We start from the raw sequence: 141,061 nt of genomic DNA, 5'->3' as shown, positions 1-141,061 counted from the left end.
AGAGAGAACATTCCATTTGTATCCCTGAAAGTTCTGCTAGCATCTGCTGTTGAGAAGCATTGCTGGAATAACTCGGCATGTGCATATTCCCAGAGAGCTAGGACAACTACTCTTGCAGCCATGCGTGAGCTCAATTCCAGTTCTCACTGGGGCTGGGGATCCCGAGGTCTGCCTGTGACCCAGATGGGTGCCAGTCTGGGCATCTAGGCCGGAAGCACTGCTGCTGGTGATACTAATGGTGCTCAGGGAGTCGTTGCCCCAAGTCAGGCACAAGACTGTGAAGTTCCACAGCCTACAGACACACCAACCTACAGCCTCTGTCTACAGCATTGCTGGTGGCAGAGAGGGACATGTGTGTCCTCAGGCCAGAACATTTTCATTAATGCAGTACAAGGCACTGATGTAAAGGTGAACTTCATGTCCAACTGAAATAAGGATTCATATACCAGCAGTAACATCCTGAAATTTAAAGGGTAATTGTACACTGTACATAATTGGTGCAACATTTGTCATTAAGTTACAGGAATCCAGACATAATAAGGACACTCTGCTCACTTGCTTTGGAAATCAACTTGTTAGTGCAAATGTTCCCCACTTTACCTTATATCAGTTAAAGACACAAGCACTGACTGACGTAAAATAAATGTGTGTTCAAATCCCATCACTGTGAGAATATGATTTATCTAAGCCACATTTCTTCATCTGTAAAGTGAAGGTCATAATTGCTCCTACCCCAGAGTTTGTCAAGGAAACGTCTGTAGTAATGTGTTTTACTTCGGTTTTAATGTTTGCTGAGAGATTTTAAGCCCTACTACTACCCCTTCCCCTTCTCCCCTACGTGTGGGCAAGCTGATAAGAGAGCCTGAGTATCCCCTCCTTTTTTTATATGTCTCTGTTTTTTCTTAGTTTTTATTTAGCATTTTGTGTACATGGATTATGCATTCATTGTGGAATACATTTCCCAATTTCTCCCTCTTATTACAACTTTTTCTTTACATGTATCTATTCTTTTCCAAATTCTTTTCCCACTTAGGTTGTTACATAATATTGAGCCGAGTTTCCTGTGCTATACAGCAGGTCCTTGTTGGTTATCTATTTTAAATATAGCAGTGTGTACATCCCAAACTCCCAGCCTATCCCTCCCCCCACGCTTTCCCCCTGGTAACCATAAGTTCAGTTCTCTAAGTCTATGAGTCTGTTTCTGTTTTGTAAGTAAGTTCATTTGTACCATTTTTTTTAGATTCCACATATAAGTGATATCATACGATATTTGTCTTTCTCTGTCTGACTTACTTCACTCAGTATGACAATCTCTAGGTCCACCCACGTTGCTGCAAATGGCATTATTTCATTCTTTTTAATGGCTGAGTAATATTCCATTGTATATATGGACCACATCATTTTAAAGAAGATGTGGTACATATATTCCCTCCTTTGATGCAAGCCAGAAGTTCAAACCATGCCAGCCCCACCCAGTGGAAGCAAAATCCCTCACCCCAGCTCCATCTCCTAAGCACAATAAAGCCCCAAAGTCAATTTCCTTTCCCTGTTCACTCAAGCCATTTTCTGACCTACTTGGGGAGGCTGCCCTGGTCTCCCAAGAAAGCCTCAATATGTGAGTAGTAATCCTGTTACTAGTGCTTTAATGCATGTGAGGCATAACCTGTCTTGATATTGAAACCAAATTTGGGGTTAAGCAGAACAGAGAGGACCCTGGAAGTATCCAGCAACTATTCAAAAAGCAAAACATTGGATGGTGAGGGGGACAAAAAACTAAAATAGAGGTTCATAGTTTTACCCAATTGGAAATCCAAAATTTACTAAAAGAATTTATGCAACAAAAGATTAAATTATGCTAATTGGCTTTTGTACTTCTACGAGAGAGGTTCTGAATTAACTTTAGCATCTGTTGATATGCACCAATTGGCAAAGCTTCATAGCCTTAATCAGCATCAGACTTAGGAAACAAATACAGTTATACCTGGAGATCTTCACTAAATCTTAAAAAGGTACCAATTATACTTTTAGGAGAGAGTTATCAAACACAAAATAAAGGACAAAAATATGCCTCACCCTAACCATCAGAACTGTTGCCTTGCATAAATTCCCCCATAGTCAAATGCCCATTACCCAAAAATATGCTCTGATTCAATGAAAGATAAAGTCTTTGGCACAATTGGTTTTACAAAACGGAAGCCCTTGGACCTTCAATCCCACATAAAATAGTTAATACAGCCCAATATACATTAAAACAGGGGTTGAATTATGGGCTGAATTCCCCCCCCCCCAAATATGTGGAAGTACTAACCCACTGTGCCCGTGTTTTTCTGCCAGCTGAGTATAGTCAGGTGCAAATTATAAGTCAACTGTACAAGGACGTAAGTGTACCTTGCCCTGGAATCATCCTCACACACAATTACCAGCCATGAGACATTATGCAGACCCAGAGGTTCTGGAACACCCGGGCAGCCTGAGGAAAGGACCTGCTGTAGCTCTTGTGAGGCCTCCCACTGGTCTCGCCCCAAATTCACCTGAACGCATTGACTCCGGCAACCGTGCAATGAAAAGGAGGACAGAAGCAAAAGTTTCAGAGACTGACTGGATACTAGGTATGAATCAACAGTGATGGCTGGAATTAATCTTTCTTTCTTTTTTTTTTTGCAGCGCGGCATGTGGGATCGTAGTTCCCCGACGGCGGATAGAACCCGCGTCCCCTGCAGTGGAAGTGCGGAGTCTTAACCACTGGACCTCCTAGGAAGTCCCGGGAGTTAATCATTTTGATCACATTAATTCCTTTTTAGGTAAAAGACTAAATCCATATTTAACACAAAGGGGAAAAAATTAACATTCCTCAAACGTATGGACACCAAGCGGGGAAAGCGGCGGGGGGGTGGGGCGGTGGTGGGATGAATTGGGAGATTGGGATTGACATGTATACGCTAATATGTATAAAATGGATGACTAATGAGAACCTGCTGTATAAAAAAATAAAATTCTAAAATTCAAAAAAAAATTATTAAAAAAATTAATATTCCTTTGGTAAGTATAATCAAGTATAATATTTTAAAAATATTACTTATACCCTAAAATTTTAGAACAGGCTTATCTTATTTAGTATTGGAGATATGCTCTTGCAAATGAAAGCACTAACCAAATCACTATTATTCAGTCATTACAGAATAAATCGTTTGGAGATGCTTTCCAGGCATAGTAAATATTACATATGATCAACATGTAATTAATATGCAATTAGAAGTTTATTACCTAATGTCTTTTTCTTCTCTGCCTTTTTTACAATTTGTCTAATAGTGGATTTTGCCAGACTTGGAATATGGCCCACCCAGATCTACCTGATGTTTACCTACGTAAAATCTGCATTTTTAAACAGCCTTTAATCATCAAGGTAATTCCTTCTTTGACTATGCAAACTATTTGCTGTGAAGCAGAATATGATAATGAGAAAATAAAATATTAGTGGCCAAAAGACCTTCACAGAGTAAACAAAACAAACTTATTATGGACTCAATGTTTGCGTTCCCCCTCTTCCCAATTCAGATGTTGAAATCCTAACCCCCAGTGTGATGGTATTTAGAGGTGAGGCCTTTGGGATGTGATTGGGTCATGAGGATAGAGCCCTCATGAATGGGATTAGTGCCCATATAAGGAGCTGAAGAGACCAGAGTTCTCTTCTGCCATGTGAGGACACTGCAAGAAGACCTCTGTGTAAGAATCAGGAAGTGAGCATTCACCAGACACCTAATCTGTCAGCATCTTGATCTTGGACTTCCCAACCTCCAGAACTATGAGAAATAAATTTCTGTTGTTTATAAGACACCCAGTTTATGATATTCTGTTAGAGCAGCCTGAACAGACTAAAACAAAACCTATTGGCAAGTGCCTGTCAAACTGGGCAAAGTGACTCCGTTTCTGCTGGTTTGCATTCACAGAGACTTGTTTCTATCTGTGCCTACGTGTTTTTGCACTCCTGCTGTCCATTGTGTTTAAAATATATCTGTAAGAATAATTTGAGACCTAGAATGCTAGCAGCTTACTCCAGAGAGGATTTTCATTTGCTTCTGCCACATGCCTGGGGTCATTCTAGATGGGGTCCAAGAAAACCAAGTGCAAAATTTGAGGCCCCTACACAAACCAGGTTATTTGAAACTAGTCTATAATTCCACCCAATATTAAGTCCACTTCCTGTTCTTACCAGCCGTTAGATCATAGCAACTTGGGGGCCCAGATCATTTCTGGCAGAGTTAGAATTCTCATGTTGTGTGCCTCTGGTTTCTTTCACCTTGTCAGTTAAGGATGTCAAACCTCACCAGGCTGACAATTCCCTTAGGGAAATAGTCACTTCCATGCTCCTCCACATGATTAGATTCCTATTTTCCTTTTGATTTTTAAATTCAAAATGATATGTAAAAGTTTAAATATACAGACAAATTGAAAGAATAGCACCATGAACACCCAAATGTTCACCATCGAAACTCAACTATCATTAACATTCTTGCCATGAACACTGTGCACATAGGAGAGCAAAATTTGCCCCTCCAAAATGTCTCTTAGGCCCAAAAGACTCAAGAAGAAACTTTGACTTTCCCCCTAACCACCTAAAGAATTTAGATACAGGGCTTGTTCTCAGAATAGAACTATCACCAGAGACATCTGTAAGAATATGGGCTGGGTCTGGGTGGGGGCAACTCTCAGACATCAGACTCCACCCCGTGTCCCATTGTCTCTGCAGGGCCCAGCAAACATCTGTTTACCAAACATTTGCTTTTCCATCTTCATGTGAAATGCCTTCCTCCCCTTTTACGTTCCAAACCCCTACGCCCAACATCCTTTTCTATCTTTAGCTGAAGTTGGTATTTAAGATGAAGGTTTTGTCCATTTGGGGGAGTTACTCAGTTCTCCTGGGGTCTCTCCCATGTATACATATTATTAAACTTTTGTGTGATTTTCTCCTGTTAATCAGTCTCATGTCAATTTAAGTCTTATTACTTCTGAAACTAACACAACATTGTAAATCAACTATACTCCAATAAAATTAAAATTTTAAAAAGTTTAATTCTTAGACCAGCCAGAAAAAGCTAGAAGGGTAGAGGAAAATCTCTTCCTCCCCAACATGCTGAACCTTTTCAAAGACATTTTCTAACCTCATGACACCTCATTCCTAAATTTTTTTTAGCATATATCTCCTAAAAACCAGAACATTCTCCGACATAAAAATAAAACCAGGTTTCCTGCCCAGCAAGTAAGGAGCTTGGAAGTCATGACTCTCATCCTCATAACAAGAAAAAAGATGAACAAATTGAAAATCAACAACTCTTTTCAGATACATCAGATGTTAAAGGAAAACCACTGCCCCTAAAGTTGGAGCGAGAAGCAAATACACCGACTCACAGCTTACAAGGACCAGAAAGCCAGGGAAAGATGCTAGCACACACCCCAGACCTCCTCCTGATCTGTCAACCAGCCCCTCTCCCCGGGGTCTTTACCACTCTCTTGGGGAGTGTTTCTGGAATGAAGGGGGAAGGAGTAGAAGGATGGGTGTGTCCAGGCTCTGGCCGCTGAGCGTGACCCTGTGCTCACGGGCACCAATGATGGAGCCCGACTGCTCAGGCCCACATCCCATTTCCCCCTGGCTGGCACCCTCAGGCAAGTTGTTCCACTTCCTTTAGCCTCAGGACCCTCATCTGTAAAGTGGGGATAATAATAATAACACCTACCATGAAAAACTTTGCGGATGAAATCAGTTGCTGCACGTCAAGTGCTCAGCACAGTACCAGCACAGAGCACACACTCTAAAGGCTCAACCATGACTAGTACGTTCAGGAAAAACCTTGCCTTCATTCTTCCCCATCTCTCTCATTTTTTTTTCATGCTGACACTTGCTGAAAGGACAGACCACACTCTCTATTCTCCCCTTGTGACTTGTTGCTGCCCAAATCCATCCCACAACCACTGGTGATCACCTAAGCCCAGCAGACATTTTTAGCCCCCTGCACTCAACACCCATGTCCCCCACTCCCTACAGACCTCCCCTTGTTGTCCCAGCACTGCTCTCACCTGGTTCTCGGGCCTCTCCCTTTCCTTCTCCTCCATCAGATGATCCTCTTTGCGGCTCTTCTGCCGTTTCCCTCCGCAGGGCATGAAGGGCACACAGTTCCAGCCACAGTGCCCAGGCATGAAGCAGTACCTTTCTACCTGGCCTTCCTGCTTCACTCTTCAGCCCATTATAACCTGTTCACAGTCAAGCAGCCACACGCATCCTTCCAAAACATAAGACAGAATCCTCTCTAAGGATCCAAACCCTCCAGGGACTTCAGATCTCATGTGCAGTAGAAGCCGGAATCCTTATTCTCTTTCCGATCACATTTCCTACTATTCTATCTCTCACTTACTCTGCTCCAAGCACTTGGCTTTTCCTTGAACACATCAGGCACACTCTGGCCTCAGAAGCTTGGCACAGGCTGCTCCCGCATCTGGATAGCTCCAGAGAGTGGCCACAGGAGCCCGCCAGCTGCACCCTCATTGGCTGGACGGCCACAGGGGTGGGCCTTGCATGTGATGAACCCACAGACTGGAGCATGGGGCCCGTGTCACCTCCTAGGGTGGCAGCAGGGTCCCTTGGGGGCACCGAGGCTGAGGACAGACAGCAGGAGGCTCAGGCCCTGAGAGGTCACTGTGACCAGAGGCCCTGAGAGGTTGCTGTGACCAGAGGGCATCCGCGAGGCAGCGGCGTCAGCCTCGTGCATCATCTCGTGTGGCACGTGCCCAGGCTGCGGTGACCACGCTCAGGCCTCTGACCAGGGCGGTGCCCGTCTTCTGGAGGAGGGGGACCCCGCGGAGGGGGACTGCCCCGGGCAGCCAGGGCTCCCACCAGGTACCCTCTCAGTCCCCTTGTCCCCCCACAGCACCCTCGCAGAGAAGGCCCACAGGGGCGCTTCCCGGCCCTGCATTTCCCCAGCTGCTCCTGCAGCAGATGCCTTTCCAGATTTCCCCTACGGTGCATCGGCCCGATCTGAGGGTGACTCTGATTTAACTTCACAAACGCGCGCGTATTTGAAGCCACGTGGAGGAATCATACATCTGTCCCCGGTCGGAGGGCAGGGGCCGTGTTTAACTTGCTCACCTTTGTGCCCTAGAAACCTGCCCCAGAGTCTGGCACTGAAGGCATGACTCGGGGGACACTGAGGAGGCGTCATTTTCTTGGTGGGCATCCGTTAAATTGAGATTTGCTGGGGAGGGTGGCGTCCGTGCTCTGGTTGCATTGATTCCGTGGGTGCTGAGCGACGTCTGTGCCAACCACTGGGCTCAGGGCCCGAGAGGCATCCGCGTCCTTTAACCCTCAAGCAACTCCCGGAGACAAGTCGCAGTGTTTCCGAGTCCATCTGACGGCGGGGTCGGGGAGACGCAGGCAGGGAAGGAAAGGCACAGGCCAGTCTCACGCGGCCCCGAGGCCCCGCGGCCACTTCCTGACCTCTGCGCTCCGCCCCGGGCGCCTGCTGCGCGGGAGTCCGTGCGCTGTGCGTTCGCTCGGGATGGCAGTTTGCCAGAGACGGCTTTTGCGCAGCATTATTCCCTCAGCAGCGCCCCGGCTTCCAGGTGCCAGGATCTCCCTGCAGCTTCTCTGCCAGCAGAGCTCGAGGAGTCTGAGCCCCGCAGAGGTGGCTGGGTCTTAGTGAAGTTTGCGACGCGAGGCTGCTGCAGAGCTGTGAGCTGACATCTCTCACTGCAGCGTCCACGAATTGCCACCCTCCCTGCTACCAACGGAGCGACACAGGAGAGTCTTTGACAATTTGGAGGTAGGTCTGTGCTCTGTTTACTTCCATATAGGCTCAAAGTCACTTATTTGACTTTGAGACGCAGTTGCATCCTAGTTTGAAAACTTCACAAATTTCTCAGTGGGCACTGTCTGCTTTTCACAATCACTTTCTGAATCCTCTGCATCCCAGTGCAACAAATATCTCAGTTAATGAGATTTTAACAAGTTAAGGCTATATGAGCTACAGAGGAAAACTTCAAAGGTCCCCTCTGACATTTAGCTGGCTATATTTTTTGGTTTACCCTGAATATATGTATATTCATGGGCTATGTTTAGCATGGCATAAAACTTTCAGTAGCTCTGAAAAATATCAAACGTGTAGCGAACACAGAGTGAAAAGTACAAGCTGAACCCCAGCCCCTCCAATTCTACTCTCTAGAGGGGCCCTTTTTATATCTTGGGTATCTATCCAGATATTTCAACATAAAAATATTTTTCCAGTATAACAAAAATGGTATTATTTTATGTACATTGTCTTCCAAACTTGCTTTCTCATTCATTAATATATATGGCCATCTTTGCACATTAGTGCACAGAAATCCATTACATTGTTTTCAGTGTCTTCAGTGTAGTCTGTGGAATGCATTCACTCTAGTTTATTCAGGCAGGCCTTGTCAATATTCATTTAAGTGTTTCCGATTTGTAACACATTGGCCAGTGCGGTGGGCAGCTGCATGCTCTAGCAGGATGAGTGATCTGAGAGAAATAGCGCCAGTGAGACTGCCATTAGGCCATTGAAAAAGTGCAGGTGAACACAATCTTTTTTTTTTTAACAGAAGAAAGTAAAGAGAGAAAATATCTTGCTGCGTAGGAGTTTCACAAATGGAATGTTGGAACTATAAGTAGAGACGGACCATCTAGGTGGGTATTTCTAAACTACTTTTTGGATGGGTAAAGGCTGCAGTTCACTTGGGTCAAAGAAATCTCTCTTGAAGGTATAGTATATGAAGACACTTAAAAAGCAGAGGCCCCGGGGCTTCCCTGGTGGCGCAGTGGTTGGGAGTCTGCCTGCCGGTGCAGGGGACGCGGGTTCGGGCCCTGGTCTGGGAGGATCCCACGTGCCGCGGAGCAGCTGGGCCCGTGAGCCACAATTACTGAGCCTGCGCGTCTGGAGCCTGTGCTCCGCAACAAGAGAGGCCGTGACAATGAGAGGCCCACGTGCCGCGATGAGGAGTGGCCCCCGCTTGCCGCAACTGGAGGGGGCCCTCGCACAGAAACGAGGAACCAACACAGCCATAAATAAAAATAAATAAATAAATAAATAATTTTTTTTAAAAAAAGCAGAGGCCCCTAACGATTCCCCCACAAAACAGTTATAACAAATAACTGAGTTCACCAAGTTGCAGGATACAAAACCAAAAGTCTATTGTGTTTCTATACACTAACAATGGACAGTCCAGAAAGGAAATCAGGAAAACAGTTCCATTTACAACATCATCAGAAAGAATAAAATACTTAGGAATAAACTGAACCAAGAAGGCAAAAGACTTGTACACAGAAAGCTATAAAACATTGCTGAAATTAAAGAAATAAATGGAAGGACATTCCATGTAAATGGGCTGGATGACTTAATATTGTTCAGATGTCAATACTCCCCAAAGTGATCTATATGTTCAAGGCATTCCCTATCAAAACCCTAAATACATTTTTTTTGGCAGAAATAGAAAAAGTCATCCTAAGATTCCTATAGAATCTCAAGGGACCCTGAATAGCCAAAACAATCTTGAAAAGAAGAAAAGTTGGAGGGCTCACACTTTCTGATTTCAGAGCTTACTATGAAGCTACAGTAATCAAAACAGTGTGGTTCTACCTCCAAGGTAAATATAAACACACAGATTAAGAACAGGCATTAAGTTAATGTAGCCACAGACTCTTTAATTGAGGCACAAAATATCTCCACTGTACACCTAGTGAAAAATAAAATGGACACTCCATGGTCTTACATGACCTCACCTTGGGATTCATAACACATCACTTCTGCTGTGCTCTGAGGGTCTGTTCATTTTTCTTCACCCTTTCTTCTTTCCATTCCTCAAACCGGATAGTCTCCATTAGGCTGTCTTCACACTTGCTGATTCTCTCTTCAGCCTGCAAAAATCTGCTTTTGAGATTCTGTAGGGACTTTTCATTTCCAATATTGTATTGTACAACTTCAGAATTTTCACTCAGTTCTTTTTTTTTTTATAATTTCCCCGTCTTTATTAATATTCTCTGTTTGGTGAGACATTGTTCTCCTACTTTCCTTTCATTTTTAAGCATGTTTTCCTTTATACCTTTGGACACGTTCAATACAGCTCTTGAAAGGCTTTATCTAGTAAGGCAACATCTGGGCCTTGTCAGGGACAGTTCCCACGAACTGCTTTGTTCCCCTCTGTATTGGTTATACATTTCTGCTTCTTTGCACGCCTCGATCATTTTGTTTAAATTATACATTTCAAATACTATAATGTGCCAACTCTGGAAGTCACATTTTCCCCTTCTTCCAGGTTTGTTGTTGTTGGGAGTTTGTTTGTTTGTTTTTTAGTTTTTGTTTTTGCTGTTTGTTTAGTGACTTTCCTGAATGAATTTTTACTGTTTGTATTCTTTGTCACTTGCGGTCACTGAAGTTTCTGCTCAGTTACCTTTGTGGTGAACCAACGACTGGAAATAGATTTTATTAAACATCTTGAATCAATAAGTCTCCCAACTTTTGTTAAGGGGTTTTGTGTTCATGTTAGGTCATACCTTCAATGCACATGTAGACAGTTTACAAGTCTACTTTAGTCTCAATTCTTGCTTACACAGAAACCCAAGATCAGCCAGAGCAAAAGCATCAGCCTTCTCAAGTGTACCATAGCCTCAGGCAGCCATAAAATTAGCCAGTTGCCAGTAACTTTCTTTTTGACAAATGGCCTCAGGAAAGGCTTTTCACCCTGGGTTAACTCCAAGTCAGGACAAATAAAATCAGGTTTGCAAATGGAACCTTCCAGGGAACATCCCAGTCTCGTCAAATAATAATGCTATGAATACTAGACCCTTGCCTCTATTAATAGATATATGATTTGCAAATATATTCTCTCATTCTGTGGGTTGCTCTTTCACTTTCTTGATAATGCCCTTTATTCATTCACGTTTACCTCAAATATTTATTGAAAGTCTCCTATGTACCCCTCACACTGCCAGTTGTACGTTCCATGAGTTTAACAGTGAACATGATAGGCAAGATCCCTGCTCCAGTGAGCTTAACACACAGGCTAGGGGGAGGGGGGCCACACACCATACATAAAGAAACAGTAATTTCCAATTACAGCAAGAGCTATGAATGAAATAAGCCATTCAACCCAAATGCAAGCATTATTAGCCTTCTAATTTATAAATGGGTAGAGATTTGGACTAGAGTATTGGTTTTCAAAATATGCCCCTTGAACCCCTAGAGAACAGATCCTTAAACTTTAGCGTATCAGTGTTCCTTGTTAAAATCAAATGAAAATTATGGGCCATGGGGATTATGGATTTCCTTAGTGAAAAAGCACATGAACCAATAACTTCCTATCTCTCTCTTAGGTTTCATAGATTACCTGAAGTCTATCTGCAGGAAGCTGGTAGGGGTGGCTCTAAGCTTATTCCATCCTTCTGCCAGAGCAGCTCCTATTGTCAACTATTTTTGCATATTGGACCTTCAAGAAAGATTTTATTTGATCCAAGTGAGTTGTGGGCCCCACTCTCCCAGAAAATAGTTTAGAAACACCAAGTTAGAGGATCTCTCTGTGTTATCTCTTTCAACAAAACATTAGTAAGAATTCTACCCTTCGAGACGCTTTTTCCTTGTTTACTTTCTTCAATGAAAAAACTAGACTGTGTTCACTTTCTCTTTTTTCATTCCTGCCATCCTCCTGGAACCTGCCTGTCCCTCTTGCCAGCGAGTTATAAATTGCGATTAATACAATGTCTCTCGATAGGGGCCTGTCTGAATGAGTCACGGTGAGTTCATTCCATGGACTACACTGCAGCCATTGAAAACAAGGTGGTTGATTTCTGTGCACTAATATGCACAGTCTGATTTCTTAGACTGAAAGCATGGAGTTCTGATTAAGATAAGGTCCACTACATTAATCTAGACAGAAAATAGAGTGAAAGCCTGAATTAAAATAGTGCTACAGCAGATGAAGAGGGAAAAGAGATAAGGAAAAAATAAGGAAGCAGAATCCATAGGCTCTGGTGATTGATAACATAATACTTCGCTTCTCCCCACATAATGACACCACAGTAACAGGCTCTAGAATAATAACAGGGGATTATTATACTGTTACACTGCAGTGGAAAAGGCTGCAAGGTCCAGACTCTAAGAAGGAGTTTTTAGGGACAACCAAACCAACAAGGGAGATAAAAATAAGGATGCTAGAGGAAATTGATGCGTCTGACACTTACAGCTAGAGCAAGCACTAAACAAAGCCCAACTCCTAGGCAGATTAACATAAAACCTCACTCTAAAGGCCTATTTACCTTAGTTCCTGTTATCTAATATATCATTACAGCTTTCAAGAAAGAATTACAATCCATGTTAGAAGAAAATAATATTCAGAGTCTGAAGAGACAAAGCAAACATCAGAACAACATTCAGATATGGCACAGAGTTTAGAATGGTCAAACAGGGAATTAAAAATGGCTATGATTAATACGTTAAGGGCTATAATGGAAAAAAAAATAGATAACAGTCAAGAATAGATGGGTAGAATACAGAGGAGTGACATCAACAAAAGTAGTAGAGTAGGGAATTTGGAGGGCCTGTCCTTCCACAGAAACACCAAAATGAGCAAAAACTGTCAGAACTAACTTGGTCAGACTCTAGGAAATAAAGGTTTGAAGCAACCAAATGAATGCTGAATCAACAAAAAGAAGCCTTCGACAGGAGGGCTTTGTGGTGTTTTAACTGAGCCTTGCCCCCTTCCCCTCCCCTCCACGGTGATAGTCTTGAAGACAGTAGCCCTCATTCCTGATGTAGGTATCTTGTTCTGGAGGAACAGAGTAGACCTTGTTCCCAAGGAATTGTATTTGTCTATTTTGACCTGTCTAGGGTTTCCCTGAGGACAGATACAAGGTGCAAGCTTTTTTTCACCCAACTCAGAACTCTGTCATGGTGACACAGTGGCTGTAAAAAGACAAAGATAAAGAGAGAATCTTGAAAGCAGCAAGAAAGAAGTGACTCAAGTAAAAGGAATCTTCAATAAGATTAGCAGTCAATTTCTCAGAAGAAACCATGGAGACCAGAAGGTAATGGGATAACATATTTAAAGTGCTGACAGAAAAAAAAATCTGTCAATCTCTCAACCAAGAATTCTATATCTGGCAAAACTATGCTTCAAAATGGAAAGAGAAATTAAGACATCCCCATATTTTAAAAAAGCTGAGAAAAGTCATTGCTAGTAGACCTGCCCTAGAAGAAATGCTAAAGTTAATTCTTCCAGCTGAAATGAAAGGATACTAGGCAGTAAATGTAAGTCATATGAAGAAATAAAGAACCGTGGTAAAGATAACAAAACAGGTAAATATAAAAGCCACTTTTATCATATTTACAGTTTGTAATACCTCTGTTTCTTCTACATTATTTAAGATGCAAACACGTAAAACAATACTTACAAATCTATGTTAATGGAAACAATAAATAGAAACTTAACTTGTAATAATAACTACAAGAGTGGGGACTGAGCTGTATAGGAGCAAAGCTCTTGTATACTGTTGAGACTAGGTTGTTATTAATTCAAACTAGATTGTTAAAAGTTTAATATGTCAAGTGTAGTCCCCAGGGTAAACACTTAGAAAATAACTTTAAAAAATACAGGGCTTCCCTGGTGGCTTAGTGGTTAAGAATCTGCCTGCCAATGCAGGGGACACAGGTTCGAGCCCTGGTCCGGGAAGATCCCACATGCCACAGAGCAACTAAGCCCGTGCATCACAACTACTGGGCCCATGCACGACAACTACTGAAGGCCGCGTGCCTAGAGCCCATGCTCCTCAACAAGAGAAGCCACCGCAATGAGAAGCCTGCGCGCTGCAACAAAGAGTAGCCCTCGCTCGCTGCAATTAAAGAAAGCCCGTGCGCAGCAACGAAGACCCAACGCAGCCAAAAATAAATAAATAAAAATAAATAGATTTATAAAAAAAATAAATAAAGCGCAGATTAAGATCACATTTAACCCTAGAGTGGTCAGGCCCATGTGTTCAGGGAGTTTCGATTGCTATGCAGCCCTGGGCCAGCCTCTGATAGAGTTACTAAGCTTCTAAGACAACCCCTGCCCTCAGGAGAAAGTACATGAGACAGGTGCTAAGGCAGAGGTTCTCAAAGTGGGGTTGCTGGCACATCAGCATTACGGGGGAACTTGCTGGAAATGCCAGTTTTCTGGCCCTACCCCCGGCTAACTGGAGTATAAACTCTGGGGGTGAGGCCCAGCAATCAGTGTTTTAGCAAAATCTGGGTTTTAAATACTGTTCTAGTAGAAAGGACAGTCAGGATGGAGTGAGTTTGGGGTGGAGGTAGAAGGAGGAAGAGGAGGATGCGATGTCGAAAGAAGGATTTGGACAGGCCCGGAGGCAACACTGGGGGCTAAACGCAAAGAATAATTGAAGACAGACTAACAGCCTGGTTCAGCAGCAACAGTCTGTGAGCTGGGAGAGGAGAGAGGAGCCACGTGATCTACTGAGCCAAAGCAGGGAGCGGGGACTTAAACGATATGGGAGCTGTTGAAAATTGAGTGGAAGAGTGACTTGGTGACCACGGTGCTGGAGGACAATTAATGAATATGTAGCACAGAAACGAGAAGATGGGGGACTTCCCTGGCGGTCCAGTGGTTAATACTCCACACTTCCATTGCAGGGGGCACGGGTTCGATCCCTGGTCGGGGAGCTAAGATCCCACATGCCGCGTGGCACAGCCAAAAAAAAAAAAACAAGAAATGAGGAGGGGGTATTTGGAGGAGAGTCTGCCTCTCCAGGGACATGCCCCTCTTGTCCAGCTTTTCCTGTGACTCTCCCACAAGTCCCAGACCCCTTTGGGCGTAAGAATGGGGATGATTATCTGGTCACAGTCTGTGTACAGGGACAAGGAGTACTTTTGAAGGACACAGTATCCCGTTCACAGGGAAGCCCTTTCTTACAGAGCTCAGGAGTGGAATCCCTGCCTGAGTGGTTATCCTGAAAGAAGAATAGAGTTTGGAGCCCTCCTAGAACAGAACAGACCATCGCTAAAAAGGAATTCCTAGCCCCTGGGAGACAGCCAAGAGATCACAATTTGAGAGTGATAACATTTCCTGAGATGCCACTGCCAGGAGGTGAAGGTATTGTGATGTGTAGAAAGAGGGACCTTAGTCTCCAGGCCTGGGGCTTGGGAGACTCTATTCCAATCCCCCCTCTGCCTCAAGGTCCCGGAAAGGAAACCCCCTAAGCTCCAGTTGCCTCTTCTGTAAAACCAGGGGCATGGTTTCCACGGCTTCTCCAAGGGCTCTTTCAGCCCTAATGCACTACAAGACTTGAGGGAGTCGGGGATACAGCTTTAAGTAATTGCAGCTGTAATTGTGCCTAAATGCTTGGGGGTCACGAAGACTTTTGATAACCCCAAAAAGGTACGGGCTAGCTTCTTTTTTTTTTTTTTAATTTATTTATTTATTTTTGGCTGTGTTGGGTCTTCGTTTCTGTGCGAGGGCTTTCTCCAGTTGTGGCAAGCGGGGGCCACTCTTCATCACGGTGTGCGGGCCTCTCACCATCGCGGCCTCTCTTGTTGCGGAGCACAGGCTCCAGACGCGCAGGCTCAGTAATTGTGGCTCACGGGCCCAGCCGCTCTGCGGCATGTGGGATCTTCCCAGACCAGGGCTCGAACCCGTGTCCCCTGCATTGGCAGGCAGATTCTCAACCACTGCACCACCAGGGAAGCCCTAGCTTCTTGGACAATTGCCCACATACTCAAAACTTTGAAGGCCCTTTGAAGTCATCCATGGACCCCCAGATGAGGAAGCCTTGCTTCCCAGGTTTGTCAAAGACCATTGAAGGAAAGATATTGATATATTGGGTTGGCCAAAAAGTTCGTTCGGGTTTTCCATCGGACGTGAGGAAAAACCCGAACGAACTTTTTGGCCAATCCAATGTTTTTTTGTGTGCTGATCTATCCCGTGGGTATGCCCAGCTCCCAGAGGGGCCCTTGCCAGCAAAACGGGTGGAAAGGCTTTGGATCCCTTTGGCAGGGGAGGGGGCGAGTCTTTGCACAAGGACCATTAGGAGCCTGGTCCTGGGTAGGCCTATGTCCACTGAGCCTGAAGACTTGAGAATTTTCTCCATTCTTGAGAATTTTCAGGAAGGTTTCACCCACTGTGTCAGGATCTGTGGGAGTGGGGACTGGACAAAGCAGAGTATAATCCATAGAGACTGCCCTATGCTGCTGTATTTTTCTCAGCTCACATTCCCGCTTACCTGTTGTAGCAAGGATTTTAAAAGCAAACGATGTATAGAGTTGAGATGATTATTTTTCAATCTTGGCAGGGGGTTACATTTATCCCTTTAGGTTTATTTCTCTCACACACAAAAATCTGCAGACAGCTTATGCCCATACTACCTCTACTCTATGTGAGATCCTGCACCAGCTCCAACAGGGGGAATGCCCAAAAAATAAGGTGCTGACACTCCAGTGAATGGGGCACGAGGTGAAGAAGAAAACCCAGAATAACACCCTTTAGGGAAGCTGAGAGCCTCCCCAAGGGAGGCCTGGGGATGGCAGATATATGGGTACCACCTGAAGAGAGAACGCTCTCAGCCATGAGATTTTCTGCTACCAAACTTGAGTTCCTCTGAGGTGTCTGCAGCCCTTGGGTCGGAGTCAGTTCCTTCTTGTCACCCCAAGTCGCACACAGCCATACCAGAGCCTAAGGAGGGACGAGGGAAATGTTTCTTGGTGTTTCCTGGCTCTTCCTCTCTACTTCCCCCCTAAATCCCAACCCTGGACCAGAGCTCCCTCCGGAAGCTGGCCTGGCCACCTCCCTCCCTCCTTCCCCTGGGTTGTCCAGATCTGAGGGTGACGGGGTGCTCACCACCACTCCTCTCACCTCGCCTCCCGCCCTCTCCCCCTCATATGCTCATGATCTTTGATCCTCGGGAGGGCTTCCCTGACTCCCTGTCACTTTGTCCACAGCTGCGTCCCTTGCCTGGCGCCACGACGGTAGTAAGGAGCAGGGGGCACAGAGGGAGGGAAGAAAGGCAAAGACGGTCACGGGAGTGGAAGGGCTTAGAAGCGACTGTGTCTGGCTGCCGAGCCTGGGACAGACTTTGGCAGGGAGTCCCCTCCTTTATGTGACCGACAACCTAATATTTAATGATTTTCAAAGAACAGAGAGAGAAGGTAGCAAGGAGAGCATTTATATCTCCTGACAAAGATGAGACCATGATTCCTTTTTTCTTCTTCTCTCCCCGGCCCTGCCTGCCCGTTCTCAGTCACCGTGGCCGTTCCTCTGGGAACAGTGGGACAGTTTACACTCACTATTGGCAGTGGCCATGGCCAAGAGAGCCAGGCAGTGAAGGAGGACAAAGCCTGGGGTGGGGGAAGGGCTGGAAGGGACCCCCCCCCCACAGGCTCTTGAGTAGCAGTCACCTCGCTGTTTTCTGGGAGGGAGAAGCTGAAGAGCCAGGCCCTGCACGTGGCTGGACAGATCCGGCCTGGACACGCGGACACGCCCTGGCGTCTCGGCCACAGCGGGCAGCGGCCCCCTGCTCCCCGACCCCTTGACTGCCAACCTCAGGCATCACAAATGCAGACCGATCAGAGTGCAAGAGGACCGCTGGCCTCTGCTCTCCCGGCTCCTTTCTCATCCTCTTTGCTCAGCCCATCTTTTCCCTGATGTCCCTCACTTGCTGAGGGCTGGAGCACAGGGGTGGGGATAGGCGCCCACACCCCTCGCACCTGGCTCAGGTCAGCTTTCGCCTCCTCAGTGCCGTCTCCGCCTGTGGGATCTGAAGTTGGAGTGTTCTGCCTCTCCATTCTGTCCCCTGAGTGAATATCCAGCCTGTGTCTCCAGCCCCCGGGCTTTTGTGTGATGTCTTCCTGTTGTGTCCTCAGAAGAGCATCAGAGTTCTCGTCTTTCAGCCACCCGCTGGGGAGGTGGCGGGTGAGTGTGAAGCAGAATGACATCTCCCCTCCATTCCCTCCTGCCATTTCTTTCCTTAGTGCCCACGCCTCTCCTTTGTCTGAGACGATGAGGGCTGATGTGAGTGGTCAGGATGCATGAGCAAGGAGCCCCTGCGAGGCTGTGGCAGAGGGTTGAAAGGGAAGAAGAGGTACTAATGAGTCAGCTAGGACCCCCAACTTCTACATCCTGTTCCACAACAGCTGGGACAAGAATGTCCATTCTTCCTGGAGCCCCTGTGTTCAAAGGGCGGTGGAGTATCTGAACTTGGAACCAGGAATCCTCGATTCTTTTCCTGTTTCTGCCCATTCACATCTAAAGGTCTTCCTGCCACTTGCCTTAAAAAAAATTTCTCTCTAAAACAGGACCCATGTTCCCTGCTTCTGACCTCTCCTGGGAAGGTCAGCATAGACGAGGACCTGGAAGATGAGCTCTGAAGCTAAAAGGTGTTGTAACTGGGGATGGCAGCTTTGGGAAAACAGAGTGCCCTTTTGCTGACCCGTTTTCAGGAACTTTGCTGAATCTCATGAAGGGGCAGTAACTGCGGGCTCCATCCACGCAGTACTTCCTTCAACTTTTGAGTCCATCTCTTCTTTCTAAATGCTAAACAGTGAATTCCCTGGCGGTCCAGTTGTTAGGACTCCGTGCTTCCACTGCAGGGGGGCGCAGGTTAGATCCCTGGTCAGGGAATTAAGATCCCGCAAGCCACGTGTCGCGGCTAAAAAAAAAAAAAAGCTACACAAATAAATGTCCTTTGCATGGCAGCATGATAGCAGCTATCTAGGGTGCTACCAAACATGGATTCACACGGAGAGTGTCCTCTGCAGGAAGCTGAATTTCCCCTTAGTTCCAAGGGCACAATCCCAGAGAGATCTGGAAGGGATGGCAGGGCAGTCCTTCTCCAAGCCTTTTGCAGTATAATGGGCTCCTTTCCTTCCAGGTCACTTCCTCTTGTGAGATTAGCTCTTTCATTCTTTTTAGTGGCCGCTCTACAGTCACCTCTCATGAGTTTGAGGATACACTTAATAGTGTAAATACTGTCCACAAAAATTCCACCCCTAGCCATCACTTGCCCTCCTTTTTCAAGCATCTCAAGTTGAAGGAATCTAAAATATTGTGGTTGTTACTCATTAGCAGTGTATCTAGCTGAATGGGGACATTAGCTTATTGTTTACCACTGACTAGAGAGGAGCATCTCTAGAAAGGAATGTCACACCAGAAGGCTACCCTTCTGACCACCATGAGCCAGCTTTAAAAACAGCTGGAAATGATGGAAAACTCAGTAAGGATGCTTAAAAGCTGAATAAGTAGACAGAGTTGATTTTTTAAAACAACTAGATGAAAGATGAAGGAAGAATGTTCCAAATGTTTATGGACCATCTCCTGTAACCAGTCAGTGTTAGGCATGCTCACCAGTCTCTTTTAATTCTCACAGCAGCCCTGATAGGAAGGAAACACTATCTCCATTTTATAAACATGTAAACAAGCTTAGAAAGGAGACTTCATGGAAAAATTATCTGGGGAATTCCCTGGTGGTCCAGTGGTTAAGACTCCGCGCTCTCACTGCCGGGGCCCGGGTTCCACCCCTGGTTGGGGAGCTAAGATCCCGCGTGCCGTGCGGTGTGGCCAAAAAAAAAAGAAGAAAAAAAAAGAAAAATTACCTGAAGACACCTATTCTAAAAAAGTGAACGTTGGTCATCTCTGGGTAACATGGAAACAATGGAATTTTGTCTGATGTTTAAATCTCATATGAAACAACATGCCGTTTTCATTTAAAAAGTAAAATTTTATGAAATAATAAGCATATAAATGGCTTGACCAACATCCTAAACTAGGATCTGACACGGGTATAAACCCATGTCTTCCAACTTCCCTGCCCTTCCCTTGACATCACATTGTCTTCTCAGGAGATTCAGTTGTCTCTCCCGCAGGGGATTGGTTCTAGGACCCCCTGCAGCTACCAAATCTGAGGATGCTTAAGTCCCTTACGTAAAATGGCGCAGTATTTACATATAACCTACACACATCTTCCCATATACTTTAAATCACCTCGAGATTACTTATAATACCTAGTACAATGTAAATGCTATGTAAATAGTTGCCAGCATGCAGCAAGTTCATGTTTTACCTTTCCTAAGTTTCTGGAATTTTTCTGATCCGTGGTTGGTTGAATCTGTGCATGTGGAACTTGTGGACAGAGGGCCAACTGCGCTCCCTGAGGCCAGTGGAGAAGGAAGAGGAACCACCAACATGACCAAACCAGTTTCTGTCTGACCTGGCTCTCACTGAGCCATCACTCTACGTCACAGGCCTCACCCTGCTCTGACTGGACACTCCCTCCTCACATCCAATGTTCACCGAGGCTATGAGGCCACGAGGCCACGTGGCTCTCCTTACCACTCTAGTAAATCAGTTTGCAGTATCTCCAGACCTTCTTGCAAAGCATCCATGTGTACGGGGCTACGGCTGAAATCGGCCTCCTGTTAGGTCCTGGGCAGGGTGGCATCAACTTTAAAGCCTTGCAGTCCACACAGTGAGAGTCAAAAGAAGGCCATTCACTATCGCCCTCTGCCTTCTACAGATACCTGGATGAGGGCCCCGACCACCTCCCTCATCATTTCATTCTAAATACCTCAGTGCTGAGAGGATCAGCAGGAAGAAAGATATCAAGTGCTTCCAGGGTCCCTAGGTCTGTGCTGGCATTCAGGCCTCTGCTTGCTGCTTGGAATTCCTTGACAGAAAACACTGCAGTAGTGGGTGCTCAGGAGAGAGGCAACTAGAATGGGGGTACTTCTCCCAGGGCAAACACTGAACCCTCTCTTCCTGTTCCAGAATGAAGTTCCCTGAACCCTGGCTTGGTTGTTCATGTAGACAGAATGGTAGCCACAGAAACTGCCTCGAACTTAGTAATTCTCTCTGAGCTCCCTTCAGAGGACCTGAATACTCGTATTTTCTGTCTCTCCTGAGAAAGAATGGGAGTAGGACTCATGGCCATCACGTATTTGCTGAGCACCTGACACCTGAAGAATTTAGATCACGGAGGGTGGGGAAGCTGAGTAACCAGACAGATACAGATAGAAATAGACAGACAGGCAACTTTAGATATATGAGAACTATTTCACTCTTTTATTTATAAAGAAGTCATTATGCATCAGTCTTGTGCCAGACACTGAGGATACAATGCTGAATAAAATTACAGACTTTAGATTCCTTTTTGTGAAACATGACATATGCCCCTCCCAAATTTTGCTGATGATAGATTCCTATCACTGGGTGCCTCATCATTTTGTATTCTTTTATCACCTCTAGTGTCAAGCTCTAGCTGCTTTCTTCAGACTGGAGACACTGGACACGACTCCCTTCTCCTGTGGAGTTTCTGGTGTCTAAGAAGGCTTGACCGCCTGCTAAAATTTCTCCTGCATATGCTACAAGTATAAGGCTGCTCACCTGTGTGGGTTCTCTGGTGTTTAATAAGGTGGGAGTTCTGAATGAACCTTTTCCCACATTCATAACATTTAAAGGGTTTTTCTCCTGTGTGAATTCTTAGGTGGGTGTGTAGATTTGTGTTATGACTGAAGCTTTTCCCACACCATGAGCATCTATATGGTTTTATTCCTTGGTGTGCCAGTAAGTGCTTATTAAGATCTGAACTCCACCTAAACCTCTTATCACACTGTTGACATTTATAGGGTTTCTCTTCAGTGTGAATTCTCTGGTGCTTAATTAGGTCAGAGCTAACTCTGAAGCTTTTCCCACATTCCTGACACTTAAAAGGTTTCTCTCCTGCATGGCCTTTCCCATGAAGATCCATACGTTTTGGAAGCTCTTGTCTGCAAGTTGTAAGTTTCTTTCTTTTCTTCCCTGGAAAAGCTCGATGCCGTTTCCGTACCCTGTGTGTACCACCATGATTTTCTTTGCCCGTTGTTTTCTGGGCAACTTTCATTCTGGCCTTTCTTAATACTTTGCGTCCTGATGCTTGTATTTCTAATGTAGAAAGAGATACACGTTGCTCATTTCCAGTGTCATTTTTGAGCTTTAACCCTGTTGGAATAAACAGAAGAATCAGACATCTGATCCCAGAACAAGAAAACTGTAGGAATGAAAAGAAAAATCAATGATGACAGCTTTTAAAAAATACAAGAACAAGTGATTTCTGGTCCAATCTGGACAAAACGGCATAGGCCCATTTCTCCCTGATCCTCCTTGCTAGGCACAACAACAAACCCATTCAAGAATGCAAGACACAATGATCAGAGAATTCTAAAAAGTGGTAAAAAGAAGGCAAAATGGTTTGGGACCCCAGAACTACAAGAGTAACACAGCAGGTGTCTTACATCTCCACACCCAAAAAAGAAGGCAAACCAGATCTAGTGTTTTCCAAACCTCAACCTAGCAACAGAAGGCTACCTGGATAGGCTTATTCCTTCCCAAATCTGAATGGGAAACCTTCTGACAACAGTAGAACCCCAGTGAGGAGACACCAAATTAAGCATGCAGAACTAGCAAGAGGGACCTAGCCACAAGTGGCCAGGCCCAGGAAGCCTCTTCATCCCTATAGGTCAGAGATTCCCACTGAGAGACACTCTGGCCTAGGTAAATATCTTCCTCACCATCAGGCAGCACCAGCGGGGACACAAGGGAACCCTAGCAGTACCATATAAACCAAGGAGACCAAAATAACACTATAAAGGCTCTGAAAATTAAACTGTCACTAGACACATACTCCACAAAAGTAGGAAAGAACCTGTGTGCTAAATTAAAACAGAGTGACTGCCCATTAAAATAAAATATTTAAATAGGACCCAGACTCTCCTAACATAATGGACAAAATGATCAGGATGCAATAAAAAAAATAACACGTCACACCTAGAACCAAAAAAAAAAAAAATCACAGCTTGAGTGAGAAAAAGCAATCTGACAAAAATGGAATCAGACTAGAAATCAAAACCAGAAAGACAACAGAAAAATCTAAAAATATATGGAAATGAAACAGTATACTGTTAAATAATCCATGATTCAAAGAGAAAGTCTCAAGGGAAATTTAAAAATACATAGTTAAATGAAAATGAAATTAAAATATATCAAAATATATGGAATGCAGCTAAGGGAATGCTCAGAGGAAAATGTATAGCCCTAAATGCTTACAATAAAAAAGAGGAAAGGTCTCAAATAAAGAATCTAAGTTCCTAACTCAAGAAACTAGAAAAAAAGCAAAATAAAATTAAAAGAAGTTGAAGAAAGGAATAATAAAGATCACAGAAGAAATCACAATCAAACAAAAAGCTTATTCTTAAAGAAAATAAAATTGATAAACCTATATCAACACTGACAAAAATAATAGGAGAGAAGATACAAACCATCAGTGTCAAGAAGGAAACTGGGTATATCTCTACACATTCTGCAGCAGTTAAAAAGATAATAAGGGAATACTATAAACAACTTATGTTCATGAATTTTAAAAGTTTGGAAAAATGGGCCAATTTCTCAAAATCCACAAACTACCAGAATTCAACCAATATGAAATAGATAATCTGAATAGCACTCTGACCATTAGAGAAATTGAATTCATAATTTAAAAGCTGCTAAAAAAGACATCTCCAGGTTCATATAGTGTTACTGGAGAATTCTACCAAATATTTATAGAATTAACACCACTTTTATATAATCTCTTCCAGAAAAGAGAAGAAGAAGAAATACTACCCAAATCATTTTATAAGGCCAGTAATTACCCTGACAGCAAAATCATACAAAGACAGTACTAAAAAAGAAAACTACAGACTAACATCTCCCATGAACTTAAATACAACAATCCTCAACAAAATACTGGCAAACTGAACGCAACAATAAGTAAGAATTATATACCATGATCAAGTAGGATTTACTGCAGCTATGCAAAGCTGGTTCAACATTTGAAATCAATCAACGTAACCGGGGCTTCCCTGGTGGCGCAGTGGTTGAGAATCTGCCTGCTAATGCAGGGGACACGGGTTTGAGCCCTGGTCTGGGAAGATCCCACATGCCACGGAGCAACTAGGCCCGTGAGCCACAATTACTGCGCCTGCGCGTCTGGAGCCTGTGCTCCGCAACAAGAGAGGCCACAATAGTGAGAGGCCCGCACACCGCGATTAAGAGTGGCTCCCGCTTGCCGCAACTAGAGAAAGCCCTCGCACAGAAACGAAGACCCAACACAGCCAAAAATAAATAAATTAATTAAATTAAAAAAAAATCAACATAACCTACCATATCAACAAGCTTCGAAAGATCATAATCCCATTAACTGACACAGAAAAGTATTTGACAAAGCCCACATCCATTCACGATAAAAAACACTCAGAAAATAAGGAATTATATCGACTTGATAAGAGCATCAACAAAAAAACCTGTACTAACATCATAGGTAATAGTGAAAGGCTTAAACTTTTTATGATAAAGTTGGGAATAAGGCAAGAAGTCGGCTCTCACCACTCTTATTCAACAAAGTACCAGAAGTTGGCGCTACTGCAACAAGGTAAGACAAAGAAATAAAAGGCATTGCAGATCATGTGACTGTCTATGTGTAAAAATCCCAAGAAATCTACCAAAAAAACTTCTTAGAACTAATAAGTGAGTTCAGTAGGGTCACAGGATAAAAGAACAAAACAAAATTAGTGGCACGCCTATACAAAAACAACGAACATGCAGAAACCAAATTTAAAATAATACCATTTACAATTGCTCCAATGAAAATTAGCTTCTACATACACGTAACAAACATGCAGAAGATCCGTACACTGAAAATTACAAAAAGCTGATGAAAGAAGTCAAGGAAGACCCGAATAAATAGACATACTGTGTTCATTGATTAGAAAGATCAACATAGTAAAGATATCAATCCCCCTCAAATTAATATATAGGTTTAATGTAATTTCTAGCAAAATTCCAACAAAGTTTATTTTAGACATAGATGAGCTTATTCTAAAATTTACATGGAAAGGAACAGGCCCTAGAATAGCTAAAATAAAATTTTATCTTGACAAAAGAATAAAGTGGGAAGAATCACTCTACCTGATAGATATTAAGGCTTCCTAAATTGTATAGCTACAGTAATCAAGACAGTGCAATATTGGCAGAGGGATAGACACATAGCTCGATGGAACAAAATAGATGTACACAAATATGCCCAACTGATCTTTGACAAAAGTGCAAAAGCAATTCAGTGGAGGAAGGCCAGTCTTTTCAACAAACGAGGCTGAAGCAACTGGACCTCCATAGGCGAAAAAATGAACTTCAACCTAAACTTCATACCTTATATAATAATCAACTCAATAAGAATCATGGACTTAAATATAAAATTATAAAACTTTTAGGAAAAACATAGGAAATTTTCGGGATCTATAGCTAGTCAGACTGCTAGCCTTGATAACAAGAATACAATCTGTAAAAGGAAAAAATAAAAAATTGGTTATCACAATTCAAAACTTTTACTCTGTGGAAGCCCATGGGAAGAGGATAAAAAGAAAAATACACAGCCTTGGGGAAACTCCTTGCAAACCACATATCCAAGAAAGCACTGGAATCTACAATCTATAAAGAACTCTCAAAACTCAACAGTTAAAAAACAACTTAATTAAAATATGGGCAAAAGCCATTTCACTGAAGATAACATAGAGATAGCAAATAAGCACATGAAAAGCTACAAAACATCATTAGCTATTAGGGAAATGCAAATCCAAAGCACAATGAGATAACACTACATACTTAGCAGAAAGGCAAAAAAAGTATTTTTTAAAAATGGTGATACTACTAAACAACGGCAAGAATGTGGAGAAACTGGATCACATCCATTGCTGGCTGAGAATGTAAAATGGTACAGCCACTTTGAAAAACAGTTTGGCATTAAACATGTAATTACCATATGAACCAGCAATTGCACCCTTAAAGGCATTTATCCCAGAGAAACGAAAACTTATCTCTACACAAAATCCTGTATGTGAATGTTCACGGCAGCTTTATTCGCAATAGCCAAAAACTGAAGACAGCAAAAATACCTTTCGATGGGTGAATGGTTAAACAAATTGTGGTATATCAATATCATGGAATGCTTCTCAGCAGTTCATCTGAACTACCGATACACGCAATAACTAAGATGAATTTCCAGGGACTTATTCTGAATGAGAAAAGTTAATCCCCCAAAGCTACATACTGCATGACTCTATTCATATAACATTTTTGAAATGGCAAAATTTTAAAACTGTAGAACAGATCAGTGGTTGGCACAGGTTGGTGATGGGGTGGGATGTGGGAGGGAAGTGTGTGTGGTTATAAAAGGGCAACAGGAGGGCTCCTTGTGGTTATGTAACTATCCAGTATCTTGATTGTGGTGGTGAATACACAAACCTCCACATGTGATAAAACTTTATAGAACTAAATACACACACATACAAGGAAAAACGGAAACATGAATAAGGTCAGTGGACTATATCAGTATTAATATCCTGGTTGTGATATTATATACTTTTGCAAAAGTTATCATTGAGGGAAAATGGGTAAAGTGTACATGGGTTCTCTTTGTATTACATTTTAAATATGCACATGAATCTACAATTAACTCAATAAAAAGTTTAATTAAAAAAATACAGGAACAAAATCTTAAAAATGTTAAGCTCCTATGAAGGTTCCTATCAAGGAATCTTCTCCTCTTCCTATGTATACACTTACCTCAAGGAGACTCTCCAAGACTGTCCTTGAACTCTTGGGGACCTCGGGTCTATGGTTCTTGCCCTTGTGCTAAACAGATCGCTTTAAGTTTAGGGTGCAACGATAATGTTCTGAGAATAAAACTTTGAGGTCATGGACTGCCATCTTAATTCCAGACTATTTTCAGGAAAAGTGAATGACTCTTTTCTACTTTTATTTACTCCCAACATTTAAATGGGCAGAATCTTAGATTCCACATCTTCTTTATACTCTACTGTGGTTGTAGGTGGATATGCAATGAGGAAGCGAAGAACTAAACCTATGAGGAGGACAGATGGAAACGACGTGGAGGGGGCGGGGAGTCCAGTGGTATTCCAGCAGACCTGCTTAGAGATGAGGTGGCTTAGACCAGATGGTGAGAGCAGAAGAGGTTGAGACGTGGTTGTACTCAGCACCTTTTGTTAAAAACTTTTTTATCTTATACTGGAGTATAGGATACTCCAACGGCATTGCAGGACCTATTCTGAAGACAGAGCTCAGGGCACTTGCTGACGGATCGGCTGGGGGGTATAACAAAAAGACCAGAATAAAGGATAACTGAGAGGTTTTGGGCCTGAGCAACTGGGTAAGTCGTGGTGCCCGCTACTGACATGGAAAAGATATGGAAGATGGGTTTGCAGGGCGGGGCAGGAGTATGAGAGATCAAGAACTCTACCTAGAATAAAGAAGTGAGACATGTATTCGTAAAAAGCTCTCCGGGTTGTCTGGATATGCCTTTCCTTTTCCCCACACCATCAAGCTGAGAACCAACCCGCCACTGGAACACTGGGACTCTCTCACAGGAGTTCATTTTCCATGAACTGAGGACGGGACAGATTACACAAGTTCTACACAAAGGAAACGAAGAATCTTTACCTAGAGAGGTGACAGTCGCATAGTTTTCCTGCATTACATTATTGTAGAGGATCTTCTGAGAAGGGTCCAGTAATTGCCATTCTTCATCGGTAAAAAACAAGGCCACATCTTCAAATGTCAACGGACTCTAAAGAAGAGAATAAGTTGTAGTTCAGTACTTGCCACGACAGAAGCCGTCCTATCACTCATCTCCGAATGACACGGGAGGCCAGTCACTGAAGATGGTAAGAGTATAAGATTTAAGGGAAAAGAAGTGAGATGAAGGAAGAAAAGGCACCAAAGAGATCAGTACACAGCTTGGGAGGTGCCCAATTCCCACAGGGCCAAGCCTAGTTGCCTAGAGAACACCTGGGGCTAACGCACCTCAGAGCACCTGCCGGGTACTGGGTCATGGGTAGCAGAGAAAAGCAGACAAAGCCACGTTCAGGCTGCCTGGAAAAGCTGGAAAGTACAGCTCACCTGGGACTCAGGCAGGATGAGCTCAAATGCCGTCTTCCAGCTTGGGGTGCTTGTCTGCTCAAAAAAGTCTAGAATCTGTTGAGCAGGCACAGCTGTGGGGGGAAAAGAACCAGAAAAAAATTTCTCTCTTTTCTATTTATGAATACCCTGAGCCAATTTCTACAATATAGGACTCCTTTGGTAAAGATGGCTCACCTTCGTGTGCGTGTGCGTGCGTGCGTGCGTGCGTGCGTGTGTGTGTGGTGTACTGTGCCAGAAGTGGCCTTCTCCTTGCAAACAAGAACCAAATATCCACCACTCCACAGAGCTGGTTCCCAGTTGACTCTTTCCACAGATTTCATGAAATAAAAGGAAATCCATTATGTTTTTCCTCTCATAAACTAAATTCTTCGCTGAGCTGGGCAAGAATTAGAGGTGTTTGAAAATGAAAGCCTCAGGTCCTCCAGTGTATGGTAGGAAATGTGGGAGATTTCTTTCATTACTTTTTTCCTGGTGTACAATTCTCTTCCCATTCTGCCAATGACAGCCCATTTCTGATCCCAATTTCTCCTCCAACTTGTAAAGGTGAGATGACCCTGCCTGTCCCTGCTCTATCTTCCTCTCTCCTCTCAAATTTCTAAGGAGCAAGGTCCACATTGTGAATACCAGGGTTCTGTGATTTGGATGTTTCTGTACCACAGAATGACCCTCACCTTCACCCACCACTGGCCTACTATACTCCCGCCAGAGAGACATCCTAACTGCCAGCAGGGCTGGGCAGTTGGAAAATTCCTGTGACATTCTAGCTGAACCAATTACTACCACAGCTCCCAGGAGAAGAGAATTATTATGAAGCTCCTCACCTCTTCCACATAAAAGCTGGGTTTCTTTCTGAGTATTCCAGCCCAGCTGTTCTTGCAGTACCCAGTATGTATTCCAACATTCTTTCTGGAACACATCCATTGGTTGGGGCTCTGCTGGCTTCCACTGAAAGCCTGGGGCCACTGCTGTTCCTCCCAAGAGCAATGTCTCATGGGCTGTGACCTAGAAATAATCCCCATCCTCATTAGCAAAGAACTTTTGGTTTTGGGGTGGTGGTGGAGGAACAAACAAGACTAGAGCCCAGGTTTGGGGAGCGTGTAACGTTAAAGGAAGTCATTTTTAAAAACGATGAGATACTGCACCATGGTTTTCTCACAAGGAACTATACACGTGATCTAGGAAGATTAGGCTAAAATGAGAGAAGTTGCGACCGCTGCCGGCCTCCGGCCCTCCACAGGTGGCCACAGCTCAGGCCACGAGCAGGGTGGGGTAGGCTGCCCTCTCGCTGCCTCCACTCTCTTGCTTTCTAGACTTGGATCCTTGACCTAGTGGATTTGTATCTTCTAGTTTTCTCTAAAAAAATGAGGACGCGAATAAAAAAGGTTTTCCTGTCAGTCAGATTTTCCAATCCTCCCATGCCCAGGGAACGATTTCATGGAGAAAGGGGATGCAGTAGAGGGAAAAACTGGGGGAAGAGTTGGACCCTAACTTTCCTCCATATGCTTCAGCTGTAATAAGATGCCTGTGTTCCTCAAGGTGGACTCTCGAGGAAAGGAAGTGTGCTGCCATCTCCCAAGGACAGACCTTGGTTCCCCACTCACCAGCAAGGCCAAGGCCGAGCACTGAGGGAGGCCACAGGGCTCTTTCCTCCTGGCCCTGAGATGTGTGTCCCCACCACAGAGGGCACCACCCCTCAGCACTTTCTCTCCACTTTTCTGTTGGCACTTTTCTTCTTTCCGTATCCCTGTTTCCCTTTTTTCTTTCTATCTCTTCTCTTCCTCTGCAGTCTCCCCAGAGATGTTTGATTTATACTTCGGCTGCTACCCTCGCTTGCCTTTGATCTCTAAATGCTGTCCACGCTTTCAGGTTTTCTTCTCCTTCCCCAAGTCTTTCTTGCCTTTTATTTCTCTGTTGCTAAGTCCTGTCTCCTCGGCCATGCTAGACCAGGCCCACCACCCTCAATTCACCCTGGCCCTGAAGAGGGCAAAATGCATTTCTTTTCTCAAAGGCCAGGTAAGACTCCCAGGAACTCCGAAACCTGGAGGCTGACTGTCGCTGCAAGTCTGTGATTTCAGATCGCACTTAGCTGTTCTAAAGCAACAACAGAAGAGTGACCTAATCCATCCCATTCTCCAATTAGCAGCCCCCGCCCCGGACCTTTACCCTATTTCAGTGTACACGTAAGGAATCTTTCCGCTCACCTCATTACTTATTCCACCAGGTTCTTTCTGAAAACGGTCTACCAGGGCCACAGCCTCTCTGATGCTCTGTGGATGATACTTCTGCACCCAGTTCTGGATATCCCTGGGCAGAATGGTCAGGAACTGCTCTAGCACCAGCAATTCCAAGATCTGCTCTTTTGAGTGGATCTCTGGCCTCAGCCACTGATGGCATAATTCCTGCAGTTGGCTGACAGCCTCAAGTGGTCCAGGTGCTTCAAGATAATAGAAGCTCCGGAAGTGCTGGCGAGCGCTCTCAGGACCAAGACTGTCCATCTGTGGGCTGGATTTCTTACTCTGACTGGAGCTCTCTTTCACAGACCCCTTAGTCTCCCACAAAGCCTCCACGTGTGGGTACAAGCATGCATTCACGTTCAGATCACTCATCATCATTTGCTCTAGGAATAGTTTTACTCCTATGTGTGATATCCTCCTGGGCCACCTTTGACAACTGAGGCCTTGTCAGGCTTGGTACAAAACCAATGAGTGGATCTTCTCCCCAAGGTCACTGAGGGAGGGTAGAAAAAAAAAGTACACGTCAAGAAGAAAGCCACATGACACATATTTACTTGCTATTTATAGTTATCAGAGAAGAACGAACAGAAAAGTTCCTGTCCTGCCTCGCCTTTAAAATCAACTGCCACTCAGGATGACTCAAGACTACTTCAGGACATGTTTTTCCCCTTTCCTTTGTTACCCAACTTTGAAACAAAGCACGGCTCAGGGAAGACAAATGTCAGGTGATCACTTTTTCTTTTTTCTTTAAGGTTGATGGGTGAAAAAACTGGCACCCATTCACTAAAACGAGCTTTGATATCATCCAATACTTCATCTGTGTGCCCCCTGTCCCACCTTTACAAATGGGGCATATTTGACTTTCTCTAAATTGTAATAGATCACCCCAGTTTTTTGTCTTTAGTCAGGGGGAAAACAACTTCTCTGCCCCTTTGTCCTCTTATGGAGACTGATGTCTTTGCTTCATGGAACATTTGATATTCTCTTTTCCATCATATTAATATTGGAAAGGAAACTGAGGTGGCCAGATCAGAAAAGAAGTAAAGTAATTAGAGAAAAAGTAACCTTATTCCTCTCAGCAAGTATCTCCCCACTAAGCAATCAAATGGCATCAACACTGGTTTTTTTGGAAAGACTTATAAAGGGCACTGAGCGGCTTTGTACCTGTGTCTGAAAATTTTTGCTTACTTTACTGGAAAAACTGACAGTTGGCTTTGTCTACAAGATACCCAAACGTCAAACTGTAAAAAAGGAAAGGAGAAACGGTGACGATTAAGGTTCTTCAGAGACAGGAAGGGTCCTTGTAAACGTAAGCCTTCTCTTGACTTTACACTTCCTCAGGGTCATAGAGATCTTTAAGCAAGGCTGAGGATGGCCTTGAGAGTCTGCTTTTCTCGGAGGTGATGCAGCGGAAACAACAACAAAGTTCTTTCAAGGATGCCACCGGTATTCAAAGAAATAATCTGGCTGGTTCCTTGCTGCCTGTCCAGGCTCAGGAGGTACAGGGACACTTCCTGTTTTTCTTTGTCAGCCAAAACTAATGTCTCAGAAGCTGAAATGACCCTTTCTCCAGTGATATGCTCATACGCCAGCGGAAACCGGCAAGTTTCGCTGGGCTCATTCGTAGGCCTTACGCCCCATCCCCCGTCTACACCTACAAGTGGGTCCAGAAGGCTGGACCGACCGCGAGGACGCCCGCGTGCTCTCAGCACACCGGCAACCTCCGAGCGTGCTTCGGCAGCAGCCCTGGGTTATATCTGCACACAGGGTACAAAGAGGTTGCTTCCGGAGATTAGAAGTGGCTGTAGGAGACTGAGTGCCGGCCTCGCTGAGAACAGGTCCCGCCGGCTCTCAGGCCGACCCGCCGCCCGGCAGCGACGCCACCGCGGAAAGGAAAATGGTGCGCGCCCGCAACCCCGCTCGCCGCCACGCAGCTGGCGCGTGCGGCCGGCATTTCTCGGGGGCCCTCCTGACCAAACCCAGAAGGAAAAGCAGCCTGTCGGTTACCTCCACCCAGCTCCGGCTTCCGTGGACGCCACTTCCCTCTTTCTCGGCTCGGCTGTGACGTCGTCACGCCTCCCGCCCCCACGGGGAGGAAGGAGGGTCCGGTTCCCGCGCTCCCGGGGGCGATGTCGGGAAAGCGCGAGGCCCCGCGAGCGGCGGGAGCACGGGGCGTTGGCAGCTCGGTTCCAGCCCGAGCGCTCTAACGCCCCGAGACCCTTCCCCAACTCGCCATTTTGGGGTCTCGGGCGGTGGACTGGCCCCAACCGGAAAAGGAAGAATGCGTTTCCGGTGGCTCCGTGACAGCCACGCCCAGCATCGCCGTCCCTCCGCCTGGGGAGGCGCAGCACAGCCACGCCGGAACGGTCTCGCGGGTCCTTCCCGTCCCGGGTTTAGCCCCGGATGCAAAAAAAAAGAGTTCTGGTCACCGAGTCTCGGGCCCGCGGGAGGCCTAGCGGCGCCCCGAAGGCGTCTCGTCGCCTGGGAACGATGCAGCCTGCTGACGCCCGACGCCGTGATCTCGGACCCCCGACTTGCGGAGTGGCGTCCAGATTACTCCTGCGTCGCGTTCTGGCAGTCGGTGGCCCTTTCTACCGGGAAGTTCGCCTGGTTAGGGCCACCAACCCCGAAAGTCATCCCTAGGCTCGTCCCGGGACTCCTTAGGTTAAGAGGCCTTTGGTCCTCCTGGTCAGACCCCTCGCTAGGTCAGGAATAACAGTCCCTTATATTTTTAAAACCCTTGTCTGGTTCGCTGGCACGTCCTTCCCAGCTATTATTGTTTTATTCTTGTTAGGTAGGTTTTAACCTTATGGTGTGGGTTCCATTTATATTTCTCCTTGACATATAAAAAAATTGAGATGTAGGACGCGATGTCCGCAGGGTCACTTGGATGACCGGTGGCAGATTGTAGACCAATTTCGGTCTCCTGTTGTCATACCCCGTGTTTCTGCTACTACGTTATGCTTCCCTGAAGGAGAGGAACCTTGTTTCGTCTTATATCTTCTGTAATGCTTAGCATAGTCCTCTGGAGAAGGCCTCTTTCTAAGAACCCGAATATCTCGGGTTGTCAGTGTCTCCAAATTTTCAGTGTTTACCTAGTGTTGAGCCATTTGGACAGAAGTTATCCATCTGAATCAAAGAGGAGAAACTGTATGTAGCTCAGTTGTACAGTGGGGATGAAATTGACCTCTTTTGGAAATCAGTGTGAGAAACCACTCAGGCTAGGGAACCAGAGCTCTGCATGCCTGGGAGGAAAATAAACAAGGATCACCTGTCAGCCTTTTTATATGCAAATGAGGATTACTCTCAGAAGATAAGGTCAATCCATATTTGCAAAGTAAAGCTGCCCAGAAGTGTGCGAGAGGACACAGTGCTCTGTGATTGTAAACCTAGTAAAGATGTTTGCTTCACCAGAGAATCATTTTCAGAATGATTCCTTCAAAGCTCTGTTCCTGAGGTCAGGCATTGTCAACCGAATGTTTTATGACAATGAAGGGGAAGTTAGAGCACTGTTGCTTCTGGACAAGTCCCAGGCTTACCTTTCAGCTGAGTCACTAACCAATGAGGACGGTCGGATAACGGCATTTTCTTTTTCTTTTCTTTTTCCTTTTTATTTGAAATAGTAAGGTTTTTAAACCGTGTGGAGTTTAATATTAATCTGCCAAAGTTATCCCTTGTAATTGCCTTCAATAGAAATTATCTGTAGATTATATAGTTAGCCGTTTAGAACGAATATGGACATAAATATAATGATCTCTTCAATTTTCCTTATAACCTACTATGGCTTATATGCTTCAAAGAAAAGAGAAAATTCTTGAAAAGGACTAGAGACTCCAGGAAGACAAGTTGTAATTCACTTAAAACAAATTTTATTACATATTATTAATATGGTTAGTGGTAAAAGCATACATTGAGTCATGTTTTCTTTTATAAAACTCTACAAAATTAAAGTAAAGGTTTATAATTTAAACCCATAACACCCAGATCCCATCCATAGTTATGTCTTGGCTAATATGTTTGAAACACTAAGTAAAAAAGAGAAACTATGTAAAATCTAAAGGGCATTTTCTTTCCCCTAAACACTTCAACCTCGATTCACCCAAGGAATCAAGATGTGATCCTGGGCAGCAAACAGCATTATAGGTGGAAGCAACTTGAAGAAGATCTTGCAATTTTTGAATAAGGTCATATGAGCAGGACAAAGAAGGAAAAGGAATTTCTAAAATTAAAGCCTACAACACAAAAATGTTGTAATTTCTAACTGGGCCAAGAGTTGGGATAGAGGAATTTGTTTAGCAACTGCATAGGAAATCTTTACAGAAAGGAATCTGAAGATGTTCTGGAAGGCTTAGCAGAGGGCAATTGTAGATAAATTCTTGAGAAATAGAGAGAATTAGAAACCAACTTGGAAGAGAAAGGATGTGGTTAAATGAGAATGAGAAAGAAAAGGATTGCCTCCAAAAACCAAAGTTGTGATTACAAAGGGAGTTGTTTGGAAAAGAGGAAAGACAGGTGGAGAATAACAGCAGGCTGCTGAATTGAAATTATCTGCTGTAAGACAGAGTTTGGACTCCCTCCATGATTCTACTGATACTACAAAGGAATTTTAAAAGTTTTATTTCGTGCTGAAGGAGATGCAACAGGTAGTAATCAAAGAACAGTTCTAATGCAGATTCCGTTGTAAAAGTGGTAGCTTTTGAAACTGAGGCCTCATAATATTAAGGAGTTGTTAAACATGACTTTGACTTCTGGTTCTAGTAATTAGATTTTTCAAACAGCTTTATTGTGATATAACTCACAAATCATACAATTCACCCATTTGTAGAATGCCAAAAGTCAGTAGTTTTTAGTATATATGTAGAGTTGTACTACTATTATGGCAATCCATTATAGAATTCTTACATCACCCCCAAAACAAACACCAAACCCTTTAGCTGTAACTCCTCATTTCCTATAATTCCCCCACCAACCCTAAGCAACCACTGATCTACTTTCTTCTCTATACATTTGCCTATTCAGGACATATCATATAAATGGAATCATACAATATGTGATCTTTTGTGTCTGGTTTCTTTTATTAAGCCTGATGTTTTCAAGCTTCATCTATGTTGTAGCATGTATCAATACTTCATTTCTATTTTACTGCTGAATAATTTTCCATTTTATGGATAGACCACATTTTGTTTTGTATGGATATACATATTGAAGTGTTTAGGGGAAAAAAATATGGCTTTTATTTATTTATTTATTTTTATTTTTGGCTGCATTGGGTCTTCGTTGCTGCGCGCAGGCTTTTCTCTAGTTGCAGCGAGCGGGGGCTACTCTTTGTTGCGGTGTGCGGGCTTGTCATTGCGGTGGCTTCTCTTGTTGCAGAGCATGGACTCTAGGCGCACAGGCTTCAGTAGTTGTGGCACATGGGCTCAGTAGCTATGGCTCGCAGGCTGTAGAGCGCAGGCTCAGTAGTTGTGGCGCACGGGCTTAGTTGGTCCGCGGCATGTGGGATCTTCCCGGACCAGGGCTCGAACCCATGTCTCTTGCATTGGCAGGTGGATTCTTAACCACTGCCCAAAACCAGGGAAGCCCAAAAACCAGGGAAGCCCAAAATATGCCTTTTAGATTTTACATAGTTTCTATTTTTAGTGTTTCAAAATGTATGGATTACATTTTTACCATTGTATGGATAAACATGTATTACCGTCGTATGGATAAACAAGATGGATCAGTTAATGGATATTAGGGTTGTTTGGCTATTATGAATAATGCTGCTATGAATATTCATGTACACATCTTTGTGTGGACATATGTTTTCATTTCTTTTGCATATATACCTAGAGGTGTAATTGCTGGATCATATGGTAACTCTATGTTTAACTGTTTGAGGAACTGCCAGACTATTTTCCAAATAAGCTACACCACTTTATAGTCCCACCAGAAGTGTATAAGGGTTCTAATTTCTCCACATTCTTGTTAACACTTGTTATGATCTGTCTCTTTTGTTAGCTCCATCATAGTACACGTGACATGGTATCTCATTGTGGTTTTCATTTGCCTTTCCTTGATAGTTAATGATATTGAGCATATTTTCATGTGCTTATTGGCCATTTGTATAAGGATATTAATATCAACTGCAAGATTTATCAAACATTTTGAGGGTGTGATATCAACAAGCATTGTCTAATATTTTAAGATTTTCCTGGGTCATTCCTACTGCCTCTTTTCTGTGTACCTATTGCAGGCAAGAGGCACTCTTAAACCTTTCCTCCTGTAGAAGAAACACACATAATCCCTTCTTCGTAAGAAATTATATGACCATAATGAAATGAGTTTTCTTTTCAAGAATGGAAGTCAATTTTTATTCAAAAGTGCTTGTAAGATAGATTGAAGGGTAAAAGAAAATGCTTCAAAACAAACCCATTTTTCCTTTCACTGATCTTCATATTCCTGAGCTCTTGGGGAGAAAGAAAAGTTAGAAATTCTCTTAGTGCTAGTTGGTTTTCTTATGACACATATGAAGACTCAACTGTTTCAGCCACTTGTAAAATATTTAGATAAATTGCAGCTGTTAAGTAGTGGTGGTGATTTTGCACATTCCAAAATTATATAAGAGGATGGAGTGATTCAACAGTAAGCTTCTAAATTCTTCTTAAAAAGGTGCTGAGTATAAAACCTCAAATTTCTGATTATGATGTTTAGACCCATAAGTTCCTTTATGACTTCAGTAAAAAAAACTTTAGATAAAGTGATTTCTAAGGGATTTTCCCAGAAAAAAAAAAAGTGAAAACAATACAGTGATTCTGTTGTTGTTGCTATAAAACTTCTTCCATACTCCCTGTCCCCCCCTGGTACCACAGGCTTTGTTTTCACTGTTAGGCTGGGCATCTCATTTTACCTTTGAACGTGGCTCTGCCGAGCCTTTCACTTTACTTTAGCGTGGTACTGATGCTTCACCCACGAGACTTCTGCCAGTCTCACGTGCTACCTTTGCTACAGGGAGTTGTGGTTCTTGCTCAAGGTAAGTCCACAGTTCCCAGGTCTCCTTTTGTACCACTTGGATTTGGGGGCCAGGGATTCTTATGACCCCACTTTTAGTCTCCCTTTGATATAAAAGACAGTGAAATCTGTTCTGGCTTCTTTTATGAGAGGACTTGAGAGTAAAAGTATAAACGTAAAAGTAGGCATGTGATGTACAAATATGAATGTAAAAAGTATGAACTTAGCCATCCTTTGTAGTGACCTCATAGGAGCCTCCAGTAAGGCACTCATACTGCTGTTTGAAATATGACTACAAGTGGCTAGAAGGTCATTAGTCCTGCTGATCAACAGCAGATTACTCTTTGAAATTCCTTCCAACATTGTCTTACATTGACCCCAGTGCCAGGGACTTAGAAGAAAGGAAATCTGCCAGTTTTATCTGCCCACAGTTGACACAATACATGTGTGCACCAGGCACTGTGCTAAGTGTTTTACATGTAATATTTTGTATAACATCATCTCATTAAAACAAAGCAGAGGACAGCAGTGCCTGTAAAGTTTGCCGGAAGGGGAACTAAATTAGGGACTGCGGGAAGACCCCTATTGGAACACCTTTTTTTAGTGCCTAAGGGCAATTATCTGGGCCTTCTCGTTGCTCCAGCCCCAGGCGCAATGCTCTAAGTAGGAGCAACATCAGTTTGGTGACATCATAAGAGCCGCATGGGGGCTGTTACAGTGGCCACGGTGGTGAGGAGAGGCCACATCCTTACGAGCTTTACCATCCACATAAATTGCCATCTTAACCAGAGAGAATGCTTAGTAATAATGTCAACTTTACTCCCCCCAACACATTTCATGTCCTCAACACATATACCAGCCCTGCCCTGCTGTATTTGACTTTGGCCCTGGTCCCACCATTGGTGATCATATATCAACCTCTCTCTGATACCCCTCTCCCTTGCCCTTCCTAATCTTCCTAATCCCTGCCTCCCTGTCCCCCACACTGATTTCCTCCTGTGAACAATATGGAGCAAAGAAAGGGAGAAAATAAGAGAACATTCGTTTTTTTAATTGGCTAAGAAAACCAAGGAAAAACTCGTACTAAACTGGGGCAGGGCTAAGACAAGGCTGTTAAGGAAAGGGAAGCAAGGGTGTTTCCATCACTTGAATTGCTATTTTGGACAGCCTGTTGCCAGTAGAATTTTCTCACCTGCTCTTTCTCCCAAATAATAGTTGTTAGGTGTCTTCCTCCAGAGCCATATCCTGAGATACCTTCCTGGCATCACAGTTCCCTACTCCTGGAATACTGCCTGGTGTGTGCCTCGTCGTGGTTGTCATCAGAATGTATATGGATCTTGTTTTATGTTCTTTTTTTCTTTTTTGGGGTCCCTGGGTGGGCATGAACCATAATGTTGTTTTTTAAGCCTTTCCCAAATTTCTTCCCATGAGGATTTTCCTACGTATAGAAGAGTTGGAAAAATTGGACCGTGAACACCTCTATACCCTCCAGCAAAATCCAATGATTAGCTTTTTGTCATACTTTATGGGCATCATTGTACATTTCTGTGTAATAGTTCATCACATCCATGCATATTATTTATTTAGACAGCCTCTTATTTTGGACATATTCCTTGGTTCCAAACTTCCACAATTATAAGTACTGCTTGCTGAAAATCTCTGAGCACACAGATCCTCCTTCCTGAATTTTTAAGGCCCTTGACAGCTGATAAACTGAAACACTGAGTGAGTGCCCCTGAAATACTTGTCTTTGGGAAAGAGCCTAAATATACTGCTGGAGAATAGAAAGTACGAGAGATTCCGAAGCACAAGTTCCTTGAAATTCCAAGGAGTCAAGAACTTCAAGCAGGCGCAGTACCCTGAGACACCGTGAGTGTGTGTGGGGTGAGGGCGTCACTGGAGTCTCCTTGTCCTGCCCTAGGACGTCCACTATGGTGCAACCTCCCTTCCGGAAGCTCTGGTGGCTGGGGCTTGAGTCTGAGGCTACTGTGCTGCTTGGCTGATGCTGAACTGATCCTAGTCAAGGGGACATCACATCAAGGGATACCTCCTGTGGCGCTTTCTTGGCCCAACTCAGAGCTGATGTCAGGAGGTGGGTGTCTAAGGGACAGGACCCTGGTCAGAAACAGCCCAGTCTTCATCCCTGGAAAAGAAGTCCTCGCCCACTGAGTCCACATTCCCATTAATCTCCTGTACCGTGTCCCTGGAGAGGACCCTCTTGCTGGGACCCTGACACCCCACGGCTCCTGGGAGAAGTACACAGTCACTGGAAAGAGCACAAGGTCCCCTTCAGCCCCAGATCCATCAAGAACAGTTCTAGAAAAGAGGCAGGGGGTAAAGGGGAAAAATGGTCGGGCCAAGAACAGGTTTCATGGGGGAGAAGGGGAGCAGGCCTGCATTTGAGATGGGGGGAGACAAACAAGGAGGGTGGGGTGACACGTGTGGGTGACAGAAAAAGGACCCTCTGCAAGTGGCGGGAAGGGCCCCCCAAGAGGAGCACTCAGGAGGGGGAAGGGCACTGTGGAGAGACAGTAGCATCTGTCACACCACCCGGGGCCATCATCACTTTGTCTTCCATGGTTCCCTCAGGAGGAAGGAGAGAAAGTCTGGGGGCAGAAAATGCTGAAGGCGACAGAAATCACAATGACAACAGCATCCCCCAAACCCAGTCCCTGCTCCTTAGGACTAAACACTCTAAAAAGAGAAGGCAACTAGGGCTTAACAATATCCAAAATGGTGAGGTCATAGTAAAGGAATAGCGGCCATCTTTCCCTGCCGGCTGTAGGGCTCCTGTCATCCAGGGGCCCTCCTTCTACATTGAACAGGACTCCCCTCCCCACCCGGTCTGAGGCTCCCCTCCCTCACACAGAGAAATCTTGTAACTGGGGGCACTGGCAAGGGACGGGTCACCAAAAGGAGCACCCAACCTGGGAAATTCTTTTCTTCACAGCTGAGACTCCATTCCTCCGTACAAAGACACCCAAAGGGGGGATTGGATCACAATAAAGTGCCTGCCAAGCAAGCACACTGCTTCTCTGCTGGCCCTGAAACTGCCCTCCCCGCCCCCAAGAGACACTCTACTGCTGGGAGGCACCGGCCACAAAAAGCCCAGGCCCAGGAAACATTCCCCGTTGCCCACTGGCAGGGGCTCCTGCCTCCAGCAGCCCCCCACACAGCAAGCATCCCTTTCTCAGAGGCAGCAGGGGGAATCCCTTCCCCCGCCTAGAATCCCAAGGCGGCCCGGCCTGGGGAAGCGCCTTCCATTTCCCCAGGCAGCATCCCCAGCAGCCTGCGGTAAACCAAGCAAACCAGAACAGCACCGCAGACGCTTGGAAAATCACGCTGTCCTCCCAAGCACAGCCCACGGCAGGAGGCCAGGGCCTGCTCGCCAAACCTCAACAGGGGGACTGCAAGCTAGAGCAGCGGTCCCCAACCTTCTTGGCACCAGGGTCCGGTTTCCATGGGAGACAATTTTCCCACGGACGGGAGTGGGCGGGGGTGGTCCAGGCGGTAACGTGAGCAATGGTAGCAGCAGACAAAGCTTCGCTCACTCGCCCGCCCCTCACCTCCTGCTGTGCGGCCCGGTTCCCAACAGGCCTCTGACCAGTATCAGTCCTCGGCCCGGGGTTTGGGGACCGCTGTGCTACAGTACCCAGCTGCAACAGAAGCCAGTGTCTCCTAACACGACACCAAAATGTCCAGGACACAATGGAAAATCATCCTTCATACAAAGAACCAGGAAATTCACAACCTGAGTGAGAAAAGACAATCAAGTGACACTAACTCCAAAATGAATTAGGTGTCAGAATTATCTGACCATGATTGTAAAGCATCGATCGTAAAAATAATTCAGCAAACAATTAAATGTTCACACGGGCTTACTTCTAATAGCCAAAAGCTGGAAACCACCCCCAGGTCCTTCAGTGCGTGACTGGTTCAACAAACCGTGGTACGTCCATACCATGGGATGCTGCCCAGCAATAAAAAGGAACAAATACTTGTTACACAGAAGGACGTGGATAAATCTCCAGTGAATTATGCTGAGTGGGGGAAGAAAAAAAAGCCAATCTCCAAAGGTTACAGACTATATGATTCCATTTACAAAACAGTCTTGAAATGACAAACTTCTAGCAAAGGAGAACAGATTCGTGGTTGCCAGGGCTGAGGGGTCTGGGAATGGGCAGGAGAGGGGTGGATGGGAAGGACAAGGTGTGGGTGAGTCTACAAAGGAGCAGCCGGAGGGCCCCTTGCAGTGATGAACTGTTCTGAACCCAGACTGGATTCATGTCAGTATCCTGGTTGTACCTTGTGCTATAGTTTTGCAAGATGTTATCTACCACTGGGGAAAGGAGGGAGAGGGGAAAGGAGACCTCTCTATTTCTTTCAACTGCCTGCCACTCTACAATCATGTCAAGATTAAAAGTTTAATTTAAAAGAGGGACTCTACTAAGAGATATTCCCCAGCCCCCTTCAAGAAAAACCCCAAACCACCCTTTCTGAGGTCTTTCACTCCACGCTGAGGAACCTTGACTTCAGAAACTCTTTCTTGTTAGTATCCACGCTCCACCCTCTCGGTGTCAGCGAGGCCCTTCCACAGCCCTGACTGCTGACCCTAATATACAGCTAACAGATTTGGCCGCGCGGCTTGTGGGATTTTGGTTCCCTGACCAGGGACCGAAGCCGGGCCCTCGGCAGTGAGAGCACAGAGTCCTAACCACTGGACTGCCAGGGAATTCTACGCCTAAGAGTTTTGTTTGTTTGCCAGGGCGGGGGTCTTGCTCTGTTGCCCAGGCTGGAGGGCAGTGGCTGGTCACAGGCGCCATGTGGTACTGATCAGCAGGGCAGCTTTGACCTGCTCCATTTCACACCTGGGCCTGTTCACTCCTCCATAGGAAAGCTGGTGGTGCCCCGCTTCCGGGAGGTTCCCAGATTGAAACTGAACTTAGTGCAGACACGCGATCACAGAGCGCCCTACAGCCCGGAAGTCCAGGGCTCAAGGGGTTCTCCCGCCTCGACCACCGGAGTAGCTGGGACCGCTGGCGTGTGCCACCGCGCCCGGCCAGCTCACAGTTCTAAGCACTGACCACGTGCCAGCAGTGTGATCCAAATGTACGCGCTGCTCTCCCTTTAATCCTCAAAACAATACCAGAAGCCATTTTACCAAAGGGGAAACTGAGGCGCAAAGAGGAAAGTAACTTGTCCCAAGGCACTGAGCCAGTGGGCAGAGGGCAGAGCCAAGATTCGAACCCCTTCGATCCAAGCTGACACTGGCTATTGCAGCAGTGACCTGCCTCCCTGTGGAAACAGGCACTCTTCACTGTTCCCTCTGTGCGCTTGGGGGGAAATCTGGAGGATGGAAGTTCCAGACTAAACTACAAAGTCACTTGCCCGTGTAGGTCTACTCAGGGCAATCAAGAGACTCCGGGTGGGGAAGTCCGACACCGTGATGTCCCAGTCGCGGCCACCAAACCGCACATAAAACATCTCTGTCTCACTCACTCACCTATTCCCTCAGTCTCGCAACCTCTGTCTGCATGTATTTTAAAAGACTCACAGCTTCTTGGCAAGTTGTGCGGGTGCAGCTTCTGCACGCTGTTGTGGATCTCCTGGGACGGGATGGTCTGCAGCTGCTCCAACACCAGCAGCGCCAGGACCTGCTCCAAGGTGCGCATCTCAAGCCAAAGCTACCCAGCCGTGGCAAAGCTCCAGAAGCCGCCTGAGGGTTTCCCGGGGACCCACGACCTCCTGGAAGCGGAAGCCTCCAAAAGGTAGCAGCTCCTGCACTTTCACTATTGGAAGCCCGTTCCTCCTGGGAGCCCTTGTACTGAAAACCAACCGCGCTCAACCGGGAAGTCGCCCCGAGCCCCTTGCGAGGATGCGAGGCGTCGCCCCGAGCCGGCGACCCGGAAAGCCAGGTCCAGACCAAGGAGTCCAACTTGGCCTCAGTGGGTCTCAGAGCTGCGGCGCGCAACGCGGCCGCGCGCCTGCGCCCTGGGCAGCTGCCCCCGGTGAGCCTGGGAGGGCCGTGGGCGCTGAGGCGGTGAGTCCCGGAGCGGTCAGAGGGCGTGGCCGTCCCTGGGGCGCGGGCGCGGGGAGCGGGGCTCCCTTCCCGCTCGGGCTGCGCTAACCGGCCGCTTCCTGCCCCGATGCGGGTGCGGGCACGGGAAGGAGCGACGGGCGGCGGGCCCCTGTCCGGCCCGGGTCCCCGCCGCCGCTCCCTGCGACCCGGCCGGGCCTTCCCGGGCTTCTCCGGGGCGGGGAGCGCCCCTCCGGGCGGCGGGACATTCTCCCCGGGGAGCACGCTCGGGCCGCACCGCGGCCACCCGATTTTGATCCGGCTTTTAGGCTTGTCCCCCTATCCTTTCCCCGAGTGCCCTCTCTTTACACCCTTCTTCATCCACGGGCCCTGTGGGCCGGCTTCATTCAGGAGGCTTTGAGGAGAAGCCATCAGCCCCGGGGTGGAGTGAAGTTTTCCTCCGGAAGGGCCGACGGGGAGAAAGCCGGAGGGTCAAGTCCCTGGTCGGCGTGGTGGAAGGTTGGGGACCGTCCGCGGAGGGCTGCCCAGCTGTGAGGCTGGAGCGCGCTCAAGGCGGGTCCGTAGCCCAAACCAGCACGGTCCCTGGATGCCCTCCAGCGACGGTTAGGTGCCTTGGCGGGGTGGGGTGGGAGGAAATAGAAGCTTCTTGGGAAGTGAGCTTTCCTGAGCGCTTCCTCTGTGCCAGGCACACTGCTGTTCCTTTCCCTGCGCTGGGATCCGCCTCAGGAACTTATGTGAAAGAGATGCTGTGATTATCTCGTGTTAGCGACAGAAGCCCTGGGCGTCAGGGCCTCAGAGCTAGCATGTTATCACGAGATGGGTCTGCCGCTGAAGCCCAGGCTGCCATCAAGATAACGGTGCTATGGGGGCAGTGTCCATCTGGGATGACTGGGTGGGATCATGAGCATAGTTTTCCTTGTCCCACCACTCCAAGGAAGAGGACAGGTACGTGAGGCGTCCTGGCAAATGCAGACAGAGAGGCGCCACGGCACACGGGGCGGTGGGGGGAGCGGGCACCGGTGTTGAGACCTGTGGGGACATGTACGTGACGGCCTCTGTGACCTCAGAGGCTGCACTCAGAGAACATGTGGATGTTTTGGACGTGAGCAGTGCAGGAGTCTGTAGATTCCAACCTCCTCCCCACTTCCCTCTGACGTTTACTGTGTGACTTGGGACAAAGTTATGCAGTCCCCCTCAGCCTCAGCTCAGTCCCCTCGTCTGTATTCAGGGCACAGTACCAGAGCCCACCTCCTAACGTTGGGTGAGGGCTAAATGAACCAATACATGTGGGAGGCTTAGAACAGTAGCTGGCACGAGGCGTGATGAATGTGACAGATGTTCTTGGTTATTAATGTAGACCCGATTCCTGCTGGCCTGCCCTGTTGCCATGTGTTTTGCTCATGAGAAAGTCACTTAGAATGCTGTTTCAGGATGAGGGTCACGGTGATGTTGCCTGAACTATGCAGAACCTCCAGTGGAGAGGAATGAGGGACTGATTGGTGGTTTGCTGTCTTTGCAAGGCATGGCCCTAGCTAAGATGCCCATGGTTGAAGGTGACTAAAGGTTACTCAAAGGTAGATGGACTTTCATGGTTCTTCACCATTGTAAGCATTGCTCCTCCATTTCTTCTGTGGCCTAGCTATATTCAGAAACACAAGACATTTGAAATTAGGCTGGGAGTGGTTTTAAAGGCCACCCAATCTCTAGGGGTTTGTCTAAGGCAAGGGGTTTTAGCTTTGGTCAGGGGAATTCTAGAGCAGAGCCGTCCAATAGAAGTCTCTGATCCGATGGCTGTCGAGTACTTGAAATGTGGCTAGCAGCTGAATTTTTTATTTGAGTAAATTTTGACTTGTGTCCACATGGGCCTAGTGGCTACAATATTGGACAGCACATTTCTAGACGGTCCATAGATGGGCTTGGACATTCCTTTTGGAAATTGGATGCAGAATTGGATGTGTATCGTATTTTTCTAGAAGTGAATCCATGGCTTTCATCGGATTCTCAAAACCACCAAAAAGATTACAATCTGCTGCTTCGGGGCTTTAGAGAAAAGTAAGCAAGTTAAGGGAGGTAAGTCTGCCCTCTGGTAACCACTGCTGTTTCCTTTCTCATTTTGTCCTGTTGTCAGCTGCAGGCGGTTCCTCCAGGCAAGCCCCTTTGTCGTTAACTTTTTCACAGCAGGCTGTCACCATTAGCCTAAAGCCCAACTCAAATTCTCATACATCCAACTGTTTTAAATATAGTACAAAAAACATATTTTTAAAGCCATTTAGAGCCTACCTACTTTATATACTCCACAAAACTTCACTCAACATCAAGTAAGTCAAATCCTGGGGCTATGAAAGACCCTCAGCAGATGCAGTCGGACCCGGAGACTGCCCACTAAGCTGCTGAGTGACATCGCCTAGACATGTAAGAAGTCCCCTCTCTGACTTCCCCATCTTCCTTGGAAATTCCCTCGCCCTAGTCGCATCTGGGTGGTGGCCCATGCTTCTTTCCCTGGAAGGTCTCTTGCTGGGTGGGACTTCCCCTCTCATACAACCCTTTCCACGTGCGGCCCAAAGAAAGCTTGTGTGCTACTGCCTCTCGTGGTCCTGTCTCTTCCTTCATCACCTCCCAAATCCCTGAACTCACCGCAAGTCCTTATAACAGAGAGAAAGGAGGAGCAGGGTGAGTAGTAGGAGATGTTACTATGGAAGCAAGAAGCTGGAATGATGCCAGGAAGGGGTCATGAACCAAGGAATGCAGGCGGCCTCTGGAAGCTGAAAAAGGCAAGGAAGTGGATTCTTGCCTAAAGCTTCCAGAAGGAATGAAGCCCTAATAGCAACTTGAATTTAGACTTCTGACCTCAGAAGGCGAAGGGAAAAACAATGTGTTTGTTTTAAGCCACGAATTTCGTGGTAATTTGTTACAGCAGCAATAGGAAACTAATGTAACTTGAATACACACTTATCTATAAATATTTCTACATCTATCTATCTGTGTCTATATTAAGATAAATGTGACTTCATACTGGTGTCTCCAGCTCTAATCCATTACCATATGAATCACTGTCCCTTCTTGTTTAACTAGAACTTTCCTCACCAACAGTGAGAAACGCGGCTCCCACCATCCACCATCCACTAACTAATTTGTGCAATCTGTATATGTGCAAAGCAGCTTCACAGATGTTAATCTATGCCTTCCTGAGAATTTAGCAACCTGAGTACAGTGTTTTCTCTTTAGCCTATCCCCCAACTTTTAACCTTTTCATTCATCCTCCAACTTTTACATTTTGAAATATAGAGAATTTGCTTGTTTTCTTCCCAGCATGCTTAGTGCTGTGGGTGCCGCCTCCCTCCCTGCTTTTCTCCTTCCCACTGGATTTCGGAGCTCCCAAGAGACGCTTTGCAGGGTTTTGGACCTGTCGGCCCCACCCCTGCCCCGTTACCTCACTCCTCCACCCAAGCCCCTGGCCTGCCCAGATGTGCCTGACTCCACCCTTGGGGGCTCCGTGGCTCCCATCATATTGCACGTCAAGCACCAGGCTCTCTCAGGAGCTTCTCCCCAGGTACACAGACCTGTATAACTGTATGCGGTAACGCTGGAGAGAAAAGGCAAGGTGTTGAGAGACTTGGAAAGGAAGGGGAGAATACCAGGACAGGAAACAGGAACAGAGATTCAGGACACGGTGGGAATCCTGGGGCAGAATGACACCTGGCCCCATATCCTGCCTGGAACTCTGGGATGGAGACATCCACTCAGTGCCTCCCACCAACAAGATGAGGCAACAAGAGGTCAGAAATGACAGCCTGACATTTAGGAGAGATCCTGAGATGGTGCCCTTGGGTTCGCCGTGGCTTATTTGTAGCATGAATGAGTTCCAGCTACAGGCTTCAGAAAGAGACTCCATAGAAATGCTGAGAAGAGTCTTGGTTGACAAGTAGAAGCCTGGGAGAGGGAAGAGGATGGCCCAAGTGTGCATCCCTCCTTATTGGAAGCCACACAGCAGCCAGACACCAGCATCGCTGGTGTGTGCCTATAGCCAGCCAGAGTCAGTTATACCATGGCCAGCATCCAAAGACCAAGGACGCTGAGCGAGCAGAGGGGACAGATCCGCCCTTTTTCTGCAATTATATAAGCTCCCTCTGTATCCAGATACCTTCTTGGGAAGGAAGAGGAATGTGAATAGGAGGGAGAGGAGGGGAAGGAGGAAAAAAAGAAGAAGAGAAAGGGGAAGGTGAAGAGTGAGAGGAGAGGTACAGTACAAGAAGGCTTCTTGGAGTCTTCAGTGCTCGTGGACATTGTCTATCACCCAAAGAAGGATATAGCGCAATATAAAGAGTTTTCCAAACATACTGCTCAAGGGAGTACTTTCTTTACAGAACAGTGATTAATATCTCATAGGTCTAGTATTCCCTGAAAGAATTTGGGAGCTGTAGTTCTATCATTTAAAGTGATGAGCCATGTATCTGGGCCTAGGACACAGATGGGAAGTGATGGGGATCCCTACAGGATAGGCAGTGAGACTCTAAAGGTACGCTCCCTTCTTCTCAAAATTGCTGTGATTGCCCCTGGGCTGGATTCATGTTCTGAATCCCTTTCCTGGTTTTCTCTCTGAGGGTAGTGACCCCACTTAAACAGAGCTCTTTCCAAGCTCTCTCTCTCTCTCTTTTTTTTTATATATTTATTTTTTTGGCTGTGTTGGGTCTTCGTTTCTGTGTGAGGGCTTTCTCTAGTTGAGGCGAGCGGGGGCCACTCTTCATCGCGGTGCGCGGGCTTCTCACCGTCGCGGCCTCTCTTGTTGCGGAGCACACGCTCCAGACGCGCAGGCTCAGTAGTTGTGGCTCACGGGCCCAGTTGCTCCACGGCATGTGGGATCTTCCCAGACCAGGGCTCGAACCCGTGTCCCCTGCATTGGCAGGCAGATTCTCAACCACTGCGCCACCAGGAAAGCCCCCAAGCTCTCTTAACCTGTCTTATCGTAAGCAGGAATTGTGCTGGGTCTGATCTGTCTCTTTTAAAGTTAATCCAGAGGGCAAGCAGCTGCGTTCTCCCCAAGCCGCTAGGTGTCCCCAGTCATTTACATGATGCTCAAAAACTGCAGCCTGAAGTCGTCATAGCTTTCAGACATTTTGATAATAATCGATGACTGGTGGGACTGGAGAGGGGAAAAATGACAAACAGAGGAGCTGGGCATTGTCAGCCTCATCCGAACTATGACAAAGATTCATTGCTGGATTCCCATCAAAGCTTGAGAATGCCATCTGTGGCCACCAGTGACTGTGTTGGTGTTGAAGTGGAGTCACCACCCAGAACAGCATTTCTGAGAATCCGTGTGGAGAGGGGCACACATTATGAGCACGTTATGCTGGCTGTGGGTGTGGATGAGCGTAGGTGGGTGGGAGCAGCCTGGTGGGCTACCTGTTCCTTAACATGGAGGTAGTAATAATAGTGATATCAATAAATGCCAGCTGCCATGGGAGAACAGAAGGGCTTCCTTGACCTTCACATGCTGAGGAGCCCCGCAGGCAGGACGTGACATGTTGCAGCTTGGGGCCCTCTAGACCGGATGACAAGAATAGGCTTGCTAACACCTGCAGCCCAAGATCTTCATAGAACCCCAGAGAGCGACCCTAACCCTAACCCACCCACCCAGCGGGCACGTCTTCAGTCAGGACAGATCATCACAGTCTTGCTCTCCTTTCCCATGGGGGAGATTTTCATGACCACAATGATAAGGCTATTTGATGAATGTTTAAACCAGAAAACATGTACAGAAAGCATGCAATTTTAGTTAATTGGAAATTTTATACAAGTGATGGAAAATGTATTGACATTTTAAAGGGACAGTGCCACAAATAATCTTTCACTGACCTGCCTCTCTGGATTCTGCCTTTACCGAGACTTTATAAAACCAGGTAGTGTGGTCCGGTGAGAAACGCTTCAGACTTAAGGTACCAAAATTCTAATGCAGGCTGGACCAGGAATTAACTGCATGCTTGCTGGTTCCAGTTTTGATTCTGATGACTTTTGACGTGATCTTCTGCAGAGCCGGGCTGGTCACCCTAACTCCGCCTCACTCTAGCAGGAACTGCCCACCACCTTCACAATATCTGAACATGTATCTGTGGTCCTCATGTAGAGGCCAAAAGGATCACTTCACATAGGAAGGTGTCAGATTACCTACTACCTTTCTTACCTTAACAAGGGGAGAACTTCAATCCCAGCCTGGAGACCCCTCACCCTGCCACTGACCCCCTGACATCAATACCCCAGATTACCGAGCTCAGAGCCCCGCCTGGTACGCCGTATGATGCACACACAGAGCCACATCTTCATCGATCATTCTTGAAGTCATTGTGAATAATAACATCTACAAGTGGGAGCTTTTCCAACATACACATTTTATTGGAAAAACATAAGTATTTTACAATTTCCTCTGCCAACTGGGTTTGTCTCCTCCAAGACACTCGGGAAAGGGCTGCATGTATCTTTTCAGGTTTGTATGTTTTCTTTCTTTCTTTCCTCCCTTCCTTCCTCCCTCCCTCCCTCCTTCTCTCTCTCTCCCTTTCTTCCTTCCTTCCTTCCTTCTTTCTTTCATTCTTCCTTCCTTCCTTCCTTCCTTTCTTTCTTTCTTTCTTTCTTTCCTTCCTTCCTTCCTTCTTCCTTCCTTCCTTCCTTCCTTCCTTCCTTCCTTCTTCCTTCCTTCCTTCCTTCCTTCCTTCCTTCCTTCCTCCCTCCCTCCCTACCTCCCTCTCTCTCTCTCTCTCTCTCCCTTTCTTTCTTTCTTTCTTTCTTTCTTTCTTTTCTTTCTTTCTCCCTCTCTCCCCCCCCCCCTTTCTTACATATGTACCCAGGAGTGGAATTGCTGGATCATACGGTAGTTCTATTTTTACTTTTTTTTTTTTTTTGGAGGAACCTCCATACTGTTTTCCATAGTGGCTGCACCAATTTACATTCCCACCAACGGTGTACAAAGTTTCCTTTTCTCCACATCTTCCCGATACTTGTTATTTCTAGTCTTTATGATAATGGCCATTCTCACAGATGTGAGGTGACATCTCATTGTGTTTTTGTTTGTTTGTTTTTTTGTTTCGTTTTTTTTTGGCTTGGAGGATCTTATTTCCCCCACCAGGGATTGAACCTGACCCTTGGCAGTGAGAGCCCGGAGTCCTAACCACTGACAGCCAGGGAAGTCACCTCATTGTGGTTTTGATTTGCATTTCCCTCATGATTAATAACGTAGAGCATCTTTTCATGTACCTGTTGCCTATCTCTATATCTTCTTTGGAAAAATGTCTATTCAGATCTTTTGCCCATTTTTAATGGCATGATTCACTTTTCTGCTCTTGAGTCGTGTGGGATTTGTGTATATATTTTGGATTTTAGCCCTTTATCAGATATATGCAAGTATTTTCTCCCATTCAGTAGGTTGCCTTTTCATTTTGTTGATGGTTTCCTTTGCTGTGCAGAAGCCTTTTAGTTTAATATGGTCCCGCTTGTTTATTTTTGCTTTTGCTCCTTTTGCTTTTTGTGTCAGAACCTCCTGACTTCTTATATGATCATGTGTAAGACCATACCAGTCACTCTAACTCTGTCTTACCTTAGCAGGGTCAGGAGGTTTCCCTCAATGCTCCTATAGTCCTTAAATATGTATGTGTGGCCTTCATGTCGTGGCCCAAAGGATCATTTCTCATAGGGATCTATTAATTTCCCTACTCCCTTTCTTTCCTTAATAAAGTGTTAAACCTTGGGAATCACAAGTTATGCAGGGCAGCTTGGGGGACCTGGTATCTCATGGTGGGGCATTTAGTCTCCTAGTATCAGGGCCTAGTATCAAGCCAAGGGAGGCAATGAAAAGGTGAAGAGAGCACGTGCCTCCTCTAGAACACTAGTATACACCAGGAAGACTCTCATCTGGCGGCTTCCCATAGGCTTCATACAGCAGCCTGATATGCAGTACAGCATCCTCATGCACTGCACCACATGGCCTAATACACTTGCTTGGATCAGCTGGAGTCACCTGCAAAGGTTTCTTCTCCTATTGGGCTGGATATCCTTCATGGACCTAGAAACTCAAAAATGTATTCCTGCATGGGGGATGTCTGAAGTATTTCACAAGCCAATAAAATGGATGAATGCAACAGATCTGAAAATTGCATATTTAGTGTTATTCATAAGGCTTTCCAGATTGCTTTTTGAAAGCAATTTCCTATACAGACTCATATAGGATGTATGGGATTGGTTTTAAAATAATTGCATGGTGGTAGGAAAGAGGAGGGGGCAGAGACCAAGTCCGATTGACTATGGGTTGATACTTATTGTACATAGATGATGAGGACATGAAGTTTCTCTGTATTATTTTTCAACTTCCACGTGTTTGATCATTTTCATGATGTTTGTGAAATGCAATCTGCCTTGGAGAGCAACTGCAAATTCAGGCCCTTCTGAACATGAAGTGCTCCGTTAAGCTTGTTATTGTGCAATGTGCATTGGAAATTGGACTCAGAGAGAAGGGGTCAGAGGTGCTCTGGAGATGTGGCTCAATCCTAAACTTTGAGATTTGTTGAAAGATGTTGAGAGGAGAATGGAATGGCTGTATTTATGGTTTCCTTGAACCACATTATCTGGCGTAAGGAGGGTGAACTTGGCATTGGTTGGGAGTGGGGGCTGAAAACCTGGGAACAGGTAGAAAGTGACAGGAAGCTTGTAGAGAGTCAACAGCGAAATAGTTTGTATCTAAACCAAGGTAAGGCTGATGGGGGGGATGGAAGCCAGAAACCACACGAAAGGGAGTCTTACTAACTGGGTACATGGGAGAGAAGGACACAGCCGACTCAGAAATGACTCCTGATTTTGGAATGGATGGTGGTGACACCACCCAAGATAGGGAACCAAGAAAGAAAAGAAGGGTATCTTTGGTTTTTAGAAAAGACAAACTCAACTTGGAACAGTTTGACTTTGAACACTTAAGTGTGCCATAGGCGGCTAGATCTATGATCAGAACCTGCTTGGTCACCACTAAGGGCTGGTTCTTGACATTGCAGGGTAATGAACTCATTTTTGCAAGAGTCAAAAATTGAGGCATACTCACCAGAGACTGATCTACAAACTAGAATGCCAATCAGCTTTCATGATTGAGAACTACAGTGAGAACTATAACGGTCAGGATAAAATACCAACTTGAATTAGAAAGCAGAAGGTATTCTTGAGGGAAAGGGATGCTAGGACAGGTGTATTTTAACTGGGTAGTGGGGACAAAGACCCCCAGAGCCAGGTGAGGCATAGTAGTCTAGAGTTCCATAAGGTTTCCAGAGGGAAAAAAATGTGGCTGACTTTGCAGTTTTAAGACCTCTGTGGCATAAGAGGCAGAGCAAATCCATATGCTCCTTGGGAGACACAGGTGATGGACAGCGCCTAGATGGGGATTGGTGTAGGCAGAGGGCAGAACCGAGTGAGGGCAGGAATCTAGCGGAGCTCCCAGCCTTCAGTTGTCCTCCCAGAGGCACTGGCGAGGAGAGACAGCCCTAAGAGGCGGCGGGAGGTTAAAGGTTCCGGCGAACTAGGCCTCTGGACGTTTCCAGCAAAGCTGGGAGCCAGCAGAGGCAGGCTGTGAGCTTGAGGGAGGCTCACCGCGGATTTCAGCGGTAGTACCGCCATCAAAGTCACAGGGTGGCTTTGTCTTTTCCAAATCCGGGGAAATGTTGATGGATAGAATCGCCTGTGTTTCCTGTTTTCTCTTTCTCCCTTTGGAGCTCGGCTACCCCCTCTGTGCAACTGAGGGCGAGCGGACGAGAACTGGGGGAACGAGGCGCGGACCAGGCAGAAGGAGACCTTTGGTTCCGGGCGGTGCGCGGCGCCGCCGCCCCTGCGGCCGGGTTCCCACGGCAGCCGCCACCCACCCAGCCCTTCCCACGAGCCAGGCCCTCCCCACGCTCGCGGCCGCCTAGGACCCCGCGACAGCCCGCCAGCTGCGTGCTGCCCACGCCAATTGGACCAGTCACGGCGCTGCGGCTCAGAGAGGCCAGGGCCATGCCGCCGCCCTGATTAAGTGGTAGAGCTGCTGTGTCCAACGACAGTTTGCACCCTCGACCCTGACGCACTGCTGCCTTGTGACGTCCTGAGACTGAGCAGCTCGTCCGACCAGCTCCGAATCAGGCTGATCACTAATAAAGGCGAGTCCTCGTGTACGAACTGCTCCCACGTGTCTGCCACCGCGCTCAGTGTTCACTGACTGATGTGCGTTAGTTCACCGATTCCTCAGAGAACCTGGGAATTACTAATCATCTCGCAGATGAAGGAAGCGAAGCGCAGAGAGCCTGAAGGACCTGGCCAAAGTGACTCCGCTCGTAACCTGAAGACGCCGGGTTCGAGCCCAGCTGGTTTCCCCCTCCCAAGCCTGCTCCAACCGCCGTGCGCCTGGTTTAAAGATGGGACGGCCCATCTCCAGTACTGATGGTGTTCTGAAAAGTCCCTGGTGACTTACTGGGATGCCCTGCCCGCCGGATGCATCTGCAAGTCTTGTTGTAGCGTGCATGGAAATCGGAAGCACGTAATCAGTTCATAGGTTCTTATTTGCCCAAGATCTTGCACCTCGTATAACTCGAAAACCTATATATCTCGTCCTCATGGTTTGTTCATTTACAGAAAGCGAATTCTGCCAAAGCTGGGGGAAAGCTCCACGCTCCAGCCCGAGGCTGGCCGGCGCTAGTGGAGCAGCGCCATCTCCTGGTGGATTCCGTGAACTACATCAGAAACCGCTGGAGGGTGTTGTGTTGCCAAGGCCTTGAGACACAGGGACAGCACCCGTGCACAGCCAGTTGTGTATTTTTTTTAAACTGAAGTATAGTTGATTTACAATATTGTGTTAGTTTCAGGTGTAGAGCAATGTGATTCAGTTATATATATATATTTGACTCTTTTCCATTATAGTTTATTACAAGATATTGAATATTATTCTCTGTGCTATACAGTAAATCTTTGTTGTTTGTTTTATATATAATGATGTGTATCTGCTAATATCATACTCCTAATTTATCAAGGGCTTAATTTCCAAAGTATACAAAGAGCTCATGCAACTCAATATCAAAAAAACAAACAACCCAATGAAAAAATGGGCAGAAGACCTAAATAGACACTTCTCCAAAGAAGACATACAGATTGCCAACAGGCACAAGATAAGGGGAAGAAAAGGGAGGACTTGGGGCACAGGAAGGGAGTGAGGGGAGTGGGTGTCAACGTGAGGTTGTAGAGCCTCTGCTTTAGCCATTTCGCTGTGATTCCCAGGGTGATAAAGTCTGGCTTTTTATTAAATTTGACACTGGGGAAAGGGCATCCAGCAGTGCAAGGTCAAACTGCAGTAATTCGCAGGTGGCATGTACGTGGAGAGTTGCCATCATCATGAAGTCATAGAAAGTGAGAAACTAGATACATAAGAAAAATGAATCTGCTGGTCTCAAAACATCAATAAGAATTGGGATGTTGCTTTCCCGGGGCCTCCATTACTGTGCCCGTGGGGCAGACCAGGAGACAGGTGCAGAGAGGCACGGTGACATGCCCACGTCCCCATAGCTGGTGAGCTGTGGAGCTGGAACCCCAACCTGGCCTTTGAGCTCCCAGGCTGGTGCTCTGCCCTCCGCACTTCTGGGCACAAAAATCTGTTGTAGAGGGAGGTAGGAAAAGCAGGATGGAAAACACTACACAGGGTCTGCGTCAAGGTTTTGCATGACATCTGAATAAAAGATGCTTTTAAAAGTGCTCAGATCTGCCATGATATTCACCAGGAAACGGCTTTAACAAGACCTTCCAGAAAACTTGCATTGAATGCACTTTCAGAGCATCGATGGAATTACTTTCCAGCTGTGTCTGGCGCATTCACTGGAATTCTTGTCACATGTGCCCTGACATTTCTTTTTAACCTACAGCATGTAAAAAAGCAACCTTTGGTTGCCAGTCTCTGGGAACTGGAAAGGCCACCTATGCCTCTGCTGGTCTGGGCGGTCAGGTTGTTCTGAGTCGACCTTGGACCCTGAGGTAGCCATAGCACCCAGAGCCCAGATTACTTCCTGGGTGCGTCAGGGGTCGCTTTCCTGCTGGCTGGGCCCTCCCACAAACCTTGCACCTATTCTGCTCTCACATGTTCTGTATGGGCTCCTCTGACTGGTCTACAGGGGTGTGTGCCCAGGGCCCACCTTGGGGTCAGCCACGGAGAGGGGCCCAGGAAATATGTCTTACCAAACGAATGGCCGAGGGTCTCTGAGGAATCGCCTTCCCTCAGGCCCTCTGGGTGTCACTGTGACCCCATTATCAGTGTGAACATTAATGAGCTGCTGGGGGTGTGTGCGGGGCAAGGGAGAAGCTGGACCGGGGTAGCCTTGAGGACTGCTCTGTAGAAGGAGCAGAGGGCCCCAGGTCCAGCTGGGTTCCCAGTGGCCGAGGTGGAACACAGCCTGGAGATGGTGACGGTGACTGGAGGCGGTCAGGGGCTTCTGCCACTGTCAGCGGGCCAGTGGGGAGGTCAGCCAGTCTGGTGCAGGGGGCAGTGAGACTGCCTCCGAGTGCTCGGGGTCGGGGGCAAGCCCTTGGGCGTTCTGGTCGGTCATCCACTGCCTCGGTGGGAGGGAGCGTGGGCTGTGGAGGCCGGCTGTTTGTGAAGGTCGGGCGGCTCAGTCATGGGCCCCAGGGGCTCTCCAGCCAGAGGGAGGGCCTGTAGCGCTGGCCTTCGTGGGCAGGCCCCGTCAGGGCACCCTCCTCCTGCCTGGGTGGGTGGGGAGGGCAGCAGAAGGGCTGGAATGGGCCTCCCTGGCGGGGCTGGGGAAGTGGGTTCAGGGAGCGGGGCGTGCGATGGGGTGCAGTCTGCAGACCCAGAGGCAGCCTCAGGCCTGGGACAAACGTGGGTGCCGAGAACGCTGGACCGGAAGACACAGGCTGTGCCTGGGCCCAGATGCTGAGTGAGCCCTGAGCTCGGGGCGGTGGAAACGCAGGAGCAGAGCAGGAGGTGGCAGGGGACGCGCAGTGGGAGACACCTGGCTGAGGCCAGAGGCTGAGGCTGAGGAAGGGAGAGCCGACGGAATCGGCTCCTGGGTGGCTGGAGGTGCCCATGTGAGGACCGGGGAGGCTGTGTGCTCTTCCCACCTGCCTGGGTAGGGGGGTGCACATGCTGGGGTGGGGTCTGACCTCGATCCTGCTCTAAGGGTGGGCAGAGTCAGGAGACAGACGGGGAGGGCTGCACCTGGGCATCGCTTGGAGGTGCCGGCTGCGAGGCGGGGCTCCTGAGGCCAGGAAAAGCCCAGCACATTATAGCGAGCCAAGAGTAAGGGCCTCATTGAGGGCTAGGACCTGTGGGGATGGGGCTGGGACAGAAGGGCCCCTTCTGCCTGCAGAAACGTCAGGCCATGGGGTCGGTGAGACCTGTGCTTAAGCAGAGTCCCACGGCAGGGCCACGACTATGAGGTACTGGCAGATCTGAAGGCCCGGCCCCGGCATTCCCTGAGGGTCCGGTCACCCCACTGGAGGGACTCACTCTCTGCTCCCCATCTGGGCGATAGCTGGACTGTCCCAGCAAGTGACCATGGTCCCCTCAGGGCTCTCTCTCCACTGCCTTGGTCCTGCTTGCCCACTCTAATCCCCTTCCTGGGAGCTGGGGGCAGCCTTCTGGGAGTGCTGGAAATGGCAGGTGATATAGGATTGGTCCAGAGGGAGCAGGTATTTACGTGGAGGCAGCATCAATGTGCCCAGAAGCCCAGGATGACCTGAGTCCAAGGAAGAGACCCAGGGTCCAAGCAGAGAGCCATGCCCAAGGGCAGTGGGGACAAGTCCGTCACGGTGGGAGTGAGGGGAGAAGCTCACTCTTGCTCTTTTCCTAAGGAGCACTGTCCCTGCTGCTCCCCACTAGGCAGGCCCTGGGGGAAGTGGTGGCCCAGCCCTACATGAGCCCATCATTCACTAGACGTCCCTGCTCTCTGTGTGAGCCAGCCTGATGCGGAAAGAACTGAGGTCTAGGATTGTTCGGGAACTGATGGGATGGGATGGGGCTACCTTTGTGAGCTTCTAAGACCACAGGGGTGGGGCAAGGGGTTGTAGGGCCAGGAGAGAAGTTCATCTGTGGAAGAGGCCCACTGGTGAAACAAATGTACATCAGAAAATACTTTTTAAAGCAAAAAGTCCTGATCCAAAGCCAAAACTCACCATTAGGGTAGATTCAGGAGAGTTTTCTGTCTATTTGGACAAGCTGGATAAAAGGGGTATGTCTGGCAGTGGTGCAGAGAAAAATCCAGATGTAGAAATGAACACTTGCCCCTGGTCTCCAACTTAATATTGGATCAAAGACAAATAATAATTCTCTGCTTTACAATGTCCTATTCATCTCTGTTATGGCAGTACCTTCAAAGGATAGAAACATGGCTGGAACCTTCTACTTTGTGCCACTGCTCTTACCCCTAAGCTGGTGAGGATTGCTGTTCACTCCACTCCTGGCTTGACGGTATGAAATACTGCCTTCTACTCTTCTCCAGAGTCACTGTTAGAAAGCTGCCGTCTACTTTGTTCTTGAATATTCACTTGGCTGTCTTGCTGCCATCACGGTATTTGGGTCACATGTTGTATGATGGATGCTCTCTCCTCTTCAAATTGAGGGAAGTGCAAGTGAGGGCCCTGCCATCAACAATTAGGTTGGCCGAGGAAGACAAGAGGAAACTCCGCCACCCCAGCTTTGGCCTCTTTGTTGGGACTGAGTTTCTGAGACAGAGTATGTGAACCCCGTCTTGGAGGCTGCTGCGCCCATGCACCCCAGTGGGAGAGAGTAGGATGTCCTCGTACCACCGATGCCCCCCTCCCCAGTCTTTGGACCATTTAGCCTACAAAACACAGCTTTCCGCTAGCAGCACTTGTCTGACATTTGGTTTTGAACAAAGCTGGGATCTTGGAGCCCCTTCACACCTGGGGCTCACCCGGTCTCATGACTATGGGTAGACCATCCTCACAGGCCTAAGATTGGGAAGAACGCTTCCAAACCGGGGGAGAGAGGGTTGTCCACTGCCTGGGAAAAGTGGCATGTGGGTCACGTGCAAGAAGTTCTCCTTCCTCCTCAACAGATACCAGATGTTCTGAAGAAAGCAGGTGTGCCGTCTTCTCCAGCCATCTCTGTGGGAAGGTGGGATGGGTGCTCTCTGCTCTCTGCAGGTGTCGGGAGTCTGTCAGTGAGCATTATCCCCTCGAGGCAGTGCTGGTTCTTTCCATACCCTGAAGGATCGCTTCAATTCCTCTGTCCCAGCTTCGCTGTGGGTGATCTCTCTTTCGGTGCACCAGTTACCACCAGGGCCCCAGCTTTCCTCTGCAATATTACTTTTTCATTCACTAATCTGAATAGGATTACTAAAGAATGACTCACTCTGGTCACTTTTTAAGGAACTGCTATGACCCTACTTCTTTGTCACCCTCGTGGGAAGTTCTTTCTGGCAACTTACCCAGCCCAGGACACATGGTTTCTGCGGAGTCCCAGGGTACGCCTGCAACTGAGACTGGCTGGCTTTTCCACAGGTAATTTTGGGGGAACGTGGGGACACAGCGGTTCCTCCCCCACTGCAGTTTTGGCCTGGAAATGTGACCTGGGGTGGGTCTCCTTTAAAAATGCCCAGTGGTCATATGGACCGTTCCCACTCTTCACGATAACCTCTATTGACGGGCCTCCATGTTTATATTGAATAATGCAGAGGAACTCTTCTCATCTATTTAAGGCAATTGGTTACAGAGTCTTCCTGACCCATGTACTCACAGCTCTTGGGTTTTGCACCCATTTGTCCCAAGGGAATCGCTCCCTGGGCTCTGAGGTGATTCCAACCCTACTACATGGTCTATCTGTCCTCTTCCCCCCATCGGTGAGTCGTCCTATCACACGGGGATTCTGCCTCTTCTTCGGTCAAATGTTGTTGGACAGGCCTCAGAGCAAATGTGGAGCCAGAGAAGTAGAAAATGTCTGGGATCCGTGCAGGAAGCCATAGTACACTTTCTCAACTCCAAGAAGCAAAGATGGCCTGGAACTCACAAATCAGACCCCAAATCCGTAGCCATGCAATTCCCAGAGGTCTGTGTGAGGGGAAGAGCCAAATGTCAAAGGGGCGAGGTAGTGTCCACTGTGGCCCCTGGAGAGGGCTGGGCAAAGGTAGCTGCTGTTTCTAGCACTCGAGTGGTCATGGTGAAGAGGTGACACAACTCTGCAACCTGTCACTGTGCCCTTTGACACAGGACATCTTCTGTCAGTGTGGTTCCTTTCTCAACCAAAATTCTGGTCCCAAACAAGTCATACCTCACTGAGAGGTGGGTGGAGACCCATTTTCCCACTTTGTGTGGTTGGGAGGAGCTAGCCATTCAGCGTCTAGCACTGGGAAAAGCTGTCAGGTAGTTGGGATTTGTCCCTATGGCATGAAACAGAATAAACATGGGAAGTAGAAGGGCAAATACAAATGAAAAAGAAGAGGCTTACTTCTTGTGTATTGATTGATATGATTTCAAACCCACTTGTTTTGATGTAAGAATGAAGCTGTTTTGCTCTAAGAGGGAAGTTGTTTACATTGAGGGAGCTGTGTCGGGATGTCACGGACATCTGTGGTTGTCAATAAGCACACAGTAGTTCAACTACTAACAAGCACTGCTGGGGGCTTAAACAGCACGAGGAGGAGCGACTATGGCTGGGGAACATTTAAGCTTTAAATGCCAAGAGGTGTGAACAGCATCTCCAGAGTGTTTGGTCTGGGCCAGGCGACTCTTTGCTGATCTAAATAGTTCTCTGAAGACCTTGCGGGGGTGGGGATGGGGATTAGCTCCTGCCTGGACAAAGCGACTCTGCCTGCAGTGGTGAAAACCCTGCAGTGGCCTGAGAGGGAGATCACTGTGCCTGCCAACATGGTGTCTTCCTTCTCTAGCAACGTGCCCTAGCAACAGGGGACTTTTGCTTTGTGCAGGCAGCTGGACGTCAGCTCTTCAGCTTGTGGTTGGCTAAGCCCACTCTTTCGAGAACCTACTGTAGAAAGGTGCAGCTCAACTAAATTTGGACTTTATTCCTTTCATCTCCCCCTTGCCAAGAACCATAGTGCGATTAATCTATAATTGGTTTGGAGTATTTCTTTATTGGTTCATTAAGAGAGATTATCCTGTATGCTGTTGGCTTGTGAAATTACTATAATTCCCTCAGTGAACCTGTGTTAAATAAATTATTGGTAAAGACAGTCTCAATCTCTGAGCATAATTTGCCAGAAACCAAACAAAACAATTCGCCTTGTTGAAAATAAGGAGAATTGTTTTTCCTTCAGAACTTCTTCCTCTGTACTTTTCAAATGTATGTAAGTTTTATAGTGGCCAGATAAACCTCTTGCCAGTCTCACAACTCAGGAATGTCTCCTCAAGGACCTGGAAGCCATCTCCTGGGAGAATTGTGGACCTAACCCCACCTGACTCCAAACTGCAAAACCTACATAGTGGAATGAGTTCTAAACGCCATTTAGCTTTATAAAAGAGTAGCTCTCTTTCTGTCTCTACAATTCCTGTAGTGGGTTGCCTGTGACATGCATCACATTCTTGTTTAATGTTTATTCAATATAAAATTATTTTCTTTCTCTAGTACCTTTGAAGACGGGTTTTCTAGGTTGAGAGGAGATTTTCGTGTTTAATTATACAGGCTTACCTCAGAGGTATTGCCTGTTCGGTTCCAGACCACCACAATAAAGCCAATATCACAATAAAGCAAGTCACACGAATTATTTTGGTTTCCTAGTGCATATAAAAGTTATGTTTACACTATACTGTAGTCTCACCGTAGCAAATATAATTATAATGAAAAAATTTGAAATACTGTGAGAATTACCAAATGTGACCCAGAGACACCAAGTGAGCAAATGTTGCTGGGGAAACGGCACCAATAGAATTGCTCAATGCAGGGTTGCCACAAACCTTCAATTTATAAAAAAATACAGTAACTGCAAAGCACAATAAAGTGAGGTCTGCCTGTATTTCCCCAACAGTAGTACCTGGAGAGACCAGAAGCACAGGAGGTCTGAGGTCATGTATGGATCTCGGTCCAATCTGGAGGCCAAGGGTTGAACCAGAAAGTCAGCCCAAGTGCCTTAGGGCCCCCGAGCTTGGAAATTGACCGAGGGTGACCCGGTCAGGAGCCAGGTCCACTGTACAGGGTCAGGCTGATGAATGGCTGGTGTGGGAGTGGGAAGCAAAAAGTACAAACATGGACAAGAAATCTTGAGCCCAAGAGGCCTCAGACCCTGAAGCTGGTTGACTTTGGCAACCTGGGATGTGCCTTGAGAGACTAAGAAAAATGTGGGGGCCACTTTCTTTGCCCCCGGAGGGGATTAATTGTGTCACTGAGATTTGTACAGTGTTTTGCCAAATTTTGCTTTGCCCTGCACGTGAGGAGTGCTCGCTCCTCTCTGTATGTGAGGGACGTGTGTGGTCCTGGATCCCTTTTGCTCTTTCAGTCACTCTGGTGTCCAGGGGGCCTCGTGATCTCTGCTCTCACAGGAGCTGTGTGGGTCCTGCCAGGTCCTCTGATAGGTTCATCACACCAGAGCGAGAGAGTCTGCTCTCTCCCATGTGTGTGATGCTGCGGGGAACAGGGCGGTGGGGTGGGGTGCTGGGGGGGGTCACTGAGTCTCCCGGCATCAGTTACCCCTCCTCCTCTGCACTGAGGAGAGACCCCCCTTGCTCTCCACCATCACGGCGGGAGCTCAGATGGCTCGGAGAGACATCCCTCTGTCCACCGACCTTATTTATGCTCCTCTGAAAGGCTGGCCCAGCTCTCCCAGTTTATGGTTTGTCTGCTTCGCTGGGCTTCCCAAAGAGATCAAGTAAGAAACTATTTTCTGCTTTTCAGTCCTCTGGTTGCTGGCCTGGCCTCATGTTCCCTTTCACTAATGCCTCTTTGGCATTTTTGTTTGCTAATGCCTAATTCACTAAACTAAGCAGATGGGGTTTGGGACAATTACTAAAGAACTGCTGTGACCACAGGGCTCCCCCCACCATACACACACACACCATCGCCACCTGCTCCGGGGAAGCTCTCCCCCGTCCAGGACTCTCGGCTCTCTGCACAGACACACAGCACTTACACTGCTGAGTCTGGCCTGCTTTTCCAATGGGGAACTGTGTAGGGAAGCTGGGGACACAGAGTGAGTGCCCCCTCCTCCTGGGGTGTTGGCCTGCTAAAGGGACCTCAGGTAGGTCTCCGTTAACCAATGTTTCTGATGTTAGGGTGGATACAGGCTGCTTTCCAAGGGGATCGAACTGAGTAAGAGCAGACTTTGAGGGGCCACCTCCCCACCGTACATCTCAAAAGAAGTTTGTCATTTCCCTCTCTCTGCGCTGTGAGTCTTGCCTCTGAAATCCCTGGCTCCCCACGCCAGTTTCCTGCTCTTCCCAGATCGGCTAACTCCCTTTTGCTGATCTGACCTCTACCCTCTTCTTTGTATTCACCCCACCCAAGCAGAGCATCTCTTTTAGGAGCTGGGATGCTCTGCCCCCCTGAACTACGTATTCACAGCATTTGAGTACAGCTTGCATTTCCCCAGGGCACTCGCCCCTGCTCTCTGGGGGGTTCAGGTGTGATTGGAGAGCATAGCCGTCCTCAGCCCCCACTGGTTGCTCTTCCCACACACAGAGTTCTGCCTCTTGTCCGAGGGAGGGGGTCCCTGCACCTGGAGCCCGTCCTTGGTGCTTTCTATTGTTCTCATATGGGGTTTGGAAGTTTTTTTAATGTTAAAGCCATATCGTGCCTAGCCTCCCCTCTGTCCTCTAGTTTCTGGGATGGCCTGACCTTTCCTGAGTAATTGGCTTTGCATTCGCTAAAAGTGAAAAAGACGATCTGTGGATATACCCCTGCATTGCTGCGATGGTTCCCGTTCCCCTTCACTGTGCTTTGCTGGCTCCAAGGCAGGTTGCTCCCTGGTCTCCGAGGAGGTCTAAACTCTGCGACTGAACACGGCCTTGCACTTGGATATTTGCACATTCCTTGATAAAACGTGCCGATGAACCCCCTATCACAGCCCTGTTGCGGTAGCTTCCCCTTTGGTACCCTAGTTGCTGGGTTAACCTCATTTTTACCTTTCAGTTGCTTTTTACAGTCACTACAGTGAATAATACTATTCTGGATGGGACACTTAAGATGAGCTGCCAGTGTATGGCCTTCTGCAGTCTCCGTTTCACATGATCTGCCCTGAGCCACAGCTCCCTGCTCACCAAGGGTGGCAGACAGTGCTGGGGTGATCTCCATGATCCCCAACTCTCGGTATCCATGCTTTTGTGTAACTTCCTCCCCTTGAGTATGAGTGGGACGTTCTAACCAGCAGAATGTAGCAAAGGTGATAGGATGAACATGGTGACAGTGTGTAAGACTGTAGCATTCATCTTGTGTGAAGACTCTCACTCCCTTTAGGCTTTGAAGAAGCAAGCTTCCGTGTTGTGAGCTGCCCTAAGGAGAAGGTCACGTGACAAGTAGCTCAAGGTGGGCTCTGGCTGACTGCCGGCAAGAAACTAAGGTCCTCAGTCCGAAGACCACAAGGAACCGGACGCTGCCAACAGTCATGTGAGTGAGGAAACAGATCTTTTGCTCGTAGAGCCTCAGAAGAGACCACAGCCTCAGCTGACACATGGGCTGAAGACTTTACTGCAGAGGACTCAGCTGAGCCAGCCTCAAACCACAGAATCCGTGAGATGTTAAATGCCTGTTGTTTTAATCTGCTAATTTTGTCTTAAAATTATTCCCCACCATTAGATAACGAATATGCTGATGATGTATAAATTCTGCTAGTAATGCTTGTCCTTGGGCCCCCATGCCTATTTTTCCTTCCCAAATGGACTGATATCTCCTCTGTAGTAGCCTTAGCTGTTGTTATGGTCTAAATGTTTGTGTCCCTCCAAAATTCATATGTTGAAATCCTAGCCCCCAAAAATGATAGTATTGGGAGGTGGAGTCTTTGGGAGGTGCTTAAGTCACGAGGCTGTAGCCCTCACGAATAGTATTAGTGTTTTATTAAAAAAAAAAAGAGAGCCAGGGAATTCCCTGGTGGCCCAGTGGTTAGGACTTGGCGTTTTCACTGCCGTGGACGGGGTTCAATCCCTGGTCGGGGAACTAAGATGGCGTAAGCCACTCGGAGTTGGAAAAAAAAATGAAAAAAGAAAAAAAAAGGAAATTAGAAAAAAAAAAAGAGAGAGAGAGAAATCCATCTGTTACCCCTTCCACCATGTCGCCATGTGATGGCACAGAGAGAAGGCACCAGCTATGAGCCAGGAAAAGGACCCCACCCAACCGAGCTGGTACCCTGATCTCAGGCTTCCAGCCTCCAGAACTGTGAGAAATAAACTTCTGTTGTTTGTAAGATTCCCAGTCTGTGGTATTTTGTTACAGCAGCCTGACCGCACTAAGACAGTTAACTTTGCATACAATACTCTGCTTCTAGTTTCAGCTAGGAGTAGGCTGATTGATTGCTGTTCTCTGCAGGTATTTAAACTGTTACCGACAATTTTTGCTCCACCTCCATGTCTGATTTCTCACTGCACAAGGTGTCTGCTTTATCCATCATGGTCTTGTTGTGACCTTGGGATAATGTGCTACTGCCTTTGGGCACCACTGTGCTCAGTGCTCTGAGAGGATGCCCCAGGTCATTTTCCTCATGCTACACAGATAGCTCTATCCACTCTTGCCCTGACCACTGCTTTACTAAGACCTAATCTTTTCTCAGACATTGACCTTTTAAAAATAGCTTTATTGAGTGGATGGACCTAGAGTCTGTCATACAGAATGAAGTAAGTCAGAAAAAGAAAAACAAATACCGTATGCTAACACATATATAAGGAATCTAAAAAAAAAAAAAAAGGTACTGATGAACCTAGATGCAGGGCAGGAATAAAGAGGGAGACACAGAGAATGGACTCAATGACATGGGGTGGGAGGGTGAAGCTGAGGCAAAGTGAGAGTAGCATGGACATATATACACTACCGAATGTAAAATAGTTGGCTGGTGGGAAGCAGCCGCGTAGCACAGGGAGATCAGCTCGGTGCTTCGTGATGACCTAGAGGGGTGGGATAGGGAGGGTGGGAGGGAGACGCAAGAGGCAGGGGATATGAGGACATGTGTATGCATATGGCTGATTCGCTTTGTTGTGCAACAGAAACTAACATGGTATTGTGAAGCAATTATACTCCAATAAAGATCTATTTAAAAAATAGCTTTATTGAGGTATAACTTATGTACAATAAACAGCGCCTATTTAAAGTCCACTTTGACATATGTATACACAATGAATCAAGATAGACATTCCTGTTACCACCAAAAGTTTCCTCTTGCTCCTTTGTAGTCCATCCTTCCTTCTATTTCCATCCTCAGGAAACCACTTATTTACATTCTGTCACCACAGAATAGTTTGAGATTTTTCTAGAGTTTTAAATAAATTGAATTGTAGAGTATGTACTTCTTTTTACCAGTGTTTTTCCATTCCACCTAATGATTTTGAGGTTCATACAGTTTGTTGCATTTATCAATCATTCTTTCCCTAATATTGCTGAATAGTATTCCATTGTATGGATATATGACAATTTATTAATCCATTCACCTGGTCTTGGACGTTTATGTGGTTTCCAGTTTTTGCCTATTACAAAGAAAGCTGCCTTGAGCATCCATGTACAAGTCTTTGTGTGTACGTGTGTCATCTTCTCTCTTTGGTAAATATCTAAGAGTGGAATTACTGGGTAACATGGGACGTGTACGTTTAACTTTTTAAGCAACTGACAAACTGGTCTCCAACTGCTCCACATCCTCCCCAACACTTGGTATGGTGAGTTTTAAAATTTTTTAGCTTTTTTATTTTTATTTTTTCAAATTTATTTATTTATTTATTTATTTTTGGCCACGTTGGGTCTTCGTTGCGGTGCGCAGGCTCTAGGTGCGCGGGCTTCAGTAGTTGCGGCACACGGGCTCAGTAGTTGCGGCTCGCGGGCTCTAGAGCACAGGCTCAGTAGTTGTGGCGCATGGGCTCAGTTGCTCCGGGGCCTGTGGGATCTTCCCCCACCAGGGCTCGAACCCGTGTCCCCTGCATTGGCAGGCGGATTCTTAACCACTGTGCCACCAGGGAAGTCCTTGGCTTTTTTATTAGTGTTTAGTGAGTGGTATCTCATTGTGGTTTGATTTTTCATTTCCCTAATGACTAATAATGGTTGAGCATATTTTCATATGTCATCTATATAATTTCTTTGGTCAAGTGTCTATTCAAACTGGTTGCCCTTTTTATTAGATTGTTTGTCTTCTTATTATTGCATTGTAATAGTTTTTTTTGCCGCACCGTGCAGCTTGTGGGATCTTAGTTCCCCCACCAGGGATCAAACCCGCCCCCCCTGCAGTTGAAGTGTGGAGACTTAACCACTGGACTGCCAGGGAAGTCTCTGTAATAGTTTTTTACAGATATATTCTAGATACAAGTCTTTCATACAACATGTGTTTTGCAAATACTTTTACCCAATCTGTGGCTTGTCTTTTTATTTTCTTAAGTGTCCTTTAAAGAGCAAAATATTTTAATTTTGATGAGGTCTACTTTATCAATTTTTCTTTTATATTTTGTGGGGTTTGGGGGAGTCTTATTTAAGAAATCTTTTCCTAAAACCTAGGTCATTAAGATTTTACCCAGTGTTTACTTCTAAAAGTTTATGGTTTTGTCTTTTACCTGTATGCCTATGATTTTGAGTTAATTTTTGTATTTGATGTAAGGTGAGGGTCAAGTTTTGTTTTAAAAAATATGCTTATCCAATGTTTTCAGTACTATTTGTTGAAAATATTATCTCTTCTCCGTTGTATTGCCTTGACACCTTTGTCAAAAGTCAGTTGTCCATATAGTTGTGAGTATATTCTGAACTCTGTTCTGTTCCACTGATCTCTCAATCTATCTTTATGCCAAGATCACACTGCCTGGATTATTGTTGCTCTATACTAAGTCTTGAAACTAGGTAGTGTAAAGTCCTGCAACTTTGGTCTTTTCCAAAATTGTTTGGGCTGTCCTAAGCCTTTTGCAATTGCAAACAAAAGAAGAGCAAAGAGCATTGCACTCACCATTCAAGTCTGCAATGATTTAACCCGCTGCAGCTGCTGACCGACAGCGCACTTGCTTCAGACAGAGGAAATTAAAGGTGATAACGGGGTGCTCTGTTCTTTGGGCAAACAGACCTTTAGATAGTTAAGATGCATTTCAGGACAAATTTTAATGAACCTGCTTCTTGCACCTTCCCATACGTAGAAAAGCACTATATTCATTGAGTTGAGATATCTGTTTTTGGTGATTAGCAGTAATGTTTTGCCAAAGTGTATGCTGACTGCTTGTATTCCCTCACACACACAAAAATCACAGATAAACTAGCCTCTACCCCCGCTACGTCTTTGGAGCAGTTCCTCAGAGCTATCTGAGAGGCTGTCTCCTGGGCTATACTCTTCAGTAAGACCCTGAACAAAACTTAACTCATAATTCTCACATTGTGCATTTTTCTTTCAGTCCACACATTTCTATACAAATGTTGGACTCACCTTGTCAATTTCTAAAAAAGGTACTGCTATGGCCTTTTTACTTTACTTCCTCACTTCCTCCCCCTCTCTGTTCTATAAAAGAAACTGGCATCCAGACCCCGATAAGATGGTTTTTGGGGACACTAGTCTGCCATCTTCTCGGTCTGCCAGCTTTCCGAATAAAGTCGCTATTCCTTGACTCAAAAAAAAAAAAGGTCCTGCTGTGACTTTATTGGGAATGCATTGAATATATAGATAAGTTTGGTAGAGTTGACATCTAACAATATTGCATTTTCAAATTTGTGAGCATGGTACATCTTTCCATTTATTTATATATGTATTCTTTAATTTCTTTTGTAATTTTCAGTGTACAGGTCTTGCATATCTTTTGTTAAATTTACTCCAACTACTTAATACTTTTTTCATACTACTGTTAAGTATTTCATTTTTTTTCATGTATTGTACATGGTCCTTTATGTTTTGTTTTCTTTTTCTTTCTCTTTATTTTTTCTTCCAGTTTTATTGAGACATAATTGACATAACAGCATTGTATAAGTCTAAGGTGTACAGCATAATAATTTGATCTACAGACATCATGAAGTGATGATCACAATAAGTTTAGTGAACATCCATCATTTCATTTTGATACAAAATTAAAGAAATAGAAAAAAGTTTTTCTTGTGATGAGAACTCAGGATTTACCCTCTTAACGACTTTCATATATAACATACAACAGTGTGAATTCTATTTATTACGTTGTACATTATATCCCTAGTACTTATTTATCTTATAACTGGAAGTCTGTACGTTTTGACTGCCCTCATCCAATTCCCTCTCCTCCCACCCCTACCTCTGGTGGGTACATGGTCCTGTTTAAAAATAATTCAATTGCTGGAAATCCATTGCTAGTATACATAAGTGCAGTTGGTATTTTTATTGACCATGTGTCTTTCAATGTTGCTAAAGTCGTTTATTAATTCTATAAGCTTTTTAAAAATAATTCCTTAGGATTTTTTACATAGATAATGAAATCCTCAGCAAATAAAATTTTATGTCTTCTTTTCCTATATGTATTCCCTGAAAAAACTTTATTGCATTGTTGCATGTTTACTTTTTTAAGTAAATGCAGAAACTTTTCCCAGGGTGGCTGTTTAACGTTACACTCCCACTAGCAACATATGAGAGATCCACTTTCTATGCATCCTCCCCCAGTATTTGATGCTTTCACTATTTTTAACTTTAGCCATCATAATAGGGCAAATTCATCTTTTTGTATAGATTTCCAATTGTCTCAGCACCATTTGTTGAAAAGACCATCATTTCCCCGTTGAATTGTCTTGGTACCCTTGTCAATATCAACTGATCATTCTAATATACAAAATATATAAAGAACTCTTATAACTTAACAAAAAAAAGACAACTCAATTTTAAAATCAGCAAAGGACATGAATAGACATTTCTACAAAGATACACAAATGGCCAATAAGCAAATGAAGAAATGTTCAACATCATTAGCCCTAGGGAAATGCAAACAAAAATTACAATGAAATACTACTTCACACCCACTAGGATAGCCATAACTTTTAAAAAAGGAAAATAACAAGTGTTGGAGAGGATATGGAAAAATTTGAATCATCTACACTACTGGTGAGAATGTAAAATGGTGCAACCTATGTAAAACAGTTTGGTGGTTCTAAGTTAAGCATAGAATTACCATATGATCCAGCAGTTCCAGTCCTAGGTATGGATGCCCCAAATTGAAATCGGGTGTTTAAATAAAACTTGCACATGAATGTTCATCGTAGCAATATTCACAATAGCCAAAAGCTGGAAACAATACAAATGTCCATCAACATATGAATGGATAAAGAAAATGTGGTATAGCCATACAATGGAATATTATTCAGCCATAAAAAGGAACATAGTACTAATACATGCAACAATCTGAGTGAACCTCCAAAACATTATGCTAATTTAAACAAGCCAGACACAAAAATTCACATATCGTATAATACCATTCTTATAAAATATCCAGAATAGGCATATACATAGAGACAGAAAGCCTATTTGTTGTTGCCAAGGGCTGGGGTAGGGAGGGAATGGGGAGTGACTGCTTAATGGGCATGGCATTTTGTTTTGGGGTGATGAATTGTTCTGGGACTAGATAGTGGTGATGGTTGCACAACGTTGTGAATGTACTTCATAGCACTGAATTGTATATTTTAACATGATAAATTTTATGTTATATGTATTTTACCACAATAAAAAAAACAATTGATCATGAATGTAAGGATTTGTTCATAGTCTCTCAATCTGTTCCATTGATCTACACACCTACTTTGCACCAATACCACACTGTCTTAACTGTTGTGGCTTTATAAGTTTTGAAATAGGTATGGTAAGTGATTCAACTTTTTCAAAATGTTTTGGCTATTTAAGGTAATATACACTCCACATACATTTTAGCATCAGCTTTTCAATTTCTATAGGAAAGTCAGCTGAGATTTTGATAGATACTGTGTTCGGTCTACAGATAAATTTGGGGAAGATTGCTATCTTGACGATATTGAGTCTTCTAATTCACAAAATGTCTTATTTATTTAGAGCTGTTTTTTCATTAAAAAAAATTTTTTTTGAAGTATAGTTGATTTACAATGTTGTGCTAATTTCTGCTGTACAACAAAGTGACTCAGTTATACATATATATAATCTTTGTCATATTCTTTTTCATTATGGTTTATCACAGGATATTGAATACAGTTCCCTGTGTTATAGAGTAGGACCTTGTTTATCGTCTTATACATACTAGTTTGCATCTGCTAATCCCAAACTCCCGATCCTTCCCTCCCCTACCTCCCCCTCCCCATCGGCAACCACAAGTCTGTTCTCTATGTCTGTGAGTCTGTTTCTGTTTCATAGATATGTTCATTTGTTTCGCATTTTAGATTCCACATATAAGTGATATCATATGGTATTTGGCTTTCACTTTCTGACTTACTTCACTTAGCAGGATAACTTCTAGGTTCATCCGTGTTGCTGCAAGTGGCATTATTTCATTCTTTTAATGGCTGAGTAATATTCCATTGCATATATATATATGTATACCAACTTTGCGTTCCTGGGATAAATGCCACTTGGTCATGGTATGTATGTCTAGGGTGTTTGGACCAGGCCTTTCCTGGTCTCCCTACTTCCCATTCACAGAGGATGTGATCCATGAAGCAGAAAAAAGAGAATCATAGTGAGGGGGGTGTGGAGCGCCCAGTTTCTTCAAGGGCTGCATCCCTCATCAAAAAGCAACACCTTCCATGCCAGGCTCCCATCCTCCCAAGGACCCCACAGAGGAGCCCCTCACCCCCCTGAAGCACACACAGGGCATAGACCCCAGCCCATTTCCCTATGGCCACCAAATTGGCGCCCTCACCAATGATGGGAGGAGCCAGGATGTCCCCGCCCACCTCCTCTTAGCGGCCACAGGAGCCCACCCGCTGCACCCTCATCGGCTGGACGGCCACGGAGGTGGGCCCTGTGCATCGCACATCCAGGGATTTGAGCGTGGGGCCCGTGTCACCTCCTAGGGTGGCAGCAGGGTCCCTTGGGGGCACCGAGGCTGAGGACAGACAGCAGGAGGCTCAGGCCCTGAGAGGTCACTGTGACCAGAGGCCCTGAGAGGTCACTGTGACCAGAGGGCATCCGCGAGGCAGCGGCGTCAGCCTCGTGCATCATCTCGTGTGGCGCGTGCCCAGGCCGCGGTGACCACGCTCAGGCCTCTGACCAGGGCGGTGCCCGTCTTCCGGAGGAGGGGGACCCCGCAGAGGGGGAGTGCCCCGGGCAGCCAGGGCTCCCACCAGGTACCCTCTCAGTCCCCTTGTCCCCCCACAGCACCCTCGCACAGAAGGCCCACAGGGGCACTTCCCGGCCCTGCATTTCCCCAGCTGCTCCTGCAGCAGATGCCTTTCCAGATTTCCCCTACGGTGCATCGGCCCGATTTGAGCGTGACTCTGATTATATTTCACAAACGCCCATGTATTTGAAACCAAGTGGACGAATCATGTATCTGTCCCCGGTCGGAGGGCAGGGCCGTGTTTAACTTGCTCACCTTTGTGCCCTAAAAACCTGCCCGGGAGTCTGGCACCGAGGGGATGACTCGGGGGACACTGATAAGGCATCATTTTGTTGGCGGGGATCCTTTAAACTGAGAAGGTTTGCTGGGGAGCGTGGTGTCCCTGCTCTGGTTGCATTGATGCTCATGTGTGCTGAGCGCTCGTCTGTGCCCGGGCAGGAGTGGGAGGTGAGCACCTGACTTCACCCCAGACCCCAGGCAGGCTGGCCTCAGCACCAGGACAACTCCCACGCCCCTGGGTTCTAGGTTGTAAAAATAGAACTACCGTGTGATCTAGCAGTCCCACTTCTGGGTATACAGTTAAAGGATATGAAAACAGAATATCGAAAAGATATCTGCACTCCCATATTTATTGAAGCATTATTCATAATAACCAAGATATGGAAAGAATCTAAGAATCCATTAATGGATGAAAGGATAAAGGAGATGTGATATGTATATACACACACACACACACACACACACACACACACACATACATATGTATACACACACATAGAGAAATTTTTTTTCTTTTTTTTTTTTTTGGCCACATAGCATGTGGGATCTTAATTCCCCGACCAGGGATGGAACCCGTGCCCCCTGCAGTGGAATAGCGGAGTCTTAACCATTGGACCACCAGGGAAGTCCCATAGAGGAATTTTTTTATTGAATTATAGTTGATTTACAATATTGTGTTAGTTTCAGGTGTACAGCAAAGTGATTCATATATATTATATATATTCTTATAAGAATTATATATATAATTATATAATATATATATTCTTCTTTTCTTTGATGCTTTTCCATTATAGGTTATTATAAGATATTTAATATAGTTACTTGTGCTATAAGGAAATTGTTGTTGTTTATCTATTTTATATATGGTATTGTATACCACAGAGGAACATTGTTCAGCCATGAGAAAGAAGGAAATCTTTCCATTTGTGACAATATGGATAGGACTTGAGGGCATTACGCTAAGTAAGATAAGAAAAACAGAGAAAGACAAATACTATCTGACATCACGTTATGTAGAATGTAAAAAAGCCAAACTCATAAAAACAAAGAGTAGAACCATGGATAGCAGGGGCTGGGAGGTGGGGAAATTGGGGAAAGGTTATTTAAGGATACAAATTTGCAAACAGGAGATGAGTTCTGGGGATGTAATGCACAGCATAGTGATTATAGTCAACAATACTATATTATAAACTTTAAAGTTGCTAAGAGACTAGATCTTATATGTTCTCATCACACACACAAAAAAATGGTAATTATGTGATGTGATGGAGGTATTAGCTAACACTACTGGTGGTAATCAAACTGCAAAATATAAATGTATCAAACCAACATGTGTACACCTTGAAGGTAGACAATTTATACGTCAATTATATCTCAATAAAAAATTACTCCCTACAGTTAAAAACTACAAATGGCCAATGGCCATATGAAAAACTTTTATCTTGATATGTTTTCAAAGACATGCAAAATAAAATGTCAAAGTAAACAATTTGGCTTATCCAATTGAGAGGTTTAAAACCTGTCTTGAGACTTCGGTACGGATAAAGGTGAGGAACAGAAAGAAAGGATCCACGACTTTATCCCAGGACAATTTGAGAGTGGATTTAATTCTAGCCACGAATTGGGGATGATGGGAAAGGAAGAGTTTTAGGGAAATGATGAGTTAAATGAAAGATCACACTGATCTTGAGGAGAGAGAAGTGCACCCAGCTTGAGGCAGGAAAGGCAGTAACCAATTTTGAAACGTGTTGTGACCCACAATTGCCACCCTTGTCTCAAAACAGTCTCACTCCTGAGTGGCATGAGCAGAGTGACTTGGCACCGCTGCTCTGGAGGGTGTCAAACCCCTGAGGCGTGCGTACCCTCCGGCCCACTTGCACGAGTGTATGGTAAGAGATTGACCATGACTGCACCACAGCATTTATCCACAAGGACATCTGTCACCGCGTCATCGGTAAAAACCAACAAAAACCACAAAAGCAAACCAAACCCAACAACAACCTCAAACTCAACCCCCCAAACAAACAACAACAAAGGAAAACAACCAAGAGGCAGTGCGAAATACATGATGAAACCTTCATACCAGAGATACTCTGTGGCTTTGGAAGCAGAAGCATACTTAATCACACAGGAAGATGAGCAGGAAGTATTTCTGTCATAAAGTGAAAAAATTCATATGTTCCTAATTTCACATATATAAAGGACATGCACACAAAGTGAAAATTCATCCGAAACTCGGCAGCTTCCCTCGTGGTGGGATGGGCTGGGACTCCGTACGCCGTGTCTATCTCTCGGGTTCTGACTGTGCTGTGTTCTGACCAGCCCTCCTGGAACTGCCCTCTCGGCTGCTCTTTCGCCCTCCCCTGACTCAGCTGCTTGGATCCCAGTCAGTCTCCAGAGGTGGGAGGTCCGCGAGAAGACAGGTGGGCCCACCTCAGCGTGGCCCCAGCTGCTCCAATGCGGAGCTCCATGCTGATAAGGCTCCCGGCTCTGCCCCCAAGCCCTGGGTTTCTTATCTGACCCCTGGCCCCTACCCAGAAAGATCAGGGTCGCCTTCAGGCTGTGTCCTTGCACCACCCCTCCAGCCTAATTCCCTGCCCCTCCAAGAGGCCCTGGGGCCTCAGGAAAGGAGCTCCTGCTTGGGTTTCTAGTTGAGACTGCGCTCCAAGACTCAGGTTCTCTGAAAAATGGGGATAACCGTGGTCTGGTTTGCAAACTGGTCCTGTACACAGAAGGCAAGGAGAGACCTAGAAAGAAGCAGACCACTCCAGATGGGGAAGGGGGCAAGGTTAATAAGCAAATGAACTTACAGATGAGGCTTGTCTTGTCTGCACGAGACAAGCAGATCTCCCCACCCACCTGCCAGAATCTTAAAAGTTTGTACAGAGGTCTTAATGGAATTCAGTCACATATTCAGTCCAGATGGTCCCAGAGACGCCTTACTCTCTCAAGGCCGCGTCCTCAAAAGGGCTCTGGCTGTGGGAACAGTGGGCAGAACGTGCATCCCAAGGACGGGGAAGGGTGAGGAGCCTCCAACTGCCGGGGGCCAGCTCGAGGTTCAACCTCAGTGACATCCTCGTGGTGACCCCTCCAGAAGGTGGCCACGGGGATAATGAGGCTAAGGCACGGTGCCTGGAGCTCGGCAGGCTCTCGTCACCTGTCGGTTCGTTTCCTATCCTCATGCTGACAGGGCTGCTCTGACTGAGACCTGCGGACACTTGTTGAAGAGACATCCTCACACTGAAGGCCCACAGCACCCTGAAGCCTCCTTCCTGAAAATGCACGAGTGCCCGGGGCTGGCCTGGAGCTCCGCCGTGGTCAGGGGAAGAGCTGGGCTCAGCGCGCAGGTCTCTGGTCCCCTAGGTGCCCCTCTTAACCAGAGCACCAGCCTGCCTTCCTCCCTCGCGGGGGAACACGGTCCTCCCTCATCACGGTCCCTTGGCCCCTGGGTGCTGGATCCTCTCCCCCATCGGGCTGTGCCAGGCTACCTGGTCCCCGAAGTGGGTGCAGAGCCATCAGGGGCTGAACAGGACCATCTGGACCAAGGGGCGGGAAGCCCGGGGCTCTGGCCGGGACTGGGGTCTACCCCTCCCTCCTAGGGTGGCGGATGTTGGATGGGGCCCTCTTGTCAAGGTGCCTTGACCCCTGCGGAGCTCTTGGCGACAGGTGTCTTACCCCAGGCTGCGCTCCTCGCGTGACCACACCCCGAGTCCTGACGACACCCCTCTCCTGGGTCCTATGGGCCTTCCTTCCTCCCAGGCGGGTGCTGCCCTCCCCTGCAGGCGTCCCTCCCCCAGCCCTCTGTCCTCGGCCCACCCTCCCCCTGCAGCAGCCTCAGAGCCCCCGCCCCGGCTTCTCTGACGGGACAGCTTGCATCTAAGGTGGGAGTAAGGGAGGCAGGTTTCCAGTCCCGGGGGTTGATCTTCTCCAAAACTCAGGCACCACCTGGCCAGCTGGTAGGTGATGGAGACCCTGCCACCTGCTGCTGCGGAAGGGCCTTCGGGGACACAAAATGATCTGCAGACGGTCCATTCCTCCTCACCTACCCCAGCCCACCCCCGGGGTTCAGCTGAACTACGCGCCTTCTAACACCAGCCTCTAAGATGAAGAAAAGGCTTAGGTGTTAGTTGATTCAAATGAAGTTTGTGAATGGGACAAAGTGCCGCCTCTTGGGCCAGGCCTGTGCTGCTGCCTTCCCCTCACGGGAGCAGTGGTCCGGGTCAGGTCGGGTCTCCCTGCATCTTCTGACCCGGCACCAGCCCCGCCCTCAGCCCCGCCCCCTTAGGGCCCTCGGGGTGCTCCCCTCCCCCAGCTCCCGGCCACCAGAGTGGGGTGAGCTCGCCGCCGGCCCCTCTCTCCTCCGAGGCGGCAGAAACAGGAGGCCTCCAGTTTTTATGTGATTGAACTCAAAAGACTTTCTTCTTAACTGAGACAGACAAGATTTGACAACACCCGAAACAAGAACATTTCTCTGACCGGACGCTGCTGCCCGGTGCAGAGTACGTCACACACAGAAAAGTGGAAGTTGTCTTATTCAAGTCGGTGTCTGATGTTGTAGAAGCTCCACTGCCTGAGAAACAGAGGGCAAATAAATAAAGTGCTCTGAGAGCCCGTCAAGCGGCAAGGGCCCAGTGGGGGAGGCGAGGAAGAGGTGGGAAAGCAGAGGCAGCTAAGTACTCAAGGCCAGAACCATAAGAACAGCTGCGGCAGGAGCGCATGCTAAGGACGCGTCCCCAGCCCCTCCCACGGCCAGTCCCTCGGAGCGCAGACAGCCCCAGCCAGGGCCACCGCCCTGCCCCTCCCACGATGGGGGGGTTCTCTGCGGGTGGCAGGGGGTCTGTGAGCCCGGGCCCCTGGGCCTCCAGCACGCTTTCTCCCTGTTGGCAAGCAGCCCCAGGCAGCTCCGGCTGAGCCCCGAGCCCAGCGAGGACGGGGCACCCTGCGCACCTCACTCTGCGCAACAGCTCCGCGCCCGCCGCAACGCACAGCCACTCGTGTGTGTGCACGAGCACCCACACACACGCTCACACCCGCCCACACTCATACACGCGCACTCACACACGGGCACCCACGCGGTCAGCGAAGAGCCTCCCCTGTGCCACTCTCAGGCCCTCTCAGGCTGGCCCAGCAAGAGGCTGCAGCTGGGGATCGAGCCACCCGGGGCGTGAGAGCTGGGCTTGAAAGGGGCACATCTGCGAGTCAGCCCCAAGGAGGCCCCTCGCCCTCTGCTCCTCTCCTCCCGTGCAGCCCCGTGCCACAGTCTCTCAGAGGCTGACCCAGAGCTCCGTGGATGCAGTCCGCAGGCTGGCAGGCTCCCAGAAGTGGACACAGTTGGGGTGCAGGAGGGGCCACCAGGACCAGGGCTCCCGGGTGACTTGGCCCAAGGAAGGAAGCCATCAGGCCCCGTCGGTGGGCATCTGTGGGCGGCACGTGGTGGCCTTGGCGCAGCCTCCGGCCCCGCGGTGAGGCAGGCAGAGATCCTCACCTGGGACCCGGCTCCAGCTGGGCAGCTGAGGAGGGCACATGGTGTGAGGCTCGGCCGCTCTGTCCTGGGGGCAAGCAGGCTGCTGGGGTCCTCAGCCCCAGGAACTCTGAGTGCATCGACCGTGAGCAACCACCGCCCGAGCAGACGTGGGACCGGTGCGGGGCGAGGGCCAGGGCCTCTCCCGCCTCCCCTCTGCACCGCTCCTGGTGCGGCAGTCAGCAGCGCAGCCAAGGCCTCCAGGACCAATGCAGGCCCATCCAGAGGAGACTCTCCCGTGCGATGCTGGGCCCAGGGGCCAGCCTGGGGACAGAGACATGGGGTCAGGTGTGGGGCTCAGCCCCATCCCACCCACCACTGTCCCTTCCCCTCCTGCTGACACGGTCCCCAGGAGCCACCCACCCTCCTGACCCCGCCACCCAAACTGAGAGGGTTGCGCCACTCAACACCGAGGAGCCCTTGGTCCAGCCTTGGGTGGGATTTGCGCCAGGGTGAGGAGGTCCGGCTCTGTGGGTGAGGACCTTGCTGCCCGGGGGTGCTGGGACTCATCTCTCCCGCACCCATCTCAGCTCAGACTGTCCCCCGGTCTTCCCTGTGACTTCCCATACACTCCACTTTCCCTACCATGGGCCCCTCTGTCTCTAGGTCCCCTGGGAGCCTCTGCTCCCTTCCCCCATCCCACTGTGCTAGGTCTTCCAGAAGAAGGTGGGAGAGTGCAGGCCGAGAGGCAGATTCGGCTCCACCACTTCCTACCTGTGTGATAAGGGCAAATCTCTCCCCTCTCAGAGCCCCAGTACGTGGGGAGGACAGAGCTCCCCCAGAGTGTCGCTAGGTCTGTCCTTCCTTCCCCACGCCAGAACCGGACCACTGGGCCACCCCACCCCCTCGGGGTCTCTGCCTGGTCCCTTCCTCTCCTCGTGGCTCAGGCCCTTCTCTAGGCTGCTCCCCAGGCAGCTCTAGGGTCAGGGTCAGGGTTAGGGTTAGGGACTCTCTTGACAAGACCAGAGAAGGGGCAGGTCACTTCCTATAACACCAGTTCCTGAGACAAAGAAAGAGATGGGGACTTGCGAGCTGCCTCCCCACCCAGAGAGGTCCCTGTCTCCCCAGGCGTCACCTCCTCTACAAGCCCCTTCTCCATCTGCTCTCCACCCCAGCCTGAGAGCTGCCCTCCGCTCAAGGAGATCCCCACTTTCCCAAATCCTTTGGGACACGGGGGCTGCTGGAGGCCGTCCAGGGCTGTGGCGCCGGGAGGGCACTGGGACGAGCTGGAGGGAGCGTGGCTGAGATGGGGGGAGGGCCGGGGAGGAATGCACCTTTCCTGCTCTTCCCTGTCCCCAGATGCGGAGCTTTGGAGGATGCCCTAGGAGAGCGGAGAGGGGAGCAACAGGGACAGCAGAAGCAGGCAGAGAGCAGTCCCCTGGCCCCAGAGACCAGGCAGGAGGCCGGTCTGCAAAGGGCTGAGAAAGAGACAGACCTGGGGTTTGGCCAAGAACACAACCACCCTTCCAGGCTGCCTCCCAGCGGGTAGAGGACAAGGGTAGCAGCATCTTTTCTCCTCTAGGGCCTTCCCTGGGCCTCCCCTGGGCCTCCCCGAGCCCATTTCCCTCCACTCCCCCGTGTTCAGGTGACACCACTGGGGCCGTGGGCGGGAGGTGATGGGCTGACCCTCCAAGATGCCGAGGCCGCCGCCTCTCACCCCCATCTTGGAAATATGACAAGGGAGCCCGGAGGGCCTGCGCCCGCCCTGCCTTGCCTGCTCGTGGCTCGGCAGCTTTCCGGGCTGGCTTCCTCGGGCCCCTTCCACGGCTCCCCCAAACCACCGAGGGGCCTGGACATCTAGATGTCATGGCAACCGCCTCCCTCCAGCCCGAAGTCCAACCTCTGGCCGCCTACCTCTTTGGTCAGGGCCAGTCATTCACGTTCCTGCTGCAGAATTTCTTCCTCCTGCTCTCCCCTTCGGCCAAGGTGAGGCAACAGGTCGGCCGCACTCAAGTAATTTTCTCGAGTTCGATGGAAAGGGCCCGTTTCGCCAGTTTCTGTGCAGTTCGTCACCGGCCGCGACGTGGGTGGCCAGAGCCGGGGCTTGGGGCTCGGTGGCCGTGACCTCCGCCGAGGTCTAGGGTCCGGGGGCCCGGGCCGCCCCTCCTCCTTCCCCCGCCGCGTCCTGGCGGCCCCGGGCCCCGCGGAGCCTCATGCCGGCTCCCCTGCCGTCGCGGCCGGGCGGCGGTGGTCGCGGGCGCTCATTCGATCCGCACCTGCAGGCGGACGTTGAGCATCACCGAGGCCACGATGTAGAAGTAGGGGAAGTTCATGCGCAGCCGCCAGGCCAGGTCGAAGAAGGTGATCAGCGTGCGCGTGAGCCCCTTGCAGAAGGCGCCGTACGAGCCGCGGGCCGCGGCCGAACGAGACAGCCGCACCGCCAGGCCCGACAGGGCCGCCGCCGCCGCCGCCGCAGACAGGGCCGCCGACGCCGCCATGGGCCCGGCCCGGCGTAGGCTCCGCCAACCGATCGCACCGCAGGCGGGCGGGCAGGTGGAAGCGAGGCCTTGAGCCGGCGGCCAGCAGCCCTCGCGTCCCGCCCCGCTCTCGGTCTCGCCTACCCGGCTGGGTTCCAGCTGCAGTGGCACCCACGGCCAAGGCTCCACCTTAGCCGCCCAGGGACAGCTCCGCCCCTTCGCCTGCTCCCCGAGTTGCGGCCGCCAGCGTAGCTCCGCCCCTAGCGTGGTCACGCCCCTTGCCGGGCGCCATAGAGCTGCTGGCGCGGACTCAGCCCCACCCCCGGACCCGCCCCCCAGCAAGCTCCGCCTCCTCCCGGACTGCCAAGAAGAGAGCCCAGAGGGCCTGTGTGCTTAGGAAGGTGCTGCTGCCCTGGGATACTATTGCAGAATGCGCTAGAGCAGGGGCAGTAGAGGCCCGAAGGGTCTGGACCTCTGGGCTGATTCTGCACAGAAGGCCCACCCTGAACGCTCTGCCCGTTTACACCATCCCCTCTCCCTCCCTGTCTCCACAGAAAACTGGGCCAGCCAACCCACTGTACTTTTTCTTAAAATTATTTATTTATTTATTTATTTATTTATTTATTTATTTGGTTGTGCCGGGTCTTAGTTGCAGCAGGCGGGCTCCTTAGTTGTGGCATGCAAACTCTTAGTTGCAGCATGAATGTGGGATCTAGTTCCCCGACCAGGGATGGAACCTGGGCCCCCTGCATTGGGAGTGGGGAGTCTTATCCACTGCACCACCAGGGAAGCCCTGCTCTGTACTTTTCTTTAATTCACATTTTTCTGGTAATTCTGCATTGTGGAGTTTCACCAAACCCACATGCGCATTTTTCCCCCTTTCTGGTATATTTGCTGGTGTTGTGTATTTCTTTATTCATGAATTGCCCCATTGTCCTTCCCTTTTACCTGTAGGGGAGGAAAGACTTTCCCTCTATCTTCCTAGATTCAATATGTCAATATATACACTTCTTAGGTCAATGAAAAAAACCGACAACAGGCAGAGTAACAGGAGAAAAGGTATACATATTTATTAATTTTTAATGTGATTTGGGCGATGTCATCATAAGAAAAAAAAAAGAATACCCAGAAAGGCAGTGAGATTTGAGATCTTATATGTCACCTCAACAGGGGAAGGGGAGAGAAGATGTAGGCAATCTAGGGGAGAGTAAATGATTTGTAGAAAGTTGGATGACACCTTAGAAGCATAGATGGGGAGATTTCACAGTTTGAGACAGAGTTTGTCTGGGTGTGGTGTTGACTTCTAGTTCTTCTCCTGCGGTAAGAGTCAATCCTCCCTGGTTGATGAAACTTCCAAGGAGGGGATTTATGACAGAGTTCCTTTTAGAAGCTCTGTCTTTAAGCAGATAAGGGGATTTCAGAGAAAGCTGTTTTTTCAGATGACTTCAGCGAAAAATAATCATTATAACCGAAGTGGCATATTTTGGGGTGGAATGTACTGAAGTCCTTCATACCCTATAGTGATTTCTAAGCACTTCTCTTAATTCATTGTTTGTCCTGGATACTGCACAGAATCTCTCAGGTTTTCATTTGCCCTCGTTCATGGCATTTCTTGCTGGTGTGTTTAAAAGCCCTTTCATGGTTTCATCTCATCCTTTTTTTTTTTTTTTTAAATATCATATTATTATATTTACTAGTTTGTTGTATCTTTTTTTTTTTAATTTTTATTTATTTATTTATTTTTGACTGTGTTGGGTCTTCGTTTCTGTGTGAGGGCTTTCTCCAGTTGCGGCAAGCGGGGGCCACTCTTCATCACGGTGCGCAGGCCTCTCACTATCGCGGCCTCTCTTGTTGCGGAGCACAGGCTCCAGACGCGCAGGCTCAGTAATTGTGGCTCACGGGCCTAGTTGCTCCGCGGCATGTGGGATCTTCCCAGACCAGGGCCCGAATCTGTGTCCCCTGCATTGGTAGGCAGAGTCTCAACCACTGCGCCACCAGGGAAGCCCTCATCTCATCTTTATTGTAAACCAAGTCCAACCCAAACTTGATCATGTTTTCAAGACTATTTAATGAAGTGGGAAAATGCTCATGTTTCCTTATAGTTGTAACTTTTAAAAAGCTGTCTGCAAGAGGTATAGTCACCACGACCCCATCCCAGTTTCACAATGAGGGCTGGCCTGAGTATTAAGGCTTTCTCAAAATGCCTGCTCACCATCACATTTGAACATCTCTATGGCATCCGTGTGACTGTTTAAGAAACCCAACAGATTCGTATACACTGATTGGGCAATTGTCCTACCTACATGGTCAAGGAAAAAAAGGCAATCCTGAAGCGTCAAGGACACTGAAAGAGGTGGTACAGAGCGAAACTAATCGCTGGTTCAGTTTACCACCCATACACACATACACAAATTCTATATTTGTGAAAACCTCCTTCAGAAGTGAAAGGGAAATAAGGACATTCTCAGATGAAAGAAAATTAAGAGAATTTTTCATCAGCAGACCTACCCTTAAAGAATGGCTAAAGAAAGTTCCCTAGACAGAAAGAAAATGATACCTGAGGAGGATGGCACTTTAGGAAGGAAAAAGAACAATTGGAATGGGTAAAAATAGGGGTAAATAGACCGTCTTGCTCATGAGTTTCAAAAATTATTTTGATGGTTGAAGCAAAAATTATAATGTCATCTGCTGCCATCTAAATACAATGGAGCACTTTATTACATATGGTGGGTATTGGTCTTTTTTATCCCATCCAGATATTTGGCTTCAGAAAAAATCAGATTAGGAAATGCTTATAAACAAGCTTGTGTTTCTGTTTTTAAATAACAGTTTCATTGAGATGTAATTCACATAGCATAGAATTCATCTTTTTAAAATGTGCAATTCAATAGTTTTTAGTATATTTACAAAGTTGTGCAACCAGCACCACTATCTAATTTTAGAAAATTTCCCTCACCCCAAAAAGAAACCCTGTACCCCTTAGCAGTCAAACTCCATCACCCCCTTCTCCTAGGCCCTGGCAACCACTAATGGGCTTTCTATCTCTGTGGATTTGCTTATGCTGGACGTTTCATATAAATGAAATCATACACTCTGCAGCTGTTCATAACTGGCTTATTTCACTTAGTGTAAAGTTTTCAAGGTTCATCTTGTTGTAACCTGTATCAGTATTTCATTTTTTATGGCTAAATAATATTCCGTTGTATGGCTAGGACAAATTTTGTTTATCCATTTATCAGTTGAAGGATATTTGGGTTGTTTCCACTTTGGGGCTATTATGAATAATACTGTTAGGAACATTCATGTACAAAGTTTTGTGTGGACATACGTTTTCATTTCTCTTTGGTATATACCTAGCAGTGGAATTGTTAGGCCATATGGTAACTCTATGTTTAACTTTCTAAGGAACAGCGAAAGGATTTGCCAAAGTGGATGCACCATTTAACAATCCCACCAACAATGTATGAGGGTTATAGTTTCCCCCATATCCTGCCAACACTTGTTTTGCCTGTGTTTTTTATTATAAACATCCTAGTGGATGTGAGGTGGCACCTCATTATGGTATTGATTTTTATTTCCCTAATGACTAATGATGTTGAACATGTTGTCATGTGCTTGTTGGCCATCTTTGGAAAAATGTCTATTCAGACCCTTTGCTGATTTTTTTTATTGTAGTAAAATAGATGTATCATATGTGACGTAATAAGAAAGATATACTTGGTCTTTGACCCTGATTCCTGACACTGAGCTCCTAAAACTCTTATAATGTCCTGGATGATAGGGGTGCTAGAAGCGTCTTATTCAGAGTGCCTAAATCCCTTTCTGGGGTAATAGGAGTGTCTTTCATTCTAATGAGGTGACCCTTGGTGGGCTCCTGGGTAGTTTCAGGATGGGGGCTGGTCACCAGAAGGACCAAGTAATGATTAAAAGCTTTGTGCTTTCAGCCCCAAGGAGAGAAGAATGTGTCCATGTGTTGGAAGGATGACACACCACAAACTCCACAGGGACACAAACTCCTGTGCTCGAGACCCTTGCAGACCTCTCCCTAAATACTTCTTCATCTGGCTGTTCCCTTGTATCCTTTATAATATCCTTTATAATAAGCTGGTAAGTGTAAGTAGTGTTTCCCTGAATTCCATAACCTGTTACAGCAAATTATCAAACCCGAGGAGGAGATCATGGGAACCCCCGATTACAGCCAAGCTGTAGAGAAGTGTAGGGAACCTGGAAACTCATTACTCGTGATTGGCATCTGAAGTGGGGGCAGTCTTACGGGACTGAGCCCTTAATCTGTGGGATCTGTGCTAACTCTGGGTAGTTAGTGTCAAGACTGAATTAAATTGTAGGGCAACCAGTTGGTGTCCACAGAGAACTGGAGAATTGCTTGGTGTAGAAAACCCACACATTTGGTGCGAGAAGTATTGTGAGCAGAGAAAGTTTCCCTTTACATAAAATTTACCATTGTAAAGTGTACAATTCAGTGGCATCAAGTACATTCACAAAGTTGTGTAACCATCACCACTATCTAGTTCCAGAACTTTTTCTCACCCTAAATGGGAAACCCCATACCCACTGAGCAGTCACAACTCGTCCCCACTCCCCCCTATCATCCCCTGGCAACCACTAATCTGCTTCCTCTCTCTGTGGATTTGCCTGTTCTGGATATTTCATGTGAATGAACTCATCTAGTATGTGGCCTTTGTGTCTGGCTTCTTTCATTTAGCATAATGTTTTTAAAAATCATCCACGTTCTAGCGTATATCAGTACTTCATTTCTTGTTATGGCTGAATAATATTCCATTGTATGGATAGATCACATTTTGTTTATCCATTCATCCATTGAAGGACATTTGCGTTGTTTCAACTTTTTGATTATTGTGAATAATGCTGCTGTGAACATTGGGTACACGTATTTGTTTGGACATCTGTTTTCAATTCTTTCGGGTATATACCTTGGAGAGGAACTGCTGGATCATATGGTAATTTTATGTTTGCTTTTTGAGGAACGAGGGAACTGTTTTCCACAGTAGCTGCACCTCGTCCTCCCCTCCCGCCACTCACCCCTTAGCCTCTGGAAGGTCTCATGCCGTAGAGGACTTCCCCTTACATGCAAATCTGTCACAGCATTGCCCAAATGAAACTCTTGTACTACTTCCTCGTGGTCATATTTGCCCCTTGATTAACCCTGTAATCCTTCAAATTCACTACCATTGGCCCCCATTCCTGCTGGTTCTGCATCTGCACATACGGAGGGCTGATTGTATTCATTGTACTAGCCATTTTACCATTTTACATAACACACTAGAGCATCCATGGATTTTGGTATGGGGGAGGGGGTGAGGCTCCAGGAACCAACTCCACGCAGATACAGAAGGACGACTGTATATCGTCCCAGTCCAGATTTGTTTCGGGGAGACTTTAGTGGAATGGGAGAGCTGCTGGAAAAACTGCACCCCAACATGATCCTGCGCCCGAAAGAGACACTCAGCCCTCCGCTCTGGCCTCTTTGACGGCACTCCACGGCCTCCAGCAAAGGAGCATTGCAGCTGGAGGAAGGAAAATGCCCTTGCTTCAGAAGCGACTGGATATCGGCTCTTCATAAATCAGCATTTTCCAAATCAGCCTGGATTCCCAGACACTGTGCTTAAGGGCACCCAGCACTCAGGCTGTGCCCACCAGGATCCCCCTCCCACCCCCCTATATAGTACTCTGTGCCCCGGACGGACGTGGGACTTTTTGTTGATGCCTCTTGGAATGCAACAGCCAGTGCCGTTTCTTCTGTCCAGCCGCAGAATCTGTTGAACATCCATTTCCTTTCCAGAACTAATGACTTTTGTTTTTCCATCCCAAGAGAACTTTGAACCCAGGAAGGTGGCCACTGCAATCCATGGAGGGGATTGTATAAGTCATTTTATATGTCTGTTGCTAATATTTTGTTTGAGGTGAGAGGAGAACCTTCTTCTTTGTTGAGTTTTTAAAACATTTTTGTAAATGTATTTAAAATTGTTGCCTACCAGCTGTTAAAACTCCAAACTCTGCAGGGTTGTCACAGACTCAATTCCCCGTTTGTGGCCAACGCTATCGGGCAACTTGTCTGTGGGAGTAATTCAGAATTGGGCCCAAAGAATTTGTATTAGCCTCATTTTTCTTCTTCAGGTACCATGCTGGCCGCCACACGAGAGGAGGCATGGTGGTAGTGGTGTCGGATTTCTACCAAGTCATCAAATATTTCCATTTAAAGAATTTGATCATCATATTCACGTTGCATTCTTGTCTTTTAGTGTGTTTAAAATTTTCAACAGTGATCCTGAAGGGTAATCGTCATCTAAAATCCAGTAGTTTACAGGGGAGGGGACTAAGAGTTGTGAATGGTCCCTGTTGCATGGACTTTCAGGGAAGAGGGCTAAAAAGGAAGTTGAAACTGGGGCTCTGGGACAGGTTAGGTGGGGGTCTGTGGACTCAGTTAATCTGAACTCACAATCTTCATTATTATTTAACTGGGAACTGCAATTCACATGTTGGACCCCTAGCTAAGGAAAAGGATTTTTGAATAAAGGAATATATTGACCATCATGATGACATTAAAATGAGAAATATTCTTCTGTCAAAAAATATCCAAAATCTAAGGGCATACATCAAGCTGGTGAAAATATTCACAAATACAGCAGACAAAAGGCTGACATCTTTCCTGTGTAAGAAACTCCTATGAATCGATTAGATAAACAAAGGACATGAACAGGCAATTTACAACATGGGAACCACAACTAGTTTACAGACATGGAAAAATGTTCAGGCTCTCTGGTACAAAGGAAATTCAAATTCAAACAGTAATGAGATACTCTTTTTACCTATCTAATTAACACAATTAAAATATATATACCACCATCACCAACCAAAAAAGAATAGCTAGAACCCAGTGGTGATAAGGGTGTGGTATATAACATAATTCTCATACATTATTGGTGGGAATGTAAATTTGAATAATTCTTTTGGAAATAAACTAGATAATATAAAGAGAACCATACAATTCTTATATCTTTGACCCATAATTTCCTTTTCTGGGAGTTTACTGGAAAACATAAACCTATATATGTGCTATGGACTATTTTTCCTCAAAATTGTGTTTCCTCTAAATTCATATGTTGAATTTCTAACCCTCATGTGATACTATTTGAAAGATAATTAAGTTTATATGAGGTCATGAGGGTGGGACCTTCATGATGGGATTAGTACCCTTGTAAGAAGAGACACCAGAGAGCTTGTCTTCTTTCTCTTTCCCCACCACGTAAAGACACAGCCAGAACGCACCTGTCAACAAGCCAGGAAGACAGTTCTCATCAGAAAACAACCATATTGGCACCTTGATCTTAAACTTTTAGCTTCCAGAACTGAGGGAATATTAATTTCTGTCGTTTAAGCCACCTGGTCTATGATATTTTGTTATGGCAGCTCAAGCTGACTAAGACAACATGACTTTCATTCATTCATTCTTTTATCTGTTTATTCAACAAATATTTATTGAGAGTCTGCTATACCCTAAGCACTATGTTATGTGCTGAGGACACCATAAGGAATCAGGCAGGCATGGTCCTTGCCCTCATGGAGCTTACCGTGTAGTGGAAAGATACACATGAAACAGAAAATTATGGAAAGTGCCATGGAGGAAAAGTACAGAGCACTATGAGAACATACACTATGGGATTGACTGGGGTTATTTACACAAGCAATGAATTGAAAACAACCTGAAGATCCATATAAAAGAGATTGATTCAAGAAGTATCAATGCATCCACTTGGAGGATTACTACAAAGACATTTAAATGTCCTTTTATAGTGATGGAAAATTGCTAAAAGAAGAAAAAGATAAAAATTGAGGACCTAGGAGGGTCAGATCAAGATGGCAGAGTAGGAGGACATGGAGCTCACTTCCCCCCACAAACACATTAAAAATACATCTACATGTGGAAAAATTCTCACAGAAAACTAACTCGAAACTGGCAGAAGAACTCTTATACAACAAAAGCTGCAAAAAATATTTCCATGTAACAGGGTAGGATGGAAAAAAGGCATAGGGTCAGGACCTCTGCCCCTGGGAGGGATCTGCAAGGAAGAGAAGGTCCAGAACCTCACCCTGGGGAGCAAGTGGGTTGAGCCACAGACCAGACATCTCAGGCCTGGGGTCCTGTGCTGAGCAGACAAGCTGCCTTCACTGCTGGGAGAACCACTGGGACAGATAGAAGGGCTGGAGAAGCCGAGATTCCACTTGCAAAGAGTGTGGGGTGCTGACTTACCAACAAACAGGGCAGAGAAAGCCATGCACTGTCAGCTGCCACCACGCTGCACTTCCCCATTCCAAAGGGGCAAACACCCCAGCCCTGCTCACTGCACACCGCAGCCTGGTGCAGGTTCTGGGCCAGCTGGGCCCTGGGAAAAGACTATGTCTAGCTATGCAGATACAGCCCTGAGGCCTAGAGTGTTGTCCAGGTGGGGTGGCATCAGCCAGTGTTGGCACTAGCTTAATCAGAAGCTCAGATCTCTGATGGCAGCACAACCACTTCAAATCCTGCACCCACAATGCCCCGACCCCCAGCCCCAGCCTAGCAAACAGTCCAGCCCCACCCACTCCACATCACAGCCTTGCACTAGATCTGAGACAACCACAACAGGAGAGAGGATGCAACCTTGGGCTGCATCTCAGCAGAGCTGCAGATGTCTACACAGGCAACACACCACCCTCTGTGAGCACATGAGCCTCACTTACTTCAACACTCCCCTCCTTTGGGGCAAAACATGCACTCAAAGGGAACAGAGACTGCTAGAGGCCAACCCTCAGGTCTTCTGCTCCAGCAACCGGGGAGCAGACCTGGCCCCTAACTGGGTGACAACAGCCATGGAGCAGAGAGGAAGTGCCACCTCATACCCTGCACAGGCTCTAGATCCCCCAACACTAACCACATCCCCTACCAAGGTGGTAGCAGCCAGCACACACTGAGGAAACACATGGTTGGCATCCACATCAAAAACAGCCCTTGCACCAAATACACTGGACACATGCAGCCTACATAAGGATGCTCCCACATAAAAACACCCTTTCGCGACCACAATACATAAATGTTTCTCCTAAATTTATAGACACGGAGAAAGTTAAGTAAAATAAAAAGGCAGAGGAACTACTCCCAATTAAAAGAGCAAGAGAAAACCCCTGAAAAACTAAATAATGAAACAGAGATCACCAGTCTACCAGACACTGAATTTTAAAAAGAAGAGGTAATAAAAATGCTAACTGAATTAAGAAGACTATTGATACAAATGCAGATCATTCTAACAAGGAGCTAGAAACTATGAAGATGCCCAAATCAGAAATAGATAATTCAATTTCTGAGATAAAAAGCAATCTAGAAGCAATAAACAGCCAACTAAATGACACAGAAGAACAAATAAGTGATCTTGAAGATAGAATAATCAAAATCACCCAATCAGAACAGCAGACAGAAAGACAAATTAAAAAAATGAAAGCAACAAATGAGACCTATGGGAAAATATTAACATGCCAACCTACACATATAGGGGTTCCAGAAGGAGGAGAGAGAGAGAGAAGGGGATCGAAAATGTATTTGAAGAAATTATGGCTGAAAGCTTCCCAAACCTAAAGAAGGAAACAGACATCCAAGTATAGGATGCACAGAGGATCCCAAACAAGATGAACCCAAACAGACCCACATCAAGACATATCATAATTAAAATGGCGAAAGTTAAAGAAAGGATTCTAACAGCAGCAAGAAGGAAAAATGAGTCATTTACAAGGGGACCCCCATAAAGCTATCAGCAGAAACTTTGCAGGCCAGAAGGGAGTGGCATGATATATTCAAAGTCTTGAAAGGGAAAACCTGCATGCAACCTAAGGTACTCTACCCAGCAAGATTACCGTTTAGAATAGAAGGACAGATAAAGAGTTTCTCAGACAAGCAAAAACTAAAAGAATTCAGTAATACTAAACCTACCCTAAAAGAAATATTGAAGGGCCTTCTCTAATCGGAAAAGAAGCAAGAAGCTGCAGGAAAGGGAAAAATCCTAATAGGAAAAGCAAATATATAGTAAGGACTGAAGATCATTTAAATAAACCAGTACATATATTTTTAAAACTTGTAAAAGTGACTATAACTAGAGTAAACAGTAAAAGGATAAGCATGAAGATGTAAAATAGGACATCAAAAGCACAAAATGTGGGGGAAGGGAGTAAAAATGTAGATATTTTCAAATGTGTTTGAACTTAAATGATTATCAGTTTCATGCAAGTAGATATAGTTGTGGGTGAACATACATGGTAACCACAAATCAAAAATCTCCAATAGATTCACAAAAACCAAAAAAAAAAGAGCTCAAGGATACTACAAAAGAAAATCATCAAACCACAATAGGAAAAACAAAAAGAAGAAGAAATAAACAAAGAAGAACTACAAAAACAACTGGAAAACAAGGAATAAAGTGGCAATAAGTACATACCTATCAATAATTACTTTAAATGGCAATGGACTAAATGCTCCAATCAAAGGACATAGAGTGGCTGATTGGATAAAACAAAAACCTTCAATATGCTGCTTATATGGGACTCACTTCAGGGCGAATCACACACACGCACTGAAAGTGAGGGGATGAAAAAACATATTTCATGCAAATGGAAATGACAAGAAAGTGGGGGTACCAATATTCATATCAGACAAAATAGATTTTAAAACAAAGGCCATAAAGAAAGATAAAGGAGGACGTGACATAATGATAAAGGGATCAATACAAGAAGAGGATACTATACTTGTTAATATATATGCACCCACTACAGGAGCACCTAAATATACAAAGCAAATACTAACAGACATAAAGAGAGAAACTGGCAATAATATAATAATAGTGGGAGAATTTAACACCCCACTGAGATCAATGGACAGATCATCCAGACAGAAAATCAGTAAGGCAACAGAGGTCCTAACTGAGACAATAGACCAGCTGGACTTAATTTATATCTACAGGACACTACATTCCAAAAAAGTAGAATACACATTCTTTTCAAGCATGCATGGAACATGCTCCAGGATAGGCCACATATTAGGTCACAAAACAAACCTCAATAAATTTAAGAAGATAGAAATTATGTCAAGCATTTTTTGCGACCACAATGGTATGAAACTAGAAATCAACTACAAAAAGAAAAACACGAAAAAAACAAACATGTGGAGACTAAACAATATGCTACTAAAAAGAAAAAAACAATGGATCAATGATGAAATTAAAGAATAAATCAGAAAATGCCTCCAGACAAACAAAAATGAAAACACAACTTTACAAAATCTATGGGATGCAGCAAAAGCGTTCTAAGAGGGAACTTCATAGCGATGCAAGCCTTCCCCAAGAAACAAGAAAAACCTCAAATAAACAACGTAAACTACCATGTAAAAGAATTAGAAGAAGAAGAACAAACAAAGCCCAAAGTCAGCAGAAGGAAGGAAATAATGAAGCTGAGAGAGGAAATAAAATAGAGATTAAAAAAACAATAGAAAAGATCAATGAAACTAAAAGCTGGTTTTTTGAAAAGATAAACAAATTAACAAACCTTTAGCCAGACTCACCAAGAAGAAAAGAGAGAGGACCCAAATAAACAAAATAAAATTTGTCCAAAATAAAATGGACAAATTCATAGAAACATCCAACCTGCCAAGACTGAGTCGAGAAGAAACAGATAATGTGAACGGACCAATCACTAGAAGCGAGATAGAATCTGTAATTTAAAAAACTCCCTGTAAACAAAAGTCCAGGACCAGACAATTTCTCTGTGGAATTCTACCAAACATGTAAAGAAGAACTTATACCTATCCTTCTCAAACTATTCCAAAAGATTGAAGAGGAAGGGACACTCCCAAATTCATCCTATGTGGCCACCATTACCCTGGTACCAAAACCAGACAGAGACACTACAAAAAAAGAAATTGTAGGCAGATATTTTTGATAAGATGCAAAAATCCTCAACCAAATATAAGCAAACTGAATCCAACAACACATAAAAACGATCAGACACCACAACCAAGTTGGATTCATCCCAAGTTCACAAGGATGGTTCAACATACACAAATTAATCAATGTGATACACCACAATAACAAAAGGAAAGACAAAAATCACATGGTCATCTCAGTAGACACAGGAAAAGCATTTGACAAAATTGAACATCCATTCATGATAAAAACTCTCATCAAAGTGGGTATAGAGGGAACATATCTCAACATATTAAAGGCCATTTATGACAAACCCACAGCCAACATAATACTCAACAGTGAAAAGCTGAAAGCCTTCTCACTAAATTAAGGAAAAGACAAGGATGCCCACTCTCACCATTTCTATTCAACATGGTATTGGAAGTCCTAGCCACAGCAATCAGACAAAAAAAAAAAAGACAGAAAGAAAAGAAATAAAAGGCATCCAAATTGGAAGGGAAGTGTTAAAATTGTCATTATACACAGATGACATGATACTCTATATAGAAACCCCACAAAAACTATTAGAACTGATAAATGAATTCAGCAAGGTAGTAGGATACAAGATGAACATACAGAAATCTGTTGCATTTCTTTACACTAACAATGAAATATCAGAAAGAGAAAGTAAAATTCCTTTTTTTAAAAAAATACCTAGGAGTAAACCTGACCAAGGAGGTAAAAGACTTATACGCTGAGAACTATGAAACATTGATAAAGGAAATTGAAGATAATTCAAAGAAATCCCATGTTTTTGGATTGGAAGAATTAATATTGTTAAAATAGTCATACTACCCAAAGCAATCTGCAGATTCAATGCAATCCCTATCAAATTACCCATGACGCTTTTCACAGAACTAGAATAAATAATCCTAAAATTTATATGGAACTATGAAGACCCAGAATTGCCAAAGCAATCCTGAGAAAAAAGAACAAAGCTGGAGGCATAACCCTCTCAGACTTCAGACAATACTACAAAGCTACAGTAGTCAAAACAGCATGGCATTGACACAAAAACAGGCATATGGATCAGTGGAACAGAATGGAGAGCCCAGAAATAAACCCACACACCTCTGGTCAATTAATCTTCGACAAAGGAGGCAAGAATATACAATAGGGAAAAAGACATTCTCTTTAGCAACTGGTGCTGGGAAAGCTGGACAGCCGCATGTAAATCAATGAAGTTAGAACAGTCCCTCACACCACACAAAAATAATCTCAAAATGCTTTAAAGACTTAAATATAAGACATGACACCTTAAAACTCCTAGAAGAGAACATAGGCAAAACATTCTCTGACATAAACCCTACCAATGTTTCCTTAGGTCAGTCTCCCAAGGCAAAAGAAATAAAAGCAAAAATAAACAAATGGGACCTAATCAAACTTATAAGCTTTTGCACAGCAAAGGAAACCATAAACAAAATGAAAAGACAACCTACAGACTGGGAGAAAATAGTTGAAAATGATGTGACCGACAAGGGCTTAATTTCCAAAATAAGCAAACAGCTCATACAACTCAGTATCAAAAAAACCCAAACAACCCAATGAAAAAATGGGCAGAAGACCTAAATAGACATTTTACAAAGAAGACATACAGATGGCCAACAGGCACATGAAAAGATGCTCAACATTGCTAATTACTAGAAAAATGCAAATCAAAACCACAATGAGGTATCACCTCACCCACCAGAATGGCTATCATCAAAAAGTCTACAAATAACAAGTGTTGGACAGGATGCGGAGAAAAGGGGACACTTGTACACTGTTGGTGGGAATGTAAATTGGTGCAGCCACTATGGAAAACAGTATAGAAGTTCCTAAAAAAAAACTAAAAGTAGAACTACCATATGATCCAGGAATTCCACTCCTGGGTATATATCCAGAAAAAAATGAAAACTCTAATTTGAAAAGATACATGCACCCCAATGTTCATAACAGCACTATGTACAATAACTAAGACATGGAAGCAACCCAAGGGCCCATCAACAGACGACTGGCTTAAGAAGATGTGGTATACATGCACGCACACACACACACACACACATATATATGCACACACATGTAATGGAATATTACTTGGCCATAAAAAGAAGGAAGTTCTACCATTTGCAGCAACATGGATGGACCTAGAGAACATTATACTAAGTGAAATAAGTCAGACAGAGAAAGACAAATATTGTATGATATCACTTATATGTGGAACCTAAAAAATAATACAAATGAATGTATGTACAAGACAGAAACAGACTCAAAGACATAGAAAACAAACTTACGGTTACCAAAGGGGAGCAGGAGGAGGGAAGGGACAAACTAGGGGTCTGGGATCAACAGGTACAAACTACTACATATAAAATAGATAAGCAACAAGGACTTACTGTATAACACCAGAAATTACACCCAATACCTTATAATAACCTATAATGGAATATAATCTGCAAAAACAAAACAAAACAAAACTGAATCACTATGCTGTACACCTGAAACTAATACAATATTGTAAATCAACTATACTTCAATTTTAAAAATTGTAGACCCAGTAGCACTAAAACTATGTTAAAAAAAGAGAGAGAGAGATGAACTACTCCTCCAAACTTAGGCAAAAAAGGACAAAGAATGGAAGGAGAAATATCAGGATATTAATAGATCTATTAGTGATTTATTTTCTTTTTCTGCTATTTGGGAAATTTCTCCCATTCACTGATTCACAATGAATACCACGCCTAATGTTATATGTTATTTAAAGCAGTGCTACAGTAGGCTTAGAGAAATGTTTCTGTAAACATTAGTAAAATATTTATTGGCAAAAGACCTTTTGTAGCTTTAAGAACATCATTTTACTATAGACTGAAATTCATTTACACTGAGGAATTAATCAATATCACCAATATCATAGAAACTCCAAGTTATTGGGTGATTTCACCTACAAGTCGTTGCCATAACCTGAGCTCTAAGAGCAGATCACAAAACCAGGACGAGGAAGAGTTAGGACTGAATCTCACATCTTCTGAGCAATACCCCTTCTGTTTACAGCCAACTGTATAACATTATCAGGAGTAAGGACGAATTCTGTTGAGTAATGGACAAGTGGGAAAGTGAAATATTCTGATTTGGTCTGACTCACATTAAAACCATGTCCTCTCCATAGGTCACCTGGAATTGCCCAGAACATTACTTTTCTCTCACTCAACTATTCTTCAAGTATTTATTGAACACTGATTATCTGCCAGGGATTGTTCTAGGTGCTAGAAGCACAGCAGAGAACAACACCAACACCATCCTTGCCCTCAAGAAGTTGACATTCTTTTTTTATGCCGGCAAGTGTCGTCATGGAGATGTTGGTTTTTCTGTATAAGTTTCTAGGGACCAGCTTCGAGGAAGCTGAGAGGCAGATGTGGTGGTGGCAAGCAACAGCTTCCTGACCCTGAGATGAAAGTTCCAGTCAACAAATCCAGCAGATTCCCCACCTTCCTGATTGTGACAGAGCAGGCAGCTTCCAAGGTGGGCAGGTTGGGAGGTGTGATTCTGAGAGCTGTTCCTGAAGGACCAGTCAAGAGCCCATGTCTCCAGGCCTTCTAGCAACTTTCTCCTGGAAGTCTATTTGGTCACAATGGAATAAGATGTAAATATGCAGCACACAACCCAAGGAGCCACATGTGACAGCCCTGAGACTAACCCTATTTTCTGGAAACTCAGCATTTTATGGAATCTTGAGCATTAAAAAATATCAGAATGAAATTTAAAAAGAAGCTGATATTCAAGTGGAGGGAAACAGGCAATACATTTGTAAATAAATCAATAAATAAGATTTTCCAGCTAGTGACCAGGGACATAAAGAGAATAGAGCAGTATTTGAGTATGTGATAGAATGTTTCATGGTAGAAGGAGAACTCTTTTATAGAATCTGGTCAGGGAAAACAACTCTAAGGTTACATTTGAGCTGAAATCCGAGGGACTGCGGGAAAGAAATAGCCATGGAAAAGCTAGAGGAAGAGCATTCCAGGCTGAGGAAACAGCAACTGCAAAGGCATTGAGGTTGATTCTCCCTAGTGACTGTTGATGAGGTCTTTGCTTAAGCTCTTTTTGGAGGTAACATTTTTTTTCTGCAAAGAAAGATGCAGGTCAGTAAGATAGGGGGATGCACATGATGAAATAGTATGCTGTAGTTGGAAGTAAGAGACTAGATATACACACAGCAACATAGGTGGTTCTTGACAAAGTGCAAATGAAAAAAGGTAGGAAAGAGGATGAGACCTATACAAGACACCATTTTGGTCAAATGAAAGTACCTGCACGGGACGTTGGAAGCCATGTTTTTCACTGTTGGAAAAAGAAGTTACAGGTAAACAAGAAGGAAGGCACAAATAAACCCTGTGGTCCTGGAACCACACTTCGAGTAGAAGGCTAAGTAGCATGCCATTTTATGAATCATTCATAGCTTATGTATCTATGCAGCTCCTCTTCCTAGAGTTATTGGGTGCCTACTATGTGCCAGGCACTCTTCTAGGGGCTTGTTGATGGACATATGGGTTATTTCTAGTGTTTTGCTAGTACGAATGGTGCTGATGTGAACATGCTTCTACTTGCCTGCTGATGCACATGTGCAAGAGTTTCTTTATGGTGCACACTGAGGAGTGGAATCTGGAGTCAAAATGTGCGTGCATCTTCAACACTTAACAGCTAATTCTAATTTGTTTTCCAAAGTGCCTGCAGCAATGATATGCCTTCCATCAGTGGATAAGAGTTGTACCAGCATGTCCTCTCCTATTCTTGATATAACCAGATTAAAAATTGTGCCAATCTGAGACATGTGAATTGGCTTGTCATTGTGTGTTTAATCTACGTTTCTTCAGTTACCGATGAAGCTGAGTATCTTGTCAATGTCTATTGGCAATTTGGTTTCCTCTATGAACTTCTTCTTTCATATGTTCTGTCTACTTTTTTATTGGACTGTTTGGTAGAAATATGATTTTTACATTGACTTAACATCTAGCACCCTTGCTAAACTCTCCTATTAATTCCAATGATTAATATCTGATTCTTTGTGCTTTCTAAGTAGAAAATCCTATCATCTGTAAAGAATGACCATTTTGTATCTTCCTTTCCAAGCCTTATATTAATTTTTTTTGCATTATAAACCTCGTTAAAACTTTTAGTCTCAGGAGCTTCCTTTGTCTTTATCTTGATCTTAAAGGGGATGCCTTCAAAGCTTCACCCTGAATAGCTCTTACTCCAAATACCTACCTCGCTGTCTCCCTAACTTCCTTCAAGTCCTTGCTCAACTATTATTTTCCTAATGAAGCTTACCCTGATTGCCCTATTCTAAAATACAACTCGCCACTCCTCCCCAGCACTCCAGAACTTCCTTGTCCTGATATATTTTTTTCCATGGCACTTATTACTTTCCAACATACCATATGTTATACTTGTTTTTTGTTTTTATCATCTACCCTTCCCCCACCCATGAGGTTAGTTCTACAAGGACCAAGTTTTTTGTCTCTTTGTTCACTGATTTATTCCAAGTGCTCAGAAAAGTATCTGTTTCATAGCACTCAACAAATATTAATTAAATGAACATATAAATGGAAAGCATTTGGCAGAGTAACTGGCTGGCATAATGATGTAAGCACTCAATAAATGGTAGTAATGATTAAGAAAGAAGTCCACGATAAATTACCATTGGGATCTATAAAGGGAGTCAGAGTGTAAAAGACAGGTATTGGCCATTCCTAAAACGTTAAGTGCCCATAGGACCACACACCCACACACACACACACCCACACACACACACACCCACACTTCATTCAAGCAACAAGTCATTACTTCTGGGTTTTGTTTGCATTTGGTCCCATTCTCATGTCCACAACCACTTGCAGGCAAGGTTCCAATCAGAGTCTTCTCTGAGAGGCATTGCTGCAAGATGTGGAGGCCAGAAGGGATGCATTCTTTCTCTGGTACTGGCGGTGGCAGGCTTAAGGGGTGGCGGTTCCTGCAGCTGTCTTGGACTGCACACTCACCTGTCAGTCTCCAGCCCTGGGGCATCAGGGAAGCTCTCTGACTTTGGTACAGCTTCCTGCACTGTCCTGATTCCTTAGTGGTACCCATAACCCTTGACCTTTGCTCCTCCAGATCTTAAACAGATTAGTCAGCATTTAATTCCAGCATTAGATTCTTTCTTTTTTGAAATGCCTGTAGTGCTTTCTTTTTAACTGACCATGCTTGACTGATTCAGGGAGCAAGGCAGACAAGGTCCTGCCTTCATTGAACTTCTAATGAGAGGGATACGGCCAAGGGAATAGGTAGTTACCATACAGCATGAAGGGTCCACTGGTCAGTTTGTCAGTCAGTCAGTCAATAAAAATTGGTGAGGGCTTATGCCAGAGTCCCAGGCACGATGCTAAGAAATATGGAGAAATGAGACTCAGTGTCTGGAGGAAAGAGAGACATCAAACGAATAATGAAGAATGAATAAAAAATTCAAGGTAGGGTATGTTCACAGGAGACTTTCAGAGTGCTGGTGGCTCTGAGCACCTATGGTACGCCTGGGCACCCTGGCAGCTGACCCAGTGTAAGGAACCCAAGATGAAGTCACCAACCCCAGGGCCCACTGGGGTCTTGGGCCTTACTGTGAGGGCAACTAAAGAGTATTAGGTGAGAATCAATTTAGGAATTGCAGAGTAAGGACAAAGATATCATATCAGTAATCTAACCTTGTGTCTTAAGACTCTAGAAAAAGAAGAGTGATCTAAACCCAAAGAAAGCAGAAGGAAAGAAATTATAAAGATCAGAGCAGAAATAAATGAAATTGAGAATAGAAAAGCAAGGGAGAAAATCAATGAAACCAAAAGTTTGTTCCTTGAAATGTTCAGGAAAATCAACAAACCTTTAGGTAGACTGACCAAGGAAAAAGAGAAAAGACTCAAATTGCTAAAATCAGGAATGAAAGAGAGGACATCCCTGTCTATAAAAAGGACTAAAAGAGAATGATATAAACAATTGTATGCTAAAAATTTAAATGACCTAGAAAGACAAAAACGGTCAAAACTAACTGAAAAAGAGATAGACATTGAATTGTATGCTTTAAATAGGTCAATACTATGGTATGTGAATTATATCTCAATAAAGTTGTTATAAAAATAAAACCCGGGCTTCCCTGGTGGCGCAGTGGTTGAGAATCTGCCTGCTAATGCAGGGGACACGGGTTCGAGCCCTGGTCTGGGAAGATCCCACATGCCACGGAGCAACTGGGCCCGTGAGCCACAATTGCTGAGCCTGCGCGTCTGGAGCCTGTGCCCCGCAACGGGAGGGGCCGCGATAGAGAAAAGGCCCGCGCACCACGATGAAGAGCGGTCCCCGCACCGCGATGAAGAGTGGCCCCCGCTTGCCGCAACTGGAGAAAGCCCTCGCACGAACCGAAGACCCAATACAGACAAAAATAATAAACAAATAAATAAATAAATAAAAAAGAAAATCCTTTAAAAAAATAAAAATAAAAAATAAAACCCAAAATCCTTAAAAAAAATAAATAGAAAATCTGAATAGACCTATAATAAAGAAATTGAATTAGTAAGTAAAACACTTCACACACACACACAAAAGCCCAGGTGTAGATTGATTCACTGTTGATTTTACCAGTCATTTAAAGAGGAATGAATACCAATCCTTCTCAAACTCTTCCAAAAAAGCAGAAAAATACTTCCAAACTCATTCTATGAGAGTAGTATTACCCTGACACAAAAACTAGACAGAAATATCACAAGAAAAAAATAAATAACTACAGACCAATATCCCTTATGAATATAGAGGCAAAAATCCTCAAATCAATCCAGCAACATATAAAAGGACTGTATACAATGACAATATTATCAATAGTTGGCTAGGACTGCCATAACAAAGTATCACAGACTGGGTGGCTTAAACAACAGAAATTTATTTTCTCGCAATTCTAGAGGCTAAGAAGTCTAAGAGCAAGGTGTCAGCAAGGTTGATTTTTTTCTAAGCCCTCTCTCCTTGGCTTGCAGATGGTTATTTTCTCCTTGTGTCTTAACCTGGCCTTCCCTCTATCTGTATCTGTGCCAAAATTTCCTCTTATGAGGACAGTACTGATATTGAATCAGGGCCATCCTAATGACCTCCTTTTAACTAATTACCCCTTTACAAACCCTATCTCTAAATTCAGTCACATTCTGAAGTCTGGGGATTTTGGCATACAAATTTCAGGAGGACACAATTCAGCCCATAACAATGACCAAGTGGGATTTATCCCAGGAACACAAGGTTGGTTAAACATGAAAATCGATCAATGTCGTACACCATATTAATAGGATAAAGGCAAAAATCACATGATCATCTCAATAGAAAAAGCATTTGACATAATCCAACATCCTTTCATGATAAAGTCACTCAGAAAACTGAGAGTAGAAAGGAAATTCCTCAACTTGATAAATGGGGGAGGAACAGCTGGACAGCCACTAGATACCATGGATATTAAGCTGCCCAGGGTCCAGGGCAGGTTGCATATGGAGATAGTGTGCAATGCCACCCACCTGGGAGTCTGGGGCTATTTCTGGGGCTTGTCAGAACTAGGTAGTGACAGGTCCAGCCTGCAGCAGCTTTAAAGATATTGACAAAAATAGCAGATGTGATTGTAACAGAGCCGGAAAGAGAGGGCTTTTAAGGGATTTGGTGGCTTGATGAGGCACAGAGGGTCCACAGAGAGCAGGCTGATGAGGTTTCTGAGTGATGTATCTGAGGGGGCCAAGGGGCCGTGGGCAGTGAGGGTAGTCCAGAGGAAGGTACTGGAAGTGAGGGACTCTGGCAACGAACGGCCCAGGAGAACTGAGAAGTTGGGATCACCTGAGACTGGGAGGACATTGATGACAAGGGAGGGATGGCAGGTGGGGAGTGAGACTGCAGGGCCTGGGCTTCAGAAAGGGCCCTCACGGATGGGTAAATGCTTCTACCTCTCCTTCACTAGAGGATACCTCCTAGGATCCAGAGCACTTGGCTGGCCAGAGCTTCCTGGAAGAAGGGCCTAGGTTGTGCCAGACAGTGGGTATGGGGGAAGCAATGCAGGGCACTAGGGGTGTGGGCTTAAGGTGCAGAAGGAAAGGCCTAGTCCTAGGCAGCAGCCTGGAATGCAGGATGAACACTGGTAATAAAAAGGGGCAGGGAGGCTGATTCAGGTCTCTGTCTTAGATCTCAAGACCATGGGGAGCCCCTGACTGACCAACATCATGTCAAAAGGATAATACCCACTAAATTATCTATTGGTGGGCTTTGGGAAGTGGATACCCTGCCTCTAACAGTTTTTCACAGTCTTGGGGGCACCTTGGAGACACTTGAATCTTGTTCCAGACATTCTCATGTACATGGCCTCCAGCTGTGACCTGGACATGGGGATTCTTCTGTGTGTGTGTGTTCTTTCTTTTTTTTTAAATTAATTTTTATTGGAGTATAGTTGCTTTACAATGTTGTGTTATCGTTTCTGCTGCACAGCAAAGTGAATCAGTTATACATACACATATATCGCCTCTTTTTTGGATTTCCTTCCCATTTAGGTCACCACAGAGCATTGAGTAGAGTTCCCTGTGCTATACAGTAGGTTCCATTAGCTACCTACTTTATTTACTTATTTTATTGGAGTAAAACTGCTCTAGAATGTTGTGTTAGTTTCTGCTGTACTATGAAGTGAATCAGCCATATGTATACCTATATCCCCTCCCTCTTGGACCTCCCTCCCACCCACCCCATCTAGGTCGTCACAGAGCACCGAGCTGATCTCCCTGTGCTATACAGCAGGTTCCCACTAGCTATCTATTTTACACGTGGTAGTGTATTTATGTCAAACCTAATCTCTGGACATGGGGATTCTTAAAGCTACGTGATGTTTTAGAAACAGATTTTTTTGGTAAGTGGTTCATTGAAGACAATCCAAATCCTCATTTAATATTCTTAATGTAACCATGTCTGCATGGTTCCCCACCCCCGCCCCCCTTACAAGTCGCAGTGTTTCCGAGTCCATCTGACGGCGGGGTCGGGGAGACGCAGGCAGGGGAGGGCAGGCACAGGCCAGTCTCACGCGGCCCCGAAGCCCCGCGGCCACTTCCTGACCTCTGCGCTCCGCCCCGGGCGCCTGCTGCGCGGGAGTCCGTGCGCTGTGCGTTCGCTCGGGATGGCAGTTTGCCAGAGACGGCTTTTGCGCAGCATTATTCCCTCAGCAGCGCCCCGGCTTCCAGGTGCCAGGATCTCCCTGCAGCTTCTCTGCCAGCAGAGCTCGAGGAGTCTGAGCCCCGCAGAGGTGGCTGGGTCTTAGTGAAGTTTGCGACGCGAGGCTGCTGCGGAGCTGTGAGCTGACATCTCTCACTGCAGCGTCCACGATTTGCCACCCTCCCTGCTACCAACGGAGCGACACAGGAGAGTCTTTGACAAGTTTTCACGTGCCTGAGTGGAACTTCTCTCTCTTGTATTCCTCTTTTTTCGGTGCTATGATTTAAAGTAATAAATTTGACCCATTTTTTTCAAAATTTCAGGATTTTCTTGGCTTCTGATTCCATGATCTATTATAATCAAGATTTTCCCCAGCCATCCCCAGTCAATTCACCCAAGTCTTTGGACAAGCACCTCAGGCATTGTGGTTCATAGCGTGGGCTCTGCAGGCTGGCTCTCCAGGTTCAGATCCCAAATTATGGTTTATTAGCTGTGTTTGTTCACAAAAAAATAAACCCAAGTGATTCAGATGCCCATTTGGGCTAGATTTATTTTATTTTATTTTAATAGATCTTTATTGGAGTACAGTTGCTTCACAAGACTGTGTTAGTTTCTGTTGCATGACAAAGCGAATCAGCCATATGCATACACATGTCCCCATATCCCCTCCCTCTTGAGCCTCCCTCCCACCGTCCCTATCCCACCCCTCTAGGTCATGGCAAAGCACCGAGCTGATCTCCCTGTGCTACGCGGCTGCTTCCCACTAGCTATCTATTTTACATTCGGTAGTGTATATATGTCCATGCTACTCTCACTTCGCCCCAGCTTCGCCCTCCCGCCCCATGTCCTCAAGTCCATTCTCTATGTCTACCTCTTTATTCCTGCCCTGCAACTAGGTTCATCAGTGGGTCATATGGTAGTTCTATTTTTAGTTTTTTAAGGAACCTCCATACTGTTCTCCATAGTGGCTGTATCAATTTACATTCCCACCAACAGTGCAAGAGGGTTCCCTTTTCACTACACCCTTTCCAGCATTTATTGTTCCTAGATTTTTTGATAATGGCCATTCTGACCAGCATGAGGTGATACTTCCTTGTGGTTTTGATTTGCATTTCTCTAATAATTAGTGATGTTGAGCATCTTTTCATGTGCCTCTTGGCCATCTGTATGTCTTCCTTGGTGAAATGTCTAGGTCTTCTGCCCATTTTTTAACTGGATTGTTTGTTTTTTTGATATTGAGCTCCATGAGCTGTTTGTATATTTTGGAGGTTAATCCTTTGTCAGTTGCTTCATTTGCAAATATTTTCTCCCATTCTGAGGGTTGTCTTTTTGTCTTGTTTATGGTTTCCTTTGCTGTGCGAAAGCTTTTAAGTTTCATTAAGTCCCATTTGTTTATCTTTGTTTTTATTTCCGTTACTCTAGGAGGTGGGTCAAAAAAGATCTGGCTGTGGTCTATTTCAAAGAGTGTTTTTCCTATGTTTTCCTCTAAGAGTTTTACAGTGTCTGGTCTTACATTTAAGTCTTTAATCCATTTGGAGTTTATTTTTGTGTATGGTGTTAGGGAGTGTTCTAATTTCATTCTTTTACATGTAGCTGTCCAGTTTCCCCAACACCACTTATTGAAGAGGCTGTCTTTTCTCCATTTGTATGTTCTTGCCTCCTTTGTCGTAAATTAGGTGACCATATGTGCGTGGGTTTATCTCTAGGCATTCTATCCTGTACCACTGATCTATATTTCTGTTTTTGTGCCATACATTTGTACCCCCCAGGGGCCAGATGGTACAAATGAACTTATTTACAAAACAGAAATAGAGTCACAGATGCAGAAAACAAACTTATGGTTACAAGGGGGGGAAGGTGGGGATAAATTGGGAGACTGGGACTGACATATACACACTACTATATATAAAGTAGATAACTAATAAGGACCTACTGTGTAGTATAGGGAACTCTACTCAATACTCTGAAATGACCTATATGGGAAAAGAATCTAAAAAAGAGTGGATATATACATACGTATAAATGATTCACTTTGCTGTTCGCCTGAAACTAATGCAACATTGTGAATCAACTATACTCCAATAAAAAATTTAAGAAGAAATAAAGTAAAAGGTTTTATCGGAATGCAAAAAAATAAAAACATTATTATTGAGGTACAATTTACATAGCAAAAGATTCTCCGATTTTAAGGGTATAGTTCAAAGATACTTTTAGTAAATTTACAGAGTCATGCAACCATTACCTCAGTACAGATATTTACCATGTTAATACGTATGATCAAATTATGCTTCAACTTTATTCGACTAATTGACACTTTATTCTCTGAATCTTAAATTCTCTCTGTACTGGGAATTCCCAGAAACCAATTTTTGCACATATTTTTACCAACTTTCAGAACTTGCTTTGAATTCGTTACTTTTGCCTTTTACTTCCCTTTGATTTTAAATTCCTGGGGGCAGGAACAGTATATCTTTTATCTTCGAATCTAATGTGATCAGTGCATTTAACTTGTTGGTGCACAAATAATGTTTTCAGACACGTTTTAAAAAACGGTACAATGCAAAGTGTGAACCCTCATTTAAACTATGGACTTTAATTAAATATAATTTATTAATATTGGTTCATCAATTGAACAAATGTACCAATTGAACAAATGCAAGATGCTAGTAATAGGGGAAACTGAGGGTGGAGGAGAGGAATATATGGGAACTTTCTGCTCAATTTTCCTAAACTGCTCTAAAAAATAGAATAAAAAAGATATGAAGCTCAGGCATTATTTTTCTCATCTCATGTCTATGATATGCTTGTCAGGTGAAATATATTCACCACTGTTTATTTTAGTTGTTTAAACCGTTTCTCAAACAACGATTTAAGCATATGTTTCTGATTTTTAAACTTTTGTTGTGTGTGAAGTAACTGTTTCTTTATCTCACAGGTGGATGCTTTCTGTGATAATTGCCATGGTGATGGACTGCCGGACTCCTGTTCTAGAGTTTCACTTGGCTGTATTAACTCTCTGATGGAAGGTGTTAATTACATTCATCACACAACTTCCTTCTCTCTAGACGTTGTTTGTAAAGGTACAATTTACATTTTTAAAAGTTTAAAATTAGGTTTTACCTATTTTTTAATTTTATAGATTGCATTTGAAAATGGTTACAGGTATCATTTCTGGGGTCAAATTTGGGACATGCTTAATTGGTGAGAGGATTTTATACTAGAATTACTTCTCCATTGTCCCTGGCTCCAATTGGAGGCTCTTTAATACTTGAGGTGGACTTTTGGAGTTGAAAATGATGTACAGCAAGGGACAGATGCATAATGTTTTGAAAAGCTCATGCTATCACTTGTTGCATTTTCGTTTATTGGAGGCAGTTACTAGTATTTGTGTAATTTTTCCATTCATATAGGCATTGAGTTTCTAATCTAACTGAAAAATCTTACAAGTATATAGGGATCCTTTTTTTTTTATTCTTTAAAAGATTTAAAATAAGGTTTGGTTGTAGCCTTGTACCTTTCTGTTGGTTCGCAAACTGGCCCTGTACATAGAGGGCAAGGAGAGACCTAGAAAGAGGCAGGCCACTCCAGATGGGTAGGGAGCAGGTTTAAAAAGCAAGGGAACTTAATATATGAGGTTTGTCTTGAGTGCACAAGACAAGTAGATCTCCGTACCTGCCCACCAGAATTTAAACTGTTTATACAGAGGCCTTAACAGGGTTTGGTCACGTATACCACCCAAATGGTCTCAGCAATACCTTACTCTCTCAAGGCTGCGTCCTTGAAATATGGGAACGGTGGGTGGATCATACATTCCAAGGACAATGGAAGAGATGAGGAGCCTCTAATTGCCCAGGTCCAGTTTGTGGGTCAACCAGTGGTCATGTCTTCTCAGTAACCTCCTCCAACACTTTACAAGTGTGTGTGTGTGTGTGTGTGTGTGTGTGTGTCCATTAATTATCAGGTATAACATTTTGTTGTTTTATGCCTAAAGCGATAATTTGTTAATGCTGTTTGAGTTTAATTCAGCTCAAGATAACAGTGCTAGATATTGGCAAGACCAAGATAACTAAGACTTTATTAAACCCCGTGTGCAAAGAGCTCATAGTTTAATTGAGAGAGACAGGCATTAAAAGAATGTAATTAAAAGAATGTAAAAATACCTCATTACTGAGCATAAGAGAGAGAATGATTGAGTGCTATGGAGACAACTGGGGAAGGCTGCCTCTTTGAGGTGCTTTCCCAGCTGGACTCCATACCCCTGCAACCCCCTGCCAGGCTGGATTTTGAAAGATGAATAGAAGTAAAAATATTCTACCTGTTTAAGCCCAATGAGAAGTCCCCAAAGATGATTGTCTGGTGGCAACTAGGATTTTAAGACCCGTTTAGTCGAAATGCCTAATTCTAGGAGAAACGTCCCCTGTGATTGCTAAGCTCCAAAGGCAATATTTTGGTCCCTATAACTATGCCAACAGGAAGTCACCACCAATGGTAGCCTTCGCTAGGAGAATGCTTCTCAAGATGGGAAACCCTTGAAGATGTTTGTAATGCCAAAGAGATTGATTGAAGGTGAAAAAGAGAGCAGGAAGGACTGATGGAACAAGGTCCCTGGTTGTAAAGAGAGGATGGGACCCAAAGCACAGGTGGAGGGATTTACTGCTGCAAAATAAATTGAGTGAATTGGAGCAATAGACTCTCTAGGGTGAAAGAGAGAGTAAATGAAAAAGAAGACCTGAGCACCTAACCAGTCATACTAATTGTCAGAAAGCTGCTGGGGTTTTTTTGGGGGGGAGGGTTGTTTCTTGTTTTAAACTATTTATTTATTTATTTGGCTATGCCGTGTCTTAGTTGCGGCACATGGGATCTTCATTGCGGCATGTGGGATCTCATTCCCTGACCAGGGATGGAACCCAGGCCCCCTGCATTGGGAGCGTGGAGTCTTAACTACTTTAATCTGATTATAAAACCCAATGAAAATGGCAAAAACCAATTACAATTTAAAACATAATAGGAATCTACAAGAAGGAAAAATTGTGTTAATTTTTTTGCTCCACATAATGGGGAGTCCGTGTACGTACTTTCCTTGTTTATGTTTATTCAATAGATACTTGAGTGCCTCACTCTGTTCCAGGTACTATTTTCATAATACTTACATTCTAATGAGATGGAACTCAGACAATATGCAAGTAAGCCTCCCCCCACCCCTATCCCCACCCCCACCAAAAGAGATACAGATTGCTTTCTGCTCTCTGGGACTTGGGGAAGGCATTGTGATAGTAAAACTGGGAGTGGAGTGAGGTTTACTATAGATAGCAGATTAGGGAAGGCCTCTCTGAGGAGGTGACACTTGAGCTGAGACCTGAAGAAGAAGGAGCCAGCTGGGGAAAATATTTCAAAGGGAAGAAACATTGGAAAACTCCTGAGGTGGAAAAATCTTGGCACGTCCTTGGAACTGAAGGGAGGGCAGGGTGACTGCAGTATAGTAAGTAGGTGTCATATGACTCGAATGACGGATGGGTATGAAATGAGATTGTAAGGGCCAGTAGGATCCAGATGTTATAGAATCTGGTATTGTGTTAAGTACGGACTTTACCCTATCAGATTTAATCCTCTCAGGAACCTTCTGAGGTAACCTTGGTGTGGTCAGTTCTAATAGGATGGCATAGATGAAAAAAAAAATTGTAAGCTGCTTGAGAAGTGTGTGGGCGGTGAATATATGCAGAAGTGTGTGACAGGAGTGTGTGAAAGGGAGGAACTGTGTGTATGTTCTTCTCTGCCCAACCTGAATGTGTTTATATGCCAGTGGGAGATGGTCTCATGGGTGCTTCTAGGTCCAAGATCCCATTGGGTTTTATCTGCCTCACAGGATCGTAGTGATTAGGCCCGTTTGGCAGACAGGTTTTGAGGGTTTGGATCTATGAATGTTGCTCACAGGAAATGGTTAACATCAGTGATGGGTCTCAGATTTTTTTTTTTTTTTTTTTGGCTCTGCCACTCGGCATGTGGGATCTTAGTTCCCTGACCAGTGATGGAACCCACGCCCCCTGCAGTGGAAGCACGGAGTCTTAACCTCTGGACTGCTGGGGAATTCCCTCAGATTGTTATTTTATGTGAATAAACAATAAATCTTAACCATTTTCCTGAAGGATGCTAAAATGGAATTGGGCGTTCAGCCTAGGGGTGAGGGGGGGGACATCCACCAAAGTGCACAATGTTGCTATTTCTTTTGTATGTTTCAGGCCATGGTCTATTACAGTCCTAGAAAATCCTATGTATCCTTATGTAACCAGTGCAACCTGAGGTAGAAGCCTGGGGTCACAAATAAGGTTATTTCTTCATTTTTCAGAATATACTGGCTTGAGTATTCACTGGAAAGATTAAAAGGAAGTTCCACGGAGGCTTCTTATCTTTTTTGGACTTTATACCTTGAATTGCCCAATAGTCAGTCATCTTAATCCAGAGGCAGCTTCCCTGTTTCAATATGCCTCTGTAGTGACTAAAGGACCCTGTTCTTCAGCTGCTGACATTCTTATAATGGGATTTGGCCAGTGGGAAGCACAAGTAGGAGACTGGAGTGGGCAAGGAAATGTTGCAATATTTATTCCCCTAGCTACTTCATTGCCAGGCTGCACGTTGGCGGTGACTTTATACTTCTTCCAAAGGCCAGAGCTTCTGTAGGGCCACCCTCTCCTACCGCCTTAGCTGTAGGGGGTAACCGTATCCTCTGTTGTCCAAACTGAGTCACTTTTAAGGCTAAAAGGGGGTGTTATAAGTGATTAAAGTTAAATCTGCTTTTGGGGTATTTATATATGACTAACTATGGTTTTATGTTTTGACCTTTAAAATAATATTATAAATTTTTCAAAAGTAGAATTATTTATAAAAAACCCTTCTGTAAACATTAATGGAAACTTTTACATGTTTCATGAAATTGCAATCCAGCAGCGAATTCGTAGGTTTCCTTAATTTCCTTCCATTCTGTTAGACAATAGAAATGTTTCCAATACAAAATAAGAGCTACATTCAAAGATTCTTGCCACATGCTGAAATGTTCCCAAGTACAATTAGCTGATTTCAAGTTTGTACACAGTTTGAGCTCTGGTGGTTCAATTTGTTCCCTTCCTCCATTATTTTAGGGAAAAGTTTCAACATCTTTCTCTTTGCAAACTTCATATCAATAATTGTAATTCACCAAAAGCTTTAAAACCTGAATTTGGGCAGTATGTTGAATATTTTGATTAAATATTTCCAGCTGATTTTAAATAGACTGTAATTAAAATTGAAAATACTCATTAAAAAAAATCACTGCCATGTTAAGACAGTTGGGCTGATTTACGCAGCAGTCCTTCAGAGGCTCAAGCATGCCTGAAATCTGACCAGTACAACGAAAAGAGACAACTAGTGTGAAAAAAAGAGAAAACTAAACATGCTGAGTCATTTTCCTTTTGTATTCAGTATTAACTTTGCCCCAGAAGTTCTGTAGTTCAGTTATTTTGAAAATACAAATACACAGACACACATCTCCTAAATTTTGACTACTATGGCTTCGGTTTCACTTGGTTGAACACCATAAATGTTTGGATGTGGTTATGAATTATGCTTGCACCACAACCAATTCCAAGTATATTTCTGCTCCATCAGTTGTTTTTGTTTTTTGTTTTAGTTTCTAACAACCTTATGTTTACTATGATGTTTTGTTCCAGATTTGTATTTGTATGAGCACTGCAAAAACAAATCATTGTATCCCCAGTGTAAACTGCATTTATAACAGCATTTATATTAGTATTAGATATTTCACTTTTGCCAGAAAAAAGGCTTTCACAACTTTTGTCAATGCTCTTCAGCCAAAGACCAAGTTGGCTTGATGACTTGTTTCAGAGAGAGAGAACACACACTACGGGGGAACCATGGCATGTCTCAGTAAGAAGGTATTAGAAAGAACCTATTATAGGATTTGAGATTTAGTTAGCTGATTTGGAAGTCTAAGGAAGCAGTGGTTAGCCCTAGATTGGATGCTTTCAGAAAGCAGGGGCAATTCTATGATTGGGTATTTTGTGGGTGGCATAGTAGCCTTGTTTTTTTTTCTGTGCTTAGACAAAATTATTAAATGGCCTTGTTTTGTTTCATTCTGTCATGGACTCAGGGTAGTATCTGAAATTGTAGCCTATGAGATTGTTTACGTACAACATTTAACTGTCTGTGAAGTTCTTCTCCTAATGGAGCTAACATATTAACAGCTATTGTTTCACTTTTCCAATGTACCTAAGAGAAATTGGAATAAAACATTGAAATTATGTTAGAGCAGTTAGTTGATGAAAGTCCTATATCATAGAATTATATGTAAATGAGCCTTTTTCATCTTCTCATGTGAACTTTTTGTCTTTGGACACTGTTTCTTTAAAAATCTACTACATTATAAAGTAAATGATTAAGGAGATTTGGGTCTCTGGTTTTCTTGTGGTTAGTGATATCACTATGGCCCCCATGGTGGAGAGTAAATGTTGGCGGACTAAATGTTGTTTTAGTCTACTCGGGTTGCCATAATTAAATACCATAGACTGCGCTGCTTAAACAACATACATTTATTTTCTCATAGTTCTAGATGTGCAAGATCAAGGTTTCAGCCAATTTGGTTTCTTGAGCTCTCTTCCCCACCAAGACCACATATGACCTTTCCTTGGTGTGTGCACAGGTCAAGAGAGAGACAGAGACAGAGAGACACAGAGAGAGAGAGAGAACAAGCTCTTGGTGTCTCTTCTAATAAGAACATTAATCCTGTCGGATTAGCGCCCCATCCTAATGACCGCATTTAACATTAATTGCTTCCTTAGAGTCCCCATCTCCAAATACAGCCACACCGGAGGTCGGGGCTTTAACATACGAATTTGGAGGGGATACAAACATTCAGTCCATAACACAGATGAATTGCACAAGACATGTGTTCATCAACCTTCTTGGAAAATCAATTCATTTTTCATTTTCCCTAAACATGCATTCATTTTTAGCTCATTACTGCCAAAAGGGTTTACTGAAAACTAAAACAGGGTTACCAAATTATTAAACAAATAAGTAGTTATAGATTTATACTATAACAGGAGCATTAGGACTAATCTCTACACTTTATGAGAGGACATCTGAGCTGATTTTTCCCACAAATGTTTCATGTAAACCTGACATAGAGTTTCTTACATTTCTCAGTGATCCTGCCAACTTGATGGCGTGACAGAATCTTGCCATTTTTAGGCCATGGAATGTGCCACAGCATGACTAACTGGTCTACCAAGTAGTTGGTTGGACCAGAAGCATTTGTTACCTCTCCTATCACCACCTGAGACTGGTTGGAGTTAACTGTCCCTAGTCACTCACCATTAAGGACATTTTGTTTTATCATCAAGCACCCTCCATGTGGTCCTTGGAAGAGGAGAGTTAGTTATCTTGTATCTTGGAAAGAGTTTGGAAAAGGGAGGCAGATTATTGCTGATTGTAGTTCAGATTTACCATGTTATGGAGAACTCTGTTAACTGCAGCTGGAATTATGAAGTGGAAGTTTACCATACTGGCTTAAGTTTTTGTGTTTTTATTAAGAAAGTTCTTTAAAAAAAAAGCAATTTGAAAGAATTTTGTGAACAACTACACAACTACCATCTGGAGTCTACCATTAACATTTTATTATACTTATTTTTTTCACGTATCTATCCATGTATTCATCGTTCCATCCATCCATCATTATATCTTATATCTTTGATGTATTTGAAAGGAAAATGCAAACATTTATATAGTGTCTCCTAAATACTTCAACAGGTGTGTCAGCAACTCGAGTTCGTCATTTGTTTATAGTTTTTTTCTGAGTGTCTTTGGATTTTTACAAATGCATGTACCTAAACATTACCCTCATGCCTTTCCCCAGTCAACCCCTGTCCCCATCTCCAAGGCAAATACAGTTTTGGGGTTTTTCCCCACCATAGATTTAATTTGCCTGTCTAGAATTTTACGTATATAATGAACTCAGACATACATACTCCTTTGTTTAATATTTTTTTTACTCAGAAGGATATTTTTAGATTCATCTATGTTGTTGCATGTGTCTGTAGTTCATTCTGTATATCACAGTTTCTCCATTTTCCTATTGAAGGTCATGTTGGCTGTTATCAGCTTTTGGCTATTATGAATAAAACTGCTAAAAAAATTCTTATATGAGTCTTTTTGTGAACCTACGATTTTATTTTTCAGGGCTAAATTATTAGGACTAGGCCTGAAACTGCTGAATAGGCAACGTATTCAGGGAGGGTTTTACTAAAAAAGTAAAGTTTCAGTAAAGACCTGAAAGAGGAGAGTAAGAAGGTGAGCCACATAGGGATCTATAGATCCTTGTGAGGATTTGGCCTTTTGAGGGGCTTTGGACAATGATTTAAGATGTTCACTTTGGCTGTCATTCTGAGAACAGAGTATATGGGACAAGGATGAAATTGGGACGACAAGTTAGGAATCTGTTGCAGTAGTCCTGATGAGGGATGATGGAGACTTGGCTAAGGTTAGTAGAAAGGGAGGCTATAAGGATTGATTTGATTCTAGAAATATTTTGAAGGTAGAAGTGAAAGTATTGACTGATGGATTAGACATTTGGTGTGAAGGAAAGTGGAGTCAAGCATTACTCCTAACTGTCTTGTTGGAAAAATGCTAAGGGTAGAGTTTCCATTTTTGAGATGTGGGAAGACTGAGGAGAAGACTAGCAAGAGCTTAGCTTTAGACATAATAATTTGAGTAAACACTTGGATGTATGAATCTGAAGTTGGTTAGAGCTCCAGTTATATACATTTTGGAATTATCAGCCTATGGATATTATATAACGCCACACAAAGGAAATGTGGAGAGAGACAGAGAGAGAGGAAGGGAGGAAGGGAGAGAGAGAGAGAGAAAGAGGGAGAGAAAGAGACAGAAGAGGTCCCTCATGTGGTCTTAGGTCATTCTAAAATTTAGTTGTAATGGAACCAAGGAGAACAAGGAAAGAGCTATGATGGAACTCGGAAATGCTGGATCATAGGGTACAGAAATGTTTAACTTTAGTAGATATTGCCAACTTTCCGAAGTGGTTGTACCAAGTTTCACTTTCAGTAGCAGCATTTGAGAATTCCATTTGCTTCAAATCGTCCATGGTACCTTTGTATCCTGTGACTCGCTTTTAACTTATTGTGTAAATCTGTAAATATTTGTTTATAACTGAAAAATATAAAATATATAGAGTTCATCATCGGTCCAAAACACCTGAGAAAATTGGTTCTTTCTGTAGCAATATGTTCTACTGCTCCCACTAATAGCAATCACCATTTATTTGGTGCTGATTCTGTGCCAACTGCTATTCTGTGAGTTTTGAATGTATCGATTAATTGTCTCTTCAACTCTATGTAGTAAGTACTACTATCATGCTTCTCATTATACAGATGAAGAAATCAAGGCACAGAAAGTTAAGTAAATTGAGTAAGGGGCAGTATTAAGGTTTGAACTCAGGCAGCAAGATTCATACGTGGTGTGCTCTTACTTACGTACCTTCCTTCCTCCCCAGAAGGAGCTGTGAATGCGACCCACGGTTTGATAAATCCTGTGCTGCTTTCACAAAGATTGCTCTGAGATGCACAGTTAATGCTTTATCACAGTCGACCTTAAGTCAGTAGAGAGAATCAATGCCTAAAGGATTATAAACTTCCTTTCTGACAGGAAGACTTACAGGTTACCTGTTTTTAAATGTTCAAAATGTACCTTCAGAGTCATAGAAACTATTTTAGGGTATTCCAATGTCAAAGTAACTTGTGAAATTTCACGTGACAACATTAAGAGATAATTCCAACTTATTTCTCTCCCTGGTTGTTTTAGGTTTTGAGCCTTATCAGGGGGACCGAGTAGAAGTTGAGTTTTCCATCCATCCAGACACACGGAGAAGAAAGGCCCTCTCAGTGAAGCCTCTTGAGACACAAGCACGTGCACAAGGTAGTTCATCTGATGTTGGCCTTGTTATTTGTTTCTGCTTAGCCTGCCTGTGGTGATAATTTTTGCTGCCTGAGATTCTACTGGATGTTTTGGGAAACCTAAAAGAAAGTATATTCTTTGCCAAAGAGAAGTTTATTTTCTTATTGAAAAGGTGGTGCTTCTGAAAGGAAATAATTAGAAAATAATATAGAAGACATATAATTAAGATCTAAATTTTACAGTTTATTCGGGAGGTATTAAAATGTTCTGAGAGCAACAAGAACAGACAACAAATCATGTTCAGGGAATTGTTGGGGAAGAATGAATGGTTTGGGTGGTGGGACTAAAGCTTACAGTAAACGCTGGGTGTGGTTTGGTAGTGGAGACTGAAAATGAGTGAGAAATACAGTTTGCACGAAGGTACAGATGAAGCTTGAAATGTGACAGAAGAAGAGGGGGAAATGATATTCTGTTTGCCACCACATCCTTTCTTACTCAATCCCTTTCACTCTCTCCATTGTAACTACAGAGGTTAATGGATGTAGTGTGTTATTTATTTAGAGCAGAGTTTCTAATCTTAGACTGAAATCTACAAAGACTCTGACTTAATTGGTGTGAGGTGGGGTCTTGGCATGGGTAGTTTTACAAAGCGCTCCACTCTGGTGTCTCAAATGTGCCAACCAGGTTGGGAATCACTGATTTGGAGTGACCTACAGATTATTCTTTTTTTTTTTTTTGGCTGTGTCGGGTCGTAGTTGCGGCACACGGGATCTTCACTGAGGCATGCGGAATCTTTCGTTACAGCACACAGTTTCTCTCTAGTTGTGGCATGCAGGCTTCTCTCTAGTTGTGGCGTGCAGTTTTTCTCTCTCTAGTTGTGGCGCCCGGGCTCCAGGGCATGTGGGCTCTGTAGTTTGCGGCATGTGGTCTCTCGTTGAGGCATGTGAGCTCAGTAGTTGTGGCACATGGGCTTAGTTGCCCCACGGCATGTGGGAATCTAGTTCCCTGGCCAGGGATCAAACCTACATCCCCTGCATTGGAAGACGGATTCTTTACCACTGGACCACCAGGGAAGTCCCTGGAGTGACCTACAGATTAAAGCCAGAGCGAGGAGGTGCAGACCCTGTGACAGTGCACGACCCTTTTACATAAATATTTCCATTATTTGTAATTACAGGTCTGCATTACTAGCCTACAGGGAAGAAATGGGGTGATAGATGATACTATCTTTTTCACCCTGGATTCTCTGAAACTTCCTGATGGCTACATACCTCAAGTATCTGACATCGTCGATGCGGTCGTGGTGGAGAGCATTCAGTCCTGCTATGTTTGGAGAGCAATTCCTATGACTCTAGTGAAAAGGGGGTAATAAGAAAGCAACGTTAAAAAAAAAAAAAAAAAAAAAAAGAAAGCAACGTTTTTATTCCCTGTGCAGCTTTTCTTCTCTTGGCAGTAAAGGGCCTGGTTTAAAGGTGTTTTGGAAAAAAGAACCACCACAACAGCAGCTTAGTAAACCTCAACAGTTAATTCAAAGACAACCTTTCAAATCCTGTGTGGGCTGGCTGAATGGAGTGCATCTTCTGGAGGGTGTTTGGCATTTTTCATTATTGATTAAAGACATTTCATCTTCATCCTTTGTAATAATCTTATGTCTATGATTTTCTGTTTTTAGTGGATCTGTTTATTTTAAAATATTAATCTACATTCCATGGGGTTTTTTTCACCTTTAGAATAGAGTTTCTAATCCGAGAAATGTTTCTTTAGAACACATTGTGCATCATAGTTCGGTTTTTTTGATATTCCGAGTTTGTGTCACAGGTCCAGTGGGACCACTCAACCATCCAGTGGTTAGTTCCCCACTTTATGGGTGAGTAGTTGGAGTCAATATTCTCTAAATTTTAGTCACCTATTGGTTCACTTCAGAAATAGTGATTACCTCCTATGTGCTAGATGCTAGGGTTATAGCCTTGAACACAAAGGCCAAAATTCTGTGCCCTGATGGAACTTGTGTTTTGTGAACGCCTGCCTGGCTTCCTGACCCCTGGAGTGTTCGGATAGAAAGGGGCGTGTGGGAGCTGTTTTGTTGCGGCTCCAAGTCCCCAGGAAAGTGGTTATTCCCAAGCAGCACCACACGCTGCAGGAATTCCAGAAAAGTCCACCATTGGACTTGAGAGACACGTGGGCCGTGGATTCTACCAGCTCCCCAGTGAATTCTCCTGTTTGGTTGTTGTGGAAGACTGACTGTTCTTGGAGAGTGACAGTGGATTATCATAAACCTAATCGGTGGTGATTCAATCCCAGCTGCCATTTCACAAACTTCCTCACTGGAGTGAGTGAATCACGTCAGCACCTGGGGTGCAGTGGTTGGGTGGGGGGGTGAATACTTTTCCTTCATCCTTTTAGCAAACTCCAGAATCTGTCTGCTTTCACAGGGCTGGCCCAGCAGTACTTTACTTTGAACATTTTGCCTCAGGGCTATGTTGACTCTGAGGCCTTTGCCACCGTTTTGAATGCAGGGTCCTTGATCATCTCACCCTCCTCAGTGCAGCACCTGGTCTCCCTAACTGGATGATGTCATGGTGCTGGGACCGGGGAGCAGAAAGTATGAGTCTGGCTTGGGTTAGAAACGGGGTTTTAATAAGTCACATGTAAACACAGGGACCTGCCACCACACACTTCTGGGGCCCCAGTGTTCTGTGGTAGAGCTTCCCAACCGGTGTGCTGGGAACGGGTAGCAGAAGTGCTGATATACAGATTCCCCTCAGCTCATTTAGGGATAAATACAACGAAGGAAAAGAAAGAAGACAATCATTTTGAGCAGTGTCGGCAAACAACAGCCCTTGGGCCAAATCTTACCTGTGCCTTTTTTATTTTAAGCAGCTTTATTGAGATGTAATTCACATAACATTACAATTCACCCATTTAAAGTGTACAATTCAGTGGTTTTTAGTATCTTTGCAGTAGTATGTAACCATCACCACAATCTTAATTTTAGGACATTTTTCACCCCCGCTTGAAAACATCCCATATCAGGAATAAAAATCAGATTGTACATTTCACCTTTTTGATTCCGTCATAGACAAATTCGCTCTCTTTACTGCATTTTAAAGTCAGCTCTTCAAGTGGTTCTGAAGCCTTGTAAACATGAGACCCGAGTGCATTCGATTGGTCACACATATGACACCAGATGCCACTTACAATCTGAATTTCAAATCTCCACTCCCACCCAGGTGTGCTGCCTAAGTTCCTTAAATGTGTAACCAATCACCTACTGCAGTCTGCCTTGAGCTCAAACTCAAGTGTCATAAAACAATTTTTCACCTGCCATCTCTGGAACTACACCTTGGACTCACTGTATTCTATGTCCTAGTGACTAGGACCAGCAAATTCTTCATCCAAAGGGGACATGCACTGCTCTTCTAATGTGCTTCATGCTTTCCTTTTGTTTTATTCTTGTTAATGCTGTTCACTCTTTTCTAGAATTTCATCTCTATAATCTTTACAATTCCTATTGCCTGTAAAAATCCCATCTATTTCAGGCAAAAGACAAACATAAATGTGAAATAGAGACTTAAACAAAGAATCAGTTAGGAAAGTGTTTATTAGTTTCAAGTTCCACACATCATATTACTTTCTTATAGTATCTAAGAGCACGATTTGCACTACATTAATCAGAAAGTATGACAAAGGCTCTAAAATGCTGGCTCTTTGGTGTGAGAATGAGACTGGGGCTCTGTTGTTGGGGAGTGAATTTTTTTTTTTAATGAATGGCTGGATTTTATTTATTTATTTATTTATTTATTTGGCTGTGTTGGGTCTTCGTTTCTATGCGAGGGCTTTCTCTAGTTGCGGCAAGCGGGAGCCACTCTTCATCGCGGTGCGCAGGCCTCTCACTGTCGCGGCCTCTCTTGTTGCGGAGCACAAGCTCCAGACGCGCAGGCTCAGTAGTTGTGGCTCACGGGCCTAGTTGCTCCGCGGCATGTGGGATCCTCCCAGACCAGGCCTCGAACCCGTGTCCCCTGCATTGGCAGGCGGATTCTCAACCACTGCGCCACCAGGGAAGCCCGGGGAGTGAATTTTGACCAACGACATCCTCACAGCACTGGGCTAGGAATTTACATCCACAATCTCATTTAATCCTCAAAAATATGGTCAGAGTTAGTAAACATAGGCACAGAGAAGTCAAGTGATTTTGTAAAAGACAGGCCTTTTAACAAATAGAGCTGGGAATCAGTCGTGTTTGTCTGTCTGTCTCCAAACCTGTAAACTCAGTACATCTGAAAAGTGGAAATTCTCCCTACAGGGTTCTAATGGTTTTCACTCATTCATTCAACAGACATTTTTTTAAATACCAGGCTGGATATAATGCTCTCAATGCAAAGGTGAAAAAAAAAAAAAGAGGCCGTGGCTTAGCCTCTTGGTCAATGACACTTTTGGTCTAATGGGAAAGGTGGATGTGATCACTTAAGTAACCATGAAAATAAAAATTATGATGGACTGGGGAGGAAGAAATAGGCTGTTCTGAAAGTGAGATAATAGTGGTGATGGGGCCCATGTTAGATTAGGTGTCAGGGAAGACCACTTGAGGAAGTCATATTTAAGTTGAGAAAGGAAGAGTAAGTAGACATTTATTGAGTAAAGGCTATTGAGTAGAGAGGATGGTATGTGCAAAAGTCCTGAAGCAGAAAAGAGCTGGTGCATTTTAAAGACTTGAAAAGCCTTGGGGTTGGCCAGATGGCTCGATACAGCCAATGGGATGTGAGAGTATGTGATGTGAGTAAGTGCCCCTGATGTTGTGGTGACCCACCATGAGAAGCACATGCCCCTTCATCCTAGGCCCAGAATGACAGCACACGGAGCTGATCTGAATCTGGCCTGCAGCGTGGAGCCAAACTCAGACAACTCACATCTGAAACAGGGCTACCCAGGCAAGAACTGACAAACCCTAGCTCATGAACAACGTGCAGAACTGTGAATATACAAATAAATGCTTGTTATTATAGGTCATTGAGTTTTGGACGTTATTGCTGTAATAGCTAACACAGACTTTTAACAGAAATAAGTGACCCTCACTAATACACACAGACACATGCACACACTATCTGCTCTGCACTGGTTCATCATCAGGCTTGACTAAAGCAAGAACAGGAAAATGATGACTAGGAGTCTATGCAGGGTGTAAAGCATGATTATTAACTATAACAACAGTAGATGATGAGCAGTTGGGTCATAATTTTGTCACTGAATTTAAACCGGGCTGCTACTGTTGATTGCGCTGCTCCAGGCTTTTTAATAAACCCATTATACATCATATTTCAGTTATCCTGCAAAATTACTTTAAAAAAAAGGTAGGATAATAGCACAATGCAATGGCAAAGAGAACTGTATTGACAAGCTACCACATTCATGATCTCAATTTCTGGCTTAGAGAAGCCTCAGTCTTTTCTAGCATATATTTTTTTCTTCACAGTCCAGAAGATGCTGGCACTTAAATGTATTATATTTCCCTCTCCTGTTTAGCCAGGGGATTTTTATGTTGCTGTAATGCTTCCTGCTTCTTAAGGGCTTTTGGGAAACAAATCTTTTAAAAGTGAGATTTTACTGCATAGACTCTAGGAGTGACATTGATGAGCATCTAAAAAAGAGACAATTACATTGATATATTTTGCCATTTGTTAGTGATTGAACTGGTCTAGTATCTGTGATTTTATTAAAATATATCTGATGGCACTTATGCATTATTGTAAGATAAAAATATAAATGCTGGGGGCTTCCCTGGTGGCGCAGTGGTTGAGAGTCTGCCTGCCAATGCGGGGGACACGGGTTCGAGCCCTGGTCTGGGAGGATCCCACATGCCGCGGAGTGGCTGGGCCCGTGAGCCACAGCTACTGAGCCTGCGCGTCTGGAGCCTGTGCTCCGCAACAAGAGAGGCCCACGCACCGCGATGAAGAGTGTCCCCCACTTGCCGCAACTAGAGAAAGCCCTCGCACAGAAACGAAGACCCAACACAGCCAAAAATAAATAAATAAATAAATTAAAAAATATATATATATAAATGCATTCTAAATGAGTTGTTCATGAAGTCTGGAATACTTTCCACTGTGCAGGGAGTCCTTACTATAGGACAATTACATTTCTTGTCCTTAGATATATGGGTTTGTAGAGGAGAAAAAACTTTTACTCTACTCTCTTATGTTCTGTAACTGGGACCTGGAAATTAAACTGATGAAAGCAAGATTAACAAGAGAAAATGCATACAAATTTAATTTTAATTTTATGTGCACAAAGGTTTGACAGAAAAGAAGTGAAAACTCAAAGAAACTATTAGACTTGGGAGTTTATATACCATTTAAACAAAGGGTGATAAATTGTGAAGACGTGACTAGACAAAGAAAAGTGGGGGAGGGGGTGTTGGGCTTCTATGGGCAGTAAATTGAGGGAAGGTAAATATATGGGAAATTATCAAGATAAGGGTAATTTAGTAAGGGTTTTTTGGTACAGACTCATCTCAATGTCATCTTTAATGTCTAATGATAAGGGTTGTTTTCTTCCTCCTGGAACAAGAGGAGAAGGGACACCTTCAAAAGGGAAATTTATGTCCTGCTTTAGGCAGACAGGAGAAAGGCAAAGAGCTCTTCCTGTATTTGCTTTTTCTCAATTGCCTTCAGCTCAAAATAATCTTTATGCCAAGGTGGGATATTTGCAGTGGCATATTCTGATCCCTTTCAGGCTTGTAGAATTTTAGAGCTGGAAGAGACTTTAGAAATCCTCTAATGTAGTGTGTCTTAAACTTTTGTGAGTCAGTAATGACTCTGAAAATGTAGTGAAACCTATAAACCACCTCCCCAGAAACAATTTCAAATAAAAAATTGGTAGATACTTACAGGGAGTTCAGACTCTCTTGAAACATGTCTATGGACACCTTACGAGTCTCAAAAAATGAGAATCAGGGGAATTCCCTGGCGGTCCAATGGTTAGGACTCTGTGCTTCCACTGCAGGGAGCACGGGTTCGATCCCTGGTCGGGGAACTAAGATCCCGCATGCCACGTGGCATCACCAAAAAAAATAAAATGAGAATCAGTTTTCCCTGTCCTTGTCTAGCTAATTCTCCAGTGCCCTATGGGCTTAGTGGCAGCCAAAAATAAAATGAAAGGCTGGATGATTGCATGATTACTGCTTAATTCATTAACTTGCTTTCGATTAATTTCTTAAGTTTTATTATAAAAACTTCAAACATTCACAATTTTTAAAAGATAAGTTTAACAAGTTTCCTGGATCTGTCCCCCGGATTCAATAAATGTCAACATTTGGCCACCTTGTTTCATTTATCCCTCCCCTGACAGCTTTTCTTTTCCTTTTTCTTTTTTAAAAATCAATTTAAAAAATTTAATTGAATAAATTTGACATGTATCATTGTGCAAATTTAAGATGTTAGATACATTTATATGTTGTAATATGATTGCTAATGTGGCTATATTTATCACATTATATAATTATAGTACAATATTGTCTATATTCATTATACTGTGCCTTAGATCTGTGTGACTTATTTACTACTTGTTACAAGTTTGTAGCCTTAAACACCATCACTCTTATCCCCCCTCCATCCCCTAGTAACCACCATTTTACTCTGTTTTTCACTAGTTTAACTTTTTCAGATTCTACATATAAGTGATATCATACAGTACTTGTCTTTCTCTCTCTGGCTTATCTGACTTAGCATAATGTGCTCAAAGCCATCCATGCTGTCACAAATGGAAAGATAACTTCCTTTCTCGTGCCTGAATAATATTCCATTGCGTATATGTACCACGTCTTTTTTATCTGTTCATCTGTTGATGGGCATTTGGCGTCCCCTGACAATTTTGACTGAAGTATTTTAAAAGAAATCCAAGACATCATGTTATTTCACTCGTGATTACTGCATTATACATCACTAAATCATAAGGATATGCCATATCCCAATTAATAGTAATTCCCTGGCCAATTGATAGAAATCACGTAATATCATTTAATTCTAAGTTTATATTCAAATTTCTCTTAATTGTTTTGTTCAAATGAAGACCTAAATAACATCCACATAGTTAATTTGCCTTTTGTACCTCTTAAGTATCTTTCATTCATTCAATAGTTTGCTCCTGACACCCCTTTTTATTGATTTAAGAATGAGCTTTTTGTTCTTGAAGAATCTCCCATATTCTGTTCCATGTAATCATAAAACCTGGGAATTAGAGATAGATAATGTTTATGTTTTGCTCTATTCTGTTTAGTATAAAAGAGGAGCAAGAGTCTATGAGAATCCTCTTGCCTCATAGAGGGTGGGAAAGACATATCTTTTCATCCAAACTTTCCTTATGTCTTCTATAATATGGATTGTTTCATTATTTTGCTGGTTTATTTCTGTGCTAAGGAACAGAGGCCTTTCCGGATATAGGGACCCTCCATTTCCTGCATATGTTTCTATTCTGAAGAGCATGTAGGCTGTAATAAAATGTATTCCAAATCCAGCACTGAGGCAATGTGCATGGAAGTTTCTGGCATAATACCTAAGACATCTCAAGCTGGTAACTGTTAGTTAATGCTGAAGCAAAATAAGTTCAATCCTCACTCAAAATAATTGTATGTCTAGTTATGAAAATAATCATTTTCTGGATTGAGGGAAACAAAATCCTCTAGACCCCCCCCCCATAATATAAACTAAGGTATTCTCTGTATTGAGTAAAGAATAAAAATACCCCTTCCTATTCATTGGCACAAACAATTTCAACTTCTAGAGAATTTTGTGATTGTCTGGTACCCCAAAATTGATCATAAAAAACCAACCAACAAATAAATAATAAAGCTAGTCAAAAGGCTGAAGGCCCAGCAAACAACTTAGGAGGGTGAAGTCAATTCTTAGTTCACATATAATAGTTGTAGGAAAAATGAATACTCCGTGTAATTATCAAAAGTTTTTCAGCTTATTTACTTCAATAACTATACAGTCAACCCTCAGTATCCGAGGGAGATTGGTTCCAGGAGCCCTGCGGAGAACAAAATCCACCGAAACTCAAGTCCCTTATATAAAATGGTCTAGTGCAGTTGGCCCTCTGTAACTGCAAATTCGGAAGCTGCGGATACGGAAGGACGATTGTCTATTTTCCCTCTTCTTTTTTTTTTTTTTTTTTTTATAAATGTTTATACGTCTTTCTCCCCACTAAGCTAGGAATTCTTTTTTTTTCTTTTTTTTTAAATTTATTTATTTATTTATGGCTGTGTTGGGTCTTCGTTTCTGTGCGAGGGCTTTCTCCAGTTGTGGCAAGCGTGGGCCACTCCTCATCGCGGTGCGCGGGCCTCTCACCATCGCGGCCTCTCTTGTTGCGGAGCACAGACTGCAGACGCGCAGGCTCAGTAGTTGTGGGTCACGGGCCTAGTTGCTCCGCGGCATGTGGGATCTTCCCAGACCAGGGCTCGAACCCGTGTCCCCTGCATTGGCAGGCAGACTCTCAACCACCGCGCCACCAGGGAAGCCCTATTTTCCCTCTTCTTGAGTGGTGCCCAACCTTTATCCTCTTCTCTTCCTATTGCTCACACTCATTGATTCAGTCCATTATTTTAATTCCCACTTCTAGGGTCATACTAATGGTGTTCGCATGCTTGCAACTCAGAGCACTGTGCTTGGACGTTGGCAAGAGTTTAATACCGGCTTGTGGAATAAACTTACAAATCTACTTTGTTAGCCTCGATTCTCTCCCAAGCTCCAAATCTACACGTTAGGGAACTAATATAGGGCAGTGGCTAATAGGGTGGGCTATTAGATAAGAGTGTTTAGGTATAAACCTTGGCTCAGTTACTAGCAAGTTGTGTGGCTCAGAGGAAGTTACTTAAATTTTCTAAGGCTTTTTTTCTTGATCTATAATAGAGGGATGGGAACAAAACAAGCCTTATAAAGCTATTGTAAGTATTAAGCAATGTAGTGCATGTCACGGGCTTAGCAGAGTGTCCAACCCAACACATAATAAGCCCTCTATAAACAATACCTTTGTTTAACTGCTTGGTAGATATTGTCTCACTGATGTCTCCCAAACACCTTAAATCTGTCCAAAACTTAATCCTTTACCTTCAACTCAGTGTTTCTATCACTGGGCAGGCTTCTCAGGCGCAGGCAGACAACTGATTCCCTGCGCATGGCACACTTTCTCACAGTGCCAGTACTCTAGTCATCGTATTCCCTTAGTGTAGAATGCACTTTGTTTCGATTTCTGAATTTTGTACGTATACTTCAACCCCCTTCACTTTCCTGGTTTCCTTAATAAACTTTTTTGGAATTAAGAGCTTCCTTCTCCAGTGTTGTGTATTGAGTAATATGATTTCAAACCCACTTGTTTTGATGTAAGAATGAAGCTGTTTACATTGCGGAAGTGTGTCATTATTGATATCTGTGGTTGACCATAAGCACTCAGTAGTTCAGCTTTAGCACTGCTGGGGGCTTATCGATAAGAGCATGTGGAGGAGCGGCTATGACTGGCGGACATTTAAGCTTTAAATACCAAGAGGTGTGAACAGCATCTCCAGAGTGTTTGGTCTGGGCGAGGCGACTCTTTGCTGATCTAAATAGCTCTCTGAAGACCTTGCGGGGAGCGGGGAGGGGAGGGACTCTTTACCTGCTGTGGTGAAAACCGAGCAGCGGCCCCTTGAAGGAGACCATCTTGCCCGTCAACATGGCTACTTCCCTCCCTAGCAACATGCCCTAGCAACGTGCCCTAGCAACAGGGGACTTTTGCTTTGCTGGGGCAGCTGAATGTCAGCCCTTGGTTGCCTAAGCCCACTTGTAGAAAACCGACTTGTAGAAAGGTGCAGCTCAACTAAATTTGGACTTTATTCCTTTCATCTCCCCCTTGCCTGGAACCATAGTGTGCTTAACCTAGTATTGGTTTGGAGTATGTTATTTCTTCATTGGCTTATTAAGAGATATTATCCTTTATGCTATTGGCTTGTGAAATTATTACAATTCCCCCAGTGAACCTGTGTTAAGTAAATTATTGGCAAAGACAATCTCAGTCTCTGAGTATAATTTGCCCCCCCAAAAAACATTCAGTTTTCCATGATATTCCCTAAAACTGTCTTAAAACACTTATTTGTCTATGTTTAATAATGATTTGTGTATATATCTGTCTCTTCTAATAAAGTTAATTGAAGACTTTACTTGATATTAATCATAGGGCTTAACACAGAGGTGGATGGGTTAAAAAATGAATGAATAAATGTATGAATGTATTCTAGTGTATAAATTAAATTACGAATAATGGTATTTTGAAATGTACTGTAAAATATGTGGCAGGAAATACATTTTTCAAAATCATGTAAAATGAAATCCAAAACTTGTTAGTTAACACTGACCTATTTATAATCGAAGTAAATTTACTGGTCAAAAAAATTAAGACCAGAGTTCGAATGAGTTTGAATTACACTCATTTTGTGTAGGATAATTCACATATTCCTGATATAATGGTATAAATCACGTGAAATGTCTTAGTGCCTACAGGAGAATTATTTCAAGTTCTGCCATCTTTTCACTTTGAGCATTCACTGTCTTCTGACCCCTTCTATTTCAGTCCTATCCCATTTCTGGCAATTTCTTCCTCTCTGTATAAGCCCTACAGGTCCACAGCTCCACACAACTCAGGCATAGGACAACCACATTGTGTCCAACCCAAATTTCCAGAGACCACATTCTCTCCATGAACTTGGTACCTTGTCTTCCTGAAGACAAATGGATTAGAAAAAGAGAACACTGCAAATCATAACATTTCAATCACTTAAGTTTTTTTTTAATTGTGGTAAAAAAACTCATTTTGCCCTCTTAACTATTTTTAAGTGTACAATTCACTAGTATTAAGTATATTCACATTGTTATGCACTATATCTCCAGAATTTTTACCTTGCAAAACTGAAACTCTGTACCCATTCAACAATTCTCCATTTGTCCCTCCCCCCAGCCCATGGTAACCACCATTCTACTTTCTGTTCCTATGAATTTGGCTACTTTAAATACCCCATATAAGTGGAATCATACACTATTTGTCTTTTTGTGACTGGCTTATTTCACTTAGCATAATGTCCTCAAGTTTCATCCATGTTGCAGCATGTGACAGGATTTCCTTCCTTTTTCAAGGCTGAATAATATTCCATTGTGTGGATATATCACATTTTGTTTTATCCATTCATCCATTGATGGACATTTAGGTTGCTTCCTCTTCTTGGCTATTGTGAATAATGCTTCTATGAACATGGGTATGCAAATATCTTGTTGAGATCCTGCTTTCAATTCTTTGGATATATACCCAGAAGTGGGATTCCTGGATCATTTGGTAGTTCTAATTTTAATTTTTCGAAGATTCAATCACTTACGTTTTTAAAAAGAAAGATGGTGCTTTTCAATAACTTTATAACCATTTAGGTTTGCTTTTTGAATCAATTGTTACAAGAAGAAATTAGTCTCAATTTAAAGAGCAGAGTGTACTTAAAAATAACTAGCCTTTTGAAAAAATATTTTTCCCCTTTCATCTGCAGGCATCCTTCTGTGCAGGCTGAACAATCCTTAAGTGAACAAACGAAGAAAACTTTGTTCCTTGTCCCATAAATCAGCAATAGGTCAGAATTGCTATCATAAAGCCAGATTATCTCTTAACAATAATAATATACACACCTATATACAGATGATGATTACCCTGTACCCGGATTGTCTTGCAAAAGTCAGTATATTTGTGAGTGTCTTCAATATTACTCTGGGAAGTGAGAGGGTGGGTCCTGCAGTGTGCTGGAGGTGGTTGACACTAGTTCCTGAGAGTACATTGCCTCACAACTGCCAAGAGCTGATTGTATGTTAGTGACATGATGTTGGTGGGTTGAAATTGACCATAATGATAGTATTTACATGATGGAAATTGGCAAACATTAAAAATCAGGACTTTTATTTATTTATATGTATATTTTTTGAGAGCCAGTTGGCAACTATTTACCAGCATACTACTGAGTGGGTACTAAGGAACTTTCAGTTCACTGTCTCGGAGATTAATAAAAAGCATAGTAAAAAGATTTTAAAAAGAGTCTTATGTAAAATAGATGTGAGTAAAAAAAGAACCTTGATTAAAATTGAATTAAATGAAACAAATGGCCTGGAAGAGGGTGAACTAACTTCCTTATTATAAATAGAAGTTTCCGTTTGTTTGCGTTTTTAAAACAAATAAAATAGAAAATATTTAATTTAATTTAAAGCACTTAAGAAATATATCACAAAATTTTTTTAAAACAAGTTTCTTATTTTCTTTCTTTTTTTTTATACATTTATTTATTTATTTATTTATTTTTGGCTGTGTTGGGTCTTCGTTTCTGTGCGAGGGCTTTCTCTAGTTGCGGCGAGCAGGGGCCACTCTTCATCGCGGCGCGCGGGCCTCTCACTATCGCAGCCTCTCTTGCTGCGGAGCACAGGCTCCAGACGCGCAGGCTCAGTAATTGTGGCTCACGGGCCCAGTTGCTCCGCGGCATGTGGGATCTTCCCAGACCAGGGCTCGAACCCGTGTCCCCTGCATTGGCAGGCAGATTCTCAACCACTGCGCCACCAGGGAAGCCCACCAAATTTTTAAGAGGCCATTTTTTTCATAAAACTTGATCAAATATTTGATCTGACAGTATAAACGTATACCTATAAAAATTGACTTAGACATCCAAAAATTAACTATTGCCCAACAAAATTACATTTTCTGCAATAAAAGTAAGTTTATAGACAAATTTATCTTCTTTTTAAAAAATTAATGTATTTATCTTTTGGCTGCATTGGGGCTTTTTCTAGTTGCGGCAAGGGGGTCCTACTCTTCTTTGCGGTGCGCGGGCTTCTCATTGCGGTGGCTTCTCTTTGTTGCAGAGCACGGGCTCTAGGTGCGCGGGCTTCAGTAGTTGTGGCACGTGGACTCAGTAGTTGTGGTTCACAGGCTCTAGAGTGCAAGCTCAGTAGTTGTGGCGCACGGGCTTAGTTGCTCCGTGGCATGTGGAATCTTCCCGGACCAGGGCTCGAACCCGTGTCCCCTGCATTGGCAGGCGGATTCTTAACCACTGTGCCACCAGGGAAGTCTCCAAATTTATCTTCTTAAGTTTGCCAAGTTGTATTATTTTACCCTAGAAGATATATTTTTGATAATTTTTCTACTTAAAAACAAATATTAAAGCTCTAGTACTCCATGTACTATTCAAGGAGAGGCTATTGAGGCAATGTTTGCAGTAGCAATCATACTTTACATCAACCCTTTCCTTAACAGATGCCTGAATTCTGTTAACCTGATACAAATCTCTGGCAGGAGACTCAACAACCTGGTGTTTGAGAGAGATCTCCCTTTCACGTACAACAAAGGACAATCTGATTAAAAGCCACTTTCTGCGAGAATAAAAGCACTATTCAGATTATTTGCTTAAACAAAGCCATGTACAAAAGAGCTGTAAAAACTCTTCATTGAAAAGATCTTTGCACAAATTGTGATTTGTGTCCCTAGTTCAGTAAGCATTCAATGGATATATGTATATATTTAGTTGTAACTTATCCATATCCATCCATTCTCTTTAGGCTACACCAAATGTACCATTAAGTTAGTATGCTGCTAACTGGAGAACTTTTACCTTTTAGCACTCACTTCAGACAGCACTCTTTTTTTCTTCTGGCCGTGCTGCGCGGCTTGCAGAATCTTAGTTCCCTGACCAGGGATGGAACCCGTGTCCCCTGCAGTGGAAGCACAGAGTCTTAACCACTGGACCGCCAGGGAAGTCCCCAGACAGCATTCTTCAGAGGACCGTGTCTGACCCACCCTGTAACGGTGCTTTACTTCATAACTTCATTTTAATATTTACCACCCAATTGTGCACTATTCACCTGACTTTCTCCTTCACTAGATTTTGAGTCCTTAGAGGATAGTAAGAAATTTTATTTGTAATATGTGTATCTCCTAATTCTATTAAAATCCCCAGTACAAAGTGACTGTCAGTTAAATGTTTGTGGAATGACTACTTCAAATTGAGAAATAACTGTTTCTTCTTCATCCCTATGTTTTTTCCCCAGAACTCCCAAATGGCTCATTCATTTTGGGGGAACACGTTAGATACCTTTGGAGCATGCAGTCATTCTTCTGGTATGACTGACTTATATTCTGAGATAATTATAACTTAATGGTTCTATCATGAATGTGGGGCCTGTTGGGGATGGGATCTTGGAATTTTTTAAGCTGGAACGCTGCATTTATAAAAATTGCAGTTCCTGCATTTTACACTGCCAAATGGAGTTTGATTTTACAGAAGGCTTCCTTTTTTAGGGTGGGATTGCTTTGGTGAGCCTGGTCAGTCATTCAGATAGTAGGCAGGTATGAATCCAGAAGGTACTACAGACAGGATTTTAACTGTTTAGTAATATAAATTGGGTGCATTTTAAAACAGATTATGCCTACACAGAGGCATATATAGACAAAAAGTGCCCTATGCCTGAGATCACTGTTGGGTTTGAAAGATGTCTATAAATATTTTGAACAGTTCTCAGCAAATCAGGGAGCATAAGTGGCCTGATCTTCCCTTGACTTGTCACTAAAGGAAAACCTTTGGCTAGAAATTAGACTGAGTTTGATCCCGCATGCCCTGCATTGGACCATAGGAGCCCTTTGTGGTGGAATTTAAGTCGGGAATAGGCCAAACGTTGGCTAAATGCTTTGTATTGTGATGGTCTTCTTCAGGCCATAGGATCCAGAGTCCATTCTGTAGAGATGGGCGTGGGATTCCCTCTGAGAAAAACGAATGTCCCGGCTCCATTCAGAGGCAGAAAAGGAGTTGTATGCTTGGGGAAAGAATTTCCTCCTTTTTCTGTGGCTAAAGGTTCTGGGTTCTGGGTTGGGGTAATGAAGCGTGCCACGGCTCCCCACCTCGAGGCTGCTGAGATGCTTGGAACGGGCTGGTGATCAGCGAGCAGCCATGTCCGGGAGTGGGTATAAGCCGTTTTCTCCATGGGATCTTCCCTAAGCCTCCAACAAGGGCTTTACAGCGCTCAGCTCCATGTGGTCTGTGCTGTAAGAAACTGGGTGGAGCAGGGTCCCGTCCCACAACCTGGAGTTGGAGGATGAGTCGCCATCCACAGCGGAGGACCAACAGCTGTTCCCAGAAGATCAAGCACCTCTCTGCGTTATCAGCAGCGCCAGAGGCCTGGGAGCAATAGAAGTCAAGGTCAAGCCATGGAGCAGCATGTTCCAGAGCACAGGTGAGCAGGTCCCACGTTCAATGCTCCGGAATACTTAGTGATAACTCTTGGAGTGGGCTGAACTCCAGCAAATAAGGGGGGATAGGTAATTATGCCGTGATGATTTGGGCATGCAAAGAAGAGTAATTTTATTTTGTAGGCATTGGCTATTGAGGAAGGTGACACAGTTACATTATTGACTATATAACTTTGTCTTAAGGTCCTCAATTTTATCCTATGGCTATTGGGATTTAGAATTACTTTGAGTATATAAAATACTATTTTCTATAGGGAGTTATTGTCAGGGAATAATTCAGCTACCAAAAAAATCTGGCTTTGTGCTCTGACCAACAGAAATTTGCTTATAAACATTTCCTTTTTTATGGACAAAAGCAGGAATCTGCTTTGGGGCTTCCCTGGTGGCACAGTGGTTAAGAATCTGCCTGCCAGTGCTGGGGACACGGGTTCAAGCCCTGGGCCAGGAAGATCCCACATGCCGTGGAGCAACTAAGCCCATGCACCACAACTACTGAGCCTGCACTCTAGAGCCTGCGAGCCACAACTACTGAAGCCCGTGTGCCACAACTACTGAAGCCCGCGCGCCTAGAGCCCGTGCTCCGCAACAAGAGAAGCCACCGCAATGAGAAGCCTGCGCACCGCAACAAAGAGTAGCCACTGCTCACAGCAACTAGAGAAAGCCCGTGCGCAGCAATGAAGACCCAACACAGCCAAAATAAATAATAAATAAATAGATTAAAAAAAAAGAATCTGCTTTGGTGTGTTAAAGGTTCTCTTTTTCACAGCTCTATTTGAGTACAAGTGGTTAGGCTGCTGTGGGACCTGACTTTCTTGCATTTATGTTGATGGCCTGCTAGGCAAGCAGTTGCATACCATGTCCACAAGACTGAAACAATAGATGGAGAGCTAGAGCGGAAAGGTACTTTTTCTGCTTCTGACGTGATAATGTAGAAGAGAAAATTGGTTTTCTTTAAAGTAGCCCCAAACACCATACAACAAAGCATTATCAAATTAAATACTGACATGAGTTAGTTGATTTCTTACTGAGTTATAAATTGCTATTTAACCATGGATATTCATAACTTTCATAAAATCTAAAGTATATATTTATAACACGCCACTTTTTATTAAAAACACTTATTAAATGTTTACAATGGTTCTTCTATAAAACTGGCACATGGGAAATGGCATCCATCCTTAAAACTGCTTTTTGTTTAATTTGGTTATTTGCCTTTTACTTTATCAATATTTGAGTTACTGACTAAAGTAAACTGACAACTATGGGGCCAGAAATAAATTATTACTGTTTTCTACACATAGCTCTCAGCTTGAATTATTAAAGAAAGCTAAAATCATCATAACAACAACATTAATAATGAAAGCATTTAAAAAACAAATGCATTTAGTTTTCACTTTTATTTTTGCCCTTTCTATATTGTCTGCAAAGAAATGGTCTTTAAATACTTGAAAACTATAGTCTAGGCAAACAAAGATGAAAGGTCACTTTCCCCTCCTTCCCAGGCAACCGTGCAGGCAGTTCCAGGCATCCTACTTATCTGCTTCTTCCTCCCAGCACCATGGCTAAATGAACCATAGATGAGCTTTAAAAAATCACAAATGTAGTGGAGGAACAGCTCCCAAAGTCAGGACACTGCATTAACATAGTTTAATGTCTGGTTTCATTCACAAACAGTTTAAGAGAAAGCAAAGCAACATGCATCAGAGATCCCACAAACTAAGTGGTTGCCATCTTAGTAAAGAAAATAATAGATTTCAGCCAGGCACAAAGGTCTCCATGAAAACGGTGAGTTTACATCCCCATAAGCAACATTTGTGCAGCACAAAAGATCCATCCCACTAGCCTGTCTAGCAAATCTTACTCTTCTAATCTTCATTTCTTTGCCCTGAATTTGTATCTTAATCCTCAGCTATCTGTATCTTGCTATTTAAACATCCTGGAAAATGGCAAAATAATTTAAAAACTGAATTTAGGGCTCTGTTTCCTTGATATTCACAGGGGAGAGAGATTCAAGGTTGTGTAGAGTTCATATTTAAGGCCAGTTTAATTTTATTTCAGAGATGGACAGTTGTTTAACAAACATGAGTTTATTCAAATTGTTTCATTTTTTGAAATGAGAGTGCAATTCAACAGAAGTAAAACAAATGTGGTAAAATCGAACCAAGAAAAGGCTCACAGAAAAGAGAATGTTTGGATGCTGATTTAAAGCTAACTTTTATGTTCTGATATCCACCCACACCCACATCTAGCACCTCGAGGTACTCTTTTTTTTTAACTTTTTTTTTTTGGCTGCACCACGCGGCTTGTGGGATCTTAGTTCCCCCACCAGGGATTGAACCCGGGCCCTCGGCAGTGAAAGCACTGAGTCCTAACCACTGGACCGCCAGGGAATTCCCTCAAGGTACTCCTCTGAGTAATCTTTTTTTTAAAATAAATTTATTTATTTTATTTATTTATTTTTGGCTGTGTTGGGTCTTCATTGCTGCGCACAGGCTTTATCTCTGGTTGCAGCGAGCGGGGGTTACTCTTTGTTGTGGTGTGCGGGCTTCTCATTGCAGTGGCTTCTCTTGTTGCGGAGCATGGGCTCTAGGTGCACGGGCTTCAGTAGTTGTGGCACACGGGCTCAGTAGTTGTGGTTCGCGGGCTCTAGAGTGCAGGCTCAGTAGTTGTGGCACACGGGCTTCGTTGCTCTGCAGCATGTGGGATCTTCCCGGACCAGGGCTTGACCCCGTGTCCCCTTCATTGGCAGGCGGATTCTTAACCACTGCACTACCAGGGAAGCCCTGAGTATTCTTTTTAGCCAAAACTTTCTATTTTAGCCAAGACTTTTACAATCATAAATTCAGCAAAATATTTAAAACATGTTTTAATTAATTATGTACTAAATGGATTCCGGGTTCATATTTTATAGCTAGGTAATCTGAGGCAAGATATTTTAAACAGAGATAACATACATGCTCCAATATAATTAGGTTGCTGTGAGAATTAATAGGGTGGTGCTGTAAAATTATTTTTTAATTCTATAGCAATATACAAATATACATTGTTAGGGTGATATTTGATGTTGTTCAAAGGAAACAGTAATAGTGCTCATTTATAACGACTTGTATTTAGTATTATTAGCTCAAATAAGAGCTAAACAAAGTGACTTAAAAATTAGGTTTTGATTATAAAACAAGCTTAGTATAAAAATATTTGAATAGTATATACTTTTATAAAGTAAAGGGTAGTTCTTATTCCACACACTTCCAACCCCCGTCCCACTGTCCTTTTAATATAATTGTTCATCCAGTCCTAAATCGTTTTCCTTTAGGCCATGGTTGATTCTGTTTTGCCTTCAAGGCAGTTTTGCAAGATGGGTTCACGGGTGCCTGTGTTTCCTGTGTCAGTGCATATTTGAGATTTCCTGTTGCCTGCAAAATAGGTGAATGCCCCTTGCTGTCTCTGAGATTGTGCCCCCTGGAGTTGTGCAACTCAAGACCCTGCTTAGAAAGTTTCACAATTTGTGTCATATATTTCCTCCCTCCTAATTCTGAAAAAATCATTGATATGCCTTCTGTGATGGGATTAATTGTGCCCCCCCATTCATATGTTGAAATCCAAACCCTCAGTACCATAGAGTGTGACCTTATTTGGAAATGGGGTTGTTTCTTTTTTTTTTTAATTTTTGAATTTCATTTTATTTATTTTTTATACAGCAGGTTCTTATTAGTTATCCATTTTATACATATTAAGGTATACATGTCAATCCCAATCTCCCAATTCATCCCACCACCACCACCCCCCTCCACTTTCCCCCCTTGGTGTCCATACGCTTGTTCTCTACATCTGTGTCTCAATTTCTGCCCTGCAAACCAGTTCATCTGTACCATTTTTCTAGGTTCCACATACATGCATTAATATACGATACTTGTTTTTCTCTTTCTGACTTACTTCACTCTGTGTGACAGTCTCTAGATCCATCCATGAATCTACAAATGACCCAATTTCATTCCTTTTTATGGCTGAGTAATATTCCATTGTATATGTGTACCACATCTTCTTTTTTTTTTTTTTTTTTTTTTTAAATTTTATTTATTTATTTATTTATTTATTTATTTTTGGCTGTGCTGGGTCTTCGGTTCGTGCGAGGGCTTTCTCTAGTTGCGGCAAGTGGGGGCCACTCTTCATCGCGGTGCGGGGACCGCTCTTCATCGCGGTGCGCGGGCCTTTCACTATCGCGGCCCCTCCCGTTGCGGGGCACAGGCTCCAGACGCGCAGGCTCAGCAGCTGTGGCTCACGGGCCCAGCTGCTCCGTGGCATGTGGGATCTTCCCAGACCAGGGCTCGAACCCGTGTCCCCTGCATTAGCAGGCAGATTCTCAACCACTGCGCCACCAGGGAAGCCCCCACATCTTCTTTATCCATTCGTCTGTTGATGGGCATTTAGGTTGCTTCCATGTCCTGGCTATTATAAATAGCACAGCAAAGAACATTGGGGTGCATGTGTCTTTTTGAATTATGGTTTTCTCTGGGTATATGCCCAGTAGTGGAATTGCTGGGTCATATGGTACTTCTATTTTTAGTTTTTTAAGGAACTTCCGTACTGTTCTCCATAGTGGCTGTATCAGTTTACATTCCCACCAACAGTGCAAGAGGGTTCCCTTTTCTCCACACCGTCTCCAGCATTTGTTGTTTGTGGATTTTCTGATGATGCCCATTCTAACTGGTGTGAGGTGATACCTCATTGTAGTTTTGATTTGCATTTCTCTAATAATTAGTGATGTTGAGCAGCTTTTCGTGTGCTTCTTGGCCATCTGTATGTCTTCTTTGGTGAAATGTCTATTTAGGTCTTCTGCCCATTTTTCGATTGGATTGTTTGTTTTTTTTAATACTGAGCTGAATGAGCTGTTTATATATTTTGGAAATTAATGCTTTGTCTGTTGATTCGTTTGCAAATATTTTCTCCCATTTTGAGGGTTGTCTTTTCGTCTTGTTTGTACTTTCCTTTGCTGTGCAAAAGCTTTGAAGTTTCATTAGGTCCCATTTGTTTATTTTTGTTTTTATTTCCATTACTCTAGGAGGTGGATCAAAAAAGATCTTGCTGTGATTTATGTCAAAGAGTGTTCTTCCTATGTTTTCATCTAAGAGGTTTAGAGTGTCTGGCCTTACATTTAGATCTTTAATCCATTTTGAGTTTATTTTTGTGTATGGTGTTAAGGAGTGTTCTAATTTCATTCTTTTACATGTAGCTGTCCAGTTTTCCCAGCACCACTTATTGAAGAGACTGTCTTTTCTCCATTGTATATCCTTGCCTCCTTTGTCATAGATTAGTTGACCATAGGTGTGTGGGTTTATCTTTGGGCTTTCTATCCTGTTCCACTGATCTGTATTTCTGTTTTTGTGCCAGTGCCATATTGTATTGATTACTGTAGCTTTGTAGTATAGTCTGAAGTCAGGGAGTCTGAGTCCTCTAGCTCCGTTTTTTCCCTAAAGACCGCTTTGGCTATTCGGGGTCTTTTGTGTCTCCATGCAAAATTTAAGATTTTTTGTTCTAGTTCTGTAAAAAATGCCATTGGTAATTTGATAGGGATTGCATTGAATCTGTAGATTGCTTTGGGTAGTATAGCCATTTTCACAGTATTGATTCTTCCAATCCAAGAACATGGTATATCTCTCCATCTGTTTGTGTCATCTTTAATTTCTTTCATCAGTGTTTTATAGTTTTCTGAGTACAGGTCTTTTGTCTCCCTAGGTAGGTTTATTCCTAGGTATTTTATTCTTTTTGTTGCAGTGGTAAATGGGAGTGTTTCCTTAATTTCTCTTTCAGATTTTTCATCATTAGTGTATAGGAATGCAAGAGATTTCTGTGCATTAATTTTGTATCCTGCAACTTTACCAGATTCATTGATTAGCTCTAGTAGTTTTCTGGTGGCATCTTTAGGATTCTCTATGTATAGTATCATGTCATCCGCAAACAGTGACAGTTTTACTTCTTCTTCTCCAATTTGTATTCCTTTTATTTCTTTTTCTTCTCTGATTGCCGTGGCTAGGACTTCCAAAACTATGTTGAATAACAGTGGTGAGAGTGGACATCCTTGTCTTGTTTCTGATCTTAGAGGAAATGCTTTCAGTTTTTCACCATTGAGAATGATGTTTGCTGTGAGTTTGTTGTATATGGCCTTTATTATGTTGAGGTAGGTTCCCTCTATGCCCACTTTCTGGAGAGTTTTTATCATAAATGGGTGTTGAGTTTTGTCAAAAGCTTTTTCTGCATCTATTGAGGTGATCATATGGTTTTTCTTCAATTTGTTAATATGGTGTACCACACTGATCGATTTGCATATATTGAAGAATCCTTGCATCCCTGGGATAAATCCCACTTGATCATGGTGTATGATCCTTTTAATGTGTTGTTGGATTCTGTTTGCTAGTATTTTGTTGAGGATTTTTGCATCTATATTCATCAGTGATATTGGTCTGTAATTTTCTTTTTTTGTACTATCTTTGTCTCGTTTTGGTATCAGGGTGATGGTGGCCTCATAAAATGAGTGTGGGAGTGTTCCTTCCTCTGCAATTTTTTGGAAGAGTTTGAGAAGGATGGGTGTTAACTCTTCCCTAAATGTTTGATAGAATTCACCTGTGAAGCCATCTGGTCCTGGGCTTTTGTTTGTTGGAAGATTTTTAATCACAGTTTCAATTTCATTACTTCTGATTGGTCTGTGCATATTTTCTATTTCTTCCTGGTTCAGTCTTGGAGGGCTATGCCTTTCTAAGAATGTGTCCATTTCTTCCAAGTTGTCCATTTTCTTGGCATAGAGTTGCTTGTAGTAGTCTCTTAGGATGCTTTGTACTTCTGTGGTGTCTGTTGTAACTTCTTCTTTTTCATTTCTAATTTTATTGATTTGAGTCTGCTCCTTCTTTTTCTTGATGAGTCTGGCTAATGGTTTATCAATTTTCTTTATCTTCTCAAAGAACCAGCTTTTAGTTTTATTGATCTGTGCTATTGTTTTCTTTGTTTCTATTTCATTTATTTCTGCTCTGATCTTTATGATTTCTTTCCTTCTGCTAACTTTGGGTTTTGTTTGTTCTTCTTTCTCTAGTTCCTTTAGGTGTAAGGTTAGATTGTTGATTTGAGATTTTTCTTGTTTCTTGAGGTAGGCTTGTATAGCTATAAACTTCCCTCTTAGAACTGCTTTTGCTGCATCCCATAGATTTTGGATCGTTGTGTGTTCATTATCATTTGTCTCTAGGTATTTTTCAATTTCCTCTTTGATTTCTTCAGTGATCTCTTGGTTATTTAGTAATGTATTGTTTAGCCTCCATGTGTTTGTGTTTTTTACGTTTCTTTCCCTGTAATTCATTTCTAATCTCATAGCGTTGTTGTCAGAAAAGATGCTCGATATGATTTCAATTTTCTTAAATTTACTGAGGCTTGATTTGTGACCCAAGATGTGATCTATCCTGGAGAATGTTCCATGCGCACTTGAGAAGAAAGTGTAATCTGCTGTTTTGGGTTGGAATGTCCTATAAATATCAATTAAATCTATCTGGTCTATTGTGTCATTTAAAGCTTGTGTTTCCTTATTAATTTTCTGTTTGGATGATCTGTCCATTGTTGTAACTGAGATGTTAAATTCCCCCACTATTATTGTGTTACTGTCGATTTCCTCTTTTAGAGCTGTTAGCAGTTGCCTTATGTATTGAGGTGCTCCTATGTTGGGTGCATATATATTTATAATTGTTATAGCTTCTTCTTGGATTGATCCCTTGATCATTACACAGTGTCCTTCCTTGTCTCTTGTAACATTCTTTATTTTAAAGTCTATTTTGTCTGATATGAGTATTGCTGCTCCAGCTTTCTTTTGATTTCCATTTGCATGGAATATCTTTTTCTATCGCCTCACTTTCAGTCTGTATGTGTCCCTAGGTCTGAAGTGGGTCTCTTGTAGACAGCATATATATGGGTCTTGTTTTTGTATCCATTCAGCAAGCCCGTGTCTTTTGGTTGGAGCATTTAATCCATTCACGTTTAAGGTAATTATGGATATGTATGTTCCTATTCCCATTTTCTTAATTGTTTTGGGTTTGTTTTTGTAGGTCCTTTTCTTCTCTTGTGTTTCCCACTTAGAGAAGTTCCTTTAGCATTTGTTGTAGAGCTGGTTTGGTGGTGCTGAATTCTCTTAGCTTTTGCTTATCTGTAAAGCTTTTGATTTCTCTGTCGAATCTGAATGAGATCCTTGCTGGGTAGAGTAATCTTGGTTGTAGGTTCTTCCCTTTCATCACTTTAAGTATGTCATGCCACTCCCTTCTGGCTTGTAGAGTTTCTGCTGAGAAATCAGCTGTTAACCTTATGGGAATTCCCTTGTATGTTATTTGTCGTTTTTCCCTTGCTGCTTTCAATAATTTTTCTTTGTCTTTAATTTTTGCCCATTTGATTACTATGTTTCTCGGCGTGTTTCTCCTTGGGTTTATCCTGTATGGGACTCTGTGCACTTCCTGGACTTGGGTGGCTATTTCCTTTCCCATATTAGGGAAGCTTTTGACTATAATCTGTTCAAATATTTTCTCGGGTCCTTTCTCTCTCTCTTGTCCTTCTGGGACCCCTATAATGCAAATATTGTTGCGTTTAATGTTGTCCCAGAGGTCTCTTAGGCTGTCTTCATTTCTTTTAATTTCTTTTTCTTTATTCTGTTCCGCAGCAGTGAGTTCCACCATTCTGTCTTCCAGGTCACTTATCCGTTCTTCTGCCTCAGTTATTCTGCTATTGATTCCTTCTAGTGTATTTTTCATTTCAGTTAGTGTATTGTTCTTCTCTGTTTGTTCTTTAATTCTTCTAGGTCTTTGTTAAACATTTCTTGCATCTTCTTGATCTTTGCCTCCATTCTTTTTCCAAGGTCCCGGATCATCTTCACTATCTTTATTCTGAATTCTTTTTCTGGAAGATTGCCTATCTCCACTTCATTTAGTTGTTTTTCTGGGGTTTTATCTTGTTCCTTCATCTGGTACATAGCCCTCTGCCTTTTCATCTTGTCTATCTTTCTGTGAATGTGGTTTTTTTTCCACAGGCTGCAAGATTGTAGTTCTTCTTGCTTCTGCTGTCTGCCCTCTGGTGGATGAGGCTATCTAAGAGACTTGAGCAAGTTTCCTGATGGGAGGGACTGGTGGTTGGTAGAGCTGGCTGTTTGCTCTGGTGGGCAGAGCTCAGTAGAACTTTAATCCACTTGTCAGCTGATGGGTGGGGCTGAGTTCCCTTCCTGTTGGTTGTTTGGCCTGAGGCGACCCAACACTGGAGCCTACCCGGGCTCTTTGGTGGGGTTAATGGTGGACTCTGGGAGGGCTCACGCCAAGGAGTACTTCCCAGAACTTTTGCTGCCAGTGTCCTTGTCCTCAGGGTGAGACACAGCCACCCCCCGGCTCTGCAGGAGACCCTCCAACACTAGCAGGTAGGTCTGGTTCAGTATCCCCCAGGGTCACTGCTCCTTCCCCTGGGTCCTGATGCACACACTACTTTGTGTGTGCCCTCCATGATTGGAGTCTCTGTTTCCCACAGTCCTGTTGAAGTCCTGCAATCAAATCCCGCTAGACTTCAAAGTCTGATTCTCTAGGAATTCCTCCTCCCGTTGCCAGACCCCCAGGTTGGGAAGCCTGACGTGGGGCTCAGAACCTTCACTCCAGTGGGTGGACTTCTGTGGTATAAGTGTTCTCCCATTTGAGAGTCACCCACCCAGCAGTTATGGGATTTGATTTTATTGTGATGGTGCCCTTCCTACCGTCTCACTGTGGCTTCTCCTTTGTCTTTGGATGTGGGGTGTCTTTTTTGGTGAGTTCCAGTGTCTTCCTGTTGATGATTGTTCAGCAGTTAGTTGTGATTCCGGTGCTCTTGCAAGAGGGAGTGAGAGCACGTCCTTCTACTCCACTGTCTTCAATGGGGTTGTTTTGAGTGTAATTAGTTAAGATGAGGTCATTCTGGACTAAGGTGGACCCCTGATCCGATATGACTTGGTGTCCTTGTAAAAGGGGGAAATTTGGATACAGATATGTACACATGGAGAACACCACGTGAAGATGAAGGCAGAGATCAGAGTGATGAAATGGAAGCTAAGTGTGATGGTTAATTTTATGTGTCAACTTGACTGGACTACGGAGTATCCAGATATTTGGTCAAACATTATTCTGGGTGTGTCTGTGAGGGTGTTTCTGGATGAGATAAACATTTGAATTGGTAGACTGAGTAAAACAGGTTGCCCTCCCTAATGTGGGTGACCATAATCCAATCAGTTGAAGGCCTGAATAGAACAAAAAAGCTGACCCTCCTATGAATAAGAGAGAACTCTTCCTGACTGACTGTTTGAGCTGAGACGTTGATCTTTTCTGACCTTCAGATTTGGACTGAACCATCAGTTCTTGGATCTCCAGCTTAAGCCTACTGACTTTCAGACTGGAACTTAGACCATCAGCTCTCCTGCTTTCTCAGGCCTTTGGACTCAGGGTCTCCACCTTGCTGATTGCAGGTCTTGGGACTGCTCAGTCTCCATAATCACATGAACTAATTCTTTATAATAAATCTGCCTATCATCTCTCTATCTATCTATTGATCATCTAGCCATCCATCCATCCTATTGGTTCCATTTCTGTGGAGAACCCTGACTAAGGAACACCAAAGATTGGCAGCAAACCACCAGAAGCTAGAAGAAAGGCCTGGAATAGAGTGTCCCTCACAGCCCT

The 141,061-nt window shown here is 44.2% G+C and overlaps 2 protein-coding genes across 8 annotated transcripts; both read right to left on the bottom strand.

Annotated features, from left to right (window-relative positions):
• Positions 1 to 21,073: 21,073 nt before the first annotated feature.
• Positions 21,074 to 43,224, bottom strand: ZNF75D (zinc finger protein 75D). Of its 7 annotated transcripts, none has more exons than XM_057538469.1 (6): positions 42,769 to 43,224; positions 30,243 to 30,768; positions 28,863 to 29,043; positions 28,021 to 28,112; positions 27,562 to 27,688; positions 21,074 to 22,011 (listed from the first exon to the last, which is right to left on the bottom strand). In XM_057538469.1, exons 2-6 carry the CDS (start codon positions 30,651 to 30,653, stop codon positions 21,302 to 21,304), a joined length of 1,521 nt encoding a protein of 506 aa, XP_057394452.1. In that variant the 5' UTR covers positions 30,654 to 30,768; positions 42,769 to 43,224; the 3' UTR covers positions 21,074 to 21,301. The 7 variants fall into 7 exon arrangements, with proteins under 7 accessions (XP_057394452.1, XP_007174565.2, XP_028020394.1 ...); XM_007174503.2 differs by lacking the exon at positions 42,769 to 43,224 and adding an exon at positions 32,283 to 32,566; XM_028164593.2 differs by lacking the exons at positions 30,243 to 30,768; positions 42,769 to 43,224 and adding an exon at positions 32,283 to 32,565.
• A 32,700-nt stretch (positions 43,225 to 75,924) lies between these two features.
• Positions 75,925 to 80,095, bottom strand: LOC130706397 (small integral membrane protein 10-like protein 2A). The gene is made up of 2 exons (XM_057538258.1): positions 79,328 to 80,095; positions 75,925 to 77,737 (listed from the first exon to the last, which is right to left on the bottom strand). The coding sequence occupies exon 1, from the start codon at positions 79,909 to 79,911 to the stop codon at positions 79,675 to 79,677; it is 237 nt and encodes a 78-aa protein (XP_057394241.1). The 5' UTR covers positions 79,912 to 80,095; the 3' UTR covers positions 75,925 to 77,737; positions 79,328 to 79,674.
• Between the last annotated feature and the right edge of the window lie 60,966 nt (positions 80,096 to 141,061).

This window comes from Balaenoptera acutorostrata, chromosome X (assembly GCF_949987535.1).
Source record: "Balaenoptera acutorostrata chromosome X, mBalAcu1.1, whole genome shotgun sequence".
NCBI classification, from domain to species: domain Eukaryota; kingdom Metazoa; phylum Chordata; class Mammalia; order Artiodactyla; family Balaenopteridae; genus Balaenoptera; species Balaenoptera acutorostrata.
The sequence above is the reverse complement of the archived record's forward strand: the minus strand, read 5'-3'. Positions and strand labels throughout refer to the sequence as shown.

Excerpts from the sequence above, each read along its gene's own strand:
- ZNF75D (XM_057538469.1), bottom strand. The coding sequence starts at position 30,653 with ATGATGATGAGTGATCTGAACGTGAATGCATGCTTGTACCCACACGTG. Across the intron at positions 29,044-30,242 it reads CTGGTGGAATAAGTAATGAG|GTCACAGCCCATGAGACATT; the intron begins GTGAGCGGAAAG and ends GATTATTTCTAG. Across the intron at positions 27,689-28,020 it reads TCATCCTGCCTGAGTCCCAG|AGTCCGTTGACATTTGAAGA; the intron begins GTGAGCTGTACT and ends TCTCTTCTTTAG.
- LOC130706397 (XM_057538258.1), bottom strand. The coding sequence starts at position 79,911 with ATGGCGGCGTCGGCGGCCCTGTCTGCGGCGGCGGCGGCGGCGGCCCTG.